Source organism: Balearica regulorum, chromosome 3, assembly GCF_011004875.1.
Source record: "Balearica regulorum gibbericeps isolate bBalReg1 chromosome 3, bBalReg1.pri, whole genome shotgun sequence".
NCBI lineage: Eukaryota > Metazoa > Chordata > Aves > Gruiformes > Gruidae > Balearica > Balearica regulorum.
Window position 1 is genome coordinate 105,585,807 of NC_046186.1, and position 144,179 is coordinate 105,729,985.

The window sequence follows — 144,179 nt, forward strand, 5'->3', positions numbered from 1 at the left end:
ACAGGTGGGACACCTCCGCCGTATCCTCCATTTTCCTGGTTTCTGAACTGTGTTTGCTCAGCTATGCCACACGATATTTGGACAAGTTCTAACTGGTGTCTTCCAAGAAACTGCACACATCTTTCCTGAGGCCACTGTTCAAAAACATGCAGAAAATGCCACAGCACGAAGACTGCATGTCTCATTTTCTCAATTATTTACTCAAACTTCTAATTGTAAGGACGCTTTTGAGGAAATGAGATTGCTAAGGCTGTGATCACAGGTCTGCAAAAATTTTATAGCATTTTTTAAAGTTGCTAGCAGACTTCTATAAAATAATTCAGAGGAGGCAATCCTAGTTTCATCCACACAAAACCAAAACTGTGCAAACAAGACATGAAATTTTGTAATTTACATTTTAATAGAGAAACATTGCTGGAAAATTATTTTAAATTATACCTTTTACCTCATCAGTGGAATTATCTGTATGAAATAAAGCAAATGCCCCTGGTAGCTGTCCTGCAAACAACATGCAGATGCTTTTTAAAGAAATAAGAGGTAAATTATCAACTAAAGAATATACATCTGAATTATCAAGATATTTAAATCCCTTTTGGCATACTTTGCTTGATTCTAAATTGACCTTAGATGGCAGCTTCTCCACAGGACTAGTTTCATCAGAATTATGATCCATTTTGTTCTTTTCAGCACATTTTCAGCTAATTTTCTCATATTGTTGCAGGTCTTTGTACCAGCTTTTACTGCTTGTTCTCTTTTATCACAAAGAGACCAACTTCAACATGTTGCTTTCTTCCTTTCACAATTTTCTTGACTACACTAAACATCAAGCCTCCTTTAATTTAGCACTAATCCCCAGTGAATACCTAAACACTTCTTCTGCATCTCTGAACGACTCAGGATAATTATGCACGAAGGCACGGGGGTCATATTGCTGAAAAAGACAACAGGAATGTTTTTCCCCAAGATGAATTAAATGCTCTGAGTTATAAAAGCCATGTGTTGCCTTTATCTCTAGACTGGTATTCAGGCACACCTTGATTTCTTACTACCATCTTGCAATAGGAGAAACATGCTCTCGCTCAAGCTCAGAACAAGCACGGCACTTCAGGCACAAGGCTGTCGGCGCAGTCGAGCGCTAGGAAAGCGGAGCTGAACGAGTCAGTCATGGGCGATGTGAGGCCCTTGGCTTTCAAGCATATGAACTTTGATACTCCCTACTTCTTGAATTGCTCTTTGGCAATTCAAAGCACTATATTGACTTCAGTTGCATAATATTGTTTCACAAACATATTAATGTTCCTGCTCTCGTTAATAAGCATTCCTATCCCATTACCACATGCAGCGTCAAGTGCTCTTCACAGTGAATCCAAAGAAGTGCATAGGTATTTGCTCCTTAGGCCACAGCTCCTCTTTGAGGACCTCCAACCTAACTTCTTCCATTCACACTTTCTGTGAGCAGCACTGAGCCCGGAGGCATGAGCAATTCCCTCCCCTCATTTTACAGGTGACAATGCTGAGGATGAGAATTAAGATCACACTTCAGCACATAAAAGTCTACCTGCTTGGAAAGAGGACCAGAAACAAGGAAACCTCCTCTGACATAGCTGTCAGGTGAGATCCCAGACCAGGGTTATCAGCCCCTGCTCTGCACTGGCTGGTGGCCTGCCTTGGGTCAGGATGTGCTCCAGGAAAGGGCTGAAGGAGCTCACATCCCCCAGAGTGGAAACAGCACTGCTACAGCTACAGCACCACCCTTGACATCACCTCAATGGTTGGTTCTTGACGTTGGCTTGGACTTGACAGTTTCCAGGTATCCCAGCTGGGCTGGAGCCTCACATGGAGGTTCAACACTGAACGCCCAGCTCAAAAACATGCCCAGAGTCAATGGCAAAGGAGGAGTTGCACTTACCAAGACCGCAAGCTTCAAACGCTTGTGAGGCCTTCTCCTACTACTTTCAGGATATCAAATGAAGGCTTTTCCCAGTAAACATAGATAACTGCTTCTAGTCTGACTCCTCCAAAGGGAATCAGGCAAATAAACATTAGGAAGGATGAAAAAGAAATACCAGCATAGACTATGCTGTTAGAAACTGCCATCTAGAAGGAAAGCTTCATTTCTCTCTAAGTCTGCCAGACTGAAGAGACTGAGGTAGTAGTTTGGGAAAGCTTGAAATTTTGGGGAACCTCTGTAAGTCAATATTTTTAAGATCTCTCATGAATGCAAGAATACTTTGTTATTTTCTATAAAGACAATTTCACCTTCACATTAAGACCCAGTTCAGAGATACATGCCTATTTGGCCCCCATTTGCAACCTCATAGTCTTGGTAGAACAAATACATGGTCAACACCTACCCTCCAGGCAAGACACAGCAGTCTTGCAAGTGCTGTCAGCCATTGACATGGACATCTTCCTTTCTCAATCATAGCCCCATAAAGTCTGGTTTAGCAGTAGCATGTTCAGGAGTCCATGCTGCAGAACAAACTGCCTGAAGACAATGCAAACAGGACACAGGAGCCTCTTTCTCTTTTCTCTCTCCCATCAAGGCCAAGCTGGACCCTTCTCTGACCTGGCTCCTACCAGGAGTGAACTCTTGGACTCACCCAGAAGAGCAGCAGCCTCATTTCAGGATGTCAGCGCACTGCTCTGACATCATTAACAGATCTGGGTCACACTCATGATGCAGGCAGTGGATGCAAGCACTGTGCACCAGTGGTCCCACTGGTGACCCACACAGACCCCACACCAGCCCCTGGGGAGGCATCTCCACAGCCTCAGGGTGCTTCACAGTCTGTAAAATAATGAGGTAGTCAGGCAAAGCTACTCTCTTTGCTCACATGTACTATTTGGGGTTATTATCCACTGGGAAATATTGACATTCCTTATTGGAAGAAACACCATCATTTCAAAAACTGCCTGCCCTGAGCCATTTAAAAAAATTGTTCATTTACAGATGACCAAAAAGTTTTGTCAAAAGTCAAAGCACTTCTTTCCAACAGGAACTTTATTTCATTTTAGATATGCATTCAGAAGATGAAGTCCTTTTTTAGGGTGAGCAATTGAATGGTTTCATTGCTAAAAAGGTCAAAGTGACACACTGACCTTATCAAAAAGGTTTCTTTCCAATTATTCTCTAAACAAAAACCTTATTAGAATTATGTATTCCATGCAATGCCTTGCTGCTAGTGAAATGAACAATTTTCCTAAAGAAAATTAAATTATTTTCATTTTCCTAATGAATACAATCAAAACATCTTATTCCAAAAATTCTTATCAGTTCAAATGAAAAGAGAATTACCTATGAATACAATGGAAATAAAGCAAATCAGCTTCAAATGAGCGCAAAGGGATGCTTAGCCTTGACACCCACCCAGCATGGAAAATTTTAGCCCCTAATTAGCTAAGTTCAGCAAAGTTATAAGCAACTGAAACCTGAGCCTTCTCATGATAAGCGTAAGAAAACCACCATGAGAGGCAGGGTCATGACAAAGTGCCTAAGTCCACTCCATGAGGCAACAGAATTTAACCTTCACAGTGAAAGAGAAGCCAAGATGGTTCTCAGGTGGGCAAAGCTGCCAATGGGCTGGAAATCCAGCCTTGTCTCCCAGCATTAGGGTGCCAGTTGGACACCAAACTGGCTTTCAGTCACCAGGATGCAGCTAGCCCCAGGCCCTCCCTGGGAAGCTGAAGACTCCAGGAGGATCTCAAACCCTTGGATGGGCACACAATGTCTCCATTGCCTTCTGCAGGTGACTTATCTCAACCCAGCTCTCCCTGCTGCCCAGAGCGGGGATTAAGGTGGACCTTTGGCCATGTAGAAACTCCCTTTCTATCTGGGTCACTGTTTCCACCTCTCTGAACCAGGCCAATGATATAAGGAAATGTGTGAAGCAAAATTTGTGTTTTGCTCCAGTCCAGCTCCCAGGACCCATTTCTTTCCCTGGTCAGCAGCTCATCTGAAGACATCCAGCTACCAACTGCCAGAGGTGGTGTTCCTGATTCCCCACCACTCCAGAGAGATCTGGCATTGTCCCTCAAACCCAGGTGAGGAGGGACTCTCACTACTGCACCTAGTTTTCCCTGTGTGCCCCATCCTCTGCTTCTTAGTACCTTTCACACATAGTACTTTTCAGCAACGTGGTTGTGCCTATTCCACCCTCCAGTCATTAAAAGCCTGAAATTTTTTCACCTTAAAGGTGAAAAGGAAGCAAAGAGACATACCATCTCCAGCTGAAACAAGAATTTTAACAGGCAAACCATCATTATTCTGTGGGTGTAATCATGTGCCTGGAGTGCTACTGAAGGCATCTGGCAGACAGAAACATAGAATAGGAGTGATTAAAGAAGCAAAAATACTATAGTATATTTCCTTGGGATCTTAGGATGATCCAGACATCCTTTTGCCCAGTTTCTCCATACACGACCCTTACTCTGACAGATTGCACTAAGTCACGGTTCCTCTGCTTCCTCATGTACAACGTGTGGTCATCCTAGCGAAAGCAAGGCAAAGGTAGCAGTAGTTTACTTAATTCCCCAGTGGTTTATCTAGCCATATCCAGCCCAGTCATCCCAAAAATTCAGCTAGGAGGGACATTAGGTCCAGCTTACCCTGGATCAAACAGCTTGGAAGAAGCAGCTCTTTGCAAGGTGGTGACTGGGACAGGACTTAGCTCTGCAGAAGCCTGTCTTGACCTGGGCTGGTACCAATCAAGCAGCTGCAGCTGACTGCCAGCATTCAGCTGGCAAATTCCCACCACATCAGGGTGTGCTATAAGATGCTGCTGTTTAGCTGTTCAGTATTCAAAGCCAATAGGATACGCACAATTAAAATGAAGAAAATAGATGAGGGAAACATTACTAGCTTTCAACAGGCATTATCCTGTCCCAAAACCAAATCTCCTGCCTGCACAATACTAGGTGACCTGCACATGGGTGCAGAAGACTAAATTCCCATTTAGCAGCCAAAACAGTGGTACCAATTCACCTGGGCTTCCCTGTTGCTATGGTCCTGTCTTTCCACAACTTTCCTCCATTCTGCAACACCAGGTAGGCAGCACTCTGCACCTCATGATGCACTGCGCAGCCTCTGGCCTAAGCAGGAACATTTCCCGAGTCACCATCTGACCCCAGCCTCAGCTTTCTCATCTGTGTAGTACCTGACCCCAGGCTCCTACTGCAAAGATTTTGGGATGATTGCAACCGTACTGAGGGCTGTTAAAGACTCGGGTTCAGTTTTTAAGAGCGGCTTGCACTGTCTTTTGAGAGAAAATTTCTGCAAACACAGCTTAGACTGAAGTCACTGAGGACAGCAAGAAAACCCAGACTTTGCTTGTTAACAGCGCTCGTTATAACCCCTGGAAAAGCTTTGTGCAGGTGTCCAAGAAGAAAGGGGAAAAAGAGAAGGGAGAACCATGATAGCACGGGCCCTTTGCCCAACTCTCCCTCCCTCTGAATTGTGTCCTCTTGCTCATAAAGCCGAGGCTGTAGCGGTGTAAAACCATGCCAGCCATGCCCAGGGCTGGTGGGACCAGGGAGCATGGTTCCCACCACAGAGGTGCTTGTTCTGTACAGCTGATGGTTGCTGGCATGGGCAACAGCCCTGCCACCCCCTGAGCAATGAGAGACACTGTGGCAATGGTTCACTGCTCAACAGTGTGACCGCCTACGCTGCAGGACCTGCCAAACCAGCGCTCTTGCTCAGCCTAAAGTCGGGGTTGCAAAGACACCCATGCACATCCCAGCAGTCTCCCAAAATGCTGCAAAGCCCCTCACACCCTGGGTCATCTCTGCTGTGGAAAGGCAGCCCAGCCAAGCTGAAGTCCCTTCAGTGCTGCACTGGAAGCTTGTCTTTTCCAAATACGTCGAAAAGAGAAGGCCAGGGCTGGATGCAGGTTTGCTGAGATCAGGGCTATTCTGGTGCAGACAGGCTACGTGCTGCTGATAGGGAGGATTAATGAGCCAGGCTGCTCATCCGTTGCAATTAGAAACAACACTACAACTATTTTGGTGCCATTTCTCTGCAGAGTACTCAAACGGCTTATCAGCCCCTTCTATATCTCCATGTAATCATGGCTTTGTTAAATATAGGATGGTAAACTGCCGTACATATGCATTGTTCTTCATTTAGAGCTAAGGTGCAGAGGACCATTTGCTAATGCTCGTACAGCAGTAGCAAGGGGTTTAGTGAATGGCACTAATAAGATTTCAGTATCACTTTGTTGAAGCTAAAATTGCTCTGGCATTTGCAGTGCATATAGGACAGCCAGACACAACAAGGACCTAATTTGCTCTGGCTTCGAGGAGAAGGGCCTCAGCGTCTGAAGCCGTAGCTAATCACCGTATTTATCAGTGACCAGATGAAGTTTTAAGAAATAGTTTTGTGACATTAATAAAGCAAGAGGAGTTCTAGCTCCTGGGCTCTGCTCTTCACTTCGGTCTGTGACCATGGACATCCCCCTCATCCACCCCAGCTGCAAAACGGGAGGGACAACACCCATCTAAAGGATGAGGTCTTGCCTCCTGCTTCCACAGTGTTATTTACAGGCAAGGACGATACTTCAGGGCAGGGAGGACTCCGAAAGAAACAAAATCCTATCTTATAGCCAACATACTATGTTTCATATAGATCCTATAGAGTTGTAAATATTTTATCTGCCTAGACTCCCTGACAAAGGTTACATATTCATGACTGTGCACCAAATTCTCAATACACATCAGAAATTCAGAATAGGAACTGGGCTTTCATTTCAAGCTCTCTGAGATTTTTACTGATGCTACATGGACACGAGTTCAGCCAAGTCAGCTGGCAGCAGCAGCCCACCCAGCGCGCTTGAGTTTCCCTTCCAGGCACTGTCACAGACCCCAGCCCAGAAAAGCCAAGCCCAGAGGGGATTCTCCATAAGTCGCACTCCAGCAGGATCAACAACTGAAGCACAGCTGGACTCCATGTCATGACCTGACTGTCACCGCAGCCCTCGCCACTCAAGGAGCACAGCTGAAAAGCAAGGAGGGTTTGGAGACTCCTCAGCACCCATTTGCCTCTTGCTGGAAAAGAATCCCTACAAGCTGCTATCAGTAACTGCAAAAGTTTGGTCTCGGGTGTTGGAGTGTTATAGGACAGAGCAAAGCAACGCGAGGCAGATGCACAGCGCTGCATCGAAACTGGATGCCTGGAAAAGAGCTTTCAAACAGATGCTAGTGGGGCAAAGCTTTGCTCAGGACTGTCAGACCTTGTTCAGACCTCTGAAAACATAAACGGCTACAGGCAAGCTCCTCAGCCCAGCTGCCAATATCTCACATTTTTTCACGCCAGCATCCTCTTCCATCATCCCAACGGATTTTAACAAATAACCAGAACGTGCCCTTGGGGAAGAGGCTGCCTATGCCTCTGGCTAGACATTTTGTATCTGCACGTGTCCCAGACCAGAAAGAGATCTAACAAATCCAGTGGCTCTCTATTCAGAGTCCCTGCATTGCAGACAAACCTCTGTCCATCCTTATAGCAACTTACTACTCTGCTCTACAATGTGATCTTCTTTAAACGCTCCACTGCCGTCTGCCAGAAGTGCAACTTGATACGAAACCCCCAAGTGTCAGACAGCTCCTTCATCTCTCCATGACAAATAAGTCTTCCTAATAAATCCATGTGCTCCAATGTCACCTCTTTATAGATAGACAATCAAAGTAGCTAAGGTACAGAAGTGTGAAGACAAGGCATATGAGTCAAATTGCATTTAACCTCTGGTTTAGTGCTTTTATCTTTCAGAAATTGTTACATGCTTTAAAAAAACCTAACATGAATCAAGGAGTAAAGTTAAATGTTTCTGTACGGTGCTCAACTCTTCCCCCTTCTAGATACAGCAATTCTTATCCCCAGGAATAAAACTTGAGGTTATTTTTCCTCATCACTGAAACAAGCCCAGCCCTGAGGCAGGAGCTCACAGGCTTCTGTTCTCACTCTGACAAACTCACACCACAGCCTGGGAACACACTGAACAGACAGGCATCTCACAGCAGGGGATTTAAGCCAGACTGGATCCAGCCAAATTCAACAGCAGCTTAGACAGCTTCTGAGGCAAGGGACCACATCTCTATGTACTCTAGGATACTGGCTCCATAAAGATGCAAAGAGCAGATCAGTCACTGAGTCACCAGCAGGATTTCTGGCTGCACACTGGGTAAGTCCTGCTACAGCTCATTCCACACCTGACAGGCCTCCCCACCCTGGGCAGCTCCAACTAGAGACCAGGATACTACTCAGCAGGTGATTGCAAAATGCAATTTTGTAATCCCAACAGCGTCCCTTGTTTCTAGTGATGAGGCAGTTGCAAACAGGAATTGCTGCAGGAGAAGGTCTTGGGCTCTGGCCTCCCTAGGAGAGATGCTGCCTGGATAACACTCAAATCAAACCAGGTGGCTGAAAACACTCACCCTGCTGCAGTACACCTCGAAAATGACTGTCCTTAAACTGCTTTCCTCTAGTCTGAGGAATGACAGGGTGGTAAAAGATGCAGAAGACAGCTAAAGCAAGACAAAAAAGGAGCCTGCTCCTCCATGCCATGCTCCAATGGGACAAGATTCCAATGGAGGGAGTGGAGATAGCAGAAGAAAGAAACCCCTCAGCAAAAGAAGCACCTGATTGAGCAGAGAGATTAATATTGCACCCAGCAGTGGGAAGATGGCAGGGACTGCTCCTGGGAACATGGCATGGCTTGAACCACCTCCCTTTGCTGCCAGCAGCAGCATGCCCGGGTGCAAAACCAGTGGCTCTAATTATCAGCTACTGATGTCAGGCTGTGCTCAAACCATTGGAAACCTGCTCATCAGTAACCTCTTCTGTGGCACCTACAGGAGCAGCAGGCAAACATGCCACGGGAAAGAACATGCCCTGCTAATGAGACAGCCATCAACCACTTGTTATCTCTCTTTGATTACCTCCTTAACTCAGTCAAGAGATAGCACTCTTTATTTCTGTCCTCCCTACTGAATCAGCATCTTCAGTTCCCAGAGCCTTTCCTGCTGCTGGTAGCACACATGCTGGGAGCCAGCTCCACCGCAGCGGAGCAGGACGGGAGGCCAAAATGCTCCCACCCTGCTCCACACTTTCCCACACCCCTTGTGGCTCCTATCTCGGTCTCATCAGCTCCTGCATGTGCTTTTGAACACACCTCCCTACAACGAGCTGTTGGCAGATCTTGTGACCATCAGGTAACAACACACTTCCTACACAATTACTTCATCTTACAACACTCTTAGCCTTTATCTGTCAAGCGGGTAGAGAGGGACCTTTGATTAGTCTTTCTCCAAAGCATGTTTAGCACATTTGTGAAAGGTAAAGTCATAGAAAGCTTCAGAAAATTGACTGCCAAGACAAAAAGGGGGATTTGGTTTGGTCTCTAGTGTGACCCAGAGGAATAAAGCAGATGAGATACTTAGCATGGAAAGTTAAACAATCTCTTGGCTCTGAAAGTCCAACCTTGAAATCAGGATAGCTTGCAAGATCAATGAATTGAACAGGTTTAGCTTTAATAGAGATTTGCAGCACGTGTTAACACTCTCACACACTGATAGTTCACCATTCAGTAGGGTTCCCAGTTTGTAAAGAGAAAGTAAATTCACAACCAGAAGCAGCACTTGCTTTGAACACCCTGCCTTGCTTTGCAAGTTGGATCTCGGGTGACCTGCTCACAAGACCCGGATCTCGAGGGCAACGGTCTCAGAAACAAGCACTCAGGGGTCTACCCCAGGGTCCCAAAGGGGAGAAATGGAAAATAAGTTATGAAGTTATTAGCTCAATGTCCAAGTGGAGAATGGTGACGAGCGGCGTTCCTCAGGGGTCGGTACTGGGACCGGCACTGTTCAACATCTTTGTTGGCGACATGGACAGCGGGATCGAGTGCACCCTCAGCAAGTTTGCCGACGACACCACGCTGTGTGGTGTGGTCAACACACTGGAGGGAAGGGATGCCATCCAGAGGGACCTCGACAGGCTGGAGAGGTGGGCCCATGCGAACCACATGAAGTTCAACAAGGCCAAGTGCAAGGTCCTGCACGTGGGTTGGCACAATCCCAAGCACAACAACAGCCTGAGCAGGGAATGGATTAAGAGTAGCCCTGAGGAGAAGGACCTGGGAGTGTTGATTGATGAGAAGCTCAACATGAGCCGGCAGTGTGCGCTTGCAGCCCAGAAAGCCAACTGTGTCCTGGGCTGCATCAAAAGAGGTGTGACCAGCAGGTCGAGGGAGGTGATCCTGCCCCTCTGCTCAGCTCTTGTGAGACCCCACCTGGAGTACTGCGTCCAGCTCTGGGGGCCCCAGTACAGGAGAGACATGGACCTGTTGGAGCGAGTCCAGAGGAGGGCCGCGAAGCTGATCAGAGGGATGGAGCACCTCTCCTATGAGGCCAGGCTGAGAGAGTTGGGATTGTTCAGCCTGGAGAAGAGAAGGCTCTGGGGAGATCTAATTGTGGCTTTACCAGTACCTGAAGGGGCCTACAGGAAAGATGGTGAGGGACTGTTTATGAGGGAGTGTAGGGACAGGACAAGGGGTAATGGGTTTAAGCTGAAGGAGGGTCGATTTACATTAGATGTTAGAAAGAAATTCTTCACTGTGAGGGTGGTGAGGCACTGGAACAGGTTGCCCAGAGAGGTTGTGGATGCCCCATCCCTGGAAGTGTTTAAGATCAGGCTGGATGGGGCTTTGGGCAACGCGGTCTAGTGGAGGGTGTCCCTGCCCATGGCCAGGGGAGTTGGAACTAGATGGTCTTTAAGGTCCCTTCCAACCCAAACCATCTATGATAAGTGATGAATTTTCCAGGACCAAACCTATTTTAGCATACATTGCACACAATGCTGACACTGAGGAGGGAAAAGCAGGTCCTGTCCATCAAAGGCTATCGAATGATTTTCCTGATTTGTGTTTTAACTGTGACCCATCTCAGAGAGGCTGGGAGTGAGTTGCAGCCAGTGGTAAGAGCAGGGGATTGGTGATCAAGCCTCAATGCTGACCTTAAAGTCAGAAATAACCTTTCTGGAGGTTTCTGTGGCAAAGCAGCACAGATGTCTGCTTAAACTCCTTTGCAACTGTGGCCCCCCACCCTTTCATCCTTGGTTCCTTCTAGAAATGAAGGCAAATCTTTTTTTTTTTTTTTCTTTTCTTCTGGCTAGGAGTGTGCGATGCTCAGACAGGGGCTTTCTACTGATACACAGGCACATATTCACAGCGCATAATGTCAGGTACCAGAAAAGGAGGCATCTCCAACACACACGCACATAGGCAGGGCTCCCAGGTGGTCTAATGGTCATACAAGCCTTAACTGAATTTGTGCCCTCAGGCACAAAGATGTCAAATGATCATTCACTAGCTTCAATAAATTCTGCCTGAAAACATCAGCATTTCTCCCCAGCCTATTCCCCAGCAAAGCAATTCCCAGGCTGCCATTTCCCAGCATTGCCTTCAGTGGGACACAACCCTCCTGAGCTCCCCTCCTCCAGCCCAGCTCCAGTCCCCTCCGAGGGAACGGTTCCCCACAAAGGAGAGGTTTGATCCAGGCCATCTCCACTACCACCAGACCCACAGCAAACCCCGCTCACTCGCAACCTTGCGTCGTCCTGCCCCATCATTTCCAAATTCATCACACCGGAAAGCAAAAGCAAGCACTACTCACCACAACGAGCAGAAAGGCTGCTGGGGCTTCTGCAGCGGGGTGCAAGCCCTCCAAACTCCACACTTGTGCGTGCACAAGCACTGCCGCTCAGTCTTACCAAGGCAAGTGCATCAGACCATCTGCTGCCAGTAACTTAGGGCTGTGAGGGCTATTCTTTGGCTTAAATAAGAACCAAACACAAGAACTTACATGGCTGCAAACTTCATCCTGATCTGAGGCAGCGTGTGGCAGCCGAGGCTGAACCAGAGAGGACAGCGAGTCACGTCAGCATAGCAGGCCCTTCCTCCCGCTAGAGATGTTCGCATCGGGCCGCTTAGCACAGGAACAAGAAAACAGTAGTAACAGGGAAGACCCCAGTTTGAACACAGCCCTCCTTTCCCTCATGTTTAGGAGGGCCGTGTCCCACGTAGGCAGCTCACATGCTCCCCTTGCTGAATAAGCCATTTCCCTCACAGGCACCACTTACAGCCACCAACGCAGGCCACGAGCCCTCAGCAGGCAGGCAGCCCTCCCTCAGCCTTGCCGCTGCCTTTGCTTCTCCAGCAAGAGCCACAGAGGTTTTCTAACCTCCTCCCTGCTCTCAAATGACCTGCACCTGCAGTTCATGGAGAGCAGCTGGAAGAGGTGGAGCCCATATGCAAGGGAAGGAGGGCAGGAGACCACCCTCTGCTAAAGGACCTCTGTCCTCCTGGAGCACGAAGGCTCCCAACCAGCCAACGGGGACTTCTCTCTCTGGCCGCTCTCTCCTTAGCCCCAGGAGCAGTCACAGTCCGAAAGGTTTTGCCACCCAGGCAACTGTCGCCGCCAAGGGCATCTTCAGCAAAAGGAATGATATTGATCATAGAAAAGAAAAAAAAAAGAAAAAAAATCAATTCCAGTAGAAAAATAATTTAATAAAGGGATAAGTTTCAAGAAAATATCTGTATAGTAACAACATTTTAAGTAAAATGTCCACAAAAATATACATGTCTAATGTGATTATACATAAGTTTTCCGACAGGTCCCGTTTTAAACTTGGTTCAGTCCATCTGGGTTTTCATCTAGGAAAAACCTTCACTGCTACCAGACTTCCTGGGATATATCAGTTTGCACAACAGAATCATACGAGAAATGTTTTCTATCTCATTTTAGGCTTATACAAATAAACTTTAGAGTTGGTAACAGTCCAGAAGAGATCAGATTATACCATATCTTTAAAAAACAAACAAACAAACAAACAAAGCAGAAGTCAGCCACCTAAGGGACACTGCCGGGCAGAAACATCAGCCCTACAATACACACCACACTTAACACTGACACAGCTGGAAAAGGAGGGGGATGAAGGAAAGATGGGCAAGAGGGAGGGGAAAATCCCAGGAGGAGGATTCCCAGGAATTGTGGAACCCCTAAAGAAGAGGGCTATAGAGAGGCCAGGGGAAAAGCACACAAGAGACCCATGTATTTCTAGAAATTTTATAACGTAGAGGATAAGCTAATTGCAGGAAGATGAAAAGAAACCAGTGGAGAATGTGTATTTCTTATTTTTCCAAATGGCTACTGAGCTGTAGAAATAACAGGTCTGTCCCAAAGAGCCCTCATCAGCTGAATTGGCACTACTGAACAGCTCCAAAACTGATGTAATTCTAGGAGAGAAAAATCCAGTTACAGAAATTGAAGGATGCAAGAATACAGTAGAAAATAAAGAAAATGTGTTCCACCAGCAGAGGACAGGAACAAAACACCAAAGAGATGCCAAACAAGACGTATCGGTTTTGTCAAAGGGAGATGCACACCGCAACAAAAAAAAGAAAAAGAACAGAACAAAAACCCATCCCATAGAAAGAAAATGGAAAATTGCTGAAGAAATAAAAGCACACACATTTTCCAAAAGATTTTTTGTTTTATAATCAAATTTTTTTTTACATAGACAACTGAAACACACCAATATTTTGTGCGAAAAATATTTTTAAATAAACTTTGCTCGTTCTTGATTTTTGTACATTCTGATATACATATGTAACAAGGTTTATGGCACTGTAACCAGGATCAAAATCATATAAAGGAACAAAATAATTGCTCTCATTTATCCTTTCTGAACCAAGCCGGCTGCCGTTGCACTATTAGACTTTAAAAATTATTATTATTATGGGGCAGCCAACTCTAACTGGTTTGAACACTCAAAACAAACCCCAAATTATTATTGCACAAGAAGCCAGTGAAGGCATATGGCATAGAATGATCAAAGTCCCTTACTGTTAAAACCTTACACCCCAAAAATAGAAAAATAGAACTGGAACATGAAACACGCCAAATAAACTTTTTTTTTTTCTTCTTCTTCTTTTCTTTGAGTCAGGAGTGTGAAAAGTGCCTTGCAGCCTTTTTAAGCTGCTCCGATCTCCTTTGCACCGGTGAGCATTTAGCTAGGTTATCTTTAGCAAAGCCTTTGCAGAACAAAGGCCCTTATGTCTCAGGGAGGTTTTTTTTCCGGCTTTGTTTTGGCTGTTTGTGTTTCATCTTCAACTTAGGTTTCTTCAGTCTATGAACCTGCACAGACTACTTAGCCATAAACTCTACAAGTAGCTGGAAAGGAGGGAAAAAATAAAAAGAAAAACCCAATATTTCTTCTTGATTTTAAGAAGTACTCCTTTTGCTCTGAAGCCTTCATACTCTGCCAGTGTCTGGAAAAGAAATCACAACAGCATCCCAAACATGGCGAAGTTCTTCGATCTCTTTAAAAAAAACCCTTTCCTTACCAAAAAAAAAAAAAAAAAAAAAAAAAAAAAGGTTTCTATTCACAAAAAGTTTTGCCACAAAAAGCCCCCTTGAAAGCTAAAAAGAAAAACCCACAACCCACCCATCACTGCCCCAAACCAGGTGAAGAACAGGTTAATCCCTCCTTTGACCTCCTCCTTGCAGCTTCGCCATCACACAACAGTCTCTACGCCAATCAGCTTTGGTGTGAGGATTCGCGGTGTGACACCGTTGTTTAGATCTTCTTCGAACTCCAGCAACTGCCCCATAAAGTTAAGGTTAGGTGAAATGATTGGTCGTTTGCCTTTTACGAATTTATAGGCATCCGTCATGGTCATGCGCGTGTGCTTCATTAAGTACGCGATAACTATGGTGGCAGATCGGGAGACACCAGCCTGGCAGTGGATGAGGAGGCCTTTCCCACACTGATGAGCTTCCTCTGGAAACAAGACAGACAGAAGAAAGTAAGATTTTTGCCAGTGTTTAAATTAGAAAAAGCTCTGTGCAATTAAGAGTAACTTAATGTGAAAAGTCCTTTTATTGGATTACAGGCACAGCAGTGTCTCCTCCCGTTCCCCTCCAGCTCATCTTCCTTCAGGGTTTCATGTGAATGTGAAACGCACAGGCCCGTCTAACACTGAAAATCCTCACGTTCACCATTATCTCTATTAAATGAGCTGCACATTGAGAGACACTGCTGCGCTGCTCATGTGCACTGGCAGGGAGCATTTATTTAGGAGGTCAAAACCCATGATGAGGCAGCTCGGGCTCCATCTCCACCTCTGTCGCAACGCTGCTGCATTACGTTGGCATCTCAACCTCCACATCTCTCAAAGCAGGACACCCCCTTTTCAAAAAAACAGGTATTTTCAGCTTCAATTCGTAACAACACATCTATTTTGAAGCCCTGTTTTTTGAAGCTATTACAAAGCTACTTTTGAAATGAGCTTCAACAGGGCACTCTGCTGCTTTGTCTCTGCAAAAGCAGGAGCTGGATCCGGTTTATACGTCAGCAGGACTTCACCAGTAAGTGACCTCAAATTCCGACTCCTCACTTCCTGCATATCAAGCGCTGTGTTTTGACTTTGTCACCTTCAGAGGTGTGGAAAAAAGGGATTTGCCACCCTGCCTCTTTGCAATTCAAGCACAGAATCACATTCTGCTGACCACTACCTCTCCAGAGCTTCTCCCTGGGAGCTGTGGGGAAAGGATGAGGTAGGTAGGGAGGAAAATGACAGCACACACATACTCTCCACCAAGCTACACCACTTAGAGAGATGCAACCTGGGCAGGATTTAGGGAGAACAGAGCCCCTGGAACCACATGTTAATAGGACACAAGAAAGAGGAGAGTCACTACCATAACACCCTTATCTCCCACAGCTTGCTTTTAAAAAGAAGAGATAAAGTTTTGAAGATGTGACACTTAAATCTATTTATTTTGTTTTAATCCATAGGAGGAGCACGAATTTAGTTTGCAAGTTTTGGCATGAATCCAACCCCACCAAGAGTATGGTTCATCCTACCCTACATGTTCAACCTGTATTGTGAAAGCATAAATGAAGCCGACTTCCCTCTAGACATATTTGCCAGTTAGTATTTCAGAAAGCTGAAACTCTTCAATGCATTTTGACACTTTCCCAGAGAGTTTTTGATGATTTCACTTCCTATGGCTTTAGTCTTAGCTAAACCTGGGTTAGGTTGTGGTTTTTTTTCATGACATATTTAAAGAAACATAGGCCAATGATCTGCTGTTTAAATATTTCCAAGTTCTCTCAAATGCAATTTAAAGTTTACCCTGAGGAAGGGAAAGCTTTGACTAGTTACTTCCCCAGCTGGCTAAATTTGCTATGGAGAAAAACTCTCAGTGGAGAAATATTTGTTTATTGAAAACAAAGACAGACCCTCAAGCTGCAATTATTAAAAAGGAAAGTAAAATGGGTTTTGAAACACTTTCTGAACCTTCTCAGAGAAAGGCTGCTTTCTCTGCCCTTGGTAAGGTCATAAGCCAAACACTATCTTTTAGTGGTTTTGAGAGCTCTAATCCTGCAGTTTGTAGGGACGCTGGGTGCAGAAGTCTCCCTCCCACCCCCAAAGGGCCTCAGAGTTTGCAGTTTCTTTATGTAAGCTTAGCCTATTGCATCTCGCCATCTTATTGAATTCAAAGTTTAAGGTTTTACTGGATTTCTTGTCCCAGCTTTTCTTCCTAGAGGATCAAAGCAAGGTCCCTTCTCCCCTGCCCTCAGAGAGGGCTTTCCTCTCTGAGGAAAAACTTCTTCACTGTGAGGGTGACCGAGCACTGGAACAGGCTGCCCAGAGAGGTTGTGGAGCCTCCTTCTCTGGAGATACTCAAAACCTGCCTGGACACGATCCTGTGCAACCTGCTTTAGCAGGGGGGTTGGACTAGATGATCTCCAGGGGTCCCTGCCAACCCCTGCCATTCTGTGATTCCTTTAACTGAAGAAGGGGCGTTCACCTTCTCATGCACATAGCAGTTCAGGGAGCTGACAGCACTACTGGTAGAGCCAGGGTTGGGTTAGGAATACAAGGTAAAACTTGGTTTTAAGTAGAGATCCTTTGGTCCTCTACAGTGTAGTGGACAAGCCCAAAGGCCCCTGGTAGAAGCTCTCAGTGGTAAAACTCAAGCTTTCGTGCTGCACAGTCCATCTGAACTGCAGTGTAAGCAGTGATTTGCCTATTCACCTTCACTAAAGTAGCATGGCTACAGACTGTCTAAATCAGCACACAATGACCCCCTGCCAACTGAAACACAGCCGGACTAGGCCAACGAGCTGTCTGCTTCAGAGCAGCGATCCCCTGCACAGCCATACGGCAGGAGCAGATGGGTTCAGAAGAACATGCTGAGCTTGGACCTCCTGCACTAGGACACAGTCCCACACCTGGGGCCCAATTCTTGCTGAGCCCAAGAGCACCTCAGAGCCAGCACAAGCAGACTTGAACTCCAGGAGTTACACACCCACACCCTGACTCAAGGGCCATAAACATTGATGGTTTGAGGGCAGGGAAGAAGACGGCTCTGCACCCATTTCATGGGGTCAGCTAAGGACCTAAGCTGTGATGCAGCACAGAAACACACTTCCTTTGTCTAGTCCTCCACCATCAAGCCTGAAGTAGTGGTGAAGAGATTACCCCAGCCTCAGCACAAGAAAATAAAGTTGCTTTCTGAGATATGCTGGGGGAACCACTGATACACCTCTCACGACATGTACTTGTGCTGGGGAAGCACAAGTGGACATTCACTATGCTGCAAAGGTGTGCCTAAAGACATAGAGGGGCAAGGGAAGGTCCTCAAAAAGCTTTCAGTATCACGTGCTGATGTCCTCACTGACCAGCCTTGATTAAAGAGGCCATCTGGCTTTACCCTAGATGACCAGAGCTGAACGCACCCCTAAACTCAGTTGAGGGTTGTGCTGCGTGGATCAGAGCAAAGTTCAGAGCAACGTGGGTAATGTTGCTGGCTCATTTCTTCAGCGACCTCCCCAACAAGCTGCATGTCTGTGGTAAACTCCCTCATGCAGCCTATAGGGTTTAGAGGCTTATTAATACAAGTTTTCAGCACAATCCACTCATTCACACATACACTCTGAAGTTCTAAATCTTACGGTAGAACAAGTGAAGTGTGAAAGTTTGTCAGTTTTCTCAAGAAATTAAGTTAGGAAAGACTCAGCTATCATTAAGAATAGTTACTATGAAAAATTGGCTGGAAGCCACTATGGCAACTAGGAACGCGAAGTAATCAAAAAGAGGGGATAGCAAATGTCTCAGTTTTCTGGGGTTTCCTAAATTTGGAAGCCTGGAGGTAGGCATCACTATCAAGAGGTAAAAACTGTACCCCCAAGCTACCTAACTGGATGTGCCAGAGATGAGAATGAACAGAAACATGAGGTGCTCAGCAATTATGACAACCTAAACAAAAGTAAATATGGCCTTACGCAGCCTCCAGGGTAGTTAGTGAAGCATAAAATTCACTCTAGATTCTTAGAACAGGTAAAAAACCAGGAGTATTTCCAGACAAAAGTAATTACCAATGAACTCAAAAGCCTCTTCAAAATACTGCCTGAGATTCTGCTTGTTGCTGTCGGTGGCTGGGAGCCGCTTGTAGTTGAACATGCCTTTCTCATAATGGTACAGGGGCAGGTGGGTGGTCACGTTGATTACGTAGCCTATGTTCATCCTCTGCATTTTCTCCAAGTCCTGAGCATCATGCTCGTTTCCAAGGAAAAGGAAGGGCAGGATGGGGGTGAGCTCAGCATTCTCGATGTCCGGTGTGGTGGGGATGGACTGAGGTAGCGTGGGGGGCACGGCTGCCGCACCGCCGCCGCCCCCTCCTCCCCCCTCCGGGCACTCTTGCAGCTGGAGGGAGTTATCGCAGAGGTTTTCGTGGTTCTGCCTGAAACTGCTGAGTCCTCCTGGGAAGAGAGACCAAGCGGATATTTTGGTTAGACACCTCGAGGTCAGCTTTGGACCCACATTTTGTCAGAGCACATGCTGGGGCCACCAGGACTGGAGCTGGCTCTATTGTTCCCACCACCACTCTGTCATGGTGACCGATGCTGGGCACAGCAAGGGTGGCATGAATCAGCAGCACGTATTGTCCTCCCCTCTGCGAGGCTGATGGTGCCAAGGAGCAGGCTCACAGACAAACGCACCTCTGTGCGACATCAGTGTGCTGGGGCTGCCTCACCTATGAGCCTGCGACAGGAGGGAAGGGGGGCTGGGGGGGAACCCACAAAAACAAACCACCAAAAGGCATTTTTCCAAGAAGGAAAACATGGCCAAAACTACAAGGAAATGGGTTAGCAGCACATCAAAGCGAGCCAGCTGGGACGGTCTTTTAGCTTTACCTGTCCACAGCAGATTTGCCTGCCGGGAGCAGCCTTGCAGGGCATGCCCCCATCCAACACCCCCGAGGAGGGGCAGGTGCAGCTCATGCTGGCATCACTCTGGGGAGCAGTACGTATGCTTTTGTGTGGCTGAACAAAAGAAAACCGCTCCTCACAACCTAACAGCGACTGAGGTGCTCACTTCACATGTGGCAAACAGCTCTCCTTTTTCTGCCCCCATTGCCTGAAAATATCTAGCAAGAGTTATTTTTAGGACATTAATGTGGATTGGGAAATGGGTCTGAGGGGGGGGAGGGAGAAGCCACTTTTTTGGCTTGTGCCTCCCCTGGCTCTATTGCACATCTTGCTGGCTTTTTCAAGCAGCATTTCCCCCCCTTTTTTTTTTTTTTCAGGAGGGCGGCTCCACAGAACTGGAGCAAGAAAAGCAGACCTTTCTACACCTCATTCGGCAATTACATCAGCCCCAGGCTCCCCACCTGCCTGGTTTCCATAGCGATTACACAAAGCACACAATGACATCAGCTGGCATGACATCAGCTCTTTGAGTGCAAACAATACAAGAAGAACTACTTTGTGTAAGGCCTTTGGTAGGAGGCGGCGTTCCTGGGAGCCGCTGATGTAATGCTAACAGGTGGCTCCTCCAAAAGAAAAAGGCGGAAAGAAAGAAAATGCAATGATATATTCCCCCCCGCCTCGCCCGCAAAAGCGCACATTTATGTTGTACCAGGATACTTGGAGTCATGCACCGCATTGCGATGGGCCAAGCATTCAGACTCAACTGCACTTTGTTAAATGCAAGCCAAAAAAAAAAACCCAAACCAGGAAGGGGGAGAGCTATGCTGAAGTTACTAGAAAGAGCTACACTGGCCAAAATAAATGCTGAATGTCACCATACCAATAATGTTATTCTTAATAAAAGAAAAAAAAAAAGAGGTTCTTTGTTTTTTCCATGCTTTTTTGCAGTGATCTAGCAAAGAAAGATTTTAAAGCAAAACACACTGTCTCATAGGCTCTGGATTAGACACAAAGGGCTTAGAGGCCTACGTCTCGCGTGCTACAACTCCAAGTGTCCACACGCCTGCCCATAGGGTGGGACCCACCCAGGGACCACCTTGGTGCCCTACACAGTACTCGATGGGCATGAGGCACCCAGACTAGGTTACAACCGAGTCCCTCTAATGCAAGTGCTCTTTTGATGACCGGACTTCTGTCCTTCACATGCTGCTAATAACTCATTTTCCCAGAAATCCTTGAATTGCCCGCAAAACACAGAGTATTTCCCCCGCCTCAAAAGTATGCTTGTCTTCAGCTGTTTCTGCTGTTTACAGGACTCAGAGCAAACAGATCTGCCTTAAAAATCTCTACTTGCCAAGTCATTACAACAGGGGAGCAGGATAGAAGGAAAAGCGAGGACAAAAATCTGAGCTTGGCTGCCAACTACACCACCTGGCCTTGACAGGGTTTGGAGAGTCTTCTCAATCCACTCAAGAAAACAAACAGGACTACAGTCCCCAAGCTGAAGATGTTTGAAGTCTCATCCAAACCGACAGCCCCGGCCTTGAGTCTAGGCTAAAAGCTAAGCCCTAACCCACATTCCCATCCTTCTGTAGAGGCAAGTAATCCATTCAGCTTAAGTATTGCTGTTTAAACGGTAACCAGACCACACTGAGATTCCCAAGAAAATCCCTGATAAATAAGTTGTTTTAGTGACTCCAGAGCCAACACTCATTTTCCACCTCTCCTGTAGCCTTCTGGGAGTAAGCAGCCATAGGTGGAGGTAGGATCCCATTGCTTCATCACTCAGGCACAGACACACTGATGGTGTGGCAGATACCATCTTGCTTCACCACCTGCCTTGTAAAATACAGCAGAGCTAGAGAATCTAGAGCAAGCTCTTTCCTCACCACCTATGTCCTCCTTTCAGCACCTCTGCTTTCCCTGTTGGCCAGAAGACACTATTATTCCTGTAACCAACTCTTCCTCAGTGCAAGCTTTGGTCCAGCAGGTGGAAACAGGGAGGAGAGGACAAGAGACCATTACATTGTACAGAACTCCTCTGCTATCACTGTACCCAGAAGAGATCAAGGTTGTGCAAGGCAATCTCCACCACTCCAGCAGGAGCATTGGGCCAAAGGATGGGAAGGCAGCCCCCAAATACACCATGTGAAAGATGCCCAAACAAGCAGAATAGCCAGACATACAACAGCTTCACCCACTATTTCTTTCCTCACATTCACCAGTGAAGAGGTCACCTTTCCTAATGTCAGTCCACACACCCCCTTCTCCTTGTTCTCCTCCCTCAAGTGGGCAGGGAGTTAAAGTCAGTTCAAGCAATATTTAAAGTACCATACCCAAGCAACTCTCATAGTAAGCGTCCCTGAAACAACATGTTAGTGGGGAGAGGATTACTAACCTGAACTGGCTCTGACATGTGAGCAAGGGAGGATTGGACAAGAACACTAGTACCCAGAAAGGATGCAGCAAGATGCAGCCACAGAGAGAAGCTGAGCTCCAAAGCTAACAGTAGGAGCTTAGCTTGGATCTGTACTGACATACGAGTCATGCAGGTCCAAAACAGGATCCAGGTACTGCACTCACCACACACAATCCTTGCTCCTAGCTGATTTATGAGGCACTAGTGTAATTTAAGTGGAGTTCCTGCATGCATGATGCTCAGGTTTTTCTAAGGCTTATGAGACTACTTCCTGAAAGGTCCAAGCAAAGTTCATTATGACCAGTCAGAAAGAGTCTAAGAGGGATGGACTTTCCACATGAAGGTAAATACAGTGTGCAAGGTATTCAAGTGCACCTGTATTCCTTTGTCAAGCAGCTGCTATTTCAGCATTTAGTCTTTGTGCAGTGGGGGAGAGGAGGTGGGAGAGAAGAGGCTGTACCCAGACAGAAAGCCCAACACATAGCTACCACAAGTCTGGTCTAAGAGTTGATTCATTAAACTCGGCAAGGACCAAGACATATCACTGCTACTGACAGCAACTCCAGATCGTGAGGAAGCTCAAGGCATGGATGCAGAGACTTCACTCGTGGTTCTAACAGAAGCTGTTTTGTGATCAAAGCTGCTCAAGCCTTCCCGAACCTGGGGCATGAAGGAAGCGTTACAGAGGGCAGCAACAGGGCGCTTAGAGAAGCGGCACAACTGGCAGAAGCTACTCACCAGCACAGAAGTAAGCTGCATTTTAAAAGCAGCTTTTCAGCTGCTATTTGCAAAACACAAAAAGCCTTCATCACGTACAGGCAGCCTAAGCAGAGAGGCAAGACAATATATCCACCAGCAAAGACCATTAGCATGCACAGCACTGCAGTCTGAACAGCAGCCATGAAGCCCAGACTCAGCTTTGTAGCCACCTTCAGTGACAAACCAAAATGCCAGCAGCTAGAAAAGCCACCAATGTTCACTTCTACCGAATGCCATGCTTGTAACCGTCTCTTCTAGCTTTAAACGTATCAGATATCTTTAATAACCAAAATACAGCAAAAAGCCCAAACCACCCAGCCAGTGTGATGCAGCCCACGCACGGATGTGGAGAACATACCAAGTGCTTTTGTGTGCACTCTGCTCCAGAACAGCTGCCGGGCAGGCTTTCAGGGGGGACTGAACCTACCCAAATCCAAATGAAGATGGACATGCAAGGACGCCTAGCACACTGGGGAACCCAAGGTATTTCTTCCGTAAGAAAATGAATCAATGAAGCAGAACCCTTCATAGCAGGTGGCCTTGCCTGCTGTCTAGTGGAACACAACAGAAGACCAAAGGCTATTGCTTGCCACTGATGCAAAAGCCAGATTTTTTGCAGTTATCACTGCATGGTATCTTCCAGCATCCTGCCCTGCCCGAACAATTTGTGAGCGACAGACTTTGGATTGTCCAAGATCTCAAAACTTTTAGGAAGTCTCAAGTCAGCACCATAAGCTATTCATACTTGTTTGTTCAAGTTCTTTGCAGCCATCTGCCCATAAACATCTGACTTAATGCTCCTCAAAATCCCCTGCTGAGCAGCGCCTGGGCAGCAGCTGCACACAGATTTCCCAGCTCCAAAGCCACCCAGGAGCCTGGGGCTTGCACCAGCACTACAAGGCCAGGTGAGCAGCTGGACAGGAGCCAGAGCAGCTCTGAACAAATTAAAAAAAAAAAAAAAAGACAAGCAGCATGGTGCTTGCATAACAGCCCTGCCAAACATGGCATCTGTCATTTACCATCAGAAGAGGGCAAATACAATGCAAATGAGGGACAAAAGTTATGTTAGAAGCTCGGCAACCAGCTTTTACAAGGGACCATGACCTTGCATAGAAACAATCTTCAAAGCAAGCAAGAAAAACAAGCCTTACCTGCATACATTTTATACAAGTGATTTTTTTTTTTTTTTTTTTTTTAGAGAAGATTGAGAATTAAAGTACAAGTAGCACAGTAACACCTGCCCCCCTTCCCTATGTCTTCTTTGACACCTCTTTCAACCATCACTGCTGTCCTATGGCTGCGTGACTATATACAAAATAGGATGTGGCGTTACAATATGTTACAGCAGATTTACAATATGTTTCCTATCTGGAAACAGGCATTTACCTCACAGTAAAAGAAGCAAGTGACCTCGTTCCCCCTGTAGCGAGAGACCTTAGAGAGGCAATTACCGTGAAATACCCTCACCATAAAGCAATACCTTTGCATTACCTCATCGGCATGGCCATACTTTGTTCTGAGCGTGGCAGGTACTGGGTGTTCCCGCTACGATTACAAACAGGAACATATTTTTATACATGACAGACTGCAGATGCAGAATCCACATTTAGACAGAACACGTGGTCCCGGGAGACAAACAGACCTTTTAAACAGCTTTCAAAGCTGTCCAGGCAGATTTCTGGATCCGCTCATCCTCGATTACAATACCACAAAGCCATCTCAAAAAATAAAACCAACACACACACGCACATGCATGACAAGAGCGCATCCCAGGACGCTGTGAAGTATCAGCAGAAGAGATGTTTGGTCTGTAACCTCCCCTACTCTTGAGTTGCTGGGCTCTTCTGGGGGGAGCAGCAGAGAATTCAGCGATACTGGGGTTCTGGCCACCAAAAGCTTGACTTGCTCAGGAACAAAGCCAAGTTTTAAAACATCCACTCAGCATGTGCCCTGTCAGTACCAACACAGCAAACTGAGCCCCTGCAGCTGTGTGTGAGTGTGTTTAAGGTCTAAATGTTACAGCTATCACCTGGGGGGCAGGACGGAGATACTCGGACAATTGGTGTATATCTGTTTAAGATGACGCTTTGTGCAAGTACAGCCTGTTCCTTTAAACCTGTGACCTCATTTATTTACATTACTGCAGAAAAGCACTGCCAGAAGCAACAGCTGATGACAGTCTCATGTATTTTTCCACCAATACAACAATTAAACTGCTCCTGTGTTATTAATGAACAGATGACTTTGTGTCAAGTTGATTCAAAGTGCAGGATGCCTCAAGGTTAAGCAAACATGGTGCCAACATGTAAAAATAGAGGCCAGGTACTGCCAGCTGCTTCACCCACCTGGTGCTGCACCCCTTCCCCACCCAGGCAGGTGGGGTCAGGGCCCCAGGGTCACCCCCGTGCCGTGCCACCAGTGGTGCCAGGAGGTCCTGCTGCAGGGTGGCATGCTGGTGCTGAGCCACCACTGCTTTACTGCCGGCATTTGGGCTGCTCCTGTACCAGAGCAGGTCGTGACGTAGCCTGTAGCACCACGCTCAAGCAAGATGCACTTACCTTTGAGCATCGTGCTTGCTTTTCTTTTTTTGCTTCCTGTCACATCTTCCTCCCCCTTGGCTCAGGCTACAGTCCCCACTGGCTTCAGCAGGTAGGGAGCATCACTTTCGTCGTGCTGACCTTCACATGACAGGTTTACAGAGGGCCAAAGCTAGCTGAGCTTATTTGGAGACAGTGGCTTGTCCCCAGGTTACAGGTCTATGGTAGGAGTGCTTTCCCACACAGAGGGAACCAGTGAGCACGGAGGCACTCCGAAGACACCACCACCACTCCCCATCCAACACAGGTTCGCTTTTAGCAGCGAATCCATCACAGCTTGCTTGCTTGCTTCCACCAAGGAAAAAAGGAGCTGTAGAGGTTGAAGCAGAATTCAGCCAGTATAGGCCAAATCCACTCCTAGGATGTGGACAACCACCCAGAACATCTCTTCATGCTACCAACCAACACAGCCATGTCTGTAGAAGTTCATGGCTACACACAATGGATCTTGTAGTTGGGCCATAACCAAACTGAAAGCCTACTATATCTCCAATGCCACCAGGTGACATGGAAAGAGTAGAAGTAGGAGAAAAGCACCTAACTCTCCATATTTCTTCTGCAGTACTCCCTTACTCTCAAGCAGGGGTAGGTCTACTGGGTACCCAAGGCACTAGCAGGGAGGGCATGGAGGCACTGGGGGTACACCCATAGAGCATGAGAGGCAAAAACCACCTTGCAGCAGAAGATCTAGCCATCACACTTTCCCCATAGCTGTTGCTGGCACCATTTTACCCATAGCAAAAACGGTTCACAGCGCATAGTGGGGATCATTCTCTGTTCATCCTGAGGTACTGAAAGGAGGCATGCCCAAATTCCCTAAACACAAGACAGCCACTTTCCCTACCCAAGCAGGGCTCCGCTCGCTGTGGCAAGGAACTGTGCTTCCCACACCTCTTCTAGAGCAACAGGGCTAATCCAAGCAAGTTATCATAGGAGTGTTCCTACTCTCCAGGAAAGACATCCTTCTCCTCACCACAGCTGCTGCTGGGCAGCACCCACAGCTTGCCCTCACTGCTGTAGAAAGCTTGACATGGTTGAAAATACTGTATTTGGCCCACAGAGCAGGAAGCTGAGATGAGGAGGACAACTCCCTTCTGTCAAAAGGGGTGGGGATCTATCAAACCGCACTCACCCAGGTGACACTAAGAATTGCTCCTTTGATTTCAAGGAAATTGTGGTTTGTTTGGGTCATGTCATCATCCCCACCCCCCATTTGATTGTTTTTAAAACACTGGAGGGAGGTTTACATGAGGTCAAGCCCACAACAGAGTGGAGCCCATCCTTCTGCAATGCAAGCAGACCACAGCGACATCAGGACCGCTTTACATATTACCATTCCTGCTGTTAAGGAAGGGAGGGAATAAAAAAAATCCATCCTTTTACAACATGAGGTAAACGTGTATACTTATCAACCCATGCTGCCTCCCGCTTTCCAAAAACAAAGGCATAATTGAAGGTTTTTCTACTTCTAGTGCTACTAGAAAGTAGAATAGGTCTGACTTTTTGGCCCCGCAAGCATATTTCTCACCTGCCCACAGGAGGTTCAAAAGACCCATCGCAGGGTTTCTTTCCCTGTCACCCACATGGCATTCAGCATCAGCCTTGCCAGAAAAGATTAAACTTTAAACAAACATAAAGTAAAAGTAAACATAGTTCACAAAGAACAGCTTCCACCTTGATACACTCAATCTAATCTAGTCTCTCCCTCTAATCGAGGTGCTAACAGCACTTCAAAAAGAAGCAAAACCCTGCATTCCAGAGAACTTGCAAGGTCAGGTTTTTTCCATGTGGGAACTACCCCGGGAGGTCGGTTTGTACACAAGTTCTGGCCTGGAAGAGTTACAAGCACATCCTCGACACAAGAGCTTTGAGGTCCCTTTAGAAGCCAAGAGTGCAATGCCAGATAAAGAGGAAAGGTTTCCCCTCAGCATCGAGATACACACACGTTTGCATGTTATTTCCAATTTCATCTTGCTACAGCTCACACCCCTCACCACAGCACATCCTCTCCCACTGGCCTTTGCAGTCCCAGGTCTCACCTACTTTTATTTTGTGCTTTGACACCAGGCACAGCACGGCTGGCTGTCCTAGGGACAGGTCCCAGAGAGGCAGCAGAGAGGTCACCGACAGCCCCTTCTCCTGCCTGGCTGTGCCAGAGGCGCTGGCTCTGCCCAGCTCTACTCCCAGATCTTCCTGCCTTGCCACCACCTTCTCTCAACCATGTTGTCACCCCTGATGCCTACCACACCTCAACATGACTTGCTTCTTTCGACCATTAGCTCTCACCTCTTTGCCTTTCTTCTTCTGAGGACCACTAGATCATCCAAATTCCAATTTCCAATTATAAACAAACAATGATTATTTATTTTTTAGCCTGCCACTGGGGAACCTTCCTTGGCATTTCAGGGGTGGGTTTTTTTGGTGGTTCCCCCCCTGCTCCCTTAAACTTAGTTTTTCCTCCTCAGACCCTAAGTTTTGAGCCCAGGCCACCCATGCAAGTCACAGACCTCCCTTCCCTGCCTTACTCACCAACTCTTCCAAGACATGCCACTAACACTTCTGGACACTACTCACCACTTGTCCAGAAGCCACTATGAATACTTCCAGACCACATCTTTGAATTCAAGACAGTGGTTCCAGCTTTGTAACTGGAAATCCCCTTATGCCAAGTGAGTGCGGAGCCTGCCCATTTGAAAGAATAATAATAATTAAAAAAAAAAAAAAAAAAAAGAGTACCCACAGAAAAATAATCCACAGGACAGCATCCTTCAAAGCACTGAGTTATCCTCAGGGAGCAGTCAGGAAGGTGAAAGAGGAGAAGGTCTGCTCTCAATTTTGGTACAAAGATTAAGCTATACAAGAATATAATCAGGAACAAGACAAGAAATCCCACATCCCAAACACACTACAGTGACAATTCTGCAGCGACAGACAAGGACTGGACTTACCGTCCCTGGAGGGCAAGCGTTTATAGCAGAAACTCAAAATTAGACACATTACAACTTCTCATAGCAAAAGTATGCATTCCTGTGGGGATGTAGGCTAACATGAAGTCCAATTAAATAATCACTGGAAATGTCAGCGTAAACCCTGAAGGAATACATACTTCTACTGTGAAATGCTCCCACTGGAAATCATATTAACAAAAAGGTCATCAAGAAATGCTAAAGCTACGTACAAAGGAGGCAGGGGAAGTGAGGAGGGAAGGAACAGAAACTATTTTAATGCAATAAAGATACCACAAATGGTTTTATATTGACAGAGAGCTATCAGTCTGTTTTCACAGACGGGTTAGAGCAGACCAGATTTGCCCAAAGTGCCAGGTTTTGTTTGCTTTGTTTTTTAAACCTATTACCAAGTCTCTCCCTGCCCATCACCACGTGCATCCCTCAAGGAACTGGCCTGGAAACAGCCGGCGTGATCAAACACGAGTGCAACGCAAAGGGCTTTGGCTCAGCACGCCTGAAGAGTGGAAGGGTCCCGGCACGGTGTCAGACATCTGTAATCCTGGATGCATAGCAGCAGACATTTCTGTTTAATTCGCATGTTTTAGCGAACACTGACATTTTCATGGTTCAGCCATCCATTTATTCACTTTACCCTTTTAAGGGCAACCTCTTCAGGACAACTTCTTTCTAACGACGGAGCAGGCTGCTTTGTTTCTCCCAAGGATGAGTACAGGCTCTTTTCTAGTCCAAGCCACTGCTCCTCCACATCAGAAATACCAGCAACATTTGCACTAATATGAAAGGAAAAACGGGTGCTGATATACCATGCCAGTGTTTGAATGCCATCCATTCCTGCTGGATCTAAATGCTATTTAAAGTGAAGAGTTTCTATCCTTTTAGCTAGAAATAATATATCGGGCTCTGATTTGACACTTTCCAGCAAGTTATTTCAAAGCACATGAAAAAAAACTCAGAGAAAATAAAGGGTGCTGTCTTGACATAGCCACACTATCCAAAAATGAAAGCAGCAAACTACTGAACTAGCATGGTGCAAGCCAGCCCCCACACTGATACAAACTTCAGCACCAGCCCTGCCACCACTTAAATCCCAATCCTAATGGTCAGGGAGGCAAGGCTAGACCCTAAAAACCCCAAAGTGCAAGAGAAAGTTGGCCCAGTTTGTATCCATATACTTCAGAGTCACAGGAAGAAAAAAAAAAAAAAAACAAAACCCACCAAAACCCAAACACCACACCAAGATATTTACAGAATCGAGAGCTAAACATCAAACATAGAAACTCTTCAGTCACATCAAAACCAACGCGGGTCTCCTGGTCTCCACAGGTGAGTTAACACTAACACTTCCCAGGAAGCCTAAGCACTGTGTTATCCCTCAAAAGAGATGTCATTCTGCCTTACAGGACTAACACAAACACCTATGAACCTAAGATTAACCTCAGGTTAAATGATCACATTAAGTGGTTTTGTACCTAAACTATGCCAGCAAATTTTAAGCAGCAGCAAAAGGCTTATTCTTACTTTCCACCAACTGAACAGACTCCCATTATCTTAACAGAGATTAGAGTCCATCACCAACACAGTATAGGTCAACTGCTCTAACAACAGCTTTTGCTTTAAAGCACTACTGGTCAAATGCTTACGTTAGGGCTTAATATCACACTTTGGCACAATAAACTGAAGACAACCAATTTGACTGATAGGACAGAAGCTTGCAAGTTATCTTCTATTTTCCAAATGTCTTTAAACCACTGTAAAAAGAAAGATACATTTGTGATAATTCATGTGTGGACAAGGAGTACCATTTTCTGTTCTTTTTATTACCTTTAATTAAAAGCTGTTCTTCTCTGTTGCAATGAATCAAGTTGGAATTAACCCAGGCACACTGTAGACTCTTTAAAGCTAGAGCATAGTAAAAGAGTTGGAACCAACATGTTCACATTACTTTTTTTTTTTTTTTTTTAATCAAAGCCATTATCTTTGAAACAGAGTAATGCATACATGCAAAGCAGCATCTAATCCTAGTAGGAGCAGTGGGTCCCAAGCCCTCCCACTGAATGCATTCATGTCTCCCCAGCAGAAGGTGATGACAGATTTATAGTCACCAACTGGGTCTGCTAACCCCAGACTCCTCTGGTGGGAACAGCCCGGTGCAGGGACACACGAGCTGGCTGGACCCCAGCCAAGGGAGCTGTGGGTGCTGTTGAGCTAGACAAGCCTAGCGTTGCCTCAAACAGCCAACAGTCGGAGGCTCATTCCCTCAGGACAAGAGGGACTAGGTGGCACGTGGATCTACAAGGTCCCAGTTGCTCCCCACAGACTCACTGCCTGAGGTCTCTCCACACACAATCCTCTAGAAGTCACAAGGTGTTCTTAGGGAGACCACTAAGAATAAGCACCAGGAGATCATAAGCTTGTGCCCCTTCTGGATCTTGGTCTCTTCACTGGAAGTGGAGCTTTCCTTTAGGAAGGCAGTAACCTGCTCTCCCAAGCAGAGAAAGACATGAAAATGAACCTTGAATTTGTAAAAGAACAAAAATCCCCTATAGGCAAACCAGAGCCTACAGTTTATCACTTTTAGCAAAAACGCACTGTTAAGGGAGGAGGGGCAGGGGGTGCTTAGAAGCCTGTCTCCAACATCCTGCAACAGGCAGCTGTGTTGAAGGGCACCACCACGATGGTGGATGATCCTGGGTCAGCCACACTTAACACTGATGGCAACGAGACAGGCGAGCTCAATGTTATAAATGGTGGAGAGGACAGAAAAAGAAAACCCAGACAGATTGAAGTGATTTGTCCAAGGCCTCACAGAAAGCCTGTTATGTGAGCTTAGTCACAGAGTGGGACAATGACCATTGCACAGCCCTGGCCAGAGTGCTCCTGGCCCCAAGACTGCCCTGCTATCCAGGCACAGAGTTATCCCTCTTGCCGTATCACCCCCTTTCTGCACCACACAGAAGAGACACTTACTTCTATCTCCCCCTCCTCTCCTTCAGGCCCTAAAATGCTGCTGGACAGGTCCAGAACCAAGTCAGATACCACCTTCTGGAGGCACACACACTCCCAAGGAACCAACATCTTTCAGAGCAGGGTAGGACACACCAAAACCAACCTCCAGTGGGCTGAGATGCTTCCAGACATGAGGTTACCTTAATCATAGATCTTAACTGAAGCAAAGATTTTCCTGTACTGAAAAGTCACAGGGCATTAAAAACCCTGCAGATTCACTACTGAAGCTACTGGAACATCGATCAGCCACCCCACACAGAAACTAAAAGCGCCTCAGGACTTTCCAGCGGCGCAAATAACCCCACTGAACCCCTCCATACCTTCTGCTCACAGCAGCCCCCATTCTGCCTTTGCTCAGGGTGTGCTGAGAGGCAGCCAGGGCTGGTGGCCGAACCCAGAGGCACTGGTGCACAGGTGAGCTTTACCACCATAACCATCAACATTCACTGGATCAAGACCAGGTGAAAGGCAGCCACCTGAAAGACTTGCCAGCTGAAGCAGAAGCAAGTGCAAAGCTCAAGAAGGCACTTTTATCCAGCTTCCTCTCAACAGGACTCTCTGCCAGCTCTGACTTTTAGGGGAGGAGGGGAAGGTGACATCCATGATACCTGCCACTCTTCTTTAAGCCCCAGCTTACCAAACACCATTGTGATAACAAGAGCCTCAAAAAAAGTTTAACTTTTATAGTACAGAGATGTTTAAAAAAACCCACAACCTGAAGACAGATTCAGGTGAGTACCTAGAAACAAGGCTCCAGGCAAACAACTGCTCACGATAATTCAGGTCAGCCTTGTGATTTCTGTAGCCAGCACTCTCCCAGGCCCACCAGAGACTTCCCAACAAGGCCAAAGCACCACACGTAATCTTATCTTAGGTGCAAAGGGACAATGCATTAGGTCATCTTCATAGATTACCATAATCTATTTCTTTAAACAGCATGACTTCTTCAGCATGGGCTTGCAGGGCTGCATATTTGAGAAATGTTTCCCCTCCTGGTTAGCTGGTAAGCATGCAAAACCAGACAAACGTTAAGACTGTGTGCATGCTGTTTATGACATTTCTTTACTTCAGAGTTGCTTACATAAATAAAAAGCCCAATTATAAAGTGGCTTTTCACAGAGTAAAGAAAGAGTCATAGTCTAAAGACAAGTGGCTGATACCCCACTTCTCAATGCATTGTAAAGCCAAGGTAATCTCACCTAAAAACTTTTGTGCCCTTAAGCATAGTAAAAACATTGGCTGCTGCTTTGGAAGGAAAAAAAGTTTCTGGATTAGTTAACACCCAGACACAACTCAAACCTCAAATACAGCTACTTTTCCACCCTGAGCCTCTCCAAAAGGCTGTGCTGACCTTAAGAATAAAAAGCCAGAAGACAACAGCAAGCCACACTGAAGATTTTACTAGTAGAGCGTCTCACCTCCACCAGGGTAAGGGCAGCACATGAGGCATTTGGCTAATTATAACTCAACTTTGTGCACCAGGAACGTTGCAGGGGATGTCCCCCCAGTTTAAATAGAGCTGGAGCCAGATTTTTCTTTACAAGCATCAGAGATACTTGCCTAATGTAACAGTTTGCTTCTTGACTCTCAGTTTGGTTTCCACAGGTATGAGAAGCTAGAGAGCTAAAAAAGAAGTCCTTCCTGTTCCTCTCTTTCCAAGGCAGCGTCATTGCTCTTCCCCACAAGGACAGTTAAAGTGTGACAGGTACTGTGCAAGCCAGCACTCAGAAGCCTCAGATGCCATCATCTGGGAGGAAGTGCTACACTTTCCATTACTGGTGAATAGGCACAGTTTAGAGGTACACTCCTCCGCAAAAGCATCCCTCAAAGCGCAGAAAGAGCTGTGGTCTCCTACCACACCATCGGCCCAATTTCTCTATATATGCAAGACGTATAGACACACACAACCAATTTTCAAGTGTTATGGCCAATAAGATTATCTATTCCAGTGGAGAAAGATACTTTAAGCTCCAGCAGTCTGAGTCTGAAAACTGAAGGTGAAATCTCAGCTCTAATAGAGCCAGGAGAAGTTTTTTCCCCCAGTGACTGATGGGGCCACATTTCCTCTGCAGCACAGAGAGAACATGCTTTAGTTTTAAACACACTGGAAATTTCACATGCATTACTTAACACTTAAAAATACACATTTCCCTATTACAACCATGACCTAATAATTATTCAGTGGAGATCTCTGGTGGAAATAAGTGCCAGGGACGTGTTTTGTTGGTCAGCTGGATTTGTTGACCATTGCATCAAGTTTTACTCTCAAATATACTTGTGCAGGGTATTATAAATCCATTACGATTTAAAGTAACACCAACAAGGTTAAATAAATTAATTATAAGATTTGCAACAGATTCTGACCAGGTCAGGTATTCCAAAGGCAGTTGATCATAGTATTTTATACAATCATGGGACAGCATAAAACAGATACTTATTCCTTTTACAGGTGTCTTGGTCCCTCTGTAGGTGTTTCAACTTCTCCGATATGTGACTTCGGTGTGGCAAGAGAACTGAAGCTATTCTTAGACTGTGGCAGAAAGCATGAAGTGGTTTGCTGGCAGGTCTTACACTCCCGGCTATAATGAGAGCAAGTCATTTCATTTATTTCCCTGTCAGATGAGCAATGAGAAGACTGAAAGCCAGAGCATAAATAAGCTCCTCAGATCAGGAACAAGAACAGAGAAGCACCCAGTTGTTATCACCACCAGCCGGTTCCTCCCCATCCCCCTTGCAGCAGTCTAGCCATCAGTTTACAGCATGGGGGGCGGGGGGGGGCAGGGGGAAGAGGGAGGAAAAAAAATTATTCACCAAATTACATTTTGCACCTCTGCTTTTAATTTGGTGTTTCCCTGCAGCCAAATGCAGAAGCCTTTGAAAATTAAACACAGGACTTCAGCAGGTTCACAAGGCTCCCACTGCTGCGGCTGGAAGGCAGAGGAGGAAGGACAGGATGAAGACAATGCCACTAGACACCAGCCAGGGAGACAAAGGCAACTCCTCTTGGGTTAAAAGCCGTTGAAATGTGTTGGCACAGATGCTTCAATTTTTCATTTCATTTCATTTGTAGATTTAATTTAACTTGGAAAAGAGATGCTCAACTCCAAACCTAAGCATTTCATTCTGGATGAAATGATATTTTTCATCTGAATGCAAATGAATTTCCCACTTCCTATTTTTAGGACCCAGTAGCAAACTCAAGCACACAAAGCCCCAAGACTTCAGGCTGCTTTTGCTATGAGCCAAGGCGCTCAGGGAAGGTGGAGATGCCTCGCAGGAGAGAAAGGGGTACAGCCCCACCAAGGAGGGTCCAGGCTGCTGAGCCAGCCTGGGGCCACACCGCCATGCTCTCCCTTCCCAAATTCAGCAACAGCTTTACCATTGGCCTCAAGCAGAAGGGATGCTGGGCTCACATCACTGGTTTGTCCTCCTCTCCTTCCCAATGCTAAGCAAAAAAAAAGAAAAAAAAAATCCACAAAAAGGGAGGCTTTTAGGTTTCAGTAAGCACGCAATACCATGGTCTAGTAGGAAGGTGTGTGAGTACAGGAGTAAAGTATGACTTCTTCCTATTTTGTATACAGACTGAGCAGCAGCTTCAGTCCTGACAGCTTAGGCTGCTAGAACCCATGTAGAACATAAAAATAGGAGGTTTATGCCTGTCCCAAGTGTTCGGCATTCTGAACAAAAAAACCAAGCAAATCTTCGCTTCTAAAGAACTTAAATCAAAATTATGCAAATGTTATAATTATGACAAAAAAATGTTCCGTGTTAAAGGAAGCAGCAAAGAGAGGCATGGATAGAAAGAAGGAACAGAGGTCTTCAAATCCGCCCCCCATACCACAACATACATTAAACCCCAATGTTCTCTTGTCACAGTGCTAGTTTATATATTGGTCTGCTACATTAAAAATAAATCTGGCCACCTCTTTTCAACTTGAGCCTAATAAGGTGCCCCATACATATATTTATCTATAGATCACAGCCTGGCCTTTGGAAACAGCAGAGAGTTTCTCTGCTGCGTAAAAAGACTCGGGCACCTAAAACCTAAATACAGGCAGGGCCACGTTGTTACCCCAGCGTGCTGCAAGCCAAAGCTGTAACTCAACCCTCGGCTTTACCGATCGGATTCGCCCCACAACACGACACCGTGCCACAAAAACGGCAACGGGTCTGCGGGCTGACAGGCAGCACCAAACATGGAGAAGGTGGCACCGGATCAGGGGGACATAAACTTGGACAGCCAGGCTAGCAACCAGTGTTTGCAAACACAACACCGGGGATCAGATGGGCCAGCAATAAATTAGGACCGGATTGCGGCGAGCAGGAGAAATCGCTCAAAATAACAAACTGAGGCAGAGAGGGCTCCCCAGCTACCCCCAGTTTCATTTCGGTGCCTGAACCCAGGGGCATGCACACACCAGCTCCTGGGCTGCTGAACCAGGACAGGAGGGGGGAAAAAAAAAAAAAAAGCTATCTGACAAGTGAAACTAAATAACAAGCACTCCTCCAGCTCAGAAACTTAACCACAGCCTTCCTAAATGCTGCTTTATTGTATGCTCAACACCATTTGACCCTAGTTCAAGCCCCACTTCAAAGGGAGGGCGAGGAGTTAAGGTGATGAGGGGGAAGCTCCTTGCTACACACTTCCCCAGGTGAGGTCTGCTCTGGTCCAGCCAGCTGCTACATCCAAAAAGCAAAGGATTTGGGCTTCCTCTGTCTTCTAGCACACTTCCAGATCTGTTGACAGAACAGTTTGGGGAGGAGATTTCTGCTAAGCAGGTCTTTGAAGCAGATGCTAACATTTCTCAGTGGTTGAAAACAAAAACCAGCCCAAGCAGTCCCACAAGCACTCAGTTAAACCCAGCACAGCACCCAGGGGCACCTCCTCTCCTTTTTTTTTTTTTTTTTTTTTTTTTTTACAGATGAAGGGCACCATCACAACCTGAGAGATTCAATAAAAGCATACTGGAAACCTGTAGCAAGTGTCAAAGTAAACCCAGCATGACCATACACTTGCTGGGAGCAAGAAGAAAGTTCAGTGCTATTTTAAGCTTCCACAAGATACACCCACAGAGGAGTATCTCACAGGACCCTTAGCTCCTATAAAGACCTGAAACTAAACAGAGGAAAGGGGATAAACTATCAGCCCAATACATTCTCCTGCCACATTGTACAGGTTAGAAGTAGTAAGCTGTACAGAAAAATTAAGTGAATGTATACAGTACAAGCTAAGCAACAAATCCTTCCATAGTTTCTCAGTGCCACAGCCAGTCTCTGCCAACCATGCCTCCGAATGGCATAAACACCCAGAGGAAAGGAGATTCGATCTAGAGGGCAGCATTGTTATCAGTAGGAGCTACAGAATCAGATGAAGAAAGAGCAGTGTCCTTGGATGCTGCCTTAGCTGGTGGGGCTCATTTCTCCTAAAGCATTAAGGGATAGACCAAACACCACATTAACACAGAAGGCTTTACAGGAAAGCTATATACATATATAAGCATGCATACATGTAAACACAACACTTTCAGATCACTTTTTTTTTTTTAAGGCAAATTATTCCTTTTGTCCGCTATTCTCGCCCCGTATCACCAAAACAAGGCTTGACTGCTCCTCAAGTTTTGCTGACTGGTCCATGATGCAATGCCTCAGACCAACTGGCCTCACTCATCGTTCCTCCTCCCTTCTTCTACTGTCCTACTGGTCATCTCCAGCACCTATGAGTTCAGTTTTATATGGACTAAAATAAGGCTGCTAAGTAAAGGTCAGTCCGATGAGCTAAAAGAGAAGTATACCCTCCTGGACCTCTGCTCCTTGGGCTATAAATACTCAGAGCAAGCACTGGGGGAAATTCTTTGTCTGCACAGACAGACACCAGGAAGCACCCTTCCTCCTCCTTCCAGTTCCCACCCTCTCCGCTACTCAAGGAGAACAGAGAAATGCAAGCATCTCCCCGCTATGTTCATGGAAGACGTTCGCTTTGCCATCGGTGACTCAAGGCACACAGGCCCGCCCAGAAATAAACAAACGCTTTGAAAGTTCAACCATCAGCAAGGCTGACGGCAGAATACACGCACTGCAAAGAAAACCAGGAGGTTACACACAGTCAAAGAGGAGGATTACCTTTCAGGACTAGGGGTTCCTTGCCTTCTCGCTTGAGTGACTCCAGCACTATGTGGAGTGGCTGGGAAGGCATTACTCTGCTTGGCTCATTGGTATTCTCATCATAAACTATGATTTCTTTGGAAAAGATCCTCTTGAAGGAGTCCTTGCCTTCCCGGCATGAGATCAAGTCCAAGACGGTGATCTTGCCCTGCTGGAGCCTTCTCCGGCTGATCTTGTCAGAACAGTTAATGTGGACAGCCCCTTGAATGTGGCTCTTATTATACTCCATGAACGGCCTGCAGTCAATGATGACAGGCCCTTGGTTCTGTTGGTGGCTCTTGCTGCATTTGGTCATCTTCTTCGCCAGATCGTTGGGGTAAATTATTTTGATGCTAGCGAGTTGCTTGGTGGTGCCTGAGACCGGGCCCCCCACTCCGCCCAGCGGGCTCAAGCTGCCGGCGTTCTCATTGCTGTTGACCATTTGGTTGGCAGGGCAGGCGGTGGAGGCTCCGGCGTTGGTGCTGCTGGTGCTCGCTTGAGTTTGGGCCTGAGTGTCCTTGTCGTACGTTGCCACAGTGCAGCAACTGGCACTGCTGCATCCACAACTCAGGGAGCGTGCAGAGCCGTTAGATGAGGGCATATACGTGAGATTAGCAGTCTTTAGGGACACGACAGCTGCGCCGAGCAGACTGGAGTGGCTCTCACTGGCAGAAGAGGCAGATTCAAGATAGCTAGAGTCTAAACAAAGGTTGAGATCCTGAGGTCTCACTGGCCTCGAAAGTGCCACTACTACCCTGTCGTCTAAAGGAGATGGAGGCATGAGGAGGCTGAGCACTAGCAAGTTAAGAAGAACTCAAGATCACCCTGCAAAAGAAAAAAGGAAGGGGAAACGGGAAGAAGAAAAAGGTGATGAAAACAGGCCGTGAAATCACATAACCCCACAGATACAGCTACTTACTTTGCCAACATCCATTATCCATGGGTAACAACCTAACAACCCCTTCTGACAGTTATCAGCTCACAGTAGTCGCTAAAAAAAAAAAAAATCTCTTCCAATCCTACAGCAAATTCTTCAGCTACCTGCATGCGTGCACATGGCACACAGAATCCATGCAACTAGCCTGGACTGTGCAGCTACACCCAGGAGGAAGCATTTGTCTACATGCAGATGGTGCTGAGCTATTCTGAAAACCCAGGCTGCAAGGTACGCAACTGATAGTGACAGAGAGGCATGATGTCTTGTTCCCATTGCTTACTGCAAGGGAAGCAACTACTGGGCTGACTCGACTACTAGGAAGAATGCACAGGAACTGAATGTGTCAGTGGTGATATGCAACTTTTCCAGCAAGCTAGAATAAAATTAGCTTGTGAATAAATTCTGCGAGACTGTTACAAACTTGAACACACGAAGCTAAACACAAGACAGGAAAATTAGGTTCTGGAGATCGTTACAAGAAATAAGCACCGTGCTTTGCGCTTCCATCCCCACCCCCCCTTCAGAGAGGTTACTCCAGCCCCCGTTAAGTCCCCAGCTCCAGGCCCGGGAAGGCTGCTGCTCTCCAGCAGCCCCAGGGGCAGAAGATCCCACCTTTCACAGCTCCTAGCAAGAGTGGTCCCCTCTGCCCCGGCCAAGGTCACAGCCTGCCCAACCTTCGGCTTGCCGTTTGCTAAGAGACGGCACACGGCATTGGAAAACCACGCTCTCCGCTCGGGAGGAAAGGAAAACAAGAGCAAGACAACCTAAGAAAGCCCAGAGAGTGTCTCCTCTTCCCCAGCAACTTTGGGAGCAGCTGCAGCTCTCGCTGAAAAACACATCCTATCAGCAACTTCACAAACTCCACCAAACCCCCAAAACCGAGCAAGCGCTGGCGGCACCGGTTCACCTCTCCGTCCAGCACCGCACCGGGCGCACTGACAGGGAGCACGGAGATGCCCCGTCCCGAACAGCGAGGCTTCCTACCGGGGCGGCTCGCGAGACGCTTCCCCCCCCCCCCCCAAAAAAAAAAAACCAACCCAACAACAAAACCAAAAAACCAGCCACCGGAGCAAACCCGCGGGCACCTCCGGAGCGAGGGAAGGTGCCGCGACCCACCCGCCCGGTGACGGCGGAGGTCCCGGGGCCGGGCGAAGCAGCGGCGGCTCAGCCGGGAGGTTTTCCAGCCTCCTGTTGTATTCCCAAACCTCCCCTCGCGCTGCTCAGAAAAAAGGATAAACAAGCCCCGAGCGTCTTCGCCTGACGCGATTTTAAAAAATTAAATAAACGAGGGAGATAGCGCAGCTCCTCTAGCGAGGGACGGGGAAACAAGACAAAAAAAAAGCAGAACAGAAGTGGGAAACTGAAGTTTTACCCCGAGCGCAGGGAACCGGGGCCGCCGCCACCCGCGCGGAGGGCCGGGCCGGTGCTCCCTGCCGCGGCAGCTGTGCCCGGGCTCCCCCGGCCCCCCGCGGAGGGATGCAACGGGACGGGACGGGACGGCGGCGCGGAGCGGCACGGCACGGCACGGCACGGCACGGCGCTCGCACTCACTCGCTCGCTCGCGCACTCACTCACCGGCGCGGCGCGCTCCGGCCCGGTACGTCGCGGCCCCGCGCGGCCGCCGCTGCGTCTCGCGCCCGCTGCCCCGCACACCGCCCTCCCCGGGTCCCGCGCGCCGCCCGCACCATCCTCGTTACTTTCTCTTTTGCTACCGCGTAAATGTACGGCTCGGCGGGGGCGGGGCGTGAGGCGACGGGCGGCTTCGCCGACCAATAGCGACGCGACGGCGAGCGGCGGGGCGGGGACGGAGGCGTGACCGGCTCGCGGGGCGCCGGGGCGGTGATGTCATCGACAGCCAATCGGGAGGGCGCGGCGCCGGCCCCGCGCCCCGGGGCAGCAGCTGCTCCCCGTTGACAGGCGGAGGCGGCCGGGCCGCGCGCCCCCCGCGGCAGCGCCCCCCGCAGGACGGGCTGGGCGCAGGCGGCCCCGGGGCGCGGCTCGAGGGGCGCGAAGCGCCCGGGTCATACGGCGGCCTCGGCGGCGCTGCCACCCCCCCCCCCCCCCCCCCCCCGAGCCGAACGTCAGAGCATCCCAGTTAAACAACCAAACAGCCCAAATCCGTGCCCTCACCGGGAAGAGCCACAAAGGCCCCTGTAACCCCCGGCCTGCCACCTCCTGGGCCAGGCCACCGCGTCGGGGAGCTGCACCTCAGGGGGGGATGCGTCACCTCCGCCATCACCACCGCTCCCCAAACTGCCTTTCGAAGAAAGCGAGCTGACAGAGAGCGACTGCCCGTAGCCCAGACGCGTCGTTTCCATAGGCAGAGCTATTTACGCAACCCACGGGAAAGGGCCAGCGAGGCGACCGACCGTCTTCAAAGCGTGGCAGGGAGAGCAAAGGTCCTGCCCGTCCTCCCCAGAGCCCGTAACCAGCACTTGGGTGATGTACAAGCGGTGTCAAATCAAGGAGGCGTCTTTTTTAGATGCCTTTCCAAACATTCCTCTTCTAACAAAAATAAGCCCACACAAGATACTTTGAGTAGAAAAACAATAACTTCCCCGCACGGCAGCTATAAATCACGGGGAGAGCAGAAGATGTCCCCCCCCCCCACGCAGCGCGGAGCTGGCTAGGCTTGTAGGCCTCTGCCTGCCTGCCCTCCATGTTAAAGATGGATCCAGTCGCTCCGTGTGATGCAAATTCAGCTCAAATCCAGCTTCTGGCATACCGCCAGTCCACCCTCGCCCAGCAAAGATCACGTGCGTTCGGATTAGACTGGACTCTCCCAGTGTAAAAAGGAAAGCAATACAGGCGTGAGGAGAAGATTTTAGGGACCAGTTACAAGGACGAGTGTAAATCCCTTTCATCCCTTCTGTCACACCTTGCCACGGGTGAAATAATGAGCTCTCACCCTCGCTACAAGGCAAAAGGTGAAAATTGATTTTTGAGCTGTATGGATTTACTCATCAAACACTAGAAGGGTACCTGGCAGCAGCACGAGGTTTTTGCACCCCTTCCTTCCCCACTGTGCAATCCATTCCAGCATTTCCTGGTTCAGCAACCACATCCCATCACGGATCAATCCACCACGGATCAATCCACCACGCCAGAGACAGTGGCGTCGCCAGAACGATGCATCCCGCCATGTCCTCCCTGACAGACGTAGTGCTGGAGAGCCTCACCTACAACCGGGAACACGAACCCTTTGAGCTAGAGGAAGGGTGAGGTTAGAGCGGATAAGATGTTGTCAATATGATTGCATTGAACCTAAATTAGCCCCCAAAGATTTTTTGGTTCTGGTGTGTACGTGGAGAATTCATTTTTCAACTGGGATTTTCAAACTGTGACTACCAATCCAACTGGTTCTATTACCAAAAATAGTGTAAAATGCAGTAATATCAGCATTCAGCAATTCAGAGTTAAAAAAATCTCATGAAAACAGATAACAAGATTTGAGAAGCACTGGATACTTGATTTTTTTTTTTTTATGAATAGCCCTGACTTAAACCACAAGTCGAGTCGTTCTCCTCACAGCCATCCTTGAAACAATTCCCCTAAATGTTCCTCGCAGGACAGTGACTCATCCAGCACAAACTCAGACTTCTGCTTTCCAGTCTTGCGATGCCGCGGTAGGGTACCAGTTCTCCCGCGCGCTGGAGAGGAAAGGGGAGCCGGGGGGGAGGCTCTCGCATGCAACAGCTTCACCTCCAGCAGCCTGCTCCCACTGAGAGCAAACACGCGAGTCAAGACTTTGAGCAAGGCAGCCATGCAGTGGCTTCATCCTCACGCTGGCAAAACCTGCAAGTCCAGAGGTATTACCTTCTGAAGGCTTACAAAATGTAAGTCGCCGTGATACCCAGCATAAAGGCAAGTCAGGCTTCTAATACCAGCCTGCAATTGCTGCATTAAGAGTTGCCCTCCCCAGTGAGACAGCGAACGGATCGATGGAGAAACGCACCGGTCTCAGAGTTTCTCCACAAACATGGTTCGGTTCCCTGGAGGTGCCAGCATGAGACACCACTGTAGCTTTTTTATGCTGTTCCTCTTGTCCGTGGCTTGCTGCGGTTAGCACCAGGGTCACCGTAGAGAGGAGGATTAGCTCATGCTTCCCTCAAAACTGCCCTTTCAGGCCATGCTCAGGCTTTAGGGAAGGAGCTTTCCATGGGCTTGTGCTCGACTCACTGCCTGAAATGGTCCTTCCAACCAGGGGAGCTGGAAACCGTGTTTCTGTGTTTGGGCATCCCCCCGAAGCTAGACGTGTCCTAAAGGAAACACTTGCTAGAAAACACTTGGAATCACTGATTTAGCTATCTTTCACTTTCTGACCAAATTTCTCAGTAGTCACAAAGTGCGCCGAGGAAATGTTTCGTGACTTGTTTATGGAGGAGCTCACTCTGCAGAAGAGCCGCGCAGAGCTTACCCGTGGCAAGCACTGCTCCCTTCTGAAGGATACTCAGCCTTTGCCAAGTTTTCTTACAATATAAAGGGAGGCCAAATGCAATTTTGTCTCATATTTGACTTTATATTTTTCTAAGAATGTTGACTATAAGTTGTTATTCATCCCCGGTTTCAGAGGATTTCCTACAGATCTTTTACTGACTTCATCCGTAATATATTTTATTAGCCTATGACATAAGATTGGCTTTTTTCCTGCTCTCAGAAACCACAACCCGCTGTGATTTTTTTTTTCTGAGCATATTCAATGAGCAGCTTTCTAAATACTTTTGCTTTCTGTAATTCAACACCCATAAGAGACACAACTTATCTATCCCCTAACAACTAAACTTCTGTTTTCTGAAAAGCACACAAGAATTCTTACTATGAAAGCTGGCAGATCTTAGTTAAATTCCCACTTCCAGCAGGAGCAGCACACGGGATTTTGACATTCATTTTCCTCAAATGCTTTCGCCATTATGGTGCACTTGCTCAGATATTTGCAGAAAACCACAAGCAGACAAAGAGAAATCATCTCAGAACTGAAGCAAACTCTCACAGTATACTAATTGCATAAAATCCAATCAAACCCGTTCAACCTCACAGAAAGGGTAAAGATTGCTAAAAAAATGTGCTGAATATTGAACAGATGTGAAAAAGAAGCCATCAAAATTCTCACCAGTAACACAGACATCCCTTAAGTGCTCTCAAACTAAAGAGTCCCTTGTTATTGAAAGATTTCTTCCACGTCAACCATTCTTACCTTCTGCTCTACAATCAGGGAACTTTTCTCTTGTTTGGGATTAAAAAAATAATAATAACCTTCACCAACACAGCCATGTACAGCACCTCCCCTGCGTCTGAGCAGAGAGGAAGGTCTGCTGTCCTGTGTCCCCCTTAACATTCAGATCTCCTCCGAAATGACGTGTGAGGAAAGGATTTGACCTGATGTACAAGACAGTACATCCCTCCGCCGCGACCGCTCTGTGCTTTGTATGACGGCGGGACCGGGCACTCCTGCGTCCCGCTGCTGGCAGCGCACATCCTCTCAGTGGTAGCGTTATTTCGGTTTTAGGACAGAGTAACAACCAAAGTTAAGTGTTCGCTGTAACAGGCTGTGTAAAGACAATAAAGGTCCCTCCTGAGACTGGGATTTAAACAGAGCAAAGAAAGTTCCCAATTTTAACGGCAGAAATGGGAAGCAAGAGGTTGAATGACTTGCCTGAAGCTACACAACAGCTTACACCATGGAGCAGAAAACAGGAAAACCTGGGGAAAGCAAAGGTGTTAACCAGCACAGTATTTAAATTGCAAACCAGTATCTTGCATTTCAGTAGGTATCACGTGAACTGGCTAAAAGCAGATCTCCCTGGAGCCAGACTGAACTTCTATGTATTCACGACTTAAGTTTGCCCATTTGGTTTTTCAAGCACTCTTTGATTCTTGATAGTTTTTAATGCACTGCATCGCGCCTTCGTTTGTCCTCATTAGGAATGTCAGTTCACTACAGAGGCAAAGCTGAGAAACCATTTGGTTTAGTTTCTGTTAGCCTTTTGCAAGAAAAGGATACCTTTTTTTTTTTTTTTTTAATTGAAGACTGTTTTCAAGCCACCTTCCTCAGTAAAATACAAACTTCCCTCTTAACTAATCCTCTAGTATGAAAGGAAACATAACTCCTTGTTAGACAAACAGTTCATCTTCTAACGCAGGGTGTGGGTGTAAAATTGTGCACAAAATGTGTCTATCAAGAAAATAAGATCCAATAGTAAGCATCAAGATGTATCCTTGTACTCCTGTTCGCTTTTTGTGGCTTATCTTCAATGACGAAGCCGCTATGAAATGTCCTAGGTGAGAAATTAAAATGCAATAGCTATGGCACTGTAACTCCATGTGGATGCTTTTGCTGCAGCCTGAGTGGGCTTGGTAAGCCGCGGGCGATGCCGGCTGTCCCTTCTCCAGGGCACACCATGGGACCATTCAGGCACGGAGGTCACGGCGGTGAGCAGCATCACCCCTTGCCTTCCTGGTGCTTGGTGGCAGATCTCAGCTCGAGACAACCCTGCAAGCACCCTGAGCTGCTGCAGGTGGGATGGCTTAGGTTGAACAGCATCTGAAGCAGGGGATGAGCTAACCCAGGGGAATTTGCCTCCGGCAGCCCCACGAGCACCTCAGTGACCCCTCTGCCAGCAAAGCATGGGGACAGCTGCGCACTGGGAGGGGCGGGAAGGGGTTCAACACATTTAAGACATGGTGCTCCAGTGAGAAGATGATCTGCGCTCACAGCCTTGTTTATACAATTTCATTAAACATTTGCAGCTACAGATTGACATTTTAATTCCTCTACAGGACATTTACCCAGGGCCTCAAAACAAACACATTTCCACTTACCTGGCAGCGTATGCCACCTTTAAAGCAGCAGAGGAATGATCAAACAGGAGTTTGCTCCAGTAAAGCCAGCTGGTTTTTCCAACCTGCCTTGGTCCAACTTGCTCATTTGTATTTAAGCTTCTCCAACCACCTCTGGCTGCAGCCTGGCCAGGAACCTCAGCAGGACAGACACAGATCATTATTTCTTTTTACAGTCCTTTTATCGTTATGATTTCCCTGTTTAAGCAGCAGCTGTTTGGGTGACCATGCAGTTACTGACCTCCCCGGGGTACACGTACCATAGGGAGCAGAACAGACTCCGGTCACAGGAAGCCTTCAGGTGTGCTCCTGGAGCCCCTACACCACCAGCATGAAGCAACACCCGGAGCACGTCAACAGGAAGAGACGGGCGGCACATCTGTGCCGTGCAGGAGGGGACATGAGGGCCAGGGAGGGAAGGAGTAAGAAAGTGTGAAAAGAAAAAGGGAACTGCTTTCTGAAGGTCTTTATTTATAAATTGCCTTTGGGCCAGACATGGTCTTACTTCCTTTTCTTAGAGATTTGGTGAGATCCCTCGCTCTGTCCCTCTTAGGAGAGCCAAAAGGAAGACACTGCTGACGGGAAGCAGAGCTAGGAAGCAAGAAGACTGGAGAAAGTCCAGTTGGAGTCACTCGTACAGCTCTGTTCAGCAGTTTGGGGTCATAAAGGCTCCTGGCTTCAAAAAGAGATCAGGCAAGGTGAATTATTCAAATCAGCTCTATTGGAAAATAAGTGCATGAATAGTTGCTGCCCTGACAATAACTGTGAGCTGAGAAAGCTGCAGTGCTATTGACAGCCAGCTGGGCCAAACGCCGCTCTCCGTCGCACCCAAACCACCCTATCGATTCAATGAGAGCAAACTCTGCCTTTCGGTGCACTGGCACAAGGTCTCCTTCCCAGAGGCAAATATCCGATTGTCCTGTCCTGGCAGCCTGGGAAGTGCAGACAGGACACGCACGGGGTAGGCGAGGGCACGCCGCAGCCGACACCGTGGGACAGAGGGCTCTGGAGGGTGCTTCCAGGCCCCCGGCTGAGAGATGCTGTGGGTGTGCTCCCGGGCAAGCCTGAGCCCTGGTGCCCCTTTGCAAAGCCAGGTAAGGCCAAGCCCTTTCCTCCTCGTGCCACGGAGGACAGCTGCCTGCCTGCCAGAAGGGACAGCCCTTGCCTTCTGTGTGCTCTCCCTCCTGGTTTTTCTTTCACTGGCCGATGAGGGTCATCCCTCTGGAGCCACAAGAGCGAGAATACTCTGTCTTGCTTATTTCTGCCTCCACTTCCATAAACAAAAGGGGAAGCAGGACAGGAATATGACCTTTATGGCTTGTCTGCACTTGGAAGCATACCAGAACAGATCTTCGGAGATGCTTGTTTCAACTGCTGCTGTAGCTGCTACAGCAGTGGCCCCCGTATGGCCCCTCTTCGGGAAGGGCAGCTCCTGTCTTATGTGAGAATGTTCTCATCTTCCAGAACAAGCTTCCACATCAGCCCTTCCACACGGACTGCAGTTTTGGTCCTGCTCGGCTGCAAACACCAGCCAGGCTGTGAAGGTCAGGGCTGTGAAAAAGCACAATGCTGCACACTGATGAAGCCCCGCTAGGCAGCAGATGCGTGTCTGCCGCAGAGCTGAGCTCTTACCGGCCCCACTCACTGCCATGAGCAACCTGACTACCGGGGGGCAAATCGCAGCCCAGATAATTGGCACTAGTCCTGGTTCACAAGCAACTTTTTAACCCAACATTTTGTGCCTGTGGCACCTCCGGTCGCTGCTCCTGCCTCGCTGCCTGCTCTGTGCTGGTCCACGCACGCATGCAGGCATGTGGCGCGGGGAGGTCATCCCACCAAGACAGGAGCCAGCAGAAAAGGCACAGATCCCACTTCCTCTACCTCTCCTTGCACCAGGCCAGGTCTTGAATTTGCATGGGCGCTTGTGCCAAAACAGCAGAGGGGCAGCAACGAGCAGTCCCCAGGGTGGGCTGATCTGCCCCTGTCCAGGGACACAGAGCAGAAGAGCTTCACCAGCAAAGCACCACCCATGCAGGGAAACCATCGGCTCGGGTCTGTTGCTCAAAGACCACCTGAGCCTTTCTCAGGGCGTGAACGATGCAGCTCACCCACCTGGTTAAACAGGGCTCCCAGCCCTCCCGCCAGCCCAGGGAGATGAGGGCACAAAGGACACGCACGGGCATGCTGCAAGGTAAAGCGCATCAGTCAGCTGTCAGCAGTGCTGCGCTCTGGCATTCGCAGGTGTTTTGGAGGAAACTAATTGAACTATCATAAAACCACTCCGAATGTTGGTCCTTAAGAGAATATCCTAACTAATTTGTTTATGGTGGAGGCTTTGTGTTGTAAGTTGCTGCTCATTTAGATCAGCATTCAGTGCCAATTTCCACCCCGCCCCATTTCCATCTGTATTAGACAGAGCTGGCAACATCTTACCTCCAACGAAAAGAGCATCAATATTCCTCGGCAGCAGGCAGGGGAAGCTCTGCGCAAAGCCAGAATTTTAACAGTTTAATGGATGTGCAGCCTTGTGAACCTGGAAACTTTTGCTCAGCCAGGCTAGGTGGTTCAGCCCAACCACCTCCCTCCATCAGTGTGTCCACCACCAGAAGGGAAGGAGAACAGGTCCTCTTCTGACCCATGTACCTTCTGCGTGGCCACACAAATGACTGGACGGGAACAACTCCTGAACCTCACAGACCCTCTCTGTGGACCACAGACTCATTTCTTAAAGCATGTTTTCAAGTGACTCCTCTCCTCCTGCCTGGGCTTCAAGAAACTTCCCCTCCACGGGATAAACAGCCTTTTCCTCGGCTTGATTACAGCAATCCTAAAATTGGAACTGAGAAGTTAACAGGAAGAAAGAGCTGGGATCTTATTGAGATCAACTCTATTTCTGTCACATTGACTGAAATAGGCAGTTGACCTTGTTCTACTTATGACTACCACAGCGCAAGCCACAGCCTGCTTTATCACCAGTGTGGGGCAAGCAGGTACAGCAGAGGCTCCTCAGCACAAATCCCATGCCTCCCACCACAGTTGAGCAACCAGTGGTCACTCCTGTGGAGCCAAAGTCAGGCAACAGGGAAAGTGGAATTTGTACTAATAGGCTCCAAATTTTCATCTCGTTAGTCAATGAGCAAAGTGCTCTGGGTCACAGGACGAGCTTGTGTCCCTCCTCCTCCGCCTCCCCGAGGTGGTGAGCAATAATTACGCTCACCATCTTCCTTACGCTGATACGACAAACCAGTTTAACTACAGAGGGTGCTTCCCTTGCCAGTCTATTGTACCAAAGGCCAATGAGCCCTATGTGGGTTTATGCAGCTTTCAGTGAGAGATTTTCCCTTTGAAAAAGGATGACAGTTTAATCAAAAGCATCTCTGGCCTCCATAGAGCCACCCTCCCACCAGAAAACCACTCCTTGCTTCCTTCTGCTCTCACAGCTGCCAGCTGGGTCGCACAACACGCCGAGGTGTGGTGCAGGTGAGACGAGGCGATGGGAGACACCAGCTTGCAGGTTGCTGCTGCCAAGTTCTTTCCTTGGGAGGTCACCAATGCTTTTAGCTTAGCACGATGCGCTGGCCTTGTCGAGCCTTTAAAAAGGGCATTGCTCCAGGGGGAACAGCAGGTTCTCTCGCCACGGTTCCAATGTTCCCTCTTCCTTTGTGGCGTGAATATATTAAAGCCACCAGGAGATGAGGGAAGGACATTGAGGGTTAAAGGTGGTAGGAGAAAACTACAGGTCAATTTGGCTCTTACAGGGTGAGCCTGTCTCTGTGGTTCATGCTTGTGACCAAACTTTAAAGCAGGCAGACTACGCTCTTACCACATAAATCAGTGCAGGTCATTCAGGTAACAGAGCAACGGGACAGTATAACCAGCTAATCAGTATAATCAATGCTTGCAATTGATAAAAATTTTAAGGCAAATCCTGCTCAGTTGACCCATGAGATTGAGGGACTTCCTAAGGGACTTCTACCACTCTTGGTAGAAGGAAAACAACATGATGTAATCGAGGGAGAAGAGGAAGGTGGCTCCCTCATGTCCGCTTGCAAGAGTACAGCAAGCAGTATTTGGCCGTAAATATAGATCTTGTGCAAAATGCTTATTCTTGCTTAGAAGGTAGATTACTCATGCTTGGGTTAGGCTGGCTGCTCCTAATAAGAAACTGCGGTGCCCTTCTCTTATGTGTATATAAGGCACAAAAAAACCCCCGAAGCTTATTTAGGGTTAATATTAATGTGTCCAGGCATTTCTTACGACTTCTGTTTTCCCACGCTGATGATCCTGCAGCTGATGGATTGTGAAACCACAGTGCAGGGACTCACACAACAGATGTCAGCACTGGAGATTACACATTACGGGCTTGCTTCCCCAGCCCACTGAGAATTATCACAACACCTACCATCTACTTAGATACCTCCTTGAGAGATTAATTTGTTGGTTGGACCAACAATCATTTTTCCTCCTGCTACCCGCCGAAAGCAATTCGGCATGCAGCCAACAGCTGACCAGTCCTTTTTCTTACACCAGTCCAATCCCTGTTCTTCTCCCGACCTCTAATGAACTCCTTCAGTCTTTATAAGTACTCCGTTCTCACTAGGAGGCCACATGGCTGCTCCCGAGCTGGCTATAAAATCCCTACCAGCAAGCAGTGGCCCTGCCTCCACATCCCAGAAGCACTTCACCCTGCAGCTGGTGCCATGTATTAGAAAGACATGTCTTAGTGAGATGCTTGTGTCATAGTTTTAGGTCACACAGTTTTTCTCTGACTATGGTAGTCTCTCAAAGAGCACAGCTGTATCTTCAGTGTCTGCTCGTGGTTTTGGTCAGCTCAGCCCTTGTTTCTCTGTTCAGCAGCAAACTGCAGATAGTGGGAACTGGATGGGCAAGCTCTAATCACAGCCTCCTTCGCTTTCTCAAAGCTGCACCTGAACTGATATGCATGGTGGTATTCAGGGAGGTGTGGGACTGGCTGTCACTACTGTAACGATCATTAGCATGCAACACCGTATTGCTCCATTACTCCACCGTGGTGGCCTTTTGCAGGTGATCTCTGTAATTCGTGGGTCATCCTTTGAGCTCTGGCTGGAAGGAGTCACTACAGATGAAAGCAGTGGTAGTACCAGTCCTCCACAGCCGAGTCAGTGTTGGCCACACCACCCACATGGCAACAACCGCACCAGCCCCCAGGTTGGCCTCCTTCCTCACCACCGAAGAACAGTTTAGAGTGCCCTCATAGCAATGGACCTTGTGTGTCCTCAGAGAGTTGTCAGCACGTTGACTAGTCCTCCATGCCACCTACATGAGATGAGGAAAAGAGGACCTGGCACTTTGCAAGCCATTCCAATGGTGCCATACCCAGAAGTGGCCCTACAAGCTCCAAAGTGACCATCTGCACGATAATGGGTGGAGGGGCATGGTGGCTTAGAGATCCCAGATCTTAAAACCAGACTGTTTAGGACATAAAAGAGTGATGAGCTGACGCAGCAGGAAGAATCCAGGGCAGACGTCTCTCAGCCCCAAGATCAAACCAGTAAGAGCGTGCCAGGACACGCATCAGAATTTCAGTTCTATGTGAACTGAAAGCATTGTTTCCAAATTCTGCTCCTTTTCCTAAGCCCTGCTCAATTTTGCTTTTATAAACACACTCAAAGAACGCTGCTTTCCCCTCCTTCTCCAAAATAAGGCCATTAATTACAGAGATCTAATAATAAAGATACAGTAAACTTGCAGGACTTTGTATGTTATTTATGATGTGGTGACTCAGCCTTAAAATGCTCCAGAAGCCAGTGTAAGTGGCTGTAACCTAGCAGAAGAGAAAGGTTTCGATAGCAAAGTCAAGTAAAACAGTCACCTGTACACCAGGACTGAGTATTGTGCAAATATTTCCAAGCTGTGCCAATCATTTGTGCTGCATCAGGCAAATCAAGCGGATTTCCTCAAAAATGAAAAGGATTTTTCCTAGCGGAGCGAATGCATTTACTATTAGTCTGATTAAAGTAGTTTTCAAATATGACTAATGCCATCTGGCCAGCAAGAAAGTAAACAACAGCTTTTTTTTTTTCCCCCTGTCAGAGGCAGCGGTACTACAGCAAACACTGTTGCTCCAGGTATCATGTGGGTTTGCTCTGAGTCCTGTCAAGGGACTTTCATTCAGGATTTTAGTCCTTTTCCTTTCTAGGCAGTGATGCCATCCAGATGAGGCACCCAAACCACCCGGATCAGGCACCCGACCATCGCTGCCTAAATTAGACATCGCCCCCGGATCACTCCAGTGCTCTGAGTCACCCCCCTGTTCGCTGCTTATCGCAGGAGATCTAAGAGGAGATGCCAAAGTCAACAGTGCGAGTAATTACTCACCGTGGTTCTAATCGAAGGAGTGTAATAATAAAAAGTGATGATATAACGAAGTGAAAGATTCTTTCTTGATGAGCATTAATTTAGTCACAGTCACACAGCCCCTGGGAGCTGTGAGTAGATTATGGTCTTCAGGTGGGGCAACAGACGTGGGTTTGCTGAGCCTCTGGCCATTATGGGATTAATGTTCAGCAAGGAGCAGTTACCATCCCTGCACTCACACTGCAAAAGAAAACTCTGTCTCGCCATCTCCCTGACTCCTTTTGGCTCTTCCCCTTCCCAAAGAGGGGATTACACCCTTCATCTGGTGTACGATATCCCCGTTCCCCTCCACATCCCGGCCCCATTCTGCTTTGCCGCTTGGCCAGGGAAAATCCACCCAATAAGCACTGCTCGGGCACGTGTGGTGTTTTGGAAACACCACAGAAAATCACTAAGGAAGAACACTTTTTCCAAGAGGTATTTCCAGAGGCATTGCAGTAGACGTGCGCGTTGACAACAGCAGCTACCAGATCCCCGTGTGTCTGTACAGGCGCAACACACATTCAGGAAGATTTATCTTCTCTGTTTCTTTACTTCCAACAGTACTGAATGACTTCTTCAGAAATAAACACTCCAAAGGGACTTTTCCCATTATATTACTGAAGATGAACTTCCCTGCCCACATGGGCAGCTTTATATCGCAATTCAGCAACTACTAGCAGTAGCAGCACTGCCCAGGGTCTGTTGGAGGAAAGGGATGGGAACTGGAGTTTCATTACCCTTTTAAGCATAGATTATCGATTAAACAGGTTCCAAAAATAAAAAAACGTAAAGGATTGAAACTTACGGTTTGCATTACCTTTAAAAAAAACCAAACAAAAACACAAAACAACTTTCTGATATCATGGCCAAACAGGGGCCAGCAAATGTCACAACTCAGGCCAGCAGCATGTCCAGAAGGACCCGTAGGCACAGCTGAGTACGCCAGCGTGCTTGTGCGCTGTTCTCACTGGCGCACACGGAGAAGCTCTGGAGTGTGCTATACACTCAGCCATACGGCAGCCTGCCCATTTTGAGGACAGAGAACAAGCTCTGGGTCCACACCTGAATAATTTCCCTTGTAGCTCTGTGCCCCGTACCTGCAAACGGCATGCTTAAATCTGTGCCTGCAGCTAGCAGACGGGGGCAAATCTATTTACTATAAATTTGGCCAAGAATGGGGAACCTACGCTATAAAAAACATATCTTGTGTGTGTTCAGTGTGAGAGATGAGCAACTCAATGTCAGTTTTTAGCTCCAAACTAATTTTAATGGCTGAACCGTAAGCACTCAAACAACAGCGTAATGGAAATCGTCACAAGCCCTTATCTGCAGCAGCTCTGCCAGCTGCTGCTGTGATGCTGTTTTTCACTTCTAACTTTTATTTTTTTTCTCAAAAGAGTCTTTGCCTGTCACCTAGTTATCTGCAGGATGAGCAGAAGAGGGATTGAGAAATGTGCAGGAAAATTGTTTCAGACCCATGGAGGCTCTGATAATGAATCACCAAAGCTTTCCCTGCCAGGGAACACATTTCACTGCTTCTCCTCAGCCCTCATCCTCCCACCGCTCTCTTGTCAGGGTGTCAAGAGCAGAAGAGAAGAGGGGTCCTGCAGTTCCCAGGCATCCCGTTTGTTTGTCCTGCCCACTGCCTGGCCCCCTCCCAACTCTTGGCTCACACCTTCATTCCCAAGAGGGGCTGGGATAGTGCAGGGTGCCTGTGGCAGGGATAAACTCAGCTCCTGGTGAAGGAAATAGCGATGTTCCCACCTATAGATTTAACAAAATCAGCACCCCTTTTGGCTTTTGATTTAGGTACCACCTGTGTCTCACTACACTGCCTGTGATTAGCACTAATTGTAAATGCCACGGGAGTGAGCAACGTCCTCTGTGTTAAACACAGAGCAGCAAACAATTAGCGCCCGATACATAAGTAAGGAATTGCTTCATCAGGCGAAGGATGTATGCAACTGCCATGGTGGATGATAAACAACAGGTCTCTTCATCTGTTCCATTCATCACTGCAAATATAAGTCATCTCTCATCCACAGCATTTCTTAAAAGACTACAGTGTATTATAAAATTATACATCCTTTCAAAATAGATGAAATAAAAGTTTAAGAGGACAGTTGTGTGATTTTATGGATATTTCATTCATGACTAACTTTTTCCAGAAAAAACTTTATGTAAATAAAACTTCAGCTTGGGCTCAGGAGAGTGATGGGGGCTGCTATCCTGGCTGGATCGATGTCCTTCAGCCTGCCGGGGAACAGCAGGGACCTCGAGCCACTTCTCAGGGGACTAGGACATGCACATTCCACTAAGGCATTCCAAAGAAACAAAGATATCAGGAAGAGCTCAAAAATTTTAGTTCAGACTGCAAACTTTGGTGTGAGGATCTTACACAGTGCAGATTTGGGGAGGGAGCGGGACGAGGAAGGGAAAAGGAGGTTGTTTTCACCTGATTGCTTGTTCAGCCCATTATAAAGGAAAGGCTTTGCAAAATTCAAACCTAGCTCAGTGTAAGATTTGGGAACGTGCACGGGTAAGCAGCTGGGAGGCTTTGTTTTGATTTTTTTCCTTGATATTGCTGTCTTCATTGCTACATTTGCTGAGGTCAGTATATAAAATGAGCCTGCAAGCAAAAAGGTGATAAACACAACTTTTCTCCTTGACAATGTCATGCCTTCAGACTTTTCACCCATAAAATTTAGTGAGGTCTGAACAACTATGCATATTAAATAGTTTCAATTTACATAGTGTGCATAGGTATATTTACACACACACACACAAAATGCTTTTGGTGATTCCCCCCATGCTATACAAACTGGCGTTGCTGGCAATCCCAGTGACCCACCTACTCTGACACAGAGCCTCTGAGAGCAAAGAGATTCAGCAAAAGATTGAACGAACCCCTCAACGGACAACCAAGGAACGGCTACAGTATCCAAGCCTTGGCAAACGCTCCCGACGGCAAGACTTGTTAGCGCTTTTGATTCCTTCTAACAGAGTTGTTAGGAGCAGTCTCATTAGCCCTGTAAGTGTTTCGTTCACTCTCTTAATCCCCGCTTGCCTCTTGACCTTGAGACTCTCTCCGCAAGGAACTTCCACGTGTTAATTACGCCTTGTGTAAAACACAGCGTTATTACTCCTCACACATTTGCTGCCTCCTAATTTTCTGGGATACTCCCACACTGCCAGAAGCACCACAAAAATCTGGTGACCTAACTTCCCCAATTCACGTGCTAGTTAGCCGAGTGAAAAGGGCTGTGATAATCTCAGGCGGGTTGCAGTGAGCTGTTCCCTAATCTTTTGGGTTGATCTTTCCCATTACAGAAGCCTTCCTGCTCCTCTGTGACTTTATTCCCCTGCTAATGAACAAAATGCCTGGGAGAAGAGTCACGCTGGATCCCCATGATGAGCTCACTCGTCTTCATCAAGGCACAACGTTTCACAATTTGCAGTCTTTCATGACCATGATGACCGGAGTCAACCAGTCATGGTCAGATATTCACAGTAAAGGAAAAGCTTTAAAGGAAAAACATTCGTTATCAAGCTACAGAAAAGGGAAACAAAAGGTGATTCATGAGCTTTATACATTTAGAAATCAAAACTGGCACAGAGTTGGTATCTGGAACGGTGGCGCAGCATATAAAAAATGTGAGTAATTTTGGCAACTACCCTCCGACCTGCATGCAGCTCACACCTTACCAGGTCACAGAGAGCTGATTTTCTTTAGCAAGGGAATTACATGTAACCCTTGTGGGAGGCAGAAAAGAGGTTTTGCTGAAATGCCACCACCAGTAGAAGGTGTAACACCTACCCAAGGGTTTCACAGTGCCACGGTTTAACAGCAGTCAGGTGGATGTGCTATAAAACACGGCCATATCCTACAAACTCTGCATGGGACTCGAGAGATTTCAAAAACAAGTCTCCTCAGGCTGCAAAACACCTTCTTGGTGGTACAGTACCACAGCTCCATAACCCACTGTTTAGAGAGAGGATCTTAGTACACCCTATGCTTAAATATACATTCCCAGGCAGGATATAGTCTCTTAACTTTTCAACTCGGATCTACTTGACCAAATCAGCCGGTTTATTTTTGTTTTCCCCTGAAGATAACTATTTGTCAGCAGAAAAACAAAGGATTCACACACTTTTTCTGTGCTGATGGACAACTTTTTCCAGGCTTGCAGTCTGGATACCAGAGAGCAGTTACCACTGTGGGTGTAACAACAGGCACTGGTATTCCAGGTCCTGCAGAGCTGGAGGAGCACAATAACCCATTGCTAATGTATTACCTTTAAAGTACTGCACACCCACCGTACAGTAAGAAGATCAGGGACAGTATGTCTTAGGACAGCTGTGGGCAAGAGTTGCCAAATGTCTCAGACCGCTCCTTTCTGCACAGACATCAGGAGCTAAATATTACAGTGTATTTAAAGGCCTTTTTGCCTCCCAGTTCCCTTAGTGCATCATTTTACATAGCTCCGTGGAGCATTAAATCCAATTCAATATTGCCGCATGCAAAATAGTAAAAATCAAGTGCCTGAAAGTTGATCTGATATTACAAGGGGAGATCTCCATATATAGTAAAATACTCATTCTCCCCCAATATATATACTTTTCATAAATCAGTACATTAAATATAACAACAACTCAGGTTAGCATAACATATAATGAACTATGTTAGAGTCATCCAACCCAGCTTAGTCACCACACACATCCCAGTTGAAAAACTGGTATGAGTAATTCTGAGTGGAAATCTGAAAAAAATGAGTAACCAAGGTCAACGGTACCAGTGAGGCCAATGTCCCCTGTCACATTGGTCAGAATAGCTCTAATGACACCAAGGGAGTTTTGCCTTTTTGTGCCACTGGAGGCTCATGCCCTTAATTACAAAGGGATAGTGGAAGCTATTAAGAAATCCCTTTACAAATCCCAAAGAAGGGCAGGTATTTTTTCCATTACTACCAATCCCAGTAGTAAAAATCTACCGACTGAAGACTTCACATAACCACATGCCTCGAGCATTTCTGATGGACCAAATGTTTAATATTTTGTTGCCTCAAAGAAGCAAGTGACCAGCTCTGATACTGCACAACTCTCCTGTTAATCTCAGGATGCTGATACTTACCGGGTGACCCTGACCCCAGGGAAGAGTTTCCCCCTCCCCTGCTGTGGCCACCGCCATGGGCAGGCCAGATCTGCAGCCAGCAGCGATGGGCACACCAGCATCCGTCTATCCAGCTGCCGATCCAGGCTGAAGCTGACAACAGAGCCATCGCCTCCAGCTTACGTGCACTGTTAATGTATGCTCAGGATATAGGTGTCCTGAGAAGAAATGACCTGAGAAATAATTACAAGGATTATTCAATGGTGCATTAGTGGTGCACAGCATTCAAGAATCTGTATTCCAGGTCTGGCAGTGAAATACACATCCTGGCCATACTGAAGGTACCACAGATTTGCCACCAGTATCCAGCTGAATGAGAGAACTGAACATCATGCAGGAGGAAGGCAAAAAGAAAATTTTACTAAGTGTCATGCTGGGAGATCACTATGTCAAAAACCTGGCTAGAATTCTGACTTTCAGGTGACACTTGTTAGCCCGAAGGTGTGCCCTGCATTACCATCCTCCCACTTATTGGTATGCCAGGAGAAGCAGTGTCCTACTGAATGAATGAGAGATGGAGGAGGAAAGACCACTGAACAGCCTTTTAAAAAAACTCTGTATATATAGATACACACGCATGGATGCACAGAAACTAACAGGGTGGAGGGCTGAGGTTTCTGTTCTTTTTTTAATCACAAAGTTTCCTTGAGTACTTAAAGCTCAAAATGGACAAATACTCATTTCACATATTCCTCCAAACCTCCCTCCACCTCCTGCATGCAGCTGGCCAACTTGGACTTTTCAGACTCACAGAGCTCCCCGCTGTGCAGACACCCAGCGCAAGGTCCGTGTGGCACCTCTGTCCCACCTAAGCTTTCTGCTACAGCTAATATGAACCAAAAAGGGTGACAAGGGCTCCTAGTCACCTGGAGGAGTTAGCTGTACCTGCAACCACTGCCACAGTCTATCCTTATCTGGGAGATATGAATAAAGCTGTCTACAAAGCTCAAGAATTTTCCCTGTGCTTCTTCATACCTCACACACTGGACGTGCAAGAGATGTGCTGTGCTTGCATCATGCAGGCTTTTGCCACATCATCCCCCTTCTATTCAGAGCCCCAGCTGGAATAAAACCCCTGCCACTCCCACAACACCTCCCCGATGCACTCATGGCCATGGGACGCCATGTGCCCAAGCCACCCCAGTCTGAACAGTCACCTTGGGGAAGGTTCACCTTTAGAGGGGAACAACCTCCCAGTTCGTAACATGTCGTCACCCCAGAGGTGGAGTCCAGTTAGTCAAGAAAGCAAGCGGGAGGCAGCAGGGACACGCGGACACATCTCTCATCGTATTTTCCATAGCAAGTGCGTTAGCTCCCTAGCTCAGCTGACTTTCTCCAAGACAGGTCTTTGGAGCAGCATAAACAGGGGGCAGCTGCATTTGTAGGCAGAGGCTCTGCACCCATTTATCTTCCGGTGAGGATTTGACCCCTTTCTATTTATCCATATCAAGGTCTCTGTTTTCACACATGGCATTTCTACACCAGCACTTCAGTCACCTTCTTCATGCCAGCATCCAGCAATCATGAGCAAGGACACCCAAATAAGAGGGCAATAAAAGGAAGAACTTTATCACAAAAGAGAAAAAAGCAAAAACCTTTCCCACATAGTCTAGTGGTGTCTTTAAGCAATCAACGCACCTCTGAATCCCAAACGCTCACTTTTTCCAGCAATGCCTTGTGATACACAGGCCATGCAATGCAACCTAACCAAATAGATGCTGTGAGGTCAACACAAGGGTTCCGCTTTGTGTCATCCTTCTTGGAAAATCCCCAGTAGCTGCAGATGAACCCTGCCTCTGGAAATCCCCCGCTTGTGGCAGTTCAATCCCTTTTGTCTGTGGACAAAACCCAAGCTGTGTGCTCTGCTCTCCAATGTGGGTACCACGAAGCCAATCTTGCATGAAGAACATTTGGAAAGGAGAGAAGGCAGAGGTTATTTTTGGCCACTGAGATAAGGAAACAAGTACAGGCTGAGGAAGAATTAGACATGCCTCAGCTGGCATTTTTTGTCCTAGGGGACAGGGGAAGGATCAGATTGAAGAGGCAGCAGGCAGGAGAATCACATGGATCAGGCCCAGCTCTTCCCCATGTTCCCGGCCCTTCTGCAGCCCAAGTCAAGCTGAGGGGACATATCCTGACCACAGGGACCACGCTAAGTGCTCCACTATGGACAGGTGGCCTTAACCAGCACTGTGCTGGCAGGACCATTCCCTCATCCCACTGGGCTAGGCTGGAAGTCCTCCAAGGCCTGGGATGACCAAGTCCCTCCTGGGTTACCTGGTAGCTGCAGCCACCGTGTGAATGCCATGGCCATTCACAGACTGCAGCAGCTTTAAAAACTACCAGCAAACCTCAGGGATAGCTGCAGTCCCCGACAAATGCCTCTCTCCTCTCTGCCAAGCAGATCTTGGCACGAAGAAGAGCTTGGCCCAATAAATTGAGGGCTTCCCTTCAATGAAATCAATGCTGGCAGCCACGATGAGCATGTTTGAGGGCAGACACGTGGCTGGCACCACACAGCACTAATATGTTGGCCTTCAGCAGTGAGGAGAGCTGCCTCCTCCCTTCACAAAGGGTTAAAGTGATGTGATCTCATGCATGGAGGGGGGGGGCAGTGTGGTGCCAAAACCCAGGTCCCTGCTGCCAACTTAAAGCTGCCCCATGTGAGGGACCCAACTCTTCCTTGGTCAAGTCTCCACAGAAGTGGATCCTCAGGAAGCTTTCCATCGCCCCTAATGGGACACAAGGAGAAGCAATTTTCACTTAGGACAACATCAGCCATGGCTTCTTTGCCAAAACTGGAGGAGCAGTGATGTTTCCGTGGTCCGCTACAAGGAGCCACACCACCGGCTCTTCTCTTCATACCTCATCAGAAATGGAAACTGAAAAAACCTGAAATACCACAACAATTGCTGCCCCATGGCCTCACGCAGTCACAACCACAGACCCAAGGGCTCGTGAACTGCTGAGGTCAGGCTGACAGTTTCCCTCCAAATCCTGGGAAGGAGGGCTGAGCAAGAACCCAAGTTGCTGTGACCTTTCCAGTGGCCTTGGAGCGAATGTATTCATCTTGAGGATTCCACGATGCTGCCACATTTTGTACTTTTGCCTGCCACTCTCCAAGCTCTTTCTAAGCCTCAACTCCTTGAACTATTTAATACTTTGATAAGATAGGCCAGTACAATCATTCCTACCTTCTAGAGGGAGAAAAGTGGACAAAAATGGGAAGTATGAATCATGCTTTCCATGACAATTGGAAATGGGTCTTAGCAGGCCTGAGTTAGACCTTAGACTTGCCTTACCAGCAGATCCAGCCTTCCTCTTTTCTCTGGTGCATCCTACAGATCTGAGCTTGGATCTCTGAAGGTAAGCGAAAATGAAAGGAGGTTATGGTCCTGTAATTTGAGCAGAAAGAGGAAGCTAACACTCGACAGACAAAGCTTTTATTAAATAAGCTCTAGGTCAGACCAAATTCTGCATCATATGGGTCCTTGAATAGCACCATTTCCTTTAACAGTACTGTGTCAGGCATAAAATAATACTGACAGTTATACGTGACTGATAGTGGGGAAACACTAAGAATAAGCAGCTATCACTTATTAGCCATTTAGCAACTAATTAAGATGCAGGCAAAAAGGATAAACTCTGAACAAGGCAGTTCATGGGCAGTCGGACACACCTGCAGCCAGCTCCGCGCTGGTGTGTACGTCCCCAGGGGCCTGACTCTGATACCACCGTCACGCAGCTATGGCCCCACTGATTTTGGTGATGGGGTCTCTGGGGGTTACCCGGTGCAACCACCCACTCACAGCAGGGCTTGCCTTAAAGATGCACCTGACCCTGAAGCCAGACCCCACTGCTCAGCTTTTCTACAGTAATCATAGAGGGGAAGAGGGTGGGAGGCGGGGAGGCAATTCCCAATCCAGCCATCAAGCTGCAGTGACTTCCAGGTAGTCTGTTCCCTGCCCTGGAAGGGATGTGATGAAACATTCGTGCTGTACAAGCTGCTTCCTGCTGAGCTGCTGCGTGCACAGTCAGCGCTGCGTAAAACCCACCACCGCGGCATCACGAATCTGGGTCAGCATCTTGACGCACCCCATGGAAACGAATCATCCCTCCCTCCCTCCTTCTGCCCTGGCTCTAGCTGGGGTACGCACTGGGATTGTCTTTTCTTCATATCCCTTCGTTTGACAGGGATTTTCATCTGCTAGCCTTCACCCAAAAACCACACCCACCCACCATTTTTTGGATGCGTTCCCAAATTCATTTCAAGCCCCCAGCAGCCGCAGAGTGGACATTTTGAGTGGGTGAAATGCAAAAGAAAATCCACATGGAACAACATGCCTCGCAGCTGGCATCTCAAGTGAACGAAATCATGGCACGCCCCAGATTTGCTGCAACTGCTCTGGGAAAGGTTTTTCAAAAGCCACTGTTGTGCGAGTGCTTCTGCTGCGCTGCATTCATTAAAAATCCCCTCCTAATCTCCAGTGAATATTTGCCCAAGGCCCACAGCCCATGTCTTAAAATTGACATGAGACTGGAAGACTCTGATAAAGGAAGACACGAGATAGCAGCAGCAAGAGATATCAAAGGTCAGAGCTGAAATATATTGCAGGTCCAAGCAGATTTAGCCACCTCATTTTCAGCTGGTTCCCAGTGGCACGCCACACTCCTCCCTAAATATTACAGACCAAAAATATACACAAGCTACAGCATCCTTGGGGCAAGGACCAGCACAGAGCTGAGACCCCACTTCAGCTGTGCCTGCCCTGCAGCAGCCTCGGGGAGGACGTGCCCGGGCATCCCGCCGGACAGCAGGCACGGGCAGAGGCATCCCTGCTGGGGTCCGGAGCCACAGCCTCTCATGGGTGACAGACTCGCTTATCTCTAAACCATCTCACAGTCACGGAAGGGCCTGAAATATTTTCCCCAAATTTTTAAAGAGCTCATAGATTCATTTTCAGCTCACAGCCGTTGCCATCTCTTGTCTCCCTGCTCTGCATTGGAAATACCAGTTACGCGGGCAACCGCCTCCCTGCTGTTACGGGCTGCATCCTGCCTGACCGGGAAACACAACCAACCAACCATCCCTTTGATCCTTCTCAGCTAATTAAGCCTTGATAGTAACAAGAAAGGAAAGTAATACAGGGGAAAATTGTATCTCGTTCCCCACTGTCCCAGAGATTATGTCCTCCAAACTCACCACTTCAGGCAAAAAAAAAAAAAAAAAAAAAAAGAAAGAAAGAAAAAAACAGGCATTGAAAAGACCTCCACTTAAATCAAGGTAGTGAGGAGAAGTCCAGAGACCTTTTTTGGCAAGGTACTAACAGACAAGAGTCCAAGACTGGTACACAAAAGTGAATTTTTGTGTTCAGCTGGTTTGATTTTTTCATTTCCCTTGGGCTCAGGGAGCTGGGCTGCAACAAGAATAACAGCGCGGTTCCCAGTTTCTCCATCTCATGAAAATGAGCCCCAAAGAACCTGACTTGAGGTAACTGCTCCCAAACAAAACCAGTTCTTTGAATTGATTATGGACAATTGATAGGGTTTGGAGAAATTATTCTCTCCAAATGGAAACTTTTTTAATGTTAAATGAAGTAAAACATTCTTTTAAGTAGCATTTTGTTGTATAGAAAGTAACACAGGAAAAAAAGGAAACTAAACTTCTCCACAGTGTGACAGCCTGTAAGGGCTTATTTTTCATTCCCTAACAAAAACATTGCCATGAAAATGTTTAAAATCTTTAATACCCTACAGACATATGGTAGCAGTCACTGACCATGGTTAATTCAAAAGAATCATATCTGATCTTTTTGAGTCATCAAAATTATACTGAAAATCTTGCAAAAGCAGGCATTTTGCAAGATTATCAGTATTCTGCCCCTTAAATAAGCCTTATTAACAGGAAGAATCTAGGTGGCACTGTGATAGCCCATTGCATGAAAGTTAATCAGAAGGAGCTGATTTCAGATCAGATTTTCTTGTAACATTCCGCAGACTTGCTGGAAACATTCATTCTCATTCAGACTTTGAAAAAAGGACTTGTTAGAAGCAGCCAATTGTCAGTTTAATCCACGTTTGAGATTATTATTTGTCTGTTTGAGGAGAACAGCAAGCTAGCATGCCGCAGAAGACTAGCGAAGCAGAGGGCTCTCACGTAAGACAAGTCCAGATGAGATTTCTGAATCGATTTAAAAGGCCTGTCTGAATATAATTTCCTTCCTTATTTGGGAACTGCTAAAAGACAATCGATAGCTACGCAGCCCTTTTTTAAAAAAGATTTTTGGGTAAGGAAGAAACATTGTTCTTAGCACAAAAATCCGTCTGAATGGAACATGTTTGAAACAATCCCAAGCGCTAAAACTATTTTTATTAACAAGTTGTGGTAATTCATTCTTCCCTGTGTGCCTGCTGGATGACGTTAGTAAGACAGTAGCTCATGGCAGGGCAGGAATCTAAACACCATGGACGATTAAAAAAATTTTCTATTAATAGGAAAGCTGAGAACTGGTCTGCTTCAATGCCTTCATCTTCGCTGTGGCAGAGGCAGTTAACGAGGAAGAAACAAGGAGACAAACCATACCTTCCTCCAGCCCAGCTGATGCTCCTCTGCTGCCCGCTATGGGATCACAGCTGAGCCCCCAGACTGGTCTGCCTTTGCCCTGCCATGGGCACAGTCCCACTGGAAAAGCACCCAGGTGATGCTGGACTTTCCCAGCGGTCATATGCGGCGGTCGTACTCCTCTGCTTGCACATGGGAGGAGAGCAAAAGGGCAAAATGGGTGGAGAGAAATAGGAGAAAAAAAAAAACCACAACATGTTTTTTACAGCCCCCAAATGGGACCGGGACTCCAGCGTGGGCCCCTGGGCGCAGGTGGGTCATGCAGGGGTTGCTCCGGGGTGCTGGTAGCACCCAGAGCACGAGCATGTCTGCGGGAGGCTCATGCTGTGCCGGACAGGGGAAATGCTCTCCTCCCTTGTTCTTGCAAGCAGAAATGCAAGAAATGGTATGGATACAATGACACATTCAAATCAGCTAGGAAGCTGCAGTTACCTCCAGCGTTTCCAAGTTCGTATCATGATAAACCCCAAAAGTCCAAATTTAAAGTTTTCCTGCTAGCTATAAATTCTTTTTAAATAATTAAGTTCAGAAGTATGGAAATACCTCACTTCTACAGCGATATCACAATATAAAGCACTGCTGCCTTTGAAGAGTTTTAATATTAACATTCCCATCCATGTAAATAGACTGATCGAAAAGTAATAGGAGCATTGCAGGTTGAAACGAAATGCCTTTGTCTCATCAAATCAATGCAGTCTGGCACCAACTGGAACAAACCAAGGATGTCAAAGCGACCATGCGTCCCCTCCTGCCACCCCCTGAATGCTGGTGTGCTCCCACAACACGTTTCAATTTTGACAGCCTCCATTTTCTGATGCAAATGTGGTTCGGAGAAAAGCTCTGAGCCATCTCTGGGGAAAACAGCTCCAAAGCCTCCATGGCGAGGCACGCGCGTACGCAGTCTGAGCACTCTCCTGTCAGACAACAGGTACAAATTCAGTGCAAGGAGGGACAGAAGACATTTTACCAGAGGTGCAACAACCTCTTCCTTACTTTTTATATTCCCATGTAATGATTTCATATTTGGATTGCAAGGGCTTCGCCCCCCCGCCCCTTAGCTGTGCTCCAGGCCATGTGGATACTACCACAACATACAAAGAGTCGCTGGCAGTATACTATAATCAGCCAGGAATGCACTGGTTGTCACATGGAGCTTTGCTCAATACAGCTGTTAGCTGGCCCAGCTGAACAATAAACATTTGAAGTATGGCAAATGTTCTTTGAGGGGGAAGGTTTGTTATTAATGTAAATACGAAAGGACTCTTGAAACAGCCTGACGACTTCAGCTTCACTTGAGGAGTGCCCAAAGTTATGAAGCTGGAGAATACAAAATTTGAAAACCAAGACATGATTTCCCTGTTATTCAAGCAGTGAGAATTCATTTAAAAATATCTGTATGACCTCAGGGGAGTCACGACCACAGAACCCAGAACATTAAAGAAAATAAGCTTAAAATACCTTCCTCACAGAGTCATGCATTTCTTTCCTGATTGTAAGAAGCGATGGGCAAACCTCAAAAGGTCCAGAGGTTTGGATACATCTCCAGAGCAGCTGATGCCTTCTTAAAATGCCCCTCAGGGAAGATTTCTGCTCACGTTTATTGGGAACAAGAAAGATGGTAAGGTTCGAGCTCATTCCCGTGCACTGCCAACCCAAGTCCTTCATTACCTGCTCGCCCATGCTGATTCTCACTAACACAAATAATCAAGTCTCCAAATCCAATAGCACTAGCGACAATGTTGGCCAAACCACAGAGGAGGTCAGAAGCTGTGAAGAGCCCACAGAAAGTTGTTCAGATGGCATTTTCTGTGGACAGAGAGTCCTGGGAGACATTAAAACCACTGAGAGTCACAAAATGAAAGAAAATGCAAGAAGCAGGCTTTCTTGGAGGGTGCAGTTTTCCCCCTCAGAGATATTCCTCCCATCGTGCCAGACTACCACTAGCTGATTGCATTTGCACAGCAACCAGCCAGCAACTCGCTTTTTTTAATTTATATTTACTCTGAATTACATGTTTTCTGGTGTCGGCATTAACAGCAGATACAACCTAGCTGCAGCAATAGCTTTCGAATCAGCTATCATCCATGCTTCAGTCAACAGAAACCTTTAATTAAAGCACTGAGTTGCACAGGTTTTGGTTACCATACAACTAGCAATATCTTCAAATATTTGGATTGTAAACAATCTTCATAACTTGGAGACAGGCATCATCTTTCCTACTTCATGTTGAAGGCTTTGCAAGCGTTTTGTAGGTGTCTGGCAACAGCGAATGACAGAAGAAAGTGCTGATAAGGTGCTGCAGCTCAGCAATAAGGTAGTGCAGGAAAAATACAGTAGATATGTAATGGTTTGTGATCTTTTATTTTTCTTGGTTTTGGAACAAACTCTAGGATCTCTGCACTTATATAATCCCAGATCTGGATTTGATGTTACACTAAGCCATGAAGTTCATTTATGTTCTCATTGAAAGTACAAAAAGATGCTGATTTTACTGTATTGACGAGCCAGCTGCGTTTAATGTGTAGAGCTATTTATTTATATGTGGTACTATAAGCATCCTCTTTAATCTTGCTCTTCAGATTCAGGAGAGAGGACTTGCATATTTAAAAAGAGCACTGGACATTAGGAAAAGTATTTATGGAGGGAAAGAACAACTAAAGAGATTCCTATTAGCTAGATGAGAAACATTAAATGCGCTAAATCGGTAAGTATTCTGATTAGTATGCAATAAGTATCTGCTCAATCTAAATAGACTGAGCCTGCTATAACACTCCACAGGCCAGATGTAAACTGGTATTTAGACAGCCTATTATGTAACTTTAAATTCTTATTTAATAGAATAAGCAATAGAATTTTGTATATCTATACCTCTTTATAAGTATCTACAATGAGTGATTTCTGTCCCTTATTTCTCTACCTTCAGTCATAAAGTATAAGCCTGTTGTCTATAATCCAACACCAAATTACATGTCAAACAGGGCCCCTCGTGAAAGAGGGGACAAGAGAAGCAGCAGAGCTGAAGCCCATCAGTGCCTGTGGAGCAGCAAATCAGGAGAGCCATATTTTGCTATCAGATCCAAAACCTGCCTTCTGTTGGGCTCTGGGCAAATCCTCTGAGGCTGTGTTTTCAGATTATTCAGATACCTCAAGGTACACATAATTACTCAGTGGGAGTCAAGTTAATCTTCACTGAAACCCTCAAGCACCTACCCATTTAATCACTGGGGGAAAAAAATGCCAAGCACTTCCTTTCCTGATGCTAGACATAGGGCTATCTTTAGAAATCCTATCCTCATCCAAAATTATGAAATAATTATATTTACCCATTCTAAAAAGCACTTTGAGGTCTCCGGGTTCAGGTTTCATTTTAATAAAGCTTTTCAGCAGAAATGAAGCATCCAAGTATAAAGCTGTGACTCAGAACGGAGTCTCTACCTGCCACCAAGCCCTGGAGGAACATATGTTCATGAGATCCCGGTTGGACTGCAAGGTTCATCAGGTTCATCAGAAAATCTCTACATGATGAGAGCTGCCCTAGGCGAACCTGATAATATCCACCCTAAGCCTCAGCTATAAACTAGATCTCTCCTCCATCTTCCACTCTCCTTGAGGGATGAATCCAGCAGGTCCTCTCCTATGGTCATCATCTCTCAAAAATGAAACTTAGGGATGTCATCTCCTCCCCTAGCCTTTGTACATTAACTGCATTTTCATAGCAGCTGATCGGGGAGATTCAGCACTTTTCTCAGGTCATCTCCTACCTTCTCACGGGGTATTTAATTGCCCAAATGCAGTCCAGATTAGGAAGAGAGTTGGTGAAGAAGGGAAATAGAGGCAAGAACAGCTCTTCACCTCTCCCCTTGGAGCTCTGTCACCATGCAGTATAAAATTCCCTGTTCCTAGAACTAGATAGAAAGAAGGAGATAACAGGCTTGGAGGGGACATCAGTCTGGAGCCTGGTCAGGATGGACTGGTCCCTGCTTCTGAGGTTGTGCTTGAGTTTTAACGAACACGCAATGCTAAGTGCATAAACAGCCACTGAAGGAGCTCCGATCTGGGCCAATGCCTAAGGGGATGCTATTCAAATGCAACAGTCATTGCCTCATTAGGGACCACGAAGCACAAAGTGCCCTATTTTGCGAGGCTAGGCATGAGGCACGTTGTCTTGGAAGGTTTTTAAAGGTTTAGGGTATGATGCAAAGCCCGTTTGCCTCAATGGGAAGTTTTTCACTGACTCACCAAGACAGGATCAGGTCATTACAGCAGTAGACCTTGTTACATGCAGAGACATCTCCCCGGTTCTGGAGTGCCCACCACACTGCCGTGCGTACATTTCTGTATCAGACCAGAGGACAAGCAAATGCTGTGAATATTGTTAGTCTTCCAGTAAAGTATCCCACAGCCACCCGACCGATCCACTTCCAGCACCACCCTGAGGCACTTAACATTTACTTGCAGGAGGTGCCATTCAGTACACCCAAATATTTCTCAGTGCTTGTGGGCTCCCTGCAACAGGTATACTTCTGGGTTGGGTTTTTTTGTGGCCTATGCTTTTAAATCCTTAATCACTGTACTGGTTAAAGCAGCAAGAATGCATTATGCGTTCAAAGCAGCGTAGATATCGCTGGGAAGGCCCCCCTCCTCTAATTAAAACCATCCATTTACTCTGTGTACAGAGAAACATAACACAGCAGGAAACGACTGTCATATCAAATACCCCTTTATGGTAATTGTGGTTAAATACTGACTTTTTAATGGTAACATACTTATACAGGTTTGGCAACAGATGCAAAAATAAGCAATCACTGTTTCTGGAGGGCTACCAAAATGGCAGGTTTCCCAAGTCAATCAGTCCGCCCGGGGACCGGGAATGCAAAAAGCAATTTAGTGCTGCAAGGAATATGACAATCTATTTATAATGGCACAGTGTGCGAGGCTGAGAGGAGAAACTGCAGCTGTCGTATAAGGATTATAAGTGACTGATTGTTTCTAACAAAATGTATCGATATATCAGATGGAAGTACAAGTTTAGCTGCCTGGCTGATTCTCTTTCCATTGTACAGGTGTGGTGCCAGCTTGAAAGAAATCAGGCGCTACAGCTAAAAATGCCATTTTGCTATCTCCGCCTTGACATGCCCGGGTAGCCTCTGTCAACTCTCTTGGGGACTTACTGCGTCGGAGCTCATCCAGCCTTTGTTAAAATGAACAGAAAGGCTAGCCCAGTTTCAGAAGACCCCACGGGAGCATCGTGACGGATAGAGAGCATCCCTAAGTGTTAAATAATAGTCCTGCCTCTTCGGTTCTTGAAAAAGCTTTGCTTCCTGTTGCCTTATTTACTTCTTTTCCAGCTGCTGTATGTACTTCTATGGGCTGTCAAATAACAGTCCCTCCATCCTAAGGGAAGGGTGCTTGCCAGTGCAGAAGAGCAAATGATTCCTACATTCTATGTACAGCACATTACACATGCAAGATGTTATAAAGACTATTATGTTTAGGATCAAGGACACAAAAATTAACGAACAGCAAAATTATCAGAGCACCCAAAGCCAAGGGACTTTGGATAACCCATGATCCAGCAGCTGACCCACTCCCCGGAGACTCAGGCCTATGCTGTTCTTCCCACCCCAGTTTGAAAGGGCCCATGGACAGCAGTAGGGTGGGACTTAACCTTGCAGCATATTCAAGACCCTACATCCTTTTTAAAGACTGAAACAGAAAACATGCTCAGTGAAACATGCTTTATCAAGTAGGATGCTAAGCATGATCGTGCTATTAATATAAGCAAGGGGACTTCTCACTCGTCGATGTAGTTAACCCTCACGCAGGGTGCAGTCTGTCTCCTAAATCTGTGTTCACTCTTTCCCTGCAAGAAGATAATCCAGTCCTGATGGCTTCTTTCCTACACTTCTCTCTACTATGTAGTCATCTGAAGTCTGGGGGACAGAGAGAAAAGTCTGATGAGAAACCTCGTGCATGTAAACAGCTAGTTTTTACACCTTATGCCTTTGGAGCATGCATTTTTCATGGTTGTTTGGGCACGCTCAGCCTAGAGCAATGGGAAGAAACCCAGTCCCCAGCTTATGCATCCCACTATCTTGACTTTCTCAAAGCCAAATATCAGCAGAAATTTAGGGACGCTTAGGTCTCTTGATTATAGAAGCTCAGGACTGAAAAAAGAACTCAAAAAATTAACCTCAGGATCGTTCCCTGACACGTGAAGGTCTGACGCACACACGCTGAGGCTGTGGCCAGTAGTGGTTACTCCATTGGGACTTTTCAGCTAGCACTCTATGTCTTGAATATGCGTCATTTCCACATATTTTTTTTCATGCAGCTGGAAGAAACCCCTGATTATATGGCAGTACCAGCTAGTAACACACAGAGACAACACCACACCAGGTGGGAAGGTCATCCCAGCGTTGAGACAAACATCAAGCAGGCAGCAGCACATCGTAAAGGAACAAATCAGGTACCAGACTGCTGCAATCCAGCCACCAGCAGTCCTTAATTTTCACCTCGCTCTAGCATGGGAAGTCAACTATATGCACAAACCCTGCACCTGGAAAAGGGTCGTCTTTGTGCTCTTTGTAAAGAGGTTTTTTTTTCTCTTTGCGTCATATTGACAGCCATGGTGATATCTCTACCTGCTCTCCCAGCCCTGCCCAGTGGCACAGACGGAAAAGAAGTCTTTATTACATCCCAGATAAGCAACTAGGGCATGGGAATAAAATAAACCTAGAGATATACTCGCACACAGTCCTAGCAGACTGTATTCCTTCTCTGTAAAAAAGGTGCATTTATACAGCACCTTTCATCAGGGATCTTAAAGTACTTTGAAATACCAAACATCACCAGGCCCCTGCAAGAGCTGCGCAGTCAAGGGAAACCGGGAGAGCTTGTTTCAGCAGACTGGTGTAAGAGCAAGAAACTATCTAGGCATCCTGAGAAACAGTGTGTGGGGCTTCAGGGGATTTTTGCTTTTAGAAAGTTTCCGTTTGCATCTTTCAAAACTTTCTCTTTTAAAACGTCAATTAAAAAATAACCTAAACGACGTTCGGAGACAAAATCCTGATTCTGGTACCTTCTGGAAACCTCAGGTCTGCCGCGTGCACTAATGCTCTCCAGCCATTGCCAAGCTACGCCTGCACACACATAGATGGTCTGAACACATGAAGCAGTAATAACAAGATGCCAATGCAATTATTCTTCACTCTTCAACACTGAAGAATGAATTAAAGCAGTGCTTTTAAAATTGAAACTAATTTATACCATTAAGAGGTACCTTTACCCCTTCAGATTAGTGTAATGAGGCCTTACTGCAATTAACATTACACCTAATAGGTTTTCAGTAAGTAAATAAAACGAAATGAAAGACTTAAATATTAGATACCCTTTGGCCTCACTTAAACTGTGGGATCTGGGAGCTTGCAGGACCATGTATGACCCGCCTCTGTGCTAGAACGGGCCCAGGTACATAAGATTTTCTCACTTTCCCCCTCTCAACAGTCTGGTTTGTACGTGGAAAATAAAACCCCAGTTGTGTAGGCCAGAAGGCAGCGTCAGCATGCTCCAGCCAGGCTCATTTCTGCTCCACAGTTTAGCCACAGCCCCTCTAAGTGGTTGTGCCGGACCGGAAGCTGAAAGAGCAAAATTTCTCCAGTCCATCACAATATGTGGCAAAAGGACATCATTCAAGGAGGATGAGAAGCAAGAACACATGGTGGTGGGGGATTGCTATAAACAGTCAAGGTGAAACACACTGGTTCTGGCTGCTACGAGAGACCCCCAGCAACCCTTGCTCTATGGTTCCCTCCACAAGTTGCATGGACCCCCAACCCCTTCCTGAAGCCTGAGGGCAGAAAGAAGGCCTTTTCCCACATCTCAGAGTCCATCCTCCCTGGGAAATTTTCCTCTGTATGCTACACTCTTCAAATACAGGACCATAGCAAAAAAACCTGGCACAGATCTCCTTAAATCCAAGAGGTTTACCCCACAAGACTTCCCAATTGCTCCCGAAAAGAGAGGCCAGCAGTTAAAACCAACCCTTCCATTGGGGTGAACAGGTCCAATGAAGCATGGACATTGACAGCAGCAGCTAGGTACCCCATGGATTTAGGTCTAAAGGTACTGACAGCTACCTCATGTAGTAGTATCTTGCTACTGCACCGCATCAGTGCGGTTAAAGCCAGGTCAAGAGGATGAATAACACTTCATATTAAGAAACCCGGAAGCACTCTCATAAGGAATGCCCACACGAAGATGAAGGTCACTTCATTTTAGTAGCTGGATCCTGCACATATCTCTTCAAGTGCAGCCATTTTATTAGTCATATTTTGATGGTTGCCAAGAATCTAGCTACAAAGAACATTGTATAAATCAGACATGGAAAAAGTTAGTTCTTTGTGGTATCGCATTTTAGATGAAACCCACTTCCTCTCCTGCATAGCAAAGCAAGAAAGCGTAGGCTTCTATCAGTCAATGCATCTGCGCCTTCTTAACAAGCTTAAAGTCTGAGAGCCAAAAATGTGAGGTTTGTGGTCTGAATCTTTCCCTGTTTTACATTCATGTAAATTTGAAACATCTAGAGCTTCATTAGAGTTTACAGTGCTGGAAATGATGAATGCTGGAATTTTGTCCTTTTCATTCAAGAACAACAAATTGTTTCACAGAATAATACGCTTTCACTCGAGGAGGCTCAGAAGTTATTTCTCAAACTATGCCAGCAAACTACATTGATTTCATGGGTTCAAGGTGGATTGCAGGTGAATTATTCGCTCTGGGCTAATGGCATGGCTCTGTAGTGACAACTGGTCTCTAGGGAAGGGGAAGAGTTCACTGTTGCTCACAACCCTTCTGGCTGGTCCCTCCTGGTCACAGCTAGAGCCTGGTTTGACCATTTAAAGAACCAACCTTTTCCTCTTCTGGCACTTGTTATTACTTCCATTTACTGTTATTACAGTAAAAACCCACAAGTATTTAATCATAGAATGGTTTGGGTTGGAAGGGACCTTAAAGACCATCTAGTTCCAACTCCCCTGGCCATGGGCAGGGACACCCTCCACTAGACCACGTTGCCCAAAGCCCCATCCAGCCTGGCCTTGAACACTTCCAGGGATGGGGCATCCACAACCTCTCTGGGCAACCTGTTCCAGTACCTCACCACCCTCACAGTGAAGAATTTCTTTCTAATATCTAATCTAAATTGACCCTCCTTCAGCTTAAACCCATTACCCCTTGTCCTGTCCCTACACTCCCTCATAAACAGTCCCTCCCCATCTTTCCTGTAGGCCCCTTCAGGTACTGGTAAAGCCACAATTAGATCTCCCCAGAGCCTTTTCTTCTCCAGGCTGAACAATCCCAACTCTCTCAGCCTGTCCTCATAGGAGAGGTGCTCCAGCCCTCTGATCATCTTTGCGGCCCTCCTCTGGACTCGCTCCAACAGGTCCATGTCTCTCCTGTACTGGGGCCCCCAGAGCTGGACGCAGTACTCCAGGTGGGGTCTCACAAGAGCCGAGCAGAGGGGCAGGATCACCTCCCTCGACCTGCTGGTCACACCTCTTTTGATGGAGCCCAGGACACAGTTGGCTTTCTGGGCTGCAAGCGCACACTGCCGGCTCATGTTGAGCTTCTCATCAATCAATACCCCCAAGTCCTTCTCCTCAGGGCTGTTTTCAATCCATTTCTCGCCCAGCCTATAGTCGTGCTTGGGATTGCGCCGACCCACGTGCAGGACCTTGCACTTGGCCTTGTTGAACTTCATGCGGTTCGCACGGGCCCACCTCTCCAGCCTGTCGAGGTCCCTCTGGATGGCATCCCTTCCACACAGCTGGGTGTCGTCGGCAAACTTGCTGAGGGTGCACTCGATCCCACTGTCCATGTTGCTGACAAAGATGTTGAACAGTGCCAGTCCCAGTACCGACCTCTGAGGAACGCCACTCATCACTGTTCTCCACTTGGACATTGAGCTGTTGATCACTCTGAGTGCGACCATCCAGCCAATTCCTTATCCACCATGTGGTCCATCCATCAAATCCACGTCTCTCCAATTTAGAGACAAGGATGTCGTGCAGGACAGTGTCAAATGCCTTGCACAAGTCCAGGTAGATGACGTCAGTTGCCCCTCCCTTATCCACCAACGCTATAACCTCATCATAGAAGGCCATTTATTTTAAGATTATATTTATACCCTGAATTTTCATTAGGTGGGTAAAATAGGTGACAGTAGGCAGGTGTACCTTTCTATCCTTTATCTCATGCTACTTCTTATGCATCCGGGTATCTTCAGGAGCGACATTACTTCTTCAATGCGTTTCCCCAGCTGAGCTAAGTATAATTCTCAGTGTATTTCTGTGGTCACCCCTATCTTTCTTATCTGGCTGTCTGCTTAGCTAGCTGTCTGGTTTGATATTTCTAGTTTGCACTTAACCAGGCTGGATATTTCCCCTTTGTCTTTCCCCATGGTCATACGCATCAATCAGAGGTTTTTTTCTTGCTTTTGCAGCAGATAGAGAAGAAATATAGCTGAAGCCATGCTTACCAATGCTTCCAAAGAAGAAATCTACACCACACAAGATGTTCTGGCTACATCAGCCTTAAGATGTGGTAATAATTTGAAATAGAATATAGGCCTATATAGTATTAAAAAAAAAAAAAGTAATAACATCTTGTAATTATGTAAGAAAAATATTGAACTTTTAGTAGGAACTACACTATGACTAATAACAATATATCTCGGTGAGCTAAAGGCCTGTTTTTTTATTATAATCATTTAACCAATGGATAATTTCAGGTGTAGAAAAGGCAACATAATTTATACAGAAATTACACACATTTTGGTAGCAGAATAGGAAATGCTGCCCAGGTGACCTTCTTTAAGAATGAGATTTACACATTCACAAGCTGTTAATAACTTGCATAGTTGTTGAGGGTGTTTAATTCATTGATTTTAATAAAGTATGACAATAGCTGATAAACATTTCACCAGAATGTCACTGCTATCACTTTCCCTCTGGCATCTCAGCTTTCCAATATTCAGGAAACAGTTTCAGAATTCCCATTTGAGTTTTTCAATAATGAATCTCAGATCTCTAGTCAGTCTAGGATATTCTATTACCATTCTTTTTCAGAAAAATCATCATTCACACACCCCGCACCTACTGACTAACTAGACGGCAAACACATCTGTCATTGGAGTTACTGCCTCCCACACAACTGCCACTTGTAGGAAAGGGGGATCCAATGCTTCTTACCTAATCTCCAGTCATTCCCATCTCTGATTTCTGACATGGCACACATTTGTTGGATGACACCCTCCAGCACTCTTTGACCCAGAATTTTGCCCTTACAAGCATGAGACACCAAAACCTTTGGCCTGTTTCCATGATTACAGAACAGTCTCTACCATGTTGCTGATTTTTCGTACTCAAAGTTGTATTTTATAATAATATTTTGTCTAAAGTTATTTTATATAAAAGGTTGAGCTTGGGGGAAAGCTTAAACCATACCCCTCCAGGAATTACTGAGTTTGTTGACTGAAAAAAACCACCAAATTCTCAAACTTTTTAGAAACATTTTAAACAAGTACAACTAATTAGAGCCTGATCAAAGCCCAGTGAAGCCCTCTGGAGCAGCTGCATTCCCTATATTCATGAAAATCAGGCCGTTTAGATAGTTATTTAAATAAGGAGTATTGGAACTAAGCCAAAGCCCTTTGAAATCAGTGGGACTTTTTAATGACTTCCATGCATTTTGTACATTAGCTTTAGAAAATGACCTTTTTTATTTAATTCATCATTGCTGCTGACTGGTGCAATATGGATTGAGAGGTTCTTCACTTGTAAAATCTACATAGGGTGTATAAATTCACGCTTTCACCAATAAAGGTTGAAAGAGGCCTCTTGAGATCATCTAGTCCAACCCCCTAGCTCAAGCAGGGCCAGCAAGAGCAGGTTGCCTGAGAACATGTACAGTTGGATTTTGAGTATCTCAAAGGATGGAGACTCCACAACCCCTCTGGGCAACCTGTGCCAGCGTGACTACCGTCACAGTAAAAAAATCCAAACATTTACTGCTTTCCCCTTGTCCATCAAGTTACTTATCTCATTGTAGAAGACAACACTGTTGCTCAAGCATGACTTCGCCTTTGTAAATACATGCTGACAACTCCCAATCACCACCTTGTCCTTCATGTGTTTGGACACGTGAAGTTCCCCAGATTTCCTTCCTGCCTTTCTTAAACATAGGAGTGATATTTGCTCTTTCAGTCTTCATGAACCTCTCCCAATCATAATGACCATTCAATATAGTCAAAGATCATCAAGAGCAGCCTTGCAGTGACATCAGCCAGCTCCCTCAGCACTCATGGATGCAACAGGTCAGGCCTTATGGGTGCATGTCCAGGCTCCCTAGTCTGATCCTCCTTCACTGAGGGTAAGTCCTCCTTTTTCCAGACTTTCCCTCCGGTCTTAGGGGCCTGGAATTCCCAAAGGTTAATTTTACTCGTCAAGTCTGAGGCAAAGACGACAATGAGTACCTCAGCCTTTTCCATGTCATTTTATCACCAGTTCCTCTGCCCCATTCAGCAGTGGCTCCATGTTTTCCCAAGTCTTCCTTTTGCTGTTTACATACTTTAGAAGTCTTTCTTGCTGCCTTTCTATCCCTTGCTAGATTCAACCGCAGACTGGCTTTGGCTTTCCTAATCCTATCCCTGCATGATCAAGAGAGCAACTCAATACTTCTCCTGGGTCACCTGCCCCTGTTTCCACCTCTTGTACACTTCCTTTTTGTTTCCAAGTTCAGTTAGGAACTCCTCGCTCATCCATGCATGTCTCCTCTTGCCAATTGCTCAATTTACTTTTCAGGATGGTCAGAAACCTCCTGGATTGCTTGTGCCCTGCTGTATTACCCTTCCACCAGATATCAGGGCAGGTCCCCCATGAGGACAAGGGCCTATGAATGTGAGGCTTCTTTCAGTTGTTTGAAGGCCTCATCTACTACTACTTCCTAATCAGAAGGTCCGTAGCAGATACCTACTACAACAGCATCCGTGTTGGGCTGCCTGCTAATCTTGACCCATAAAACTCTTGACCAACTCCTGGCCTGTTCCAAGGCAAAAGTTGTCAAAAATCAATTTACAATCCCCTATAAGTAAGAAAAGATCCTATTTTTGTAGCCATTTCTACTTTAAACAAACACACACAAACCAAACACCCCAAAACACACACAACTCCACAACTGAGTGTACTCTTCCAAATTACAAAGGTACACCGTGCAAGTTCGCTGTAACAGGTCAACCTTCAGTTTTAGAATCTCCTGCCTGGTAACACTCAAGTGTGTGACCAAACACTCAAAGACTGCTTAACTCAAAGTTAAGGTTTTCTATCTGGCCTCCAAGGACCAGGAGCTTAACAGTGATGCTGGAGGTCAAACTAAACCCCACCAAAATGTTTCACATTAGAAGTGGAAGTGATTCTGAGAGAGGTACAGACCAGGAGCATGATAAATTGGGAAGGAGCTCTGGATGCAAACAGTCTGTGCTGAGCTGTGCAAGTACAAGCGTTGGCAGAGCTGCTGCTTTCACAGCCAGTCCAACATGTCCTGATGCACTGCCGCTGTTATACGTGGCACTGCGCCAGAAGATCCTGCACATGCAGCGAGCCACACATCCTCTGAAGCCAACAGCACTGCGACAACACTCCTTATAGCTCCAGCCCTGCTACCTATTATCCAGAAGTTGTAACCAAGGTCTGCAGAGAGTCCAGACTACCAAGCCAGTCCATAGTGACAAGGCAGCTCCAAGTTCCAGCTAAAAAGTCAAGTCCAGGGGTCAGGATCTGGCCCTGAATCAACAGGGCACCTGGTCAGGCAGGACCAAGGGCAAGAGCAGGCTAAGGAAGTACTCCCAAGCAAAGGGAGCTGAAGCCTGCAGTCAGAGCTATCTGGATTGGAGCAGGGTTTCCTCCAAGAGCTTGCCCCAGGGCTGGAGAGCTGTGCCCCCACAGCCAACCCACTTGGAAAGGGGAGGAATCTCAGGGCCAACACACCCTCAGAAGGGAGGCAATCCAGAGACATCTGGATCGAGGGCAGCCTTCCTATTTGTGAGGCAGCATTTAGTTGCCACAAGGGAAGATTGCTCTTTTCTTTTAATTTTGACATGGTGACATCCATCTCAGGTCTTGTTTCTACACTTTTCAGCCTCTCCCTTACTTCACAGGGCTATTTTCTGATGCTCTAATCATGCTGTAATTCTCATGACTAACACATAATTCTTGATGCAATCCAGGTCCTACCTCTGCTTGTCTGGAGTTCAATCTTGACTGTCTAGCAATTGCTGGAAATGAAACTCAAACAGAAACTAAGCAATGCTTGGCTGAGCATAGAATTTATTATTCAGCTCCCTGCCACTATTACATATGGCTCAATTATCATCTCCTGCCTCTCAGAAATCTGGATATGCACAATGATAGATATTACAGGGACCTCACAAGAAGCAGAGTCATACTGTGTCTGAATCCAATGCTCTTCCTTTGGTTTCTTGTTTCACTCCTGTATGACAGTTTACTATTTTTTATGAATCTGAATTATTTCAAGTCCCAGCTGGCTGATTTCCCCAAATACTGTTGCCTTGGTTAAAGACCCACCATAGTACCACTCTACAGATAATTTGAATCTAAAGGCTTCTACTGCATATTAGTCTGACACCTGAGTTTGTCCACTTGAGCAGCATTTTTAAAAGACTTAACAGATGTTGTACTGTATCCTTATCAGGAGGTTTGATAAGAAGGAGTTCCACTGCTTTCTCCAGCCAGAAGGAAGTGTGATTTGTGCCGTCCAGCATTTACACAATGACCTTTTAGCAGATGGAAAAGAAAGGGCAAGTAGAGGACTGCATCACAACTGTATGTTTTTTATAAGGTTATATATAAAGGTATTATATAAAATCTGACTATCCATTTACAGATTATATACAATATGAAATATCAATACATATATAAAAATTGTATTGATTCCTCCCTCTCCAGTCCTCTTGTTTATTTAAAGATTTCACAGGGACATCTGTATTTTTGGCAAGTGCTTTAAGGCATTTCTTATAAATATGCTCCAAATATGGAAATTGATTGATTGATTGACCTCGTTGTGAGGCCAGTGTTAATAATAAAACTCATTGGCGAGTTATCAAGAGACATAAAACAATGCCATCTATGTCCTTTCTCCAAGAGGCAGAAGCACTTTTCCTGACACTCTGCGATAGTTCATGTGCAAGTCTCAAGGTCACAGCAGCTAAATCTCCATCACCCATTATTATCTATCCTCAATTTGTCTTGCCGCTTGCTGTTTAACCATCAGTGATGGGAGCTAGCGATCAGAGCGTGGAGGCTTACCAACAAAAGCATGTCTGGTGTGTACTGAGGCTACACAAAAATAACATATGCTCCACTGCTTTAGAAGTTGTGACACTGACATGAGGCTGCTCAACATCAGGCTCTGCTATTCCCAGGGCAGGTGAGAGCTTGGGTCCCATCTTCTACCAGCCTTCAAAGAAACAGGACTCCAAAGTCAGGGAATTGGTCCCTGTTCTTTGCAGGCAGGGACTGCCTGCCTTTGCCTAAAATCTTAGGCAAAGATTTTATATTATTTTTCTATTGTTCTATTTTCCAGTGTGATGGCTATCTGATATTTTAGTGGTAAGCAATGTCATGACAAGCTGGAATGGTGCCTCGGACACTTCCTCTACTGTTCACGATCCTGTCTCGTAACTGTTAGAATTTAAGACTAATGAAACCATCTGATCATTTAAACTAGCTTGTAAACTATCACAGCTCCTTGAGATTCAGACTGTTATTGTTCTGCTGAATCCACTAATCCCTACGAACAATTGGTATATATTTGTTTCCTAAAAGACAGCCTGTCTTGTTCTCATCCAGAGATGAGAATCCACTGCTGCCATTAGCAGTTTTCCCAGTGACTGATAAACACAGACCAGTAAAAACATTTCCTTAACTTTTATTCTAAATGGCCTCAGCTCTCAGTCAATGGGTCCTGTTACAGGTTTTTTCCCCCACTAAATTCAATATCTGTTTAGACTCAATACCTGCTATATTCCCCATGTATTAGGTTTCTACATCATAACCAAGGAACCTCTTGATCTTATTTTTTTGACAAGTGAAGCGTGATGAGTTCTTCAAACTCTCTTTGGACAGCATTTTCTCCAAACGCAAGAATCATTTCCTAGGCATTTTTCTGCCCATCTTTTTCCACACATTTTCTTTAAATGAGATCAACAGAACTGGACAGACTGTTTCACTGTTGTGCCCACCAGTATCATACGTCACAACTGTCCACTCTTTAACCTCCCTGGCTATAGGCTTAAGAGCCTCATTTGACTTTCTGCCACATTATCAGATTGGAGCTTGTGTTCACTTACCCCTAAATCCTTTTAAGGGTTGCTACTTTTCACAATATTATTATTCATTCTACAAGGCTCGTCTGCATTTTCCCGTGTTCATTACTTTGCAAACGGCTGTAAAACATACTTTGTTTGACTGGGACACACTAAGAAAGAAATTCACCCTGCTCAGTGTAGCTGACAAATCCTCAGCATAATTTACCAGTCCTAGTCAGGAAAAAAGTGTTGAACTGGAATTTCCCTTGGAGTTTCCCTAACCCAAATGTTTTGGGAAAACAGTTTGATTTCAACAAAGTCGCAATAGAAACCAGGCACAACATTATAGAACTGGGAACCACAGCGCTTCCAGGGGTCTTCACCCCTGTCTTCCTGGATGGGAAATATAAAAAGTTATGAATTTTAATTTCAAATCGGAGTGTTCCAACTCCGCCAACCTCCAACAAAAACTGAGTTTGAAGTCCAAGTCCTCTGTGAAAGAGGATCACCTTTCTCCAGAGCTCCATCGCTTGCCCCTCTACCGATCTTTGTGTCATCTACAGCTTGTCACTAGCAAACTGGAAAAACCATTATTTATATGGAGACTAACATAAGGAACATCTCCAATGTGTTTTTAATCTGATTTCAATGTAGTTTAGCAGCCGGAGACAAGGAGCTGAGCCAATTCAAGAAGCTCAGCCAACTCTGTGGACCATCAGCAAGTGATGATTCTTGTTTCCAGAGTGGGAAATCCTACACTATTTGTTTCTGTTTACCCTTCTGGTTGTGTCTCCTCATTAATATTCCTAAAAGTGATGCCAGTTAGCTTGCCTTATATTATATTTCAGTATACTCAGTCTGATAATGCTTAGGGTTATATTCTCCACCAATATAAATTAGTATATTGTTCAGTGATGCTTTGTGTTAACTTTACCAGCATCTTGAGATTCAGGGAAGAAAACAGAACTGACAGCAGCTAACTTTTTCTTTTCAAATAGAACACTGCTCAGAGTGATTCCAAGTTCTCCTAGTTTGAACATAGACGCTAAACAGGCATGTATTTTGACACACATAACCATACCATGTAGAGGACGAAATAAGGGTTGGACAAGGCCATGAATAACTAGTCCCTCATCACTGCTTCCAGTGGAAGTGTATTCTGAGGGGCAGAAAAACTGATTTTGTAATTTGGTTTTAGTAGGTATTTTGGAAGTCTTTTTCCCCTCCCTTTCTCCATTCCCTCTTTCCTTAGCATGTTTCCTCTCTTTTACCACTTGATCAGCAACAGCAGCTCACCCTGGAGCAGAAAACTTAATCTGCTAAGGAGTACAGATGAGAAAGCCTCCTCTATTCCCTTTAGACAGACTAACATGAGCAGGACTCGTTAGATGGTAGTTGTTCAGGATATGAGAACCCAAACAGACACCCCATGGACTTAGTTGTCGCAGGCAGTAAGGCTGCCAATTTGCAAAATAATCCTCCTTTGTCAGAGACCTCCTACATATGCTTATGTCACTGCTCGCTCTCAGCCAGGGAAGGGTACCAGGATTCCCAGGGTTATCTGTTTCAATTATTGGCTTTTGGAGCTTCTGGTGGCCTTTCATTACACGTTTATCTATGTGTGCACAATGGGGCCTCCAGCACATTCGTGGATCCCATGCACCCTCTGGTCCCCATTGCACAGAGGTAGCATTACAAGGGTAATCCAAAACCAGCCAAAGTCAAAGAGAACCTAAAGTGTCCTTCCAATTGGGCCCGAACAAAGAAGATTAAAGAAACAAATATCCAAGAATTACAAAAAGAACATGTTACCATTTCTGATCGCTGTGGATTTGACAAGAAAAATATGTAGAAAGTCTGTATTTGTGCACACAGCTTAACCTACTGTTTGAACTCCGGAGAGTCTTTAACACAGCCCAAGTCACAGGTAAGCCTCTGCTCTGCTTTAAACTGGAGTTACACACCTCAGCCCTGCCCCTCCAGAAACACCAAACCCGTGCTCAAGCCCAGGATCCATGAGGAGCAGCCAGGACTCAAATCCTGATCAAATGCTTCTTTGTATGTGTTATTTGTTCACGTAAAACTTTGTCTCGGATGCCAAACGTAACGTATAAGCAAACTGCACCCCTCTGCTCCCCTAAACGCCTTAGCCGGCATTTTAAGCAGTGTTGCTCCTGGAGGCTGCCCCAAGCTCTGCATGCAGTGGTTGCCACAGCCCCCTGGGATGGCTTGTGCACCCCCTTCACAGAGGAGGGAAGAGCCCCAGAAACGTGTGCAGAAGGTGGGAATGTGGCAGAAGGGAGACAAATATTTGTAAGCAGTTTCATTCATCACCCAGGAGATATGAAACAGCAGGAGCAATGCAACAGCAGGAGCTATGCCAGTTCCCTCTTCACAAGTGCTTGCAAATAACACTTGTCTCACCCCTTGCCACCTCCCAGACCAAAGCCAGAAAGTAAGAGCACTAGTCCATCACACTCCTTCACGTCAGTTGAATCCACGTTCTGCATTAATGCTGCCACCTCTCATATATTCCAAGACTTTGTTATTTTAAAATACTTAAACTTTAATCTCTTCTATTTCCCTTTAAAGACCAACAGGAGGACTTGTCAGCAACTTACCATGGGAGAAAGAATTAGATTGTTAACACCGATAACACTTGCTGCGAGGCTACATTTAACGTGAATGAGATACGAGCTCTGAATGCAAATATGTGGCTCCGGCTTATGTGTCAGAGAGCTCAAGACCAGCCGCTCCAGGCATGACTGTGCAGAACGATGTCTGTATTGCCCCAGGTACCTGAGGCTTGCTTCACAGAGCCAAAAAAACGGTGTTAGGTCCTAAAGGGATCAATAGACTCAATAGCTCTAACCCAACAGTTGCAAATGTTGGAAGGGTTACAAGGGTTGGGAACGTGAACAGCAGCCAAACTACCATTCTCCCTGAAAAGTCTCTCCTATTGCTGTTGTCAGAAACTAAACGCTGGGCTGGATGGTCCCCACAGGGGACAGCTCCTGTGTTCACCTGCAGCCAGACAGATCAGCTAGAGAAATGGAGCCAACTTCCACCCACATACAGTGCTCTCGGTCTGGCCTCCTCTGCTATCCCGCTCTAACAAATGTGTTCTCGGGCACGAGCAAAAGCTCCAAGCTTGCACAACAGTATAGACCATACAGCACCATGGGACTGTCCACCTTAGGGTACTTAAAGGAGGCATCCTCTGAGGTGCGGCAGCGTGGGATTTCACCCAGAGAACAGCCTGGAGCAAAAGGTAACCGTATCTCAAGCACTTCACAAGCAAACATTGGGAAGCTGGTCCTGGACCCTAGAAGGCCAGCCTGACATAACGACACCTCCATGACAGTGCTTCCACCCAGCACAGCTCTGACGTGCTCAGAGCAGTCAGCCAGCCGCGCCGTGCAGAGAGACCCCGCTGTCCATGCTGGGCTGGCCAGACCACCGATGCAAAAAAGTTAGGCTGCTTTTCTACATGCGAGTTGTGAGCAAGGAGAAGGGTCCTTTTAAGGCTGGTGCAAATATTTCTGCAGGATAAAATAAAATAATAAAAAAAAAGACCTTTGTCTTAAGTCAGAAATATCCCCCAAATCTACACCCACTCTCTTTTAAAACCTGCTGCCCAGATCTGCAGTGTTATGTCTAAAATGATATTAGCCTGACTTGGGAAGGGAAAAGAAATCTCTAAAATGATTTCTACCATTATTGCTCAGGAATTCATGAAGTTGAAATAAAGGATTCTGGAGAGTTATAAACACATGCCACATACCTCCTAAGGCCTGTCAATTTAAGCCACTAGACCCTAACTTCACTTTGACCTCTGAGCCATATTTGCATTTATTGTGCAATACCTGGCAAGGCAACGCCATGTATTAGGTATCAGCTATTCAACCCCTTGGTGAAATCATCAGAGCAAATATGAAAAACAAAACGTCACCCGACCAGTATGGCAGCTGCATGGCGTGAAGAAAACTCTGCTTGACTTAAAGAACAAGATATGGGTTAAGGTTGGGGAAAAAAAAAGGAAAGAGAAGAAGATCTACAACACTTAAGGAGAACAGCCCGGGGAATGGGAGCACTTTGCTGCGAATTCTTGCAAATGAGCTGCAATGTAGTCATGGCATAAACATTAGAAAAGCTTTAGTTCAAGAATATTTTTGGATATTTACTCTCCGTCAATGTTTTAAAGACAGTATTTGCAAAAGCACTGAAGTTCCCCTTCCCCTCTGCTGCTGAAATTCAGAGGAGATTTCTACTGTTGACATTAGCAGGAACCACATTAGGCCAAAGCAGATTACTTTCAAAAGTCTCTCTGAAATATAGTCAACACAGCCAAATAGTACAATTCCTACAGGCCTACTTATATTTACTAGGTAGTCAAACTAAATTTGCTATATGATCCATGAAATCATAAAAAGCAAAAAAACTATATAAAACCAAAATAAGCCTGAGCTCTTAAGTTCAACGCACAATTTTACACCGTTATTTTTAATTTGCTGGGGATCTATCCTTTCCCCTTGCTTGCTGTAACATGAAGGAAAAGGATGGGATTTTTTTGTGTTCATTTGTTTTGAGAGGAAAGTTGCCCAAGAAGTCCATACAAGAGGACTTGCTTCAGAGGCGTAGCTGCCCCCAAGACAACACCTCCCAGTGAAATCTGTTATCCTGTAAGAAATTTCCCAGGAGAAGAGGACAGTCTTCAACTCACTGTAGGATGGGTGCTTTCACAGATACGTTCATAAACGCACAGAAATCTGTAAGATTACAGCCCCTGAATTCACAATATTTTCCATTTCTTTTCTTATGCATACTACAAACTGTTTTAAACTATTTTCAAAAAAGGCAGTGCAGCTGGGAAGGTGGCAGAGAGTGAGATAAAGGAGGCGAGCTCTCTCTTATCACCACCACCTTGAGGAGGAGGGCTGTGGGTTTTCTTCACCACTGTACCCTGCCACCCACGCGCCTGGGTGAGCCATGCTGGCAGCACAGCCGTGGGGACCTCGGGTGAATTAGGCAACAGGGCTGGCGGCTGGCTACAGCAGGGCTAGGAAAACACTCTGCCACAAGGAGCCTCCAGGTCTTGGTGGCTGAGCCACCACCGCTCCCAACAGTGCTGCCCCTAGAGAAGTCCCAGGCATTTTACAAGGACACCGACTGCCCTCCCAAGGCCGTCGGTCCAGAAACGGAGCCGTGGCTCCATAACCGCTCTCCTGCCTGGCTGGACAGGGTTGGCTGCACCTCCTGGATGAGTGGCTCAGAGCCTCCCTTTGAGGCTGCCTGCTGCAGCTACAACCCCAGCAGTGTGGAATTTTGTTAAGCATTTCCTTCAGCCTCTGAATATCTACTTTATTTTGCCCCTGAGATGAAAGAACAGGCTTGAAGAGAGAGCCTGGGAGAGGAGGAGTATGGGGAACACATCAGTGACTTCAGCAGTCTTTTAAGCTCAAGATGGCCTGCTTGATGCAAAGCCCCAGCTAATGACTGAAGACATAAGCTACACTCCTAGATGGAGTGGGTGGTCAACCCTGGCAACATCTGCGTACTTCTCTTTATGTCCTTTTTATTAAAGTATTTACATTTTCAGCTTAAGAAGAAGAATCTCTTAACAGACGTGCCATTTGTGAGACACATCAGTAAGTTACGCAGCTTTCAAGCCTTAATTGCAGCATCAAAGATGGCAGAGTGGCCACAACCACTACAAACACAGCATATCTCACTTACCACGCCTGCAATCACAAGCTAGAGAGCCTGCAGAGTGGGAAGCTGGTCATTTGTATTTGTGAAACTCTTCCAGGATGCCTAACAGTAGCGCTAATTTTGTCTCATAACTTTTCCCGCAGTAACGTATCCCTGTTGGACTCCTCCCTTAATCCATCCACAGGTGCTAGAACATCCCAGGAGGATTTATGGCTAGAGGACTCCCATGAAGTCAGGGACAATCTGGAGCCAGCCTTGAACACGGAATGACAAACTGGGACCAACATAAGAGACCAGAGGTCACCACACCAGTTACCACACCACCACCCTTCTCATGGTGGCTTTGTCAGACATCACGTATTCACCTACACCATTCCCAACAGGATGGGTGTGAGTCATGGAGCAGCTCTTGGCACAGCCACACAAAAGACAATAATGAAAGGATCGAGTGTAATTTTGATGACAAAAGAGGTATTTTGGTTTCAATATTTTTCCAGTGTTCTTTGGGGTTATTTCATTTCTAACAGCAACAGATCCCAGGTACGTTTCCCAGCATAAACATCTACCTAACAAAGCATTAATTTTTGCAAGGACCTCTCAGGAACGACATTCACTAAATCCTGCAAACCCTTACCCCGTCAGAGGACTAACGTGATTTTTCACCCCCTGTTTCTCCCTCCACGTGGCTGTCCTCTCACCTTTTCATCCTGGTTTACTTGTGTTTTGCATCAACAAAGTTTTATTTATACTGGATACAAGAATTCATAAAAATGCCTTTGTGACAAGTGAAAAGTGAGCAGGAAATTGCCCTGTGCTGTGCCATAGCTCAATGGTATCAAAGCTGAGCTCGGAAACCAGAACAAACACACAAGTCCTGGACACGTTGCCAGACCTCTTGTGGGGATTATGGGCTTAAAAACCCATCTCCACTCCACTTCATCTGGGAAACCCAGCATTAAGGGCCGGGGACTCCTCTGGACCCCAAAGGCTGGTTGCCTTCAGTTCATCACCACAAAACAAACCCAGCCACTCGTCACAAGAGATGAATCTCACACTGCCCCAAGAAAATCCATCTCATGGATGTGCAACACCTGGAGCAGCTAAGCCACCAAAGGAGCCTCTTCTCTCTCACGCAAAACCCCAGCAGGGCTGCCAGCCTGCGTACAAGCCCAACCGGGCAGCAGCTCACCCAGGAGACCAGGGTCCTGCCTCTCCTGCACATGTGGACACCTACCTGGCCATAGTGTGGCTGCCTGCAGCTCAGCCCTTGTCTCCAGGAGGTTCACAAGATGCATGCCGGATACTCAGAGCGCTGAAATCTGCTCTCTGCAAGGGAGGGATGTGTCTCAGCCTTGGAAAGACCTGTCGCATGTGACTGATCCCATGGGAAGAGGAAAGGCCAAACGCTTCTGTGGTCCTCAGCGATCCTTGTTACATGTCACGGGGCATCAATTGTTCTTCAGCATCCGCTAATGCGTTAGGCAGCTCCTGAAGTAGAAAAACCATGTTTACTTCCTGCTCCAAATTTTTTATACAGTAGAAAAGAAAAAAAAAAAAGTTGTGAGGTAGAAGAACTAGAGGGAAATGGGTTATGACAATGACAGAATATGGGTATTTAGCCATATGCTTGGTATTGTTCAACAAAATCTATTGTGCCATTTGTGTGTGCACATGCTACGTATGAACAACGACAGTTAACTAGAAGTATGTAGGAAAAGAAAGCACATGAAAATCATAATTGCGAAGCAAGAAACACGCCATCACCAAACATGATTATCCAGCCAACCAGCATCAGGGTCCAGAGTAAAACAGGAATTCATGTCACCCTGAAGTGCATACCCCCTCCCACCCTCACTGTCCACGGCTACTCTCTGGAAGCTTTTTCTTTGTGCCTGATTGATATCGCAGAGGCATAGAAAGAAAGCTTTTTGAAAAAATATATTCAAACTTCTCTGCATGAGAGACAAAGCATGAAAAATGCAGCATAAATAATAGAAAACTTTCTCTTAGAAGAGAGAGACAGGTTGCATCTTCCTCTGGCTCACTGTTGAGTGCTGGCTAGAGAAGTGGAGGCAAGAGGAGGCTGTAAGCCACCTACTCATTGGTAATTCTGGCCCTTGGCAGGGTCCCCAGGGGCAGGATTTAGCAGCCCCAAGAGAGCTTTGAACAGAACTCATTTGTGACATCCCAGCAAGTCATTACATGGGCACAGACCAGCAGGCAGGACAACGCCAGCCTGCCCCTGCAGAGGAGACCAGGCAGCCTAGATGAACTCATGACGGAGCTTTTTTCTTCTCTCACTACTGATGGCATTAAAAGGACCAGAACAGAATCTGATGCAGAGACGCAAGCAATGTCATCCTGAAATTAGGTTATTTAATACTCCAAGTAGACGTGTATAAGAGGATCCTCCCTGGCAAAACCAGCTGCCCAGCCAGTCTTGCTTAGAAAATTCTTTAAAAGCTCATTTCTGTGCTTTGTCTCGTTGCCCTCTTTGCCTGCCAAAAGCAAAGCCTAACTTTCCCAGTTTGGCCGCTGTTTTGCATGTGATGTCATTTTTCAAATGCTCTGCAGTGTGCTACAGTATTTGGAATATTCAGGCTGGGTTCAGTGTTTACCACCACCACAACCTGTGGAGAACATTGTCTCAAAGCATCAGGTGTCCTCTCGGCACCACAGCGAAAAGGCAAAACATCATGCGGCAGAGCGGGAGCTGTGCCAGGAGCCCCATCCTGGTGCTACGTGCTGAGGTCCCTAATCACAGCTGGCAGGACATCAAGTCCCAAAATGAGGAAAATTACCCGTGGCATTGTTCATGCACACCAGCAGGATGTCCAGGATGGACAACTCAGCTTCCCCCTGCGTGGCCCTCAAGCAAAGCCCCACAGCTATGTGTGCTCCTGAATTGGAGAGCCATGGGCAAGGGCTCTACCTCTGTTCAGGACACAGCAGCACAGCAGGAACTCGATCCAAGGCTGGAACAACCACTTTGTGCCACCCCTATGATAACATGCTGGTTTGTTTTGAATAGCTGAATCAGGACAGAATCCCTCATGCCCACAAGGGACCTAGGTGCACAGACACTTCACCAGGGCAGGTGGTGCTACCTTCCTTCACACACGGTGTCACCTGGCTTTGTAAGACACCAGGGTTTTGCAGTCGTACTCTGTGTGCACACAGGCAACGCATTTATGATCTTTTTCTCCTACTCTCCCCACCAGCTGACTTCAGTCAGATTTGACAGAAACTCCGTGCCTTTGAGGGGATTGCATTCCTACATGCTTTGTGGAAAGAGATGGCAGTGCGGAGAAGCAAAACCCAAGAGCTACTCACTCAGAGAGAAAGGCTGCAGCCACACTCATGGCACAGCGGGCAATTAACGCAGGTTCCACGTTTACACCAGAATAAGCTTAAGGTCTTGAGATAGGCTAAACAATCAGAAAAATAACCTCAGCATGCTATTCTTTTGTTGAGAGCACCAGAAAGCAAGCACTGGTCTGCTTAGTGGGTAGTACATACTGACCTGTTAAAGAAGGCAGTGCACATGGAGTATGACGGTGAGTATCCAGTGAAGTCACTCCTAACTTCCCCCTGAGGTGGTGGCACTTCAAAGAAGTCTCCAACCATGCAGCACAAAGCTGAGCCAGGGAATAATTGTACTGAGGTAAGTGGTTGCAGTATTAGGGCTAAAACAGAAAGGCAGGATTTGGCCTACTGACTCCTCAAAAAGGCAAGATTAAGTCTCCATCAATTTACTATTCTGCCTTCAGTGCAACACTGCACTAATTGTAAGAGAAGTTGGTGTGGTCAGATACTTTGAAAAACATTTAGGTCTCATTTACTCAGCCAGGTGCCTTTCTGAAATGCTGCTAGTTTACTCACAGCCTTTGTCTGTCATTTAAAAGGCAATACTTCCTAATGCCCTTTAAAACAGGCAGCTAGGCAGCACCGTTGTTACTCTTTCTTCATATGCAAATTCAGCCTCTGCACAAGCCCTGAGATTTTCATATACGGGCAAAACTGTAGGCAGCTAGCTAATGCACAGGTCAGTGGCACTGAAAAGCTCACCAACACAACTTTTACCTGGATAAACTTTGGATAAGTCTATTTTTTTTTTCCCAGTATTGACTTGACGCATCCCAGCACAAAGATCAATGGGCGCTTGGCTTCTCAGCTGCTGAGCCGAGGGCTTTTTCTCCCATAGCAGACTTGGAATTTTGGAAAGGGACCCACCATCAGTGGCAGCTAGGAGGCCTGACCTGGGTGCTGTATGCAGTCAGAAGGAAGGCTGCGAGGCTCCGTGCACAGTGAGGAGTCAAAGTACAAGCCACAAGACATTTCCATCACTTGCCACGCCATGTACCCAGACAGAAAATAACCACAGGGCCCACCTGGGATTCAGGAGATAGCTGCCACGGATCTGCCACGTGACATCAGGGTGCTCGGCTCACCCCATCATCTCTGAAACGTAACATTTGCTCATCTGTGCCTGAAGAGCATCAGGCAGGGACCTTCTCTGACCACGTATTTGGCCAGCAGGAAGCCCAATGGCTAACACAGGTTTGGCATGCACCCCTCAGAGAAGCTGTATCCCAAACCAACACTTAAGAATAACAAGCACATCAGTATTAACCAAACGCCCGTCATTTCAATGTGGTTATCACTTTGAAAGCCACACAGCAAGCAAATTAAACAAGTTAATCCAGCCAGTATCAAACACTGCCAACACACATCAATGAAGATGACAGCAGGCTTTGCCCTTGGCTTGGCTTTTGCAAGACAGGCAACGTCCTCTTTATTTGTTCTTCTGCAATAACAGGTATCTAATGCTGGTGTTGAGTTGGAGGAGGAAAAACGCTATCCCTCCAATGTCAGGTAACCCATTGCTCTTTGTGCCTGTGGGGAAGAGGCAGCATCAGTGCAGCCTTGCTCTCCTCATGCTTATTCAGCCATACGCTATGTTAATACGGACCTTCGTATTGTGTGGCTAGCACAAGGAGGTATTTTATGTTTGCAGCCACATTGTTGGTACATCAACTGACATTTACCTCAGTTCTCTTTCTCTCTGTTATTGTGATTCATGCTCCATGCTAATCAAACAGCACATGACAAATGCATCATTATCAACAGCAGCTGGAGAGCTAGTAAATCTTGCAGCAGCTTGAACAGAGGAACCATGCAGTGCGATAGCATCCTCCAGGTGCTGAGGCAGGGTTGATGAAGAATGCTGAACCAAGGCAAGGCTGGGAGGCAAGGCATAAACACCACTTTGCCAAGTGCCCACGAAGTAGTCTCAGACCCTCAGCAGTGAAAGAGCGCTGCGTGCTATGTGCAGGGACAGTCGCAGGTAATACCAAACGCTCACCTAGCTGCCTGCGATGTGCAAACCTCTTAGGTGAGGGTAGCCTGGCGGAGGCTGTTTCCCCCCTCACCCAGCCTGCAGTCACGGAGACCATCTTTGCTTGCTGGGTATTTTACTTCACACCAGGATCCTGCTCCGCATCTACTACTCTTAGCTCAGAAGCACTACCAACATAACCTTCATTTCTGGCCTCAGCCTAACACCCTCCCATCCTCAGTTTTCCCCTCTGGCTTTAGGACACCGCAGTGCAATGAAGCAGCTTGCACTGATGTACACCATGGGAAGATAAAAGCAGATCTTCAGCTCCTAAAAGTGGAAAGTTCATCCTAGAACCAGGCAATAAAAGCTAGAGTGATACCAGATTTGCTAACTTAGTTTCAACAGCAACTAAGAGTTAAAACTCATATGCATACACTGTAAAGGTATTCTTTCCAGGGGGCAACTGCTCAACAGACTTTCCGAATCCTGTACAGTTATTGCTTTTTTCTATGCATCTTCTTTTTGTCTCTAAAAAAATATTATTGTCAAACAATACAGCAATGAGGAATGAATGATGATTTGTGATAATTTGGTGGAAGAATTCTTTAAGAATAACAAGTAGTTGATGCATTTTTACAGCAAAAGCCTGCATTTTTTCTTCACTGTTGTCATGGGTTTATTTATACAGAGCAATTCATGTAGAAAACTTCCCCCCAGCACTGGGCAATCCAGGGCACAGCCATGCTGAAAGTCATAACTGCAAAGTAAGCCTGTACAAAAAAAGAAAAAAAAAGACTAAAAAAGGTTTGACCAAAAGACCTTCAGGGATTTTACATCCTTAAAGGCCTCTGGGAACAGAGGGTGCTCCTGAAGCTCAGGTGGTTGCACAGTATGTGGTGGTGACCCAGCGTGTGAAGGGTGTCTCAGGCAAAGGAGATTAAAGCTTGGAAAAGCAGAAAGATTTTTGACTCCTTGTTTAACTAGAAGCTAGAGGTTTTGTTTTTGTTGCTGGCAAACATACAGTATAAAGGCACTCTCGTTAGATTTAGAGAACTGTTTCATTAGTTAGGCAAATGTGAGAGGCACGAGCTCTTCATTTCAGTCTGCCTTAAACCTCTGCTGGCTCATGAACATTTTGACACTCAGACTGTTTGCAGAAGCCTCTTTCTAATGTTTTTTCCTCTGTATGAATATTACATGGGGCATTTCCATGTTTTAGAAGCATGAGATTCAAATGCCAGCCTGGTTTCCCAGGACAGATGAGAGCGCAAACCCACCACATGCTCTCTTGCACCTGAACCTGATGAAGGTGACCGAGTAGTCACAACCTGCTCCTGACTATGGCAATTGACCCCAGCAAAGGCTCTTTCACCAGGCTATATCCCAGCTCTAGAGGAGACCTTCCAAATCCATCAGCTAAACAAGCATAAGAGACCCACAGAAAGGGAGAAGGAGCCATCAGGATCAGCAGGACACACTGCTGCTTCGCTCTCAGCCCTGCTGAAACACCCCCCTGACAGCTCTCCATGTCCCACCAGCCCCTGAAGGTGCTGGGGGCAGGCACAGTGTTTACCCAGCTGCCGCCCTACCCTGCTGTGGGCTTGGATGCCCACACCCAAGCTGGTGTGCTGGGGCCATGCAAGGTGGGGCAGGGCCTTGAGCCACACCAAATTTGCATTTTTAGCCAGCTTCTGTTCTTAGAGGCATTAGTTTTTCACACCCTTGTTTCACCAGATCTAATCAACTATGCCTGACCCGCATTTCCTGCAGCTGGACAAGGTCTGCCAGCTCCAGCCCCTGCACCACAGCTGAGGCTGGGCTCCTCACCTCTCAGCAGTGGCATGTATCACCCGCATCTTGACCATCACTCATCTCCACCTTCTCCCTGACCGCTCACAGCAAACTCCCAGCACAGGTGTCCCAACCTTGCCTGCTCCCCTGCACTTATTCTCTACATGCCCACACCCTCACACCCCAAGTGTCCCCAGACACCCATGTCTATAGGGTCACACGGAGGCGATGGGGCTGATGGCTCTGCTGTGTGATCAGTACACACTGAGTCACTGTGGCTCCAAGCAAGCAGCTGGAGCCCTGCTGAAGCTATGTAAGTACGGGATGGTCCATGGCTGAGCTATCCTGGCCCTCTAGCTGTAAAATCAGCTATCATGAGTCATCTGATTATCTAGTACCAGGGAACAAGCTGGACTAGAGATGACCCCACCCCCAAGGACACAGAGATCAATGTTTTGAGACACTCTGCATCTGCACCAAGCATGACTATCTGAAGCCAGCCACTGTTTTCACAGAAAACAAACCATAATGCTGCTGGTAATCTTGCAGCATCTTTCCACCATTCCCCTGCATCCACCCAAAAGGACGAGCACGAAGTCCTGCAGTTCACCCTGCAACTCAACTCCAGGGCAGCAGAGACCACCGAGACGCCTCCCTGGGACAGAGGCGGAGGGGGGCAGCACGGACACGGCAGAGGTGGCAGGACCCTTTCAGAGAGCTGAGCGAATGCCAGAGCAGGGAGCTGATTATGACCACCTTGGGCACGCAGGCAGCAAGCTGATGCTGCAGGACGTGCTTTAGGGGAGGGAGACAACAACAGCATGCAGAACGCTTAGCACCTTTGAACAGGAGGTCAGTCATCATGCTATAGGCAACACAGTATTAATTTGTCCAGCACAAATGACATTTTTATCATTACCCTGTGACTCAGCACTTTGCATTTTTAATTTACTGCCATTACAAATGAGACAAGGGCCAACGCAAAAGGGAGGGAGACAGATGTGAGTCCCTCAATAGGGACGATGGAGAAGTATGCCGAAGAGCTGGTACCGCTGGCACAGCACGAGAGCCCTGTGACAGCTGGAAGAGGAATGAGTACGAGTGATGTGTAGCCAAGCAGTGTAAATTCATCATGCGTGCGAGGGAAATCTCTCTGCATCTGCCAGCACAAAGTGCGTCAGAGCTTAGACACAGAGCCGAATCTTACACCCGCTGAAGTCAGTGGTAAGCTGCCTGTGGACCAGGACTTGTTCCTTAATGCTTTCTGCAGGTAAGAGCCAGGATCCTCACACAATTTGTTTGCGCTCTCACATCATGAGAAACCAAAGCTCGCTTCTTTGGAAAATAAGATATATTGAGTCTCAGCAAGATATTAAAGCAGCTAGCTGACGAGCACTACACTCACGAGGTCGGGCATTTTACATCACTGAAATAGCATGTCCCCTGTTACGCAAGGGAAAGCACCGGTAGCTGGGTCTTATGCCTGGGGTCAGCTGCCCCGCAGCTGTGCGGGTGGCATGCCCCGAGGCCAGCTGCTGGGTGAAGCGGGCAGCACGCTCGGTCACTCCACGCAAAGGAAGAATTGGGTCATACCTGTCACTGCACCGTACAAAAGGTTTAGCGCAAGTCTTTACCATCAGACCACATTGTTTCAGGTAATTGCCACTTCTAGTGTGGGCCAGGAGCAATAAGCTACAGTGGGATAAGGGTCGGTTTTATTCCAATAAACCTGCCCTCACCTCGTGCTTTTGCAGGTCAGGCATCCCGCCAGCCCAGGCTTCTCTCTAACCTGTCAAACAGTGACAGCATTCTCAAAATGAGATCAGCTACAGGCATAATTAAAAGAAACTGACAAACATTTTAATATCTATTGCTCTTGAATCAGTAATGGGGTTGCTGAAAAGATCCCTTGGTCTTAAGCTTCAAAATGTGAACCCGTCAGAGAGCGCGCGTTACGGCTCTGGCCAGTATTCAGACTCCAGTTATAAACTAAAATTAGTGCAGTTTAATGTTAGACTGTAGCTTAACTGAGCCAGTGAGCAGGAATGTTTTGTGCTCCAGTAGGATGCAAAGAAAGGCAGTCTGAGTAATTACTACTTTCTTTCTGTTTATAGAGAGAAGGGCCAAATTCTGACCCTTTCTATGCTGATTTAGGCCCAACTTCATTGCTGCTGGTGGAAGCTGTCCCAGGGAAATCAACAGGTACGATAAAAGTGCCAAAGGGCCTAGAGGGGGGAATATCAGCTAAACACATCTGGTAAGGTACCTTCAGAGGGTCCTGGCTGAACCACGTGTCAGTATGACTATAATTGGGTTCACCCCAGTTAAGCAAATCCTCCCCCAGTGAAAGGTGGCTATGGGAGGCTGCAGTTCCTGGGCTCCCCAGATCCCTGGAGACCCACCATGGCGGCAGGTTGTGGGTAGAGGAGCAGCAGCTCCTGGCATCATGGTTCCTGTGCCCTGCGGTGATGTCCAGCAGAAGAAACACCATTGCTGTTTCCTCCATGACAGCACCCAATTTGCAGAATAAATCACCACAAGGTATGATGAAGACAAATTAAAGCATGAGGACTGTACCTCTGCACAGCCAAAGATCAGCAATATACAGCCGAGCCTATTAATAACTTGATTTCAGGGCAAGATAGGTTTCTCAAGACCAGCCACAATGAGGATCTATTAAATCAATCACAATCAAAACCTAGTCTGCCTTCAAGTGACTTCCAATTAGGATGCAGTAACATTATTAAAGGACTCAGACAGGCAAATTAAAGAGCTACGCTGAGGAGGAATTGTTTCCCAGAGGGCTAATTTTCATCATCCTCAGAAATAAAAGCCTCCAGAAGTTCAGATTTCTCATTTAAAAAAAAAAAAAAAAAAAACCAAAAACAAAAAACCCCAACACCAAAAACCAAACAGAAACCACATTATCAAATTAAAAGACTTGCTAACGTTATGTCACTATTGAGTTTTTCCTTTTCGGAGACTTTTTTTTTTTTCCTACCCAACTGTCACCAAACCAAAAGGATAAAATCATGAAGCAGCTCCTTCTTCATGTTTGAATACCCACACTTGATCTGAAGGCTTGATAAAGAAAAGGACATGATGACAGGAAAATATTAATTGCAGCTTTGTCAAACGGTTTGTATTTTTAGCAGGGGAACAAAGACAGGAAGCCTACTTGATCATTCAAACAATCAGGAGCCAGCCTGAAACAGAGTGATGAGCTCGGATTAAGGGGGCAGATTAGAAAGTGGAATTTTGCAAATCAATTTTAAAAATATGAGAGCAAAAGGGAACATAATCCATTTATCTGTTTACTGATCTGAGAAGCAACCACCTCAGTAACTCCTGGAAGTCTCTGCCATACATTTAAAATGAACCAAAGGCAAAAGGAGAAGTTGCCCATACCTGGGAGGGGAACTATTTAATTTTGAATGTGTGTATATATTTATTCCTACATTAAAGTACTACAAGTTATTAATAATTGTATTTTAAGACATTATTTCTATATAAATTTATGTGTATTTATATATATCTCTCTCTGAAATTAAGATTAGCTGCTCATCAACAGCAATATTTGCCCAGCCTGAATGTTTAACTAAGAGCCTGAAAAAGCAATGTTCTTAAATCATAACAGAGACCTCATCAGCTATGAGAGGCAGACAGTAGAAAATTCATCTCCAAGAAACTACAGGAAGAAATATCCATCATCTTCCATGCTGGAGGTCAGGCAAAGCCCTAGCATAAGTCAGGCATGTCACAGGTTTTCTCATTTTCCTCTGACCAACACTAGCTTGTACAAATCATCTCTGAACCAAGATTGATACGCTTTATATTCATGCAAAATAAGGCATTTTTCAATTTGGTGGAAGAGCCAGAAAAAACCCCAAACCTGAAGGAAAGACTCCAACTTACATCACTCCTGACCTACAATATCATCCTCTCCTCACCCCTCACACTCACTCGGCTGCAAGTTCAGCGCTTGCTTTCATTCTTTTCCATCCCCATCAGCCCTTTTTTTTTCCTTTTTTCTTTTTTTTTTTTTACATTTGTAATTGTAATTAGTTCAACTTCTGAACAAAGGCCATTGAGAAACAAAAGAGTTTTGCTTAAAAGTCTGAAATAACATGCTTGAACTTTCCCAAGAGAAACTTCACTCAAACAGCTGGCCACATTTGACTAGCAAAGTCACCTGTCTGACCTGAAATTGCTTTCCACTCCTCCCAGTTTGTTTGGGTTGGTTTTTTTTTTTCCACCTTGGGTTTTTTGAGTTTTGTTTGTTTGTTTTTTCTTCATAAATAACTGGTCACACAAAAATGACACCCAGCCATATTTCCATCCCAGTCCCTGGGATGCCAGCAACAGCCAGCTCAGGGCAAGCGTACGGTCACTATACACGTATTTCTATACCGGGGAAACCCCATCGTTGGGAACCTCATCCCGGTTCACACACCCACTGCTGAAACCCATCAGATACAAGATGTGTTGGAGTCAGTGCCCGTTCCTGACTATTTAATTTTCATTTGAACTGTGCTGGAAGTGGAGCTGGCAAACTGGGCGTGTTTTGAGCAGAAACGATGGCAGGCACAGAGCCCATCGCTCTTGCAGCTAAACACCTTTGTACATGGCCACGAGAGCCACTGCCTTCTACTCCAGGCTCACCTGGCCTCAACCAGCCTGTTATATCTACGGGCAAAACACATCAAGTGCCTGAAACTAGGAGGAGGAGAAGCATTTCTTCCTACAGAATCTATGAACTGCATCTGAAAAGAGGACATGGATGACTCCACCTGGCATCTTTAACACCTTCCCCATCTCCTTTTTATTCTAGCTTTTAAAACATTAGCTCTGTTGAAATGGCAGGACTGGGTGGTAATCACCGGGAAGTGACAGAAAATATTAAAGCAGAAAGAGCAAGAAAACAGAATACAAGAAGTCTGGGTCTACTTTCCAACCACAGCCTTGGCTGCTGTGTGACTGTGGAGAAAGCTGGCTCCCTCTCCTCCATATCTCCCCAGTGGGATGGAAATTATCCTCCACCTCTTAGGGGTCTTCCTCCCCAACACAAATGGTTGGACTGAAATATTTTTCCATAGCAAAGAAATTTCATATTAAAAAATGAATTTTTCCAATTGGATCTGGCAATTAACCAAACCTGTGCCTTGCTCCTCTGTGGAGACACAAAGCAAGCATATGCAAGGCTGGTTTTTGCAGGTTTGGGGATTTTTTTAATGCTTTGGTTTTTTAAAAGCATCTTAGTGCACCTTAGTGCAGGAGCCCAGGCACAAGGTCACACCTCGCTGTGCTGCTTCTGCAGTTCTGTGTAATCCCAATTCTAAATGTTAAACCAGAACGGAAACCGGCCTGCAAGTTCTCACACTGGGCTGCAGGAAACACCTACACTAGTGTCATACAACATCATTGTCAGAAGAACGAGCAACAATTGTAACAGCTGCTAATTTCATGCCTCACTTTCTAATTTCACAGGCCAAACGTGGCATGGGTGCAGTATAGCTGTACTTCCCCTGCATGGCAGCAGCTGGCTTATTCCACGGCCACCCCAGCCAGTGGCTAAGGTGGGGGCTGAGTTATCTCAGCAGAGCATTTGGCTCCATAGCACACAACTGAAAAAAAATATCGTGGACTAAGTTACCGCTGGTTTATCTCCACTGACAGCAAAAAGCAACGAACAAATTTGGCAACACAGAAAAGATGAAGGAGATACGAATGCTGAGGCAGACAGCATAGAATTATGTACTTTGCCTGACAGCTCTTACATGTATGGCTTTAAAAAAGATGCCAAGTTCTTTCCCTAGAAGTACATATCTTTAACACAAAATATGCCTTAAAGCATAAAATGGTATCTGCAGGCATTTTGTGTGTAGAAATATTTTGGAGCATCATCATATATAAGATTACCATACTTTCTATGAATAGCAAGTCTGGCAATTACTTTTATGCCTTGCTCCAGGCACCAGGTGTGGTTTCTGTTGGAAGTGTGATGTCATATGCGCACATCACAGCTCCATCTGGTAAGCTGTGCTACAAAACGAGGCCAACAGGTTGGTTGCTTCTCCTTCACATGTAGTCTGTAGGTGGCTCCTAGCAGCTGCCAGCTATGACAGCTGTTTTTTCCTGTAGCATTTTGCTTGGAAGAGAAGGGAAGGTGTTTATCCTGCAGTGCCTGGCACCCTGAAGCTGTGATCCTCAAACACAAGGAACAACACTGCATGCATATGACTCATAGTCAACCAGGGTAAGCCAGAATACTGTTTGAAGATAAGAGAATCCCTATGTGAAGGGAGGATTTGGTTTCAACTCCCAAGCCCTAACATATTTGTCCACCTCATCACCAGGAATTTGCTTGAGAAGCCCTCACTGAAAAGATCTGTGGAGATGATGAGTGGTAGGGAAAAGGGGCAGCAGAAGGGGCTAGTGCATACATTGACCCACTGCTAGGGCATCATACTTTTGGAATAGAGATACCCTTACCCAAATCACTGCCACCTTGTCCAGCTTACCAAGACAGACTTGAGAGCTGGTCTTCCCAGGGAGATGCACCAGCCAACAAGGATTTATCCTCTATTTGGCACCTTCCTCAGGAAAACAATTAGGACAGCCACACACACGGCCTTGTCACACGTAACTCTGCAGCTCCTAGCTCTGCCCTGGTGCCCTCACCACCAAATTCTTCTTGTCAACATTTGGAGAGAAGCAGGAAGGTGCAAAGCAGCCAAAGCTGGGGCAGGGCAGAGAAGACAGCATTTAGAAGGATACGTCAGCAGAAGAGGCTGTGAACAGACTGGGTTAAAATTGCAACAGCGGCCAGGAAAACAAAGCAGTTGTGGTTGCAGTTGTGCGGCACACGCACAGTCAAGAGTCAGGCGCATCCCTTTTCATCTCAAGTCTGTTGCACACGCTACTCTGCTCAGTGGCACCGAGCGTTTCCTACAGATCTGTTTGCTTGTCTGAAGATGGATACAAGGTGAAAGTTTGAGGAGCACCAAAGTCTCCAAGACTGTGAGCTACAGCCATGACTTGAAGGGGGCATGCAAACACCACAGACACACAAGGATCTGGCTTTCACCTGGTGAGCAAAGTGCGCAGTGAGAAAGAACATGATTTTGTGTGGGCTTCCAACTGATGTTAGTGATTGCTGCACTTGAGTGGCTCAGATACAGAGAGAGATCCTCTTTCCAAAAAGCTCCTGGGGAAACGGAGCAATAACCAGCTAAAAGATGTACTCAGTCCCTCGCAGAGAATACCAGGAGCACACCAAAGAATAATTGTCAGAAACTCACAGCGTGGTCACAGCTCAGGTCCTTTTCCAGGAGACTGGGTGATGGCTCACGTGGGCTCTCTTGGCTCCTTACAGTGTCCTGTGCATGACAGGAAACCCATAAGTTTTCTTCCTTTGCCCTTCCCACTCTCCCCCTGCACCCCACTGCGGAGGAGTGAGCGAGCGAGCAAGCGGCTGTGTGGTGCTGAGCTGCCGGCCATGGTTAAACCACAGCAACCTGTGGCCAAAATGGTCACCTACCGAGCGTGAGTGTGCTCACCCTTCCTCCTGCATCGGGGCGCGGGCGGCCCCTGTATCACACCGGGATGCTCCAAAGCCTCAGCAGTCCGGCTGCTGCTGGAGCCGCTTCCAAAGCTTTTTGGGTGAGCCGAGGCATTTAGAGCGCCCAGCGTGGAAGTTAATCTCTACCATTGCCATCAGTGAGGGGGGTCTGAGGAAACTGCCCGACAGTCAGCGTGCCGGGAGGATGGCTGCAGGGGACAGCAAGCTGCGGGTGACGGTGGCTGCATAGGGACCTTTAGCCCTTCCTGGCCACCGTGCCCTGCCTACGTCTTGCCCTCGCTCTGCCCTCATGGCGCTGCTCCTAGGAGATACCCAAAACTCACCAGGACCATGTCCTGGGCAACGTGCTCTAGGCCAGCCTGCTTCAGCAGGTGTCGGGCCAGAGGACCTCCACAGGTCCCTTCCAACCTCCACCCTCCTGCCTGACTCGGTGCTTTGCTTTCGCTCCTAAAGCGCCTCAGCTCAGCCCTGGCGCCCGCTGGAAAGGATGCTGGGACAAGGGACGATCCCAAGCTCCTCCCCGAGGACTCATCACAAAACAACAGCTCCCCACTCCACAACAGCCTATGGCAGACACAGTCAGGAGGGAGAAGAGATCATTTTATTGTGGATGTCAGCTCGGGGGGGCCAGGAGTCACAGCAGTTCAGCCGGTGAAAATGAATCGGCACCTGCAACGACAGAGTCCGAGAGCTCCGATAAATCCACAAAGGCAGCAAGAGGCAGGACTTTGGTCCCCTCTCTTTGGGGAACACCACTTTTCACGAGGAATCGTTCACGGCCCAGAAGAGAGAGCTATTGCTGGCATTGACTTCGGGCTGGCTCTGGCGCCCTCTCCCCACGGCTAATGCCCTCAGAGACCCGTGCGTGTGCAGAGACGCGCAGTGCCCCTGTGCCAGGCAGCAGGGCTCCATCGGGAGCCCCTGGGGAGCTGCCAAGGAGTTATTGCCAAACCCCGCGCAGCACCGGCCCTCGCCGGCCCTTGCCAGCCGGTTGGACTGCCTTGGAGCAGCGCTGAGAGTTGTGAAAGATGGGCAGCCGAGCCTGGTACACACCTGGGCTTCCTGACCTGCTGCGCCTTCCTGCATCTTTTCTGCCTTCCATGCCCCAAAACGTTTCCTCTCTTCTTCCTCCTCTTCTTTGCTGCCTGGCCTTTGCTCTCCTCTCCCCAGGCCTCTTTTCTCTTCTCGTTTCTGCTCTTGTTCTCCTTGTCCCGGGGAGAGCCTGCAAACCTTTCCATCCCACCGCAGTATTAGTTAGGGAGAGGTGCCATCCACTGCCGTCCGTTCTGATTTTAACCAAAGTGAGCTCATTTTACCTTCTGTCCCCTGGAAGGCTCGCCCGTGCTTCTGGGCACCCCAGGGAGTCTGCCGCGCTCTCGGGGGGAGTTGGAGGCAAAGCTGGACGTGCCTACAACAGAGATGTGCGAGTTGGCAGGTGGCAAGAAGACGACCTGGAGCCGTAAGCGACTGTTTGCCAAATCACCGCCTTGGCTCTGCAGAGGAGATCCCTTTGGCTTGTATGCATCAGCCACGTTTCACACAGCCCCCCCCAAAATAGTCTTGACAAAGCTCTGACGAAGTAGGGCCTGAGCAAAACCCTTCTGAAGTTGACAGCTACTCCCCTCTGCCTTTCTGCAGGTATTTGGTGGGCATCTTGTTGGATGAAGCACGTGCCCAGTGCGTTTGAGAAACAAGCGTGCCAGCTTTCCTTACTACGTATCATCCCGGGGCGCGGAGGAAGAACCCAAACACGCCCCGGCTCTGCTGCCAGCAAGAGGCACCGCAGCTGCTTGACCTCCTCAGAAACTCCCCTCCTCCACCAGACACGCCGTCACAGTGCCTGGGGAGCTGACGTACCTCTGCCATTTCAGACTCCAGCGCCGTGTCTCCCCCAGCTCCTCGGAGGACACCGAGCAGAGAGCGGGGTGCACGCGGCAAGGCTGCTGCCTGATGCTCGGTGTCCGCTGTGACTGCAGGGACACTTTGCTCCTCCAAACGCAGCTCTAGAAAGCAAAAGCACGTGCAGCAAAGCGCCTTCTTGGAAGTAAGCGGCAGCTAAAGCAAAGCCCACCTGAAGCCCTACACCGCGTACGGTTTCAGCCCTCCAATGCCCTGTCCGCAGGCTTCAGCTCATCTTGCAGAGCAAACCCTTCATGCCCCGAGCGGCAGTGGCCAAACAGAGGCCAGGGGACAGGCCGGGCTGAGAGGACCACGCCCGATGCCCAGCCCCGCCAGGAACGGTGCTGAGGTTTCTGGCATCCCAAGCGCCAGCCTGTGAGAACCCTCAGTCCCTCCTCTTACCTCTGGATCTCTCCGTGGGGGCTGGCGACTCCTCGGCTGGCGGGCTGGAAAGCTCCCTTGCCTCCTCCCCAAAGAGTTCCCTGCAGTTCTCCAACACGAACTGCACCAGCCCCTTCACCTGCACACATCACAGCCCCGGTGTCAACCCAGCTGCCTGAAAACGGACCAAGCAGGCTCTCCCACTCCTGAGCCTTGCCTCTGCACAGCAGGCTGTGCCTGTGGGGCTGCTCTTGCAGGCAGCCACCCCACCGGCCCTTACTCAAGGCAGGAGGCAGCCAGGGACCTCTGAGCAGCCAAGCCCCGATGGGCCGGGAAGGCCGCAGCCAGCTGCTCCATGGAGCGTACCTTCTCAGTCACCGCCAGCATGGCCTCCAGCGGGAGCAGGTCCTCGTTGGGCGGGCTCAGCAGGCTTGGCCCGATGCAGATGGCCAGGTTGCTGGAGGTCATCCTGCTGGTGCCTGCGTTGCGGCCGATGTGCTGGAGCAGGGACAGCAGCCGCTTGAGCAGGAGATTGGCCGCAGGCAACTTCTCGGCCACCCTGAGGGCACAGGAACACGAGGGTCATAAAGCAGATGCTGCCCGCAGCCGTCCCCCAGACTTGCCCAAGGCAGGTGGGAGCCAGCAGCTGTGTTGCGCAGCTCTCCAGGGCTCTCAGCCAGCGCTCAGGGCTCCTGCTCAACAGGCAGGCTGCTGCCCACGCTTACGCTTTCAGCTCTGAGATCTTCTCCTCCTTGCTGCTCTGCTGCATCGCTGCCATCCAGTCCTCGTAGAGGTTGTTCACGAGGAGCTTGGAGGGGATGCTTCGGAGGAAGTCCTGCAATGCCAAGGGCTGCAGGTGAGCCTTTGGACACTCCAGGCCAGCCAGCAGCTCCTCCAGCTGCAGGTCAGAAGCCCTCACCTTCAAGACGACGGCCAGCAGCAGCGCGGGCTGGCTTCCCATGTCGACGTCGGCACCGCGGTCCAGGGCCTCCCGCAGCTCCCGGCAGGCTGCCCCGCTCTGAGCTCTGCGGAAGATGCCCTCCGTCGAAGGCCCTTCCTGCTGCAGGACAGCCAGCAGCTCCTGCAGGAGAGGCAGGAGGACAGTGGCTTGGCTGTGGAGTTGCCTTCCAACGGCGCTGGCCAGGGCCAGAGCTCTGGCCCAGACCTGGCTCCTTGCTGGGGCTGAAGAGCCCAATCCCCTGTCCCTGGAGCTCCTGGGGACACCCACCACCTCTCTGGAGCAGCCGGCAGGAGGGCTGGGGACCCCCTGTCCAGGCTGCCTTACCTGGATGGGCCGGGGCAGCGTGCCGTCCTCCCCGCAGAGGGCTGCCAGGGGCTGGCCAAAGAGCGCCCTGCTGCAGCCGCAGCCTGCCTGGGCAGCGGCCGGGGTCCGCTGCAGAGCAAAGGGCCAGGGCAGCCATGTCCTCCTCCTCCTGCTGCTGCTGCTGCTCCGTCCTGCTGCAAAGGAAAAGAGAGCCAGAGCCCGTCAATGGAGACCGCCCAGCCAGCGCTTCCCGCAGCCTGCCCTGCCCTGCCTGCAGCGCGGTGCTGAGCGGTGCGGCAGGACGGGCAGGGAGCCAGCGGCTGGAACCACGGCCTCGGCTCAGCAGCTCCGGTTCGGAGGCTCCTGCGAGCCGGCGGGACGACGGGACAGCCTGGCCCAGCCCTCGCCCTGCCCTGCTCCAAGCTGTGGACAGCAGCAGCAGAGGCTGTGTGTCCCCGCAGAACCACGTCCAGCGGCCGCTGCCCAGCGGGTGTCCTTCCTCCTCCGGCTGACGTCCTCCCTTGGGGTGCCCGACCTGCATGGCGACACTCAAGGGACAAGCGAGCGCAGCTCAGCCGCTTGCAGGAGGAGCTTGCCTTTCTTTCCAAAACTCACCTGGTGAGACCATCCCTTCGTTGTTAAACGGGACCGTCGTTGGCCTTTGCTTGGGGTCAGCCTGCAAGAACCAGGCTGCGCTTAGAGAGCGGCCCCGCAGCAGAAAGGGCCACCGGCCAGCTGCCCCCCGGCACAGGCAGCCTGAGCGCGGCAGAGCTGGGACCCTCTGCCTGCACGGGCTCTCTGCCCCGCACGACAGGTTTCCTCCCAGCGCCGCCGGCCAGGATGTGCCGGCGTTCCTGGGGGCTCGCCAGCCCTCTCCGCTGCCCGAGCGGCACCCTCCCTGCCGCACAAGCTCCCCCCACTCGCCGCATATCCCTGGCACAGCCGGGGCAGGGGAAAGGCAGCCCTTCTCACCTCTGCCTGGCCCTCCAGCAGCCTCTCCAGGCTCCTGGCGCTGAACGTCCTCCACTGGGCAAGAGAGGAGGAGTGGAAGAAGGTGAGCAGCGATGCCTCTGCTGTTGGGCTGGAGGACCAGTGCTCGGGAACAAGCCCAGACCAGAGAGACACTCACAGGGTGGCGGCGGCTCAGCTCCTTCTGCAGGAGTTTGAACGATGGGACACGGCTCACGCGGGCTCTCTTGGCTCCTTCGGGTGTCCTGTGCACCGGCAAGGGACAGGCAGAGAGCTGGGTGAGCCCCAAGCCGCCGCTTCTCTCTTGGCAGGCAGCTCTGCCTGAGAGCTGCCCGCAGGTGCCCGCGGGGGCACCTCTCCCCAGTTGGGGAGCCGTGTTCCCCTGCCCGGCTGCGCCTGGAGCATCCCCCCCACCAGCTCACCCCAGCAGTGTGCGCAGCCACAGCTCCTTCAGCGCCCAGGAGCTGCCGAAAGAGAGGAGAAGCACCGTCAGGCCCCGCTGCCCCCCCCAGCCCGTGGGCAGATGTGGGCGCCTGCACAGCCCTGCCCCGTGGGGAAGGACATAGGGGCAGGAGGAAGCCCCGCGGGGCAGGACAGAGGCGCTGCCCAAGCCCTGGCTTCCTCTCTCCTGCCCCAGCAGCTGCTTTTGCCCTTGCCTTGCCTTCCGGGGACGCAACGGGGATGCTGACTGTGGAAATGCCCCCATCCCTCCCTGCCGGCGTGCTGCCTGCTCCCTGCCCAGGCTCCGCACGGAGAGCAGAGGCCGTTCACACCACGGCGTGGGCATGGTTGGGAGCCTCTCCTGCCCGGCCAGGGGACGTGGCACCAGGACTCACCCGAAACTGGCAACGCAGGAGCCGGTGGGCCAGATGAAGATGAGGGAGGTGCTGTCCTCATTGCTGCCTTCCTTCTCCTCCTGCCCTTCTTCCTCCCACACCACCTTGTTCCCGCCGCTCAGCACCCACATCTGGTCCAGGGCCAGGCGGAGCTGTGGGCGCACGCTGGTGCCACGTCTGCAGAGAGGAGAGGCGCACAGCGAGCTGGAGGTGGCCTCCCTGGGGTGCCCCCGCGCAGAGCCCTGTCCCCCACCTGCCCTTGGGCCGGACACTGGTGCATCCAGCAGCAAGGTCCCGGGGCCTGGGGCTGGTGCCCAGCTGTCCCTGCCCCGCTCCCAGGGCCAGGGATGGGGGAAAGGCAGCGGGGCTCCGAGGGTCTTACTGCAACTTGGCCACCACCAGTTCCTCCTGGAGGAGGAGAAGGCGCCTCTCGCTCCTCCTGCGGCCCCGGCTCAGCCGCACATCTGCGCTCAGCACCGCCTTGGCCTCGCTGAGCGCCTCCCTGCCCAGGGCAGAGCAGAGAGCAGCGGGCATGAGCACGGCGGCTGCTGCAGGGGCCGGCCATGCCCGCGTGTCCCCGAGCCGTGGGGGGAGCCCACCTGGAGCCGCAGCAGCAATTGGCCTGGCCCATCCTGCCCGCAACTGGAGGGCCCTCGCCGGGCACCAAGGACACAGCACAGGTGGTGAGGGCGAGGATGGGAAGCGGGGTGCCGGTGCCGGTAGTGGGTCAGAGCTGCTCGGCCAGAGCCTGCCTCCTCCCGGCGCTGCTGCGTGCCAGCACAGCTCCGTCCTGCTGTCTCTGCGGGCTGTTGGCTCCAACTGACCAACGTTCCGAGCCCAACGGAAAGTGGGAGGGGCACTGGGGGGGCACTGGGCTGAGGGTTCTCTCCAGGATGGCCATGGCTGCCTCGCACTGGGGAGCCCAGAGCAGGACACAGCCCAGGGGAAGGACCACCTGCCTCCACCTGCTGGCAATGCCGATGCCCCCTGCCTCGGGGTTCGCCGCGGGTTCCTGGCCTCCAACCCGGCTTGGTGCCACTGCTCACCAGCCTCCGGCCCTGGCCCCTCAGCCGCTTTTCCAGCCATGGCACTGCTCAGCAGCCCACGGGCTCTCTGCTTTCTTCCAGCCCTCGGGCACATCTCCCTTCTGGAGCGGCCTCGCTAGCCCGTCGGCCAGCTCCCACAGCCCTCAAGGGTGCACCCCAGCAGGGCCCACCAGGGACTGGGGCATCCCCACTTTGCTTCAGCGTTGCCCGATCTCACCCTCTGCCCCCTGATCCTACCGCAGCCTCTTGCACTCAGGGTACCTCTTCTTCGCTCCAGCCTTTCCACCAGCTCTCCAGGGCCTGGGCTTTCTGGAGGCTGGTCTTGCCAGGACCGTCCTGCCCCAGGACGACTGGCAGAACCCAGACCAGCCCAAAGGGCTGCCGTGGCCTAGGGAAGGCCGGGAGGGTCTGAAAACGGAGCAACATACGTCCCCAAATGGGACCCTATGATGAGCTTGATCGTGCTGTGATTACCCTTCTCCACAGGAGCTTGTACGGGCCTATGTTTTGCATCGTTGCTGAAACGGCCTTGAGACCCCAGGGATGCGCTAGTTACTGCTGAGCAGAGCTTGCACAGCGCCAAGGGCTTTTCTGCTCCTCAGGCTGCCCCGCCAGCGAGCAGGCTGGGGGTGCAGCGGACGCTGGCAGGGGACACAGCGGGGACATCTGATCCCAGCTGACCAAAGGGATATCCCACCTTGCCATACGACGCTGTGCTCAGCAGTAAAGCTGGGGGCGGGGATGGAGGTTGGCGGGGGCTGCCCTTGCTCAGGGACAGGCTGGACATCTCTCCCTTGGGGGTCAGCAATCACTTTCTTTTGCATCACTTGTTTCTCTGGGGCTTGATTTTCCTCTCTCCTTCTTTGTTGCTGGTTTTCATTACAATTTACCTGAACCCACAAGTTTTCTTCCTTTGCCCTTCCCATTCTCCCCCTCCACCCCACTGCGGAGGAGCGAGCGAGCAAGCGGCTGTGTGGTGCTGAGCTGCCGGCCGGGGTTAAACCACAGCAACCTGTGGCCAAAATCGTTACCTGCCGAGGGTGAGCATGCTCACCCTTCCTCCTGCATCGGGGCACGGGCGGCCCCTGTATCACACCGGGATGCTCCAAAGCCTCAGCAGTCCGGCTGCTGCCGGAGCCACTTCCAAAGCTTTTTGGGTGAGCCGAGGCATTTAGAGCGCCCAGCGTGGAAGTTTATCTCTACACCATTAGCCATCAGTGAGAGTGTCTCCTAAGGAGTAACACACAGTCACCCTTCTTTGCCTCAAAATATGCCTTTAATACTATGTAAACACACATTTTATAGCAATGAGATAAACCCAGAACTGTCTATTTGATTTGCCTCTGCCACCAAAACCCTGCAAGACTCAGAAATCAAAGAGCAGCCCTTTCCTTTCTCTGGCTGATAGGTCTCCAAGGAAGTTTGCCCTGCAGCAGGCTGCCCATGTGTCAGGCGCCATCATCCCCTCACTGCCTGCACACACTATTGGGTGGGGAGGGAATAATTGAGAAAAACAGCCTCAGAGCACAGACGTTGTGCTCAGGCCATCAGTATTAATGTCCTGTAAGAAGGAGAAGAATGGGGGTGGAGAGGTGGTGTACCAGCAGAGGCACTGCATCTGGGGATACATTTCTTCCAGCTGCTAGTAAAGCTATGAAGAGGACAGCGAGTGCAGTTTTGCGGCAGCCCTGAAATGCTCTGCAGTTTGCCCAGCCTGGGGACAGGGGATATCTGCGTGACTAGATTTGATTAGGTGCTCTTGGCACCGGCCTTGGCTGCTGGTCTGAGCTCCCCTGTCATAAGCAGCAGTAAATGAAACAGGAATTATGTAATGCAAGTGTCGAGTGATGGAATAGCAACTGGAATGGAAAAAACTGCCCCTCAAACCAATAATTTGCAGACATGCTGTATCATTTACTATCATTTCACTGTAACCGTTCTCCAGGAGGAGAAATGATGTCGTGAAGCAGGGGGTTATATCTGTAGTGTACAGTTAAAGGCTCCTGCAAGGAGTTGACTGCTGGCTACGAGATGCTTTCACAGCCAAACCCCATGAAATAAGAGGCTCCCGTTCCAGTTCAAAGTCACCACTGGATGCAAATGATTGAATTTCTTCTAAGTCGCTGTGGAATTTTTCAGCCTGAGAGCAGAAAAATCAAGTCCTTTTTGGCTCTCTTTTCATCAGTAATAAATATCTACTTGAATTCACGTCAAGTCTCACAAAGCAGCAGGCAGCCGCAGTGCCTGTTGCTAGTGCACAACTTCCCTGTTTCTCCCCTCTCCACACACCTCTTAGTTCAGTTTTCCGCACCCCTTGACTTTCTCTCCAAATTTCTGGAGGGATCAGGGAAGGCAAATGCACTTCCCCAAGGATCCTCCCCACACACTGCCTCAGCCAAGAAATCGCCTGGGTAAACATTAAACTGAGGTTTGGTATCTGCATTGCAGAAGACAGACACCTTGGCAAAGGAGGTCAAGCAATATCCAAGGACAAATTTCTGCTTCAAGGGAGGCAAACTCAGAGCAGGACCAAGGGGAGAGTAAGCAGAGGTAAAAAACCCACAAAGGCACTGAAAGCAGAAATAAAGATGCTAACAGTGGCATGAAAATTGAGAATTAGGATAACTTGAAAGAAGCCTGAACCACAAACACAGGCAAATGTGTCCATACTGCAGAGGGATGCCGCCACTGGGGCTGGCTGCTGCCTCCCCAAAGTTTTCCACAAGTGTTAGGGAACTTGTGGAAAAATTAGACTAACCAACTGGCACATGTGCAGAGGGCAGAACTGCAAGTGCTCAACGCAAGCCTCTCGCTTAACAACCGCAATGACTTTTTGCTCACCTGAACAGAAGCATCCTACCACACTTTCAACTTTTTGCTAAGTGACATGCCACTTCCTAACTTGCTCTTTGAGGTATTTTCAAGAGTCTTCTGGTGGGCGTTGTAGGGGTTTTTTGCCCCGTAATGTCCTGCCCGACTCACCCCACGCCAGAGGGACCCATACAGGGAACTGACTCAGTACATGACTCTGACTCATCCCCGAAGCACCACTCAACAGGTGGTTCAAGACAAAAATCATAATGCACATCCTGACAGAGACATTTCTAACATCCTTGCTGCACAGAGCACTCCAGAGCTGCGCTCTAGCTGTGACAACTATGAGTTTGAATCTCAAATGCTATAGCCACTGACACAGCTGCTTCAGTAAGACTGGAGCTTTTGTCACTGCCGAGCCACTCGACACCTGGGGCACCCATTTTATCGAAAGCACAGGGTATGAATGAGTGTAACCACAATCGGAGAGCTTTCAGAATAGAGACAAAGGCTGTGACTTAGGAGACAAAACTTGTAGGGAAGAGAAAAATCAGGTACAGCAATGAGACTGAAGAGGTTTCCTCCCAGGTTTATTCTACGATCTCAAGTACAGTTGATAACTATGGCCTTGCTGCAAAAAAACTTCAATCCCTGCTCAAATAAGTGGAGTAATAGAAAACACTTACTCATTCAATGTTTATCATTGGCACTTAGTACAGTTAATGCAATTAATAGTTCTATTTTTACTAGTTAAGTTTTACTAGATGTGCATGTTCCTCAGAAATACAGCTAAGTGGGGAGAGGAAGAGAGAGTAATTATTACCTGGTCTGCAGAGTCACACACATTCATTTATTGTTTCCACTGTGGTTTGGGTTTGCTCCCTAGCACACACTGTGCGAAGCAGCATGATAAAAATGACTTACCAGCAAGCGAGACCTTTTTTGCTCTTTTATGAATGATCTCTCTCCTTCCTCTTAACCTCTTCGCCCAGCAGGGAGCCCAGGTTGCTAAATACACCGCCTGCTGTGGTTTGTCACTGGCTGCTGTCAGCCTTTTTTAATGACGTGTTTTTCCACCCAGCAGAGCTACCATCCTCTTGTAATTTCTAGTACTGCATTAACATCTCATTACACAGCACACACCGAGGCACTAACTGAAACACAAAGGACAGACAGCCCCAGCATTAACTTGGTAGTGGAGGACAGATCCATCACCCAGTCCCTTCTCTTCATCACAGAATGGCAGGGACCTCTGGAGATCATCTAGTCCAGCCCCTCTGCTAAAGCAGGATCACCTAGAGCAGGTTGCGCAGGATTGCTTATGGTTGGTTTTAAGCTGTGATGAACTTTCTGGTTGTGATTTAACGTCAGGCTGAGCTTACAGCTGTTCTTCACTGTACCAAGAAGGACAATCTTGAGGCTGGGGATATCTGGGCTGTGAAGAAGCGGTGGACCGCTGACAGGCACCTATGTTGATTGCTTATAGTGCTGATGCCAGGCCCCAGTGGAGAAGGGCTCCTCAGCCGGTAGATGGGAAGGAGGTCCAGGGGGGACAACAACACTGTACAGCACAGGAAAGGTCATTTTTGGGAAAGGCTCTGTAAACTTGGTTTATTTGCTTCAGTATTTTGCAATCTAATTTGATTCTTCTTCACAGAGGCCTAACTCCCCCTGTGCTGAGCCATGCCAGGGGGCAGCATGGCTATTTCTAACTGTGGTCTCCATTAGCACCATCATTTATTTCACCACCTGTCACCATCTGGAATTGGGATTACATGAGGCTTATGGCAGGCAGTTTCATTGCTGATGAAGCCCACACTGAACCAGGGAACTTCAACAAAAAGAGAATATTTTATCTGAAGCCAGAGCTTGATGCACACAGCCCCTTTCTCTGGGGCTACTCCTCACCTACACACCCCGCCTTTTCTGAGTCCTGTGTGAAGGGCAGCCAGCCTTCCAAAAGGCCACAAGACATTCACCGTTCAAATCCACCTACGGGCTTTGTATGACCTTGATCAACTCTGCCGCTGCCATAACCAGGGGATGTAACTAAAAGGGCATCGCCCAAGCTTACTACTCAAAGAAGAGCAGCCTACAGAGATTGAATCATCACAAGTGGCACTGAAGTAATTTGAATTCTACACCACAAACCCTGTGTTCTCTAAATAAGCTTTCCTGCCAAACCACTCTTAAAGAGCCAGGGCCACCAGACCTTAATTGCCTTCTTGTTTATGCTTTTTCCAGACTGTGCAGTGTGACAGATTTTTAATGTACTTCGAGTTGTTCTTTATCATCTCTTTTCTGATTAAATGAGGGGAAAAAAGAAGTTAGAATTCAAGTAAACCCATTCTGGGAGCAAAACATATCAGTACTTTGACCATATTTCATTTTAGTTTTGTGAAAATGCAACAAAGTCCAGCAAAAAAAACTTTTCAGCACTACAGAGTTAGAAGTAATTCATGCCAAGACAAATTTCCTTCTTATCAGGCTCTTTCCACAGTAATAGTTTTATTGGGGGTGGGGGGCAGAAGCCTTAAGAAAAATGTGTAGAATTTGCCAGCAATTAAAATGACAACTGGAAATGAAGCAGTTCAAAAATTTGATTTCTCCATTCTCAGTACACAGATACACCCACTCAGCCAACAGTCTAATAATTTTCTCAGATAAAGCCATTAAAACAGAAATCCTAATCTCCAGTTAAATGTAGGTCTTACAAAACCCCAAAATGAAAGTTTTACCGGAGACAAGTTGATCTTTTTAAATTGTAGAGAGCATTTAATTTAAAAGCAACACACACAACCCCCCCGCCAAAACTGGAAACACTTTAAAAATGTTGAAGTGTTTTCAATTTTCCAATTTATCTTTTGGGAAGAGAAGCAAGAACTACATGATGAATTGACCTGAATGTTTGGGCTGTCCTGGTCTGCAACGTCTTCCTCCCCTCCTCCAGACACAAGGAATTTAAGATGCAAAACACTCTCAAAAATCTGCGTTGTTCTAATTGGAAATTTGACCATAAGGCCACAAGCCTGTAATTCATAACAACAGATTTTTGGCTGAATCTATTGAACTCCCTAAAGCTTCGTTTGATGTCAGTACAAATAGTATTATCCTGCTGAAACAAAGGGCAGTTGGATTTAAAAAACACAGCAGCATTTTCTCCTGTTGAAGACATCCCACTCTATGGCCCATAAACATCCTGCTAGCATGAACCAGATTTTGGGACAAGAGCGGCCACCCCACACAAATGGCAGAATGGAGGCGACACGTTATTATGGAATAACTGCCTGTAATAATCCAGCTGTGCTATCAGCTTGTGGCATTTACCTCAACCCTACAACAAATTCTCAGACTTCACTGACAGACATGCCGATTTTGATCTCTAAAGACAGATTAGGCTAAAATTCATCCTGTGGCTAGGCAGGTACTCATGATTTGAAAACAAGATAAAACGTCCATAATTTCCACAGCAGCTCATCCCAGTGGCCGACTGCTTTCTTATCTCTTTGTGTCCAATGGGGACTATAAGTTTGCTGAATTTGGCTTTCAGGTACTGACGCCTGTTCTACCTTTTCCTCACTGCCTTCTCCCGAGTTACCATTCATCACTGTCTTTGGACTTCCCCTCCACCTCTGATCCTCTCACCAGGGCTGAGCTCCTGGATTTCACCACAAGAAGGCACCCTCTCAAACCCAACTCTGGGTTTGTGGCCCTTGTCTGAATTTTTGCAAGTTTTTTTTGTGCTTTTTTGTTAAACCGCACACACATCCATCAACACATTGCACACTTGTGATGCCTCCTACTCATCTCAGCTCTCCTGTCCTCCTATTTTCATGCACAGGGATGATACTAACAGCTTTCCCACTCCCCGTTGAAGGGTTTGGTCCCAGAAATCTACCCATAGACAATTGCCAGTAGATGCCTGCAGGGATGGAGGGTTACAAGCACCATTGCATTCACTTAAAAAAAAAAAAAACAACAAAAAACCAAAACCAAAAACCCAATAAAATCTAACATGAAGTGCTCCCCCCTGCCAAGAGCAAGATCCCTTCATCATTAAGGCTTCCTTGGATCACTCCTCAGTAGGGACTAATGGGATCCATGACCTGACAAGGCCTTCAAAGCACCCGAAAATATATTCCAGTTAACTTAAAGCAGATTTCTCCACAGAGCTTTCCTCCTTGTCACACACACTTCACAGGGGCAAACATGAGCAGATCCAGCTCCTCACTACAGAGGCCAACGTATTTCTGCTGGGACTTAAGCAGAGCACGAGATCTCAAATGACCCTCAGGTATCACCTCCCACTGGCACTTAATAGCACCTCAATATCATTTTTATTATTTCCCATATTTTCAACTCCTGTCTGTTTTCATTGAGTTGGTCTTGAACCCATTTCATGTTTCCTACAGTCAGTCTTCAACTCATTAAATAATTATAACCAAGTGAGATGCTCACAGAAATACTAAACCCTTGCAGCTTCCAAGGATAAAGCTATATTGGGGGAGGGAAGGGGGAAACAATACTTAAGTCTTCATTGAACCAAAGGCAGAGCGAGCTCAACCCTTCTCAGACACCAGAAAAATCCACCAGTGTTAGGACACACATTCTCAGTCAAGGAAACACTCCATTTGGTATCCACACCCAGTTAGACACCAGAGAACAATGCCACAAGGCCCAAACACCAGATTTAATCAACTCCTCTGATAGCCTGCAGGATTTTTTAAAAATTATCATTATTATTAAAATGAGGGTTGGATCATGGAGGAACCACAAACTTGGGACCCTCAGAGCAGCCTCCACTGCCATCAGAGCCTCTCCAGCTCTCACAGGTGCAGTAAAACCCTCTGGTTAGTAAAGACAGCTTTTTAAAATTATTATTAGCATCTCTCTCTAACAAACTTTAAAACCAAGCGGTAACAAATCCCAGGAAAACCTAGCAGATTTGTCAACTCCGATCCTACACACGCTGGGTTGTCTACATCCAAGGTGACTTTGGTTTGCTAACAAAACAAGGCAAAAGCATTACAGAGCAAGGAAAGCACAACAAAATCTGTTTGGCAGAAGTAAATGACCACAGTTCACACGCAGCACACTCAAATGCATTAGCTTCGCACTCTGTTGAAAGAAAACAAAGGTCCAGATTTGGCTGCACATGCCCCAGTAGTTTACATTAAACATCTAAAATACAGGCTCAGCAGGTGAAGTCTCTACAGATGTAATTTTGTCCCCCAGCTTTGTAAGACATTAGCCACGTGTCCAGTTAAACAAAACAGCAACAAGACTTAAGCCTTTCAAGCTTTAAGCCTTTAAAAACTGTAATGTAAGTAGAAAATGCTTTGTAATAAGGCCTTATATCTCAAAGCCATCGCACACAATAACTTCTTCCACATTGTGCTGCCAATCCTGGCTTTGCTCACCAGGCCCAGATAGACTATAGGAAAGAAACCCCAAAAAACTGCCCCCGAAAACACTTACTCCTGCAGCCATGACAGAATTCAAGAACCTCTTCAATTGCAGACGCAGAAGTAAAACTCAGCCAAAATCAGCAGAGCTGGGTTTGAGATAACCACTGCAGAGGATAAAGGCATTTCACTGGGTTTTCTCTCCCAGGATAAAACAGCCTGGATATACCAGTAGGTTTGCAAAGTTCAGGATCATAACAAGCCCTTAACATGCAAAATCTTACTTGGCACCAGCAATAAGTTTTAGCTGAATCAGACTGCTCGGTGCCCTTCATCACAAGCCACAACAGATGCTGCAAATAATCAAGGCTGAACAACCCAGAGTTTTCTAGCACCGCTGACTTAAAACACCTTGGCTCACCACAGCTGTGACATGGACTGGTGATGAACCATTATTTCCCTCCCAGCCACATGTGGCTAGTGATTAGTGGGTTCAGGTGGCTGCTGTTAAGCTCTAGATAGTGCCATTGCCTTCCAGCTCTTGCTTGGTTATATGAACCCAAAACTACCGAGGGAATGAACCACTCTATAATGCAGTCTAACAAACTTTGTTACAGTCTGTCTCACTACATAAAGGAAATGCACCCAACACAAGCAGTGGGGTTCTGCTCTAGAAGAGCTCAGTGTTTGAGGAGAGAAGGGGAGAAAAGGTTTACAAAACAAAATCCAGAACTGCTGGTTAGAGAAGCCTGAACACTAGTACATAAAACGGGGCCTGGGGCTAGTACCGTGATGAATTTAGCTGCTCTCCCTGCACACAGTCTTATTGGTTTTCATGCACAGTTACCTCCAGGTTCCCAACACCCTGACCTAGAAAGTAATAAAAGAGAAGGTTTGTTACTGCTACAGGTGTAGCAAGCACAAGTCAAAGGCATTTTTTTAGTTAGACTGCAAAAGCACTCATTCTCATCCAGCAAAACCGTCGAGCATCTCGCCCTGCACTGGCATAGCCAGCCATGACCCTGCTCCGACACTGGCTAGTGCATGGCAAGTCCTTCCAGCCTCACACGATGACCATTCTGTTTTGCAAAGCTGCTTTTCACGCTGCTTTGCACAGGAAAGCAGGTGGTCAGGTCAGGCAGCCCGGCCGCACCGCCGCGGTGCAAGAGGCAGGCAGGTGGGGGGAGCGCTGCAGGGACGGCAGGAGTCTCTCAAGATTCCACACAATCCCTCACTGGGGACCCCTAATCCTGTCAGACTCAATTTGTTGTCAATTTTCCACAGCGCTTAAGTACCAAGAGAGAATTGGTTTATCACAGGAAACACTTCCTCTCCAAAGCTGTTTAATTATTTCCGTATGCATTGGGTAGGTGTAAAATGTGTGCAGGAGTGATTTACGGGGAGGGAGGCTAGAGAAATGGAAGCACAATGCAGGGACCGGTCCAGCTTATCTCCATCACAACGCGTGACTGCTCCGTACAGATCCTGGTAATGGTCCGTGCCATTTGGTTTCTCCCACTATAGGGGACTATAGATCATAAAGCTGCAGTTGAGTGCAATGTTAATGTTAATTCCTCTTCCCATTCCTCCATCAAGGAGCAGCATGCACGCAGAGAGGAAGCTCAGCCCAATTGCCATGTCTCAGACCACAGGGATTAACTTTCTCACTTTCCTTTCAACGCTGAATCATTGTATGAATTTGTTCACCTTGCAGATAGCTTGATTTCCAGAATCAACTGTTTCCAAAAAACAGGTCACTAACATTGGCAGCAAGTTTATTTATCTATAATATGGCTGCAAGAATGTTTACATACCATCTCTCACAGCTGAGTTACGATGCTTCAACTACTATTGGTAAGACTTTTGCAATCCCTGCAGAAAAAGCAACACATTGATCTCATCGCCATCATTACAACTTGAGATGCCCCTTCTCATCTCAATGTTTGATATGCAATATTGTTAGTCAAATAGTATTTGATGGAATTCTTCCACATTCAGGCTGAATTTCTTCTCAAAAGCAGAAACAGAGAAAAGAGTCACACCAGAAGAACCAGATGAGTTTCCTAACCACTGGGCTGGTGGCTATTCTGGGTGGTCTCTTGCACTCTTTCATGAAAAGTACTTAAAAGCTTGAGCGTTAAAACCAGATGTCGTAACTTTGGAAAGCATTAAGAAAAAGAGTACCTCATGTCCCAGGATGGTCTGCCTGGTCTTCAAGTCCACCAGGAGTCCATGAGAGTTTCTGAGGCTCAGCATTTTCAAAAATCAAGTTTCAGCCTGGATGCCTAAGAAAAGCCCTCAAATGGACATACATTTGAAAATCTGGGGTAGATACGCATCCTCTCCACAGCACAAGAGATATCTGCTAAAACTTGCTTTCTTGTACTTCAGCATTGCTCTTAGTTTTTCTATATAGCCCGTACTAATTTACAAATGGTTTTGTCTTGACTTAGAGGGGTTTATCAGCCACTGCACAGTGGAGCTGATAAAATTTGTTCTCTTCCAGCATCACATCAAATCTGAACAAATGACTTGAGAGCTAGTACCATTTCTATAAAGAGACAGTTGTAAAACTGTCTGGAGAAGATGAACTTTCTTACATGCCAGTATGGTAAAATTTACCCTCTGGTAAATAATAAAATGATTGAAAATGACACAGAGTCATGGGTGGTCCAGCTGCCACATGGCCTCATGTGGTCAACAGACCCAGTCTTTAGTAAGAACGACACTGGCTACGACATCCTAGAGGAATTCACATTTGCACAAAATGTTTTATAAATGTCCAAACAGTGTTAGAAATGAACACAAGGCTTGTCTTCACTCTCCAGCTTCTCCATTAACATCCCCAGTACATTGTTAATCTGGCACTTTATCCTGCCTGGAGGCTGAGGAATATCTGGAATATTCTTGACTCCTCCCTGTTCAAAATAGAAATCAGAGGCTCTCAGTTACCACCCTGAAATTTGCAGAAGAATTTATTTTATGAGCTTAAGTAAATAATAATTTTTCCCACTGAAAATTTAATGTATGGAAAATCTAGACCACTCTGCCATGAAAAGAAAGAAGGAAATAAAACAAAAGCCAACCATTAGTGGGAGATGCTGCTTTGTTAAAATAAGAAAAAAACAAGAATACTGTCAATAATTGATGATTTAGAAGGTTTCTAAGTAAGAGATTCCAGGGCTGGGCATGGATTTGTTTCCATCATTATGGAAATCACATGGAGAAACAGTGCCTCTTTCAACATCATTATCTTAAATTAGTTATTGCATCCACTTCACATTCTTTCAATCACATTTTTCCTCCACTCATGCTACAAAACCCCCCTTTTTTCTCATATCCCACTTAAGAATCCTTCTTCCTCCTCGGAGCAAGTCGCTGTTCCTTGCTCCTGAAATGAAACAAGCAGTTGTCCTGCAATGTCGTGTCTTTCTCGGTAATGGTGTTATAAATAAGGAGAAATAAACCCTGGGGCAAAAGAAGGTATTAGTTGCTCTCCTATCTTTACTGGCAGAATAATTGGCTGCACTGTAAGCCTGACTCTACTTGATTTTGCTATCTGTCACTGTGGTGGCAGGTTACAATTACTTTCTCCCTTTCCCTCTCTCTGTCCCTTTGTCCTACATTTTGCTTCCACCTGGGCTCCTGCCATGACCCCTTCCTACCAAAGTCTGATCTAATGCTGACAAAACTCACTCTTTCCTTCACCTCGTCTCCTCTTTTACTGTATCATATAATAAAATACCATGTGATAAGCGACTTTAAGAGGGAGAGGCAATGGGCAGAAGAAGGGGAGATGTCTGGGCCAGCCTGGCCGGATGAGGCTGAGCAGATGTGGGGAAGAAGGGAAAGACAGGCAAAGGTGCCCCATTTCTACATCTACAGTGCCCTCTTCCCTTCTGTCAGAACATCACAAAGACACCAACTGTCCATAAGTTTGAAAAGAAAGCAAGCCCCAGCAGCATACTCTGGATGATCAAGGATATATGAGGAAAGCCAGTATGACCTGACAAGGAAAACCCACCAGTGACACAGCTAGGTCGATTTATGATGGCAAATGAAGTAGCAATGGCATGGTGCGGCAAGGGGAGAGGAAGGAAGGACAGTGCCTCTGAAGCATAAGGATAAGCCAGGTGCCATGGGAAAGCTGAACAGCAGTGATGTGACTTAACGCAATGAGGGCAATTCCAGAGGGCAATGAAGCATTGTAAGAAGAAATCCTCTAGCCTACTTCCAAACTTCTCATTTCCTCCACTTATGGGTTAACACCCACCTGCACTCTGAACTAGCATGGAGCTTGTATTGTTTTAATTTGGAGGTAGGTGACAAAGAGGATTTTAGAGCTGGAGCTGAGCAGCAGCCAAGTTCAGGGTGCCATTTGCCTGCTGGACCCTGATAACAAGAAGCTAAGCCTCTGAAGCACAGCTGCAGTGATCAGCTTGCCTGACATCATAGTCAAGGTCTGTGTGTGCAGCAGGACTCGTGACATTGAGCTCCTTGGTTGTTTTTAGCATCATTGGAACTTTCAGGGCAGGGAAGGTGTCTTTTTTGTGAGCAAAAAAGAAAAAAATTAAAATGTGCACATGGGTTTGTTCCCCACAGCTGAGAACAGGAATGTGTGGGAGGAAACAAAGAAGGAAGTTTCGGTTCTGGTTCTGAAGAGGGGCTCAGGTTTCAGAGCTGCCAAGTGAGCAAACCGAACTCCCACGTCCCTACAACCTGAATGTGTGCAAAACCATTTTGAAATGGAAGGCTGCAGAGAAAGGAGAAAGAGGCTGCATTAGCATCACTCCACTGAGCCCAGAGGAGAAGAGCAGGAGTGGATACTGCTCTACTCTGTGACCTGTACTTTTCAATGTCCTTTTATTTATTAACAGCCTGCCAAAAATAACTCCTCAGCCGGCTTTGCTGCAGAGCAGCAACATGGGCCCTTTGAAATTTGCCTGCATTTTGGACACACCAGTACAGCAAACACACACACTCCCAGAGACAGGAGTGGATGTGGGCAAGTGAGTAACCACCATGGTGTGGCCCATGCCTGGAATCTCCACAGGAGATATCTGGAGAGACTTTTCCAGAAGAGGAGATACCATGGGGGCTGACTTTAGCCCACAGAAGAGAGTAATTTAAGCATGGCCTCTGCAAGAATGATGTTCCTTGCATGTACATTTTTTATTTCTCTCAAGGTAGACTCACTCAATCCTCCTCCCTAAGATACATCAGCCAACACCTCTGTATTTACCTTCTGTAGTATAGAATGGAAGTATATCGATGCTCCTGAAATGGATAACAACAGTCTGCGCTCACCTGGATTTGCTCTGAATCCAGAGTGGAAGCAAGCACATCGCTACAGCGATTCATGGAGTCCCAGGGCTTCAGATTCACCCTTGCGAACGGGCTGAGCTTCTGGCCCCGCAGGCAATGGGAGTGCTGTCAGTGAAGCTGTATAAAGACTGATGCACTGTGCGTGCTGTAAATAGGTACCATTTACTCACTTCTTGTCAGTATATCTAAACAGTGGCCTGCTATTAAACAGGAATATCTGGTATCTTTAATTAAGATCAGCATCTTTCATAATAATGGTATCAATACCTGGCCCTGCTGACAGAAGGCAGCAGGAGACCGAGCCCTAACCACGGCAGCAAGACAGTCACTCAAAACTGTGGCCTTTGCAGGCACACCAAAGAAGCCAGACAAGTCCCAGGAGCAACGAACCAAAAATGAGTGTTTATCGAAAGCGACAAAGTGAGGCAGAAAGAAAGATTGGGACAGCAAGTTTCTCAGTTTCTCTCTAATCATTTTCTGCCTCTCAGGTGGTATGATCACCTCACACCTATGAATGTGAAATGGGAAAGAAATACTGCCTTTTCCAGCAGCTCTGTACCTGTCTACATCAGATGACTCACAGACCCCTCGGCAGGGAAAAATCCTATTGAGCTGGGACATCGTGTTACTCACTGGTGTTGCTATCCACAGCTCTCACCCCTGTGCTTGAAGGCCTCCGCCACTCCTTGACATGCAGCATGCCCTTGGGTGGGTCATACAGTCTGGGTTCCCTTAGGTTGAAACACAAAGTATATTTTTAGTACATTGCAAATGATCTGTAGACATTTAGCACTTTCCCTGGTGCTCAGACCCACTCAGGAAAGGAACAGTCACCAGCAGACTCTGCTGTAGCTGAGAGAGGTGGGTGGTAACACATTTAAAGTCTCTTCTAGTCCCAGGTTGACGAGCAGTGCCCAAGTGTAGCTTTCAGGTCATTATGATAGCCTCATTTCCTTGCACGTTTCTCATGGGTGAGGTCACATTGCTGTTCTCCTCTGGTGAGGAGTCCTCTGACTCTGGAACTGAGAAAGGAAATTACAACACAAAACTCAAATTGGGGGAATTTTTGAAGAACTTGAAGTAGCACATAATAAAATGCTAAAAATATGTTGCAATACAGTTCTCCAGTCAGATGGTTTTGCAATAAGAGGAAGCTGTTGCAGATGCCCTGCAACCTGGTTAGTGTAGTATCTGGGCATGAGAGGACATCCCAGAACAGACTGTTCCACTCTGACTTCCCTAGAGACCAATTAACACCGACAGCTCTTTTCTTTTGGGGTGAGATGATTTAATAATTCTAACAGTGCTATTACATTTTCATCTGTTTCTGGTCTTCCCCCAGTGACATGTAGGTGTAGGAATCAGGGTGAGGAACAAACCTAGACCAGTGGACAGACCTGATCTCACTTTTTTGAACAACTCCCTATCCTCAACACGTTGCTCCCTACTGCAGTAACTGTGACGAGAGACGGGCGACTGGTACGAGCGACCTTCAAAAGGATTAGCCAGAGATGTGTGACTGCCAGTGAATAACTCTATTCATTTATTGTGCATGATGAACAGTAAATCATTCTAGTAAGATACTTTTCCATTCATTCATTGCTTGAGAATGATTAGCAGCAAATAGCTCTTAGAAGCTTTTCCAGTGGAGCTGAGCAAAAACACACACAGGGAGAGCCAAAAACTTTGTCCCATTCACTTGTGGTCAGCTCACATCACCAGAGTTGGCCAAATGTTGGGAAAAATGGTGTGTGAGCACGTATCTGTGTGAGCGTACACAAATGTCCTTTCATCCTAACTCATATCTTCTGGTCTCCTGACCATGCCCATGCTACTACTGGAGACATTAGTTGCCTAGTTTTTTGTTCAGATGTAGCAATGACTACACTTCGAACAACAGAGATCCCGTGTAAACTAACATAATTATGAATAAAACGGAGCATTTCGCTTATCCAGACCAATAGCTAATGGATGCCAGTGCCAGGATTACCTCTGTCACTGTGGACACCAATGACTTATCAAAACTAGCAGGCTTAAGCTGCTGCTTAACACAAGGAGCTGCCATTTCCACCCACCCACAGGCATAAATATCACACCAGAGTTAAAAAGAAAGAAACCAGGGATCCTGAATCAAGGTGTAAATCAATATCCCACGTTGTGTTCCCTCCCACCCCACCCCAGATATATGAGATATTCCTGTGTTGTGCTTACCAGTGTGGCATGAATTCACCATATGGCTGGACCATGGCTAAACTGGATGTTACTTGGCTAAGGGGATCAAGGACCAGTGTGTCCCAAGCCTGCTGCACAGGATGCTTCCCTTACATGGGTGAGACCCCTGCTCAAGTCCTTGCCATCCAATTTGGAGCAGAAGGTTGCCTTCACAGACTGAGAGCCCATGACTTGGCTGCAGAAAAGGTGACTTGCCTGTTGAGGAGGCATGATGGCCTAGCAGCTGTTCTACCAGGCATAGCTCAGGAGACCTTGCTTATCTTACCTCTTTCCTACGACCTTGAGCAACTCTCTCTCTCCACCTGTTCCCACTCAACTTCACCATTACTTGTATTTTAGTTTTTTAGGTAGTGACTGCTTACAGGTTCATCCCAAAGGGACTCCTCTCTCTCTGTAGGTATGACTGAAATTCAAATAATAGCAAATGAATTTCTCTTTTCAACTACACTTCAAAGTCGAAGAGGTCATGTGTACATGCACACAAACAGAAAACCAGTGGGGCTATTTGCTTCAGATGATAATGCTGTATTTCACAGCCCCATTCTCCAGCAGCAAAATTGTTGGCATTTTGCTCAACATCATATGACTCTTGAGTAGTGAGGACTCAGTGATGTCCACTTGGATTTAACAACATAATTAACTGTTATTCAGCACAAAGAGAAAGTCACAAGATTGCAAAGAGCAGTACTAAGAATGCAGCTACATGGAAGAAGAGGACCTCTGAGCTGGTGATTCACTACCCGTATAGCTAGGGCACTGGCTGCGGCACTGTATCATTTTCTGTCTATTCACAGCTGCTCTTGGCCAGTAAGAGCTGGTATGAAGCACGGGCTCCAGATTAGCTCATGTTCATGCAGAGCTAACAATTACCTTTGGTTTTGACTGTTGCAGGGAACTCCACAGCTTCCTTCCCAATCCGCACTCATATTTTCCAACCCTCAAAAATGTCATGCGCCCAGAGAAATAAATTCACAGTGGGAAGGAGTAGGTAGAAATCTCATGTCTTTCATGGGTCAGAGGGATTTCTTGGAGTAATGACAATTTTCCTAATTTACATCTTTTCTCCACATAACCTTACCATCGTTCCCCCTTTCTTCCTGAAATCTATGCCGCACAGTTCTTCTCCCAACAGCCGTAACATCTATAAATCATTCACAAGAAGTAGCTGTAAGGAATGACTAACACTTCGTCTTTAAACAAGGGCTTACAATGCTATCCCTTCAAATGCACAGTGGATCCAGGGCTCCAAATCGCACTGCACCCTTTCCCCACGGCAGCTCTCAAGGCCATCGAACCTCCATGAAGACTACTCCTCCTTCGCAAAGATAACCACAGGTTTTTCTGCTGGGTCCTCCCACACAGCACTAACTAGTAATTCTTGCTGACAACAATCAGACTTCTCATGTGAGTAATAACATATTAATTTGAGAGAAAAAGGATATTTAGTCATTCAAATCAGGAGCAGCCACAGCATTCTAATTAAGGAGGCAGTTTGTTTTCTTTGCACGGTTTCCTGAGCAGACATATCTCAGAGACTAACAACTGCTCTTATCTACGTTTCAGTGCTGGATAAGCACAAGAAAAATGCATATCAGTCTGGACACTAAAACAAAGAAATCTGGCTTTATGTGCAGAATAACCACAAATGGTATATGATTGATTGATTACATGTCATCATATGACAAGCCCGCAGCTAATGAAGCATAATGCTGAATAGACAAACATGAAATGAACTCCATTAAATAGCCCATACTAAGCATTTTGTTCCAAAGAAGTTTTCTAGACTCTTTTAAAAACAAATAAAAAAACCCAACACAGTAATACTTAATACCTGGATTGCTGCAACATAATTAATGAACTCTCAAAAACTTAGTAACAACTGTTGCAATAAAAAGAAAAAAAAGCAGTTGGGCCAGGCAAGTCTCATTGCATGGAGCAGACAAGACTCCTTTGTCTCAAAATAACCCCAGGCCCTTCCTTCTTTACAAGATGAATTATGAAAAGCTGCAGAAGACCATCCCACCCTGGCTATCTCAGAAGCTCCCTCCTGGGGCAGGGAGAGTGGAGCCAGCCACTAGTGAGGTGGAGGCTCCAGCCTTTTCTCAGCTAGTATCCACCTTGCTGGGGACAACACAAACTTCCACAGCCACTTCCAAGCAGAAGTGAACAGCTCAGCTGGGAAACCTATCCACTTCAAGACCTGGCAAAGAGTTAAACACGACAGTACAGACCACAGTGCACAGAAGAGACAGGCAGCATCGAATACATGGCTTTAACTGGTCTGCAGAAGATGGGCCACCATCCCACGGACTCCAGGAGCACCTGGTCTGTGCCAAGCCATGCAGGTTTACTTTAGCTGGAAACCCAAGCACTGGCTGTCTACTGTCCTCACTAGGATACCATAGGCTACTTTTGCCTCTGCGTTACCAGCAATGATCATTTCCATGGTCATTTTCCCTCTTTAGACAAACGTACAATTTCCTCAGTATCAGTCAAATGCTTTTCAATTCCAAGACGTGCAATCACAAATTTTTGAAGGTAGGCAAACCATCAAGTCTGAAAAAAATGGTGCGTTTTTTTTAAGCACTGGCAGACTCCAAGACTCATGCTAACACTGAAGCAAGAATGCTCATGGACATATTACACCAGTGAAAAAAGAAAAAGTATTTTGTTCTTCTGCAGCACCTCACATTCTGATGTATCAAAGGAATTTACAACCCAGTGAACTTTCCGGTGCACCTACGGGGTTTGCAAACATTATGCCCATCTGAGAGATGCGCATAATGCCAAGATGGTGTTTCTACCTACTAGAAATCACTTCTCTCAACCACTATGAGTGAATATGTTATTTTGAGTCTTGAAGTGGAAAGTGTGAAGAAACATTCACCAGAACTCTCATTTTCCACAGATAAGGTAAAAATGCTTCAAACAGCTGAGCTTTACGATACCTTTAAGAAATGATGGCACTCCCACAAACACATTGACACAATTAGGCATTTCAAGCAGAGGCAGCTTTTTTATTTTCCTTTAAAAAATGCTCCCTGTGATGTTTTTCCTCATTGTTTATGTTGGAGTTGGAGTGACTATTTTTGCAGGTGCTCAAGTGCAAATACCTCCCTTGACTCTCCCAACTTTTGAAAATCTCAGTAAGAAAGGACAGAATGAAAGAAGGGAGCTATTTTTCTTTCCCTAGTCAGTGAGAATCTCTAAGACAGGTATGCGTGACATATGCTTCCAGCTGCAAATGAGCAGTTGGACCTTCAAGGACTCCAGCCTGCCAATCTCATTCTGTACCTACACCTTCCTGCCACATCACCAGCGCCCTCTTTTGCCCCCAGAAGTAAAATGCCCACCTTCCTCCCTTTGAAATTAGCTAGCATAGAAGGAAATAAATTAAACCACGAAAACTTTGACATGTGATGGTCAGAAATCCATTCATCCGCCTCTAGTAGCTGCTCTTAGAAAGCACAGTGGTGTCAAAAAAATAACGGCTTTCAGAGGATCTCTGTTCATACCAGATTGCACGGACCACGCTGAGGTAAACATCTACATTTCTGCATGTCACCATCAGACTTGATCAAACTCATTCCTGTGAAAAGTCTTCTCTATCATAAAATGGTGGAGGCTAGTAAAATATTTCTTTGGAGTTTCTCTACACTGCAATTTTGACAGGACCAGTCTATCGGTGCATTCTTCCCATTATTACCATTAATAAAAGAGCATAAGATCATTATCTTCCAGTAACTGTGTGGACTCTGTAGTAGTAGGTTGTGGTGGCTCAATGTGATGGAAAATCTTGTGTGACCTTTCATGCTTGTGTTATATAAAGAATATCATCGCTGTTCGCCTGCATTTATGCTGATCACTTCATATAGCAGCATTTATACCAGAGAAGACAGTTCGAAGAAAGAAGGCATACAGAAAGAAAGGAAGGAAGGAGAAAGTGTGTTTGCATACATATAATTTCTAGGGAATCTTCTATTAACCCAAAGACAACAATCCTGAGGATCAGAAACAAAGTGAAAAAGTAAATTTCTCCTAAAATTTACAATACCTATTTACCACAGCCCACCTGAAATAATTTCAGCTACATTTTTAACTGTAGGAGCCAAGTTAAAATACTTTGGCTGGACTGGCTTTATTAGGAGCTTATGAATTAAATTGAGAATGAATGCTTTAGTAGAGGTTTTCTGGCATCAAAGAACTAGCTGCAATAAGCTTTCTTGGACTAAGCTGAATTATTAATGTTGATTATATAAGAGAACCATTCACCTTTCAAATGCTGAGGGTAATTAGGAATCACTCAGCAGAATAGCTGGGGAGAAATCACTCGAACAACTTTCTTATGCAGCTCCTTTGAAAGAAAAAGAAAATTAAAACCCTGCAAGAAAGGCTGCTTTGCTAATATGCATGCTTTCAGCAGATTTCAAAATGACAAAAAAACCCCCCCAAAAACCCCAGAATTCTTTTCTCTCTAATTACATTTGTAGTTAAACATTCACTTTTGAAATGGGATGTGTTTTCAGCACCACAGCATTAGAAAGGCAATAGAGACATCACTCTGAATGTTGAACGATACACTGAGCTGCTTGCTTTTAATAAAATCTCATTTCACTAACATCATTCTGCTGAGGAAGATGTGTTGCATAATGCCAGAGAGCCACCGAACCAACGCCATAGTATTACATCATCGATATTAAATATTCTTCTTTGTACATTCATGGCATGTTTCCACACATTCAATGCATGAGAAGTTTAAGCGGCAGTGAGCTAAAGCACCTCAGCATTCCCTTCAGTGTTAATCAAGCTTCCAGGATGTTAAATGCCCACAGGGTTACATCCCTGACCCAGCCAAAACACTGTCACTAAACAGGCAGGAGGTATCACCTAGCACCTGACGCGGGGAACTCATGAAGCACAATCACACAAAGGGCAATTAAAGGCTGATTTTAGGTATGCTCATTTCCCAGACAAAGTTTCTCTTAATCTCTGAAAGATGAAAAAGGACAGCAATAAAATGTACAAATTAAATAAATGTTTGCTTTTAGAACAGCCCCTAACGATCAGTGCCCCAAATAAAACGGAAGCCAGGGTCTGACTCTACTGCTGCTGCTGAGCCAGCCTCATCACTGGGATGGTTTTGGGGACCCAAAAAGCCCTCAAAAGCCAGACCCACACCTCCTACCCACAGACTTACATCTCCTTGGTTTTTCCGCAGCCCCTGTGCCTCTCTCCCCTCACTACCCAACTTCCCTTTCCCTCATGATTAATCTCAGTTCAGCTGAGCTCTGCTCTAACAGCCTCCCCGTAGGCTCTCCCTCTGCCTCCCTACGTCCTTCTCCCCCCACTCACTTTGTGACTGCTTTGAACACCAGGAGAAAACATTACCAATCTGCAAGCAAACAACACTCAAGACATCCCACGTATGAAGAGAAACTGAAAGCAGTAAAACCTTTGAAGAATTGGGGGACAATATGTAGTGCCTCAATTCCCTGTGCACCAGAGGGAATCTCCTGCCAAAAGTTACTTTTAGGCTTTTTCTCTGTTGCAGTGTTTCACAGCTGTTTCTGCTTATTTTCTTCATTTTTCTGTTCTCACTCTTCTCTCTCTTCAAGCACACGCCAGACCAAAACCTAGCAAAGCCTTCCTCCTGAAGGTCATCACCTTTGGTTTTGTGTCTGGCACTGTGCTGTGCATCTCTTTGCTTGATGGCCTCTATCACCTGCCTCCTGCCACGGAGAGCCTGCACAGGTGCTTGCCACTGCTGTCACTGCAGGGCAGAGCCTGCCTCACCACGGCAGGCAACGTTCAATCCAGCGGGCCCACAGAAACAGCAGCCTCTCCATTTCAGAAGGGAGGAAAATAAATCAAAGGCTTGTCAGACATTTATTTTATATACATTTTCTTACTGCATTTGAGGGGCTTTTTCTTTTTTTTTTTTTTTTTTTTTTTAAATGAAGAGCCTTGTCATGAAGTAGAGAGCAGTTTGCAGTGGGTGTAGCGTAGGGAAGCCTGTGCCTGTCAGCTCCGCTTCGTTCATCCAGCTCCTCCGCTGTGCGGGGAAAGGAAGAGATCTCCCAACTACCTCTAGAACAAGGGCACAGAAGTGATAAGTGGCCTGTGGGAGGGAGGAAAAGGAGGAGGAGGAGGGCCTAGTTTAAAATTTTTAAGGAGGTCTTGTTTTAAAAAAAATCTTTAATTTAGACATTCTTTCAGAAAAAAGGAACAAGGCGCAGTATATTTGGACACTCCTGTTTCCCCTGCCTTTACAAAGTTCTGCTTCTTCAGGCAATTGTTTGTGCCAGGAAAATCAGCCCACTGAGCACAGGGTGTCTGGATGGGGTAAAATTTGCATGTGGCTCCTGTTGCTGCCAGTCATGCCTTGGCAGAAGGGCTACACATACAGTAACTGATCCCTCAGGACTTCATCTTCTGGCTCCTTCACCAGCAGAACAGCGAGACACATAATACACACTTGCCATGTGATACTTTAACAACTCTTTTGCCATCTACATCTTCATAGGCTTCACCTCAACCACCTGGGCTCGTGTGTGCGAGAGTGACAAGTTACAGGCTCTCCTGCATCAAATGTACAACTTCTCTGCAGATCAGTGGGACCTGAGCAACGCAACACTGTCCTTCTCGCTCTGATACAAACCAACTGCTCCTGTTTCCTTCAAAAGGTAGAAAAAAGCACATTTGCACTTACCAGGTCTGTGCCACCTGAGAGGGACAGACCAGAACTTAGGACAAAACTCTAGACCTAAACTTCAGTCGCACTGGAGACGTGGAGGCTTAATTCCAACCCTGATTTGGGTATTCTTCCATGTCTTTCATGGGACAACACGAAATCCCCATTCAAACTATTTCTGAATCCCAAAGCACTTCATTCTCCCTCTGGTTTGAGAGGAAGGAATTTAGGAAAGGATTTGGGGGAATACAAGACGGGCTTTGCTTGTCTACAGAAAAAGCAAGCAAGCACATGAAAACGGTCTTTTCTGCAGAAGAGCATTTAGACTATGAGATTAAAAAAAAGGAAAGCACAAAAGCAGGACTCCATAAGGATGCCTACTCTAGCAGTCAGTGCTGAAGTGGGCCCGGAAAGGCCATCTGTCCTTATGGGCAGCGGCAGCCCTGAGCAGACGTGCAGAGCACAGAAAGCAGCAGCCTGGTTATGAGGTAGTTAAGCTAGTCACACATACAGAGCTGGAACATGCAGCTCAGCCTGAGCTCCTTGTTAACTTGAACTTGGTTGCAGGACCAAGGACACATAACCTAGCTGATGATGTTGCTGCTTTCATAGTGATGTCCTTGTAATTTGACTAGCTTACCCTAGCAGGTAATAAATTAGGGGACATGCTAACCGAGATGCATACGGAGAATAACTTCACGCTTGCTAACATCAGTGATGGCTCTGCCAGGTTAGTAATGCCTTCACTGTGGAAACTGTATACCATTACTGCAGGGCAGGAAAAAAGCATTCAAGATAAGTTCTCCCAGCTTTTACAGCACGAGATTGCCTACAGGGAACAAGTTTCCCTTTCCTTAGTATGCCATACAAATGTATTACCTTCCTTCGGGGAACATTCAGGCTGAGGTCATGAAGCAGAAAAGTCATCAGAAAGGGCACAGCTCCAGGTGTATGCTCTACCAGGGCATCTGGGGAACACCCTGCCCCTCTTACAAAACCAGCCTTCAAGTCCTTCTCATCCTCCCCTACGTGCACTGGAAATTGCAACTGCACAGGGAAAGGATAGTTTGGGCCCTTAATTCATCAGTTTATCTTGTGAGCATCTTCCACTGGTTCATTTTAAAACATCACTCTCTATGGAAGAACTAATACAGATGGGAACGTGGTGTCTCTGGTCCTATCCACTCTCAAAGCACTATTGAAAACCCCTTTTGGCCCCAGATGCTATAGCGCAGGGGAGATGCATTCGTGGTGCAGCTCTGGGTACCCACCCCAGGCTCATGGGCAGAGGGCAGGCAGCAGGCAATGGTGCCAGTGCCAGATGGCAGACGTAGGACTGCCTGAGGCTAGGCTCCAAACGGCACATCCCTGTGATCTATCCATGGGTCAGCTTCTTTTAAAAGAGAATGAGGTAATCAAAGTGCCCATATTCACATTGCCTAAGCACTCAGATAAGCCAGCTTGGAGTATGGGATATCCAATGTCTTGTATCTTCACAAACATTTTGAGTATGTCAGAGATTCTACACAAACCAGCAATAATTTGGAAACTGAGGCATGGGGCAATTACACAACCAAACGCAACTGGCAAGCATCCTAACAGCCAGAAACATCTCCAAGCTTCCACCAAGCTACTCAAGAGAGCAATCAAAACCAGCACTACCCAGAGCCAAACACCAAACAGCCCTAAAAAGTAAAGGGAAAAAAAAGCATGCCACAAGCAGCAGGCATCCTTGTCGCATTTAACAAATCTCTTAAAAAGGCTGTTAGATAGGAAATTATAAGACAAACCAAAACATCCTTGTGAACAATTTCACTGTCAGCAAAGTCCAAATGTAAAGGAAAACTCGCAGGCTAGAAAACCAGGGATGTGGTGGGTTGACCCTGGCTGAAGGCCAGGTGCCCACCAGAGCCGCTCCATTACTCCCCTCCTTCACTGGACAGGGGAGAAAAGGTACAATGAAAAAAATACTTACGGGTCCAGATAAGGACAGGGAGAGATCATTCTCTAATTATCATCACGAGCAAAACAGACCGAACTTAGAGAGGGAATTCATCTTATTTATTACTAAGCAAAACAGAGTAGAGGAATGAGAAATAAAACCAAATCTTAAAAACACCTCCCCCCACCCCTCCCATCTTCCCGGGCCCAACTTCACTCCTGGCTTCAACCTCCGCCCCCCCCAGCGGCACAGGGGGATGGGGAGTGGGGGTTACGGTCAGTTCCTCACGCGGTGTTTCTGCCGCTTCTTCATCCTCAGGGGGAGGACTCCTCTCATCATTCCCCTGCTCCAGCATGGAGTCCCTCTCACGGGAGACAGTCCTTCACGGCCTTCTCCAACGTGAGTCTCCTCCACGGGGTGCAGACCTTCAGGAGCAAACTGCTCCAGCGTGGGTCACAAGTCCTGTCAGCAAACCTGCTCTGGCGTGGGCTCCTCTCTCCACGGATCCACAGGTCCTGCCAGGAGCTTGCTCCAGCGCGGGCTTCCCACGGGGTCACAGCCTCCTTCAGGTGTCTCCACCTGCTCCGGCGTGGGGTCCTCCACGGGCTGCAGGTGGAATCGCTACACCCCCTCATCCTCCCTCCATGGGCTGCAGGGGGACAGCCTGCTTCACCATGGTCTTCACCACGGGCTGCAGGGGGATCTTGCTCCGGCGCCTGGAGCACCTCCTCCCCCTCCTTCTGCACTGACCTTGGTGTCTGCAGATGTTCTTACATCTTCTCACTCCTCTCTCTGGCTGCAAAAGCTCTCTCTAACTGTTTTTCTCTTTCTTAAATATGTTATCACAGAGGCGCTGATTGGCTTGGCCTTGGCCAGCGGCGGGTCCGTCTTGGAGCCGGCTGGCATTGGCTCTGTCAGACACAGGGGAAGCTTCTAGCAGCTTCTCACAGAAGCCACCCCTGTAGCCCCCCCACTACCAAAACCTTGCCACACAAAACCAACACAAGGGATCAACTATCAGTGTCATTATCCTCCTTACTTCACTATGGCACAGCAAAGAATATTCCCTTAACATTCACACGGTGACTGGAATATGCCAAGCACCTGCTGAATGCCAGGTGTGCTCTGCGATGCCTCGAATGCAACAGCGGGCCCCAGGCTCCCTCTCCATCACAACCCTTGGAGGTAGCACAGCGTTGCCCCATCAGCCCGTCCCCACAGCACCGGAGGAAGAAACTGTGCTTGCTCGTGAATGAGAGATTGCACATCTCAGGGCATGGGGTCCTGAGGGGTCCTCGCTGCACCCCACAGCCACCGCATGGCCTGAAGCAGATCATTGTTTGCACCTCCACCTTCCCACTTGATCTGCTGAGATTATGAGTTCTGCGGCCTAAGGTCTTCCTCTTTGGACTCGGCACCAAAGTAATAGTTTCTACATGAAGCAGGACTTAAATTTGTGTAACTAACTCGCACAGTGTAATCGGAGAGCTTTGCCAGTAACAACTTTGTCGGCCAGGGCTGGGAGAGGAGACCCAGCAAGGGACACACACACAACTGATCTTCACAAGCATGCATGTATAACTAGAGCTGATTCAAACATGTCTGAAAAGGCAAGGATTTACTGTGCATTTGTACCAAGACTGTAGAAAAATACGGTTGCACTTTGAAAAACCTATGTTACTCTGTTCCCTTTCACCTTGGGCAGGTCAATGATACATGTTTCATCTTGATAAGGAAACCCTGATCTCATGTGGAACATTGCTTTTCTAATGTAGTACTAATAATAATGATGGTGACGAATCTGCTCCTTAACAAATAATTGGCATTATTGGGTGAGTGTAACATTTAATGTCTTTAGATCTTCCCATAGATAGACATAAATGCTGTAGATGAATCAGACTGCACTGATCATTCACAGTTCATGATTACCCTCTTCAGGGTCAGTACTTTTCCTGTCTTCAGCTCCTCCCCGTGTACAACCACAACATGTTATAAAAACCAAGTGCTGGCTGTGAAACTTCCAAGTTGAAACTGTTTTCTCTCTCTTGCTAAAAAAAGCCCCAGTGCTTCCATGGTTTGTTGCAAACTCTTTGTGAATCCTAAGAAACAAATGGTATCCAGATTTATGTTTTTTCATTTTCCTGTTCCAAGTTCAGACACAGCTTTGCCAAAGCGCTCCTTCCCACAGAAGGTAAATCTGAAATGTGAGTTGTATGCTCCCCAGTGGCTGTTAATAAATTTAATCAGCACTAATTGTCCAAAACAGATGCTTGCAAAGATCAAATTACTTTTGGCTTCATCTCTCTGCCTGATAATACTCTTTTATAACAGGCGGTTGCAGTGCAAATGACAGTAGTTCTTGTCTATGTTAAGTTATCAAGACATACTTGATAAGTCGATGCTACTGGTTAGGTGAGGAAACGCTCACATGCTTTTCATTGCTGTGCAATCCAATCAATACACAATTGCCTCACTACACAAATCTGCATTTAAGTAATAGTATGAATGCCAATAAGCTCCCTTCTCTCATGCACTCACTCAGAATGGCTTTCGAGAAATAAATTAGATTCCGCTACATTTGCGGGGAAGAATGGATTTAGGTGGTGAAGTCTTGTCCTCAAAAAAGCTAAGAAGGTAAATAAACTCCAATCTTCTCTTGCATTTCTGCCTGAGTTTAGGGAACAAAAGATTTAAAGCCTTCCTTCTAGAGCATGGCTTCCCTCCACTCCCACCACTTCAGCCCTTTTGCTGAGTGCACCGTTGCATGCCGCAGCTTGGTTTGGGCATCCATCTGAGGTCTGTGAATTTCTGGCTGTACTTATTTCCATTCACTACCTTTCTTCTGCCTGGCCTCCCAGTGGAGATTTCTCCCCTTTAAACAGCATCAGAGGGAGAAACCGAAGTCTCTTCCTTTGCAGCCCTCTCTCCCAGGCATCAGTGGCATGCTAACCCACATGCTGCACCACTCCATTTGCCAGAAGGTTTTGGGCCCTCTTCTCCTACCACAACAGGAACAAATTGGATTGACAGGGTCCAATGGCCAAGCAGCTTTTCCATTTTCAGTCATGGTCCCTGATGGCAAAAAAAAAAAAAGCCCAGCAAACATGAGGCAGGTAAACAGCCATGAAAATGAGTGAAGCAGGCATGGCCTCCAGAGCTCCTGCAATACCTGTCTCTTTCTGCATTTGGTTCAAGGGATGGACATCTCTGAATCTGAGACAAGCTCTTTCAGATCTGAGGATTCAAATATTACTATGGCTTTTGCTCGCACGTAGCTTAAGCTGCAGGAAGTGATGAGCCACAAGAAGAAAGGAGTCTGGGGGTCTCTTTTGGGCTAAGGTCTGCTGCACCACCACTCCAGCACAGTAGTAACAAAACCAAACCAGCAATTAAGGATGAACTCAAACAATTCAAGTAGATTAAAGGGCCTGGAATAACTTGGCCACCTGCATTGTAGAAGTTCACACAGCTCTGGTTTGAGGAGAGCCAGAGCGATTCCTCCCCCCTCCTTCTTCATGGCATTTTAGCTCCTGAAAAAACAACGAGAAAGTTGATCCTGGAAATATGAAACAGGTTCACTACAAAAGAAAAAAGTTGCACTTGTTAGTGGAGCTTTGCAAGCAAGGTGAAACAAAAGCTAATAATTTTTGAAACTCAAGACGAAACACGTATCATTGGCCTGTCCAAGGTAAAAGGAAACAGAATGCCTCTGCATTTTTTTCCACAGTGCCTCTGAGTGCAGGATGTATTGTTTCATTCTGAGTTCTGCATCTAAGGCCCCCTGCAACCAAGAATTTAATCAATCTGGAAGGAGAGCATTAAATAATTATCTACCTTCAACCACCATCACACATACAAGATGGACAGATGCCAAGTCATCTGTTTCCCATGGAAGAATGAAATATTTTTCCACTATCAACTCCCACCTAGCTTTCAGATCCTAAAATAAGTAGGGAAATTTCCTGGCATTTCAAAACTCTTCCCATGACAATTTAGAGCAGCTCAGATATTTGTAGTTCTTTAACGTGCTAATCTATGTATTGGTTCAAATTCATGTCTCTGCATTAATTTACTCATAAGATGATAGTACCTTCCCCAGTACCATTTCCCATCCTAAAACTTCTGATGCAGCCCTCAAACTGTTCCTGTCAAAATATCTTATGGTGGAGAACCATAAGCCACTAAAAGCAAAGTCTCACTGACCTCCTTACACCACCTTACTGACAGCAGCATCCTCAACACCTCAGCACACAGGTAATAAACATTTGACAGCATGGCATCCTCGTAAGGCAGATCCAGTGAGTATATGCTTCTGCTTACTGACTTACGAAGATGAGCTAGTGTCCCACATCAGAATGAAAACCTGGTGTTAGATACCTTTGGGTTATACCTCTGAGTTCAAGATGAGGTTATTACCCCCTTGCCTAGGTGAGATGCCATTTGAAATCACAGGTAGTTTGTGTGAGTATGGTGACCTACCAGGAACAGTTGGCACAGTGTGAGCCTCCAAACATGCAATATTAAACCACCATGAGATTATGTGGGTGGTAGGAAGCTTCTACAGGTTAAAGCAAATTCCTGTTATCCTTTATAACCCGTCACTTGAGTGGGATCTGGAGCCCGCAAGACAATCTCTGTGAAAAAGCACCTATCAGTTGTCATTAGTGTTGCTCACAGTTTAACGGACACAGAAGTGACAGGCACTGAATAAAAGCATTTTTAAATACATATCTTCTGCTTTAGTCAAGATTTATTGCAGAGATTATACATGATTGCTCCAGTTTTGTTTTAGAGAACCATCACTATGAATCAGCATCCAAGAGCCCCCTTAATACCAAATGTTTAGTTGGCAAGAGTTAATAATTGAATGAAATCATTTCTATATTTAAGAAGGGAGCAGAATATAGCTCTTCAGGCAGATAGTGGACAGGGTGACTCACTAAGCTATTTCTCCTCCTTCCCTAAACCCCTCTCCCTTCCTTTTCTTGGTTCATATACTAGGTTACTCAGTCTACAGCTGGCTGAAAGGAAAAAAGCCACGGAAAATAAGAGGATTTGCTCCTGTTTATCTTCCCCATTGCAATAATGGCTGCCTAAGTAAAAATCAAAGCTCAGGGCTGGAAGGAACCTGAATCTGAGTCTGTTTGGAGGGCAGGACCCAGCTGCATCTTAAAATCTCTCTGCTGGAAGACGACTGCTGATGTACACAAGAAACAGAAGGGGGATGACCTTGTACCTTCACAGTCTGCTTTCTCCCATGCCACAGGAAAAAGCAATTATAAACATAGTTTCAAAGAGTACAACCTGTTGGTCTTACAACTTGTTTTCTGGGTACAAAGCCTTTCACAGATGTGAGATCTCTTCCTGCCTAAATCATGTCTGCCATTTTATTCGCACCGGAGTATGCTACAGAAACCTGAAAACACAGACACTCTTTAACAGAACAAACACCTTAGAATGTCTTCATTTCTTTGTTCTTCTCCCTGTATAAACTTCAGATAACTCCACCCAAAACATTTAAGAGGGCCCATTAAGACAAAGAATTCAATTTACTTCAGTGAAACTTCAATAAGGCCTGGCCAATGGAAGACCACATTACTGTTAACTTAAATGAAATACATTTTTCAATGTTATTATAGACCACTGACTCCATAGTCACAACAATCTGTCACCCCAAACCTATATTTTAGGATAATTCTTTCACTGGCCTTTTCTGTTGGGGTTCCAAGCCTGTGCCATACTGAAGACAACTTTAAGTTTCAAGGATGAAGTTCCTCTAATTGATGTTCTTGGTCAGGTCTAGTTCGAAACAGTGGAACAATTAGCTTCATATACCAGTCGTGCTCTCTGGCCATAGCTCTCCTTCACTTTTCAGTTCAACACATCTTCCTTAAATTCCAGCTCTCCTTCCAAAAGGGAGAAATTCATTTTTATAGGATGGTTATTAATTTAGCTGTGCTGTCTGAAGTTAGTATGATAATTTTTATTCTCTCTGAAATCTTTGCCACAGTAAAAGCAAGAGCAGTCCTGATTTCTGACTGTCATTGCCTGAACATATATTGGCAGAAAGGGTAAATAGATCATGAAAAACCATGTGTTAATTACTTCAGAAATCAATATGCTCAACTTGAACATCCCCGAGCAAAGACTGTCCTTTGCTATGTCAAACCACAGATATGTTGTGCTCACTTGCTTTTTCCCCAGCTCTGAATTCACCACAGACTTACTCCTCTTCTATTCCATTTGTGGTTCTGTCCATAGTGTCCTGAAAGCTTAGATGCAATAAATATTGGGGCAAATGGACCCACTGGCGCTGGAAGACTTTGTGAATTAGTTTGAAAAATCAGCTGCTTTGGCTCCAGATATGGAAATTATTTTTTTAATGGAGTTTTCTTAACTGCTGGAAATGAAAAGCCTTACTTCCACACACAACTGTTAGTGCTGACCAGACAGTATTGCATACAATACCTATTGTGGGTTTTTTATTCCTCTTGCACAGTTCTTGTCTGCTGCAAAAACACTTGGCATTTTAAGTTCAGGTGGAGCAAAAGCAAATGTTAACATTCTGAGGCAGCCTGTGAAACAGTATGTCCCCTTGTGTTTTCACCAGAAGAGTTTCTTTTCACCATCACCACAACGTACCTAATGTATGCCTGGTTTAAGACTCAGCCAGGCACTGAATTAAACTGACATATTTTAGGTCACAACTGTATAATCAGCATCCTTATGTTATTCCTCGTTCCTTCACAAAGCCCAGATGCTTTTTCCTTCCAAAGTCTGTGATAAGCTTAAAACCTTTTACCTTTCCAAGTGTATCTTCACAGAACAATGTGCTAGAGACAAACTTCATGGAAATAATCTCAGAAAAGCTGTTAGTCTCTTTGGTCACAGATGGTATGTCCTTCATCAGGCCCAAGCATTAGCTTTGGAGGACATGCTGCAAGACACCTACTCAGGCATCATTCCCTGTCTCCTGGACACCAGGCTTTTGGATAACTTTCATTTTGTTGTTCTTATAATGGAACAATCAAGGCTATCTCCTAGAAGCGATACACCTGCCCATGGCTGTTGTAGGACATAAACCTCATATGGTTTGCTATGCTTGCCAGCTGGCCAGGAGGAGATTGTCTCTCCACTTCAAGAAACCAAAACGTACGGTGCTTTGCACAGTACACATGGATCCTTGTTCTGCCATGCTGTGTCCATAGCTACACCCAATCATTTCATCACACTGGGCAGCTAAGCAAATAACAGCAACTTCAGGGGCTTTGTCAAACAGACAGTTCACTCATGCACTTGACCAAATTACAGACACTTCCTGGCCGTTACTGGGATGAGCAAAAACGAGGTCAGGTATCAGATTATTTTAATCTCCATGTACAGGAATAAAAACTATGTGATACGCTGTTAAGCGCAGGAGAACATTTATCATGCCATAACTGTAAATGCCATGTTGGTTTTGTATCACTGTGCGCCTCATTATTGGAGCAAATGAGACTCGGGTGACATTGGCTGCCACATTCCAGTTGCTTTTTGAAGCGCCTCCACCTGTTGTTTTGCCCTTCTTGGACCCTGAGCAGTTACATTTAATGAATCCTTGTCATACCAGAGGAAGATCATTGTTGAACAGCTTCTGTCACACATAAGAGCGTTCTCAGGATTTACATAATTTTCACTCAACAGCTCCTAGGGTTGGGCTGCAAGAAGCCTGCCCTCCCCAGGCTTCCTATGTGGCAACCAAAATTAAGTAAATAAATAAAAGAGAAAGAGAAGAGAAATCCAGCTTTCTCAGGGTCCAAAATAACATCAGGAATGCATCCTGAATGACTCCACCCTCTGCCCACAAGTGGAAGAGGAAGAACCACACTATCTCTCCCCCGCTTACCCATAATTGTTGAACATTTGCTCCATTCTTCCTGGCTGTAGCTCTCAGGAAGTAGTTTTCTGTCCCTGGAAGACAATCAGTGCCTGCAGGCATTGACCCGCAGAGTATATTACACATTGGCACCACAAGCCAGCCTGCACTTTAGGTCACCATCCTCTGCTGCAGAGCGGGATGCCACCTCCCTGGAGCTGGTCTACAGACTATGTACAGGGACACAGCAATGGCAATTTGCCTTTACATCAATTATACAGCAACGCTTCAAGGACTTGTTAGCCAAAATGCTCTGTCTTCAAAGATACAGGTCTTTGAAGGTGAGACATCACTTTTGGAGAACAGCTATAAAAAAAAATAAGCTTTACAACCTTCTCATTGTGTTTCACCCATTTCATCCTACAACTGCCCCGAGTGTCATACATTTCTGTTTCTCCTTCACCTCTCTGGCTATTATTTTCCTAGCACATCTGTCACTGCAACTTTCAACAGATGCTGCTGTAATCTTCTTGCTGTGGAGTCCCATTAACTTCAACATTAACTTCAATAAATAACTTATTTCGCTGAACAGGCTCAAAGGCCTGTCTTTGGTTGCTTTCTTTTTTGCTTAAATCCATCATTAGAATTTGTTGCAAAACATCTGGACATTCCCTCATCTCATTTCTTCCTTCGTGGTTCTGTTTTACTTCACACTGTAGCTCTTCTGTTCTTTTTATTTATTTGCTACATTGGTTAATTGTCCATTTGGCTTTCCAACAAAACAAATGTCACGGATTCACGGAAATGTCAGTTGAAAGGGACTTTTGGTGGTCTCTAGTTCAAGCCCACAATTGGAGCAACACTATCACCAGTGCTAGACCAGGTCACCCACAGCTTTGTCCAGCCATGCTGTGAAACCCCCCCAGAGACCTTCCACATCACCTCAGGGTTACAAGGTGCAGTGCTGCACATCTCTCCCAGCCTCCTAATCTCATCCCAAGAGCCATCTCCAGACCTGCAGCACCTTGACTGAAGCCAAGAGCTGGGCTGCTGTGAAGTTGGCTCCTGGCACACTGGGAAGGGCACCATCAGCTCAGCTCTGCCCCAGCAGTGGACATGAGAGGCACCAGGCACCCTGCCCAACTTGTGCACGCGGGTATCTCGCTGTCTGAGAAGCTGTGCAGTGGCTTGCCCCAAGTGACAACAGAAAACCGCTACGAGAAGGAGCCCAGTGCTTCCACAGCGCCTGACCCTGCTGTCAGTGACTGAAACAAGTGCCAGTTCATCCCCACAGTAACTCTCTCTGGAGAAAAGATACTCCTCAGCAGGAATGGGGCTGCTACAAACCGGGTAATCACTAGCAGTCAGGAAATTTTGTGACCCTTCAGCTGGCTATTTTGACTTCAACTGACCACAGGTCTGCCAGGAACAAAGGGAAAGGAAAAGGGAAGACTGAAAGATACACCCCCCAAATGTCCTCATGGGTCCAAGGATGCACCCCAAAATGCTGCACTCAGAAGATCTGAGAAGAAAAAAGGATGAGAACAGGGGCAGGCAAGCTGAAGTCTGCAGTGTGACATTGCTAGGGAAGGGCAGAGAAACAAGAGTACTGTACTTTTTTTTTCATACGCCAGGAGAAGAAAAACAATTCCATATACATTAGCAGAAAGTACAGAAATGCTCATACATATTGCTGCGCAGACTGGCGATCCACAGAATACTTCTACAAGGCCAACAGAAACACTGTGTGGGCCACTGGCCCAGCACCACCATACAGCCTACAAGAGCGTTAATGCGAGGGGCCCGGAGAAAACCAGTGAAGCTCATCAGTGAAAGAATTGTTAGGGAAGTTGAACAGTGTTATAACTGAATGCCAGTATGTTTTACAGAATGCTTCGCAAGCCGTTTGCTTTGTTACAGCAGGCAAGCTCTAATAGCAGGGTAACAACTATATAAAGTGTGTGAAAGCCAACAAAATCATTTCAATAAAAGTGAAACAAATAACACATTGTGTAACAGCAAGCAAGAAGATGATTTTACCTATGAGAAAAATTAAGAAAGGCTCTGTGGGGATTGTATGCAAGATCCCAGGAATAACTGGAAACAAACAATGAAACAAGTTCATTCCTGACACCATTCCAAAGAAGCCAGTGAGGAAAAAATGCACTGGGGAAAAATTTGACCCTGTTGAAGTATTTACATGGACAGTGCAAGTGTTTTGATCAATAGCTAAGAGAAACATGTTGACAAGGGGGGTGCAAATTAACTCTAAAAGGTGGAGTGTCTCTTTTAGGAAAGGAGACGCACATTGCTAACCTTAAGAAACCAAACCTTAAGTAATTTCCAAGCATTATGTAAATCCCTAACAAGCGATACATTTCAGCCTCCCCATTTTAAACCACTATCATGGCATTGAAACTGTATTAGCTTAATATGAATCATTCTCAGTTTACACCGATGTAAGTAGAGCTGGTCAGATAGATAAAGAATCAAGCTCTCTATCTGTGAACTATACATTGGAGAAAGCTGGAAAAAAGTCAGCTTCTAATCTGAAAAGCTAAGACAGGTTGATTAATATCCCTTTATAAAAAAAACCCAAACAAAAAACATTTTTGCCTGCTGGAACAACCCAGGTCAGATTAACCTTATAGAAGCAAACTGCCTGCTGAGATGCAATCCAAGTGAAAGTTGTTCATACATTTCTTTCTGTTTCTGGCCTAAAACTCAAAGGATCTCAAGCAGGTTTTCATACAAGTGAGTTGTGCTGGGAAAATAAGAAGGAAAAGGCTGTTTGGAACCTTCCGTAAATGGACAAATTGACTAAGAGTTTTTGCCTGGTGGTGATCCACAAAAGAATTATTTCAATGGCGCTTTATGGAGTTTACAAAGCTGTTACACAACCACAAGCACAGTTACTACTATGGATAGTGGGATTTGCAAATGAACCCAGAGGAAACTGGCCACTTGAATCCCATGGCATTAATCTGGGTTTGGACAGGAACATCTTTTACTCCTCAGGATTCCCCAGCTCTTTCTACCAGGTAAAACTAGAAATACTTTTTATATCTACAACTAAGCCCACAGGTTTGCCATCATCCCTTTCCTCTGCTCAGTCTTCAGACATCACTGAAGAGGTAGATTTTTACCCCATCTTTTGGTATGAGTAACAAAGCACGGTGGATTGCTAAATTCAAAATAACAGGATGTGATTTACCATGAAACGCAGACAACTTCATTTAACACTTATGAATTGCTTTCAAAGGGTTGGATTTCAGAGGCTGGGGAAATTGATGCCAGGAGGTACAGAGCAGAGCTTCCGCTTGTGCTTCCTCCCGTAAGACTCTCGTTTGCACACACCAAAACTGCTCTGTGAAGCAAATCGACGCATCAGCGGGTGGGGGATTCGCTTCCTCACCATACCACTGCTCTGAAGCAACTCACTACTGTCAACTCTGTTGATGAACAGCTCTTGCTTTGGCTGCAGTGAAACCACTGTCCAGGGTTGAACACTGTCAGTAGAAAAGGGTATTGTGTTACTCCTACAAAGCTGGAGAAGTGGACCCTCATCATCCACATCATTCAATTGACAGCTGGCTTTGTCCGGACAGCTTGAAGACAAGCTCTGGGCATTTTTCAGGAGGTGATTCACTCCAAAGGCTGCCTCCCCAAAAGCAAGAGGGATGAGGCGACATCAGCAGTTGTCTTCTTCCTTACATTGTACCCCAGAACAGCCCCAGCAAGTCTGGAGCCCCCAGACACTCTCAGGGTCCCTCATGCTACATCCACCTCCTATTTGCTGCTGCAAGCACACCACTCTGGTGTGCTTTCAGACTATTATTTCAGACTGATGGTCCCATGCACACGCACACAGAATGGTAGTTATGTCACAGGGGTAGATATTGACCTTGGAGATGAGACAATCTCCACACAGCGTTTTTCAGAATTTCATGGTAATTCCACTTTGTACAAGTTTTATGCATTCTTGAAATTTGTTTTCACTTTGGTTAAGAAAAGCTACTAAACAGAAAAAGCCCTGCATTTTGAAATTTCAGTCAAAGCATAAATCCTAGTCCTGGAGTCATCTGATGCTTCAGAGCCCAGGGCTCTGGGATCGGGTGCCTCTGGCTGGGTGAGGTGGTACACTGGGAGCTCCCAGGGTGCAGCCTCCCACCAGCCTGCAATCTCTGTGCAGAAATGGGAGACACCCACCCAGTTTCCCCAGAACCATTTTCTGCGATGGACTGTTCCACAGAAAGTTTTTATTTCAATTAATTCTCCTTCCTGATGTGAATAAAAAGCAAAAGTTGTGTCAGAAGCTTCTGGACCAACTCCAGTGATGAAAGGAATCGCAAGTCTCACACCATTTGTGTGAATAGTTAGTATTACCACTGCCAAAAAAATCCAGCCCAACCCTGATAAGCCTACCTTGTCACAGCATAAGGGATATCCCCCATGGTCTCTCTGGGGTTTACAACGCAGAACAGCTAGAGCCATGTGCCTCTGCCACTGTATAGTCAGACATACTAATTACTTGTGAGACTACCAAGAGCTCAGACTGGGGAAAAAGATCCAGTCCACTTAAAAAAAAATCTGCTTCAGCAAGCTCTTATTATTAGTTTTCTTTAGAATTCCTTCCACTGTTTTACTGCTGTTTCCATTATTTTTATGAACTACATTTTTTTTTCAGAATGTCTACTCCTCAAAACCACAGAAATAATCTTCCCTTTCAGAGCATCACAAATTCACTTATTCCCACAACTCCCCCTCCCCAAACAAGCAGCTAAAATGTCCCAATTCTGCCAAAAGCGAGGAAGAGGCCAAGCAAAACATGGCAGAGATGCCAACGAGGAGAAATTTGCCCCGAGCGCCTTCAGGAAACACAAAGCAGGTGGACGCAGCATGTCCACACGAGACCGTGCTGATGAAGGGACAATGTGGAGACACGGCAGTGGCACAGGTGGTGCTGAAAGTCAGGCCAAAGCACAGACCCATTTAATTTCAAAGAGGAACAAAGGTGTCTCCCTGACAAGGTCCTTAGTACTTTTGTCTCCTTTGCAAGTGATAAAGGACAATTGTAAGCCTGTAGAAGTTAGGCACGGTTTAAAAGAACCGAAGATGACAGAGGATATATCAGCATAAAGGTCAGTTTAGATGGAAAAATATTATTCTCAATTTATCTGCAAAGTTTTCCACTCAAGAAGCACAGCATAAAGCCTCCCACCTAACCTTTCTCTATTAAAAAATGGGTTTGGAGTCTTTTGTCAGCATGCCAAGCAAAACAAACTCCAGGAGCTGATTTTTTCATAAATCATGATAGCATCACTCTGCAGAAAAGAAAAGCAGCTTGGGAATTTCAGAGCTTATCAAAAACAACTGTATCCAGAGCTCAGTCCTGAGGAGAGACACGAAAGCCAAACCCAGCTCCGCAAACAGAGGTGGCGAGAGATTCCCTGACATTAATCATTCACAACAAAACATCATATTTTAAGTGAGAGGCACTTGCAGCCACAATCTCAGGTTTACCTAGGCTGTAACTGTCAATTGGACAGATCAATCTTACAAGGCATCCAGAAGGTAAAGTGTCTGATTTCAGTTTTATACA

At 46.9% G+C, this 144,179-nt stretch overlaps 2 protein-coding genes across 4 annotated transcripts; both read right to left on the reverse strand.

The window, feature by feature from the left end:
- Positions 1-12,536: 12,536 nt before the first annotated feature.
- Positions 12,537-88,827, reverse strand: DUSP10 (dual specificity phosphatase 10). 3 transcript variants are annotated; one of them, XM_075749321.1, is made up of 6 exons: positions 88,728-88,827; positions 88,538-88,632; positions 86,439-86,692; positions 37,144-37,989; positions 18,440-18,823; positions 12,537-14,833 (listed from the first exon to the last, which is right to left on the reverse strand). In XM_075749321.1, the coding sequence occupies exons 4-6, from the start codon at positions 37,943-37,945 to the stop codon at positions 14,568-14,570; spliced, it is 1,452 nt and encodes a 483-aa protein (XP_075605436.1). In that variant the 5' UTR covers positions 37,946-37,989; positions 86,439-86,692; positions 88,538-88,632; positions 88,728-88,827; the 3' UTR covers positions 12,537-14,567. The 3 variants fall into 3 exon arrangements, with proteins under 3 accessions (XP_075605436.1, XP_075605437.1, XP_075605433.1); XM_075749322.1 differs by lacking the exons at positions 86,439-86,692; positions 88,538-88,632; positions 88,728-88,827 and adding exons at positions 38,084-38,155; positions 39,677-39,775; XM_075749318.1 differs by lacking the exons at positions 86,439-86,692; positions 88,538-88,632; positions 88,728-88,827 and adding an exon at positions 39,677-39,825.
- An 820-nt stretch (positions 88,828-89,647) lies between these two features.
- On the reverse strand, positions 89,648-104,003 carry LOC142601214 (uncharacterized). Its single transcript, XM_075750004.1, has 12 exons — positions 103,790-104,003; positions 103,484-103,656; positions 103,118-103,279; positions 102,924-103,033; positions 102,565-102,757; positions 102,220-102,337; positions 101,776-101,921; positions 101,235-101,326; positions 100,972-101,148; positions 100,242-100,587; positions 99,638-99,715; positions 89,648-89,665 (listed from the first exon to the last, which is right to left on the reverse strand). The coding sequence occupies exons 1-10, from the start codon at positions 104,001-104,003 to the stop codon at positions 100,563-100,565; spliced, it is 1,410 nt and encodes a 469-aa protein (XP_075606119.1). The 3' UTR covers positions 89,648-89,665; positions 99,638-99,715; positions 100,242-100,562.
- Positions 104,004-144,179: the final 40,176 nt, after the last annotated feature.

What these genes read in the sequence shown, in the direction of transcription:
- LOC142601214 (XM_075750004.1), bottom strand. Translation starts at nt 104,003, where the DNA reads ATGCAGGTCGGGCACCCCAAGGGAGGACGTCAGCCGGAGGAGGAAGGA. An exon ending in TGCTGGCGGTGACTGAGAAG is followed by an intron (nt 102,338 to 102,564) that starts GTACGCTCCATG and finishes TGATGTGTGCAG; the next exon opens with GTGAAGGGGCTGGTGCAGTT. An exon ending in TGGAGTCTGAAATGGCAGAG is followed by an intron (nt 101,327 to 101,775) that starts GTACGTCAGCTC and finishes TCTCTGTTGTAG; the next exon opens with GCACGTCCAGCTTTGCCTCC.
- DUSP10 (XM_075749321.1), bottom strand. Translation starts at nt 37,945, where the DNA reads ATGCCTCCATCTCCTTTAGACGACAGGGTAGTAGTGGCACTTTCGAGG. An exon ending in GGAACCCCTAGTCCTGAAAG is followed by an intron (nt 18,824 to 37,143) that starts GTAATCCTCCTC and finishes CTCTCTTCCCAG; the next exon opens with GAGGACTCAGCAGTTTCAGG. An exon ending in AGAGGCTTTTGAGTTCATTG is followed by an intron (nt 14,834 to 18,439) that starts GTAATTACTTTT and finishes TCTTGTTTCCAG; the next exon opens with AGGAAGCTCATCAGTGTGGG.